The following is a 142,320-nucleotide window of genomic DNA, read 5'->3' on the forward strand; positions in this document are numbered from 1 at the left end:
CCTCCAAGACCCAGGAAATGGGGAGGGCCCTTGGGCCGGGGCCTTTGCCAGAGGCATAGCCACGCACGCTCTCCCGCCCCTGCCAGGCCCCGGACACCCAGCTGCTCGCCCCAGACCACAGGCGGCTCATGATGGGGAGGGCACCTTGGCTTCTGGGCCTTCCTGCCCTGCCCCAGCCGTGGAACCCTGAGCCAGTTACCTGGCACCTGGGGCCCCTCATCTGTGAAATGGTGCCTCAGCCACTGAGGTCAAAGGGCTGTGCGGGGCCGGAGTGGGGGGTCCCTGCACACAGGGGCTCCCAGCCAGGGTCAGTGCCCTCACCTGAGCCCCTGGGCCAGCTCTGCGCCAGGGACCGACAGCTCTGTGGGGGGCGGGCGGGGAGGGGGCATCGCAGAGCTAGGAAAGACCGCTGAGTCCCCCCTCCCGGAGGCCTGCACACGTCTCTGCAGCCCCACGGCTGGGCCCCCGCCCCTCCAGGCTGGCTGGAAGGACTCATGCTCTGGAGGGGTGGTGCCTGGTCCTAGGGCAGGGACGAGCTCGGGGTGGACTGTGAAGACCATCCATCCTGCCAACTCGACCTGGGGGAGGGAGGCGCCTGAGGCAGACTGGTCCAGCGGTCAGAGCCTGGGCTCAGACGGGCTCCTACTGTCTTGGGTCTGGCCCGACCTCTGACAGGCTGTGAGACTGGGCAGGACGCACACCCTCACAGGGCTTCAGCTTCTCACCAGAGAAATGGGCGCAATCACGGGATAACTTCCAGGAGACTCCTGGAGTCTGGCCATAGCTATTACCGATATTTACAAAATGAAAGGTCTGCGCATCAATTTAAGGGAGCAGCAAGGAAGAGGCTTAAAACACTAAAATTATCAGTGTTGGATAAGATACTGTGTCCAAGAAAAAGAACGGGATGTCACGACAGAGGTAGCACCCTGAAAGCAAGAAACGCTATTGGAGATTCAAAATAAGAATATAGTAATTTAAAATTTAAAGAAGTCAACAGAAAGATGGGAAGGTAGAGTGATGAAAATCATAGAATAGAACAAAAAGACAAAAGCAGAAAATTGCAGGAAGGACAGGAACAGCAAGAGGATGAGTTCAGGAGATCTGACATGATTGACAGCGATGGCTGTGCAAGGGGGCGGTCCTCGCAGGGAAGGCCGGCCTCCAGAGACACAGGGCTCCGCCCCGCCCAGGGGAGGAGGAAGGCCCATGAAGACATGGCTATGGAAACTGCGGGACCCCGGACACAAAGAGGGAAGCCTACACGTTTCCAAGCTGCAGAGGCAGATCACACGAAAAGAACGGGAGTTCCAGTGTCACTGGATCTCTCTAGCCACCATGGAAGCCGGGGGACACAGGAAGCTGGGGGACACAGGAAGCCGGGGAACACAGGAAGGTTCTCCAGTCCTTGGACCGGGGCCAGGACACTGTGCCTGAAAGATTGATCGGCCACCACTGGAAGAGGGCCCACACGGACTCAACACTTTATCTCCCAGGCTCCCTGTCCCACGCCTCGCTGGCCCTGGAAGCTGCGGGTCGAGCGCTTCCAAACAGAGGTGGGGCAAGTCCCCGAGTGACACGTGTCCTGCAGGCCCAGGGGCCCCAGGGACGGGCGAGATTGTCAGTGGAAAAGGAAAATGGAAGCAGTAGATGTCTGAGCATTTGAGCACTTGTACAGATATCGATGGCGTTTGAAAATTCTGAGAGAGCGCTGGAATTATAAACGGGTACTTGGAAAACTGGGCTTCCCTGCTGGTTCAGACAGTAAACAATCCACCTGCGATGCAGGAGACCCAGGTTGGATCCCTGGGTTGGGAAGATCCCCTGGAGAAGGGCATGGTAACACACTCCAGTGTTCTTGCCTGGAGAATCCCATGGACAGAGGAGCCTGGCCAGCTACAGTCCATGGGGTCACAAAGAGTTGGACTGAGCAACTTTTACTCACTCATTTGCATGGAAAACTATACTTCCTCCCCCCCGCTTTTTTTTTTTTTTTTCCCCCCAGTAAAAGCAAGGTAACAACTAACTCAGGTTGGGAATGGGATTTGAAGAGAAGGAAATACCATCAAAATTTGCAACTTTGTGCTCTAGTATTGCTTTAGCCAAAAAATTAAGTTGGGTTTTTCATAAGATCTTACGGAAAACTTGAACAAATTTTTTGGCCAACCCAATACATTTTCTTTACCTTGTTGTAATCCTTTGAGGCCTGACTATTATTTTAACCAAACTTTGAGATTTGTTGTGTGACGGGAAGAGAGAATCAGAGTGAGACAGGAAGCCTTCAACAGACAAGGTTTAAGATGATAAAGAGGGAGGCATGTGTGCATTACCTGGTCCAGGATAACCAACCACTCCTAACAACAGACCCCGATGGGCAGACTCAGGCTGAGCGGGTGAGGAATCCAGGTGCAGGGGGCAGCAGAGTCTTCTGACTCAGGGTCTCGAGGTATCACCTGGAGGCCTGGCTGGAGAAGGAGCCCCCTCACTCACAGGGCTGCTGTTGCTGTTCAGTCGCTCAGTCATGTCTGACTTTTGTGACCCCATGGACTGCTGCACGCCACGTTCCCTGTCCTTCACCATCTCCCACAGTTTGGTCAAACTCATGTTCATTGAGCTGGTGATGCCATCCAACCATCTCATCCTCTATCGTCCCCTTCTTCTACCTTTAATCTTTCCCAGCATCAGGGTCTTTTCCAGTGCGTCTGCTCTTCACATTAGGTGGCCAAAATATTGCAGCTTCAGCTTCAGCAAGGCTGTTGCCAGGATTCAGAGCCTGGCTGTGGGTTCCATGCCACAAGGGCCTCTCCATGGGGTGGTTCCCCTCTGACCACTGGGTTCCCCCGGAGGGAAGGTTCTGACTCCAGAGAGAGAAGGTGAGCACGATGGGTCTTTCTGGGCCCGCATCCCAGAGGTGAGTTTGCCTGTCACAGCTGCCAGGCTCTCTGTGTCAGGATCCGTCACCATGCCCTGCCCACGCTCTCGGGAGGACGTGGACACCAGCGGGCCAGGGTCATCAGGGACCTTCTCGGAATGCTGCCCACCTCGGGGTGTGGGTTAGTCAAGGCCTCCAGAGAAACAGAACCGATGGCATTGGTGTATAAGGACAGAGGGAGAGAGGTTTAGCTTAAGGAGCTGGTCCATGCAGTCGTGGGGGCCTCAAACCCGAAAGCTGCAGAGCAGGTGGGCAGACGAAGCCCCAGGGAGAGCCAGGGCTGCAATCTGGAGTCCAGCAACAGCCTGGAGGCCGATTCCTCCTTCTTGGGAGACCTTGGGCTTTTCCCTCAAGGCATTCAACCCACTGGGCGAGGCCCATCTACAGGGTCATCTGCTTCCATTTAAAAAGCACCTTCCCAGCAGCACCTAGACTGTGCTTGAGCAAATACCTGGGCACTGCGGCCGGGCCAAGTGGCATCACAGGTGTGACCCTGTTCTTCAGACCTAAGTAGGTGAAGGCCCGAAGAACAGCTGGCAGAGCCGAACATGCTGCTCCCATGAGACACAGGCTGACAGCCTCTCTGCCCCCGCGTGGGGGGTGTTGCCCAGCACGAAGGCGCCAGGAGGCCTGGGGCTGGCGAGGGCAGCATGGCACCAAGGTCCCTCTGCCATGCCCGTCCCTCCCTCTGCCCCACCGTGGGGCGGGCTGAGGGCCCGGTGATGAGGCTCTGGAGGACACACTTTACAGGGACACTTGCCTGGAGGAGGACGCTCTGGGGTGGGGAGTCCTGTGCAGCCTGGACCATGGTGGGGGCAGGGAGGGCTGCTGTGTAGCCATGGCCAACGTGTTCCACCGGGCTCACGCAGTGCCCACCCCACGGGCAGGCTGAGCATCCGCAGGCAGTGAGGGGCTGGAGGAAGCTGACGTCGCTTCTCAGACGTCTCCGGGGTGGGCTTGAAGGAGTGGGGTGTCCAGCAGAGGCTGGCCACAGTGGCAGAGGGGGCCCTGGAGAACCGTGGGGGGGTTTCCCATTCTGGGAGCAGCTGCAGGGGGACACCAGACAAGGCCCAGGGCCAGCCCTGTGCCCAAGGAGATGGGGAGATGGGGCAGTCACCACCCGCTGGGCCCTGCTGGCAGCCGGGTCTGCCAACAGCACTTCCTCCCGCGGTGGGAGAGGGGCCTGCCAGCAACAGACCCTGAGGAGGGTGAAATCTCCTCCCCCAAGCCAGGCAGGCCTCCGCCTTTGTGAGGCCTCCATGCCGGCCGGGGACTCCAGGCCCCACCATGTCGAGGCTCCTAATTGCAGGAGGGAGACCCAGGCCGGGCCAGTTTCTCCGCAGCCTAAAATAGATCCATTGTCTGCCCCTATTCATCGCCACATAAAAGCCGGATTTATGGGAACCGGGGCTCGGCATGTTTCTCAGCCCAAATGAGGCGTCCGGGCAGCGGGGCCCCGTCCCGCGCTGTCGGGGGGCTCCCTGCCCTCCTGCCTTTGAGGGTCTCTGCTGGGAGCTGGGCGCCAGCCCTCCTGGCTCTCCCTTCCCTGGTGACGGTGGAAACAGGTTGGTAACAGGGCAGGTTGCCTGGCTCCCTTCTCACTCGTCGTCCTAGATTCGTTGATCCATCCGAGGAGCAGGTATTGTGAGCCTGCAACGCGGGGAGCCGGAGGCCGGGGCAGGGCCAGAGCCGCGTCCAGGAATTAAAGGCTGGAAATGTCTTTTGAAGCAGCGCTAAATCCGGCTCCTTGGATGGCTGGGAGGCAACCACGGGCCTTGAAAGCAGAGCCTCGCCTCCTGCCTCGCTCCCGGGGAGATGTCAGCCTTGGCCCCCTAAGCTGGCCGAACAATGGGAACGGGCTGCACACAGAGAACAATCTTTCCCATGATACAGAGAGGCAAGCTGGTTACCACCCCCCTGCACGTCCCTGCTCTGAGCGCCTCCTGGGGGTTCGGGCCCTGGCCTGGACCGAGCTCTCCCATTCCCGCCCCGCACGGCCAAGCGCTGTGCACACCCACACCCAGGGCGCCCGGTGTGTGTCCTGCCCTGCAGGCAGCTGCCCCCACGGCTGCATTTCCTCCTCGCATGATACACTTTGGATCTCTGCCAGGCCTCCGGATGTTAGACTCACCCGTCCTCTGCAGCAGCTGTGAGGCTCCAGGGTGGAGCTCACACCACGGACTGGGAGGGGACGATGCCCAGGGTCCGGCCATCCTGTGTGCCAAGGGCTGTTCAGCAGGACCCCCAGCCTCCACCCCTGATGCCAGGAGCATTACCGGTCAGCACAGCCCAGACATCTGGACGCTGTCTCATGTTCCTGGGGGCAGACTCACAGGGTGAGACCCTTGCCCCATTGTCTCCCAAAGCCACATCTGCGCAGCGGGTCTCCTGTGATCCCAGGACGAGTGACGCCTTGTACTCATGGTTTCGCTGGGTGTGTGTGATTGACCCCCCGTGGGACTCCCCGCAAAGGCGGAGCTGCTGGAACGTGTGCAGCTGCAGCATCAGGACTTGTGTGAACCTGCTGCAGGGCTCTGAGAAGTCCTAGCACTGAGTTCCCAGTCCCAGGTTTTGGAAGTTTTGCAAAGAACAGAAAACAAACCAGACCCTGATATTTTCCTGACAACGGGCTCAGCCTGTTGCCTTTGCTCTGGTGTCCGTGTCCCCAGAGGCGGGCTGGCCATGGGCACCCGGGGACTGTGGAGGGCATCTCCAGCCTGGGTCTTATTGGACCCATTCAGAGGGTCTGCAGTCTTTCTGGGTGAAGGCTAGTCATCATTAGCCAGCCTGGGATGAGTGGGCTTGAAGGAGTGGCCCTGCACCCGCCTGCTGCCTTGCCTGGAATCGTGGCGGGGAGGGGCCGGGCCAGAGGTCACTTCCTTCTGCACCTCGGACAGAAGCAGGAGGGGTGGAGGAGGGGAGGTGGGGCAAGGTGTGCAGAGAGCCCAGAGCGCTCAGGAAAGTCGTCTCAGTACAAGACGCAGTTCTCAGCGATGCTCAGGTAGGATGCAAGTCCTTTCCTGCCTGGGTGGGGAGTTGGCTTGCCTGAGCAAGGGATGCCCAGGACAGTATACGTGCTTTCTGGGTGCATCTATGGGGGTGTCAGAGGAGACCAGCATTTGAGTCGGTGGACTGAGGTAACGTGGGGTGGCATCCTGCAATGCACCAAGGCCCGTGTAAGACAAATGGCGGAGGAGGGGCAGCTTTGCTCTCTGCTTCAGCTGAGACCCCACAGACATCCGTGCTCCTGGTTCTGTCTTCAGACTCAGACTGAACTGACTGATGAAAACCTGCACAATGAGAGACTCACCTTTTTTTCCTTAAACAGAAATGTGCAAACTAGAACCTCAGAAGCCCTGTCTTTAGGGCAAGGTTGTAGGGTGTGGTAGCTGGGTACGAAGGTATGAAGGTGAGCAGTGAGCACCTCCATGGCAATACACCTCGCCTGCCTGACGCCCTTTGCCCTGAGTGTGCCCAGGGGCTCCAGACACAAAGAGGACGAGAAGTGCATGACGCGGTAGGACCGCTGGTCAAGCCATCGTGGGAAGACCGGTGAAAGTCTTAGAGACAGGCTGTCAAGCCCAGCCAGAAGGCTCCCCCCTCCCCCTGCCCCTCCCCCACAGCTGCACCCTGCACAGAGCACCTCCTTCTTCTGCACTCGAGAGAGCCCCCCTCTTTGGCTTCACACCCCCATCAATGCAGCAAACACTCCTGAACACCCTGAGCCCCCCGACCTTTGCCTTGTGCCCTCTTGCCCCCCAGACTCAGGAGACTCCCGCCCTCCTCAGTCCCTCAGATGCAGACATTATTGACATGGGCCGGCCCTTGAGAATCAGAGGACCTGGAGCTGATTACCAACCGTTTCTTAAGGTCAGAACCTTCCAGAGGCAGTGACATCCGCCCACTCTCTGATCTGCCTGCCTTGTCCCATCTGCTCCGACGTTCACTCCTGTTGTCCCCCCTGCCCCACTTCCACTATAGGGACCCTCAAGAGGATGCTGGGCCCACCGGACAATCTGGGACCACCTCTCCCTCGGGGGCCTTGCCTTCTCCCCAGCTTCGAAGCCACGTGAATGGCTAGGTCTCAGCTCTGGGATTAGGATGTGGACCTCTGCAGGGCCGTGGATGTCCCTCCAAAGGCCCAGCCCTTTGCCCAGGAGACCGCAAGACTCTAATTCAAAGACAGGGTGGATGGGGCCTTCCTGAGACTGGAGATCTGAGGGTCTCAGCTGGGGAAAGGGGACATTTCTGGAGAGGAGCCGGAGGCACCAGGGGAGATGGCGCTGGCTCTGACCACCTGGCAGGGGGCGATGCGGGGCAGTCAGGCCATGCAGGGAGGCCAGCCCTCCTCCGGGGCTGTGTCTCCCCACCCCTCCTGCCCCTGGCTGGCGGCTGGGGCTCCAGGGAGCTGTTCTAGGATCACAGAGGCCTCATGTCCCCAGCAGCTGTTCCAGAAAACTGTCCCCCAAGTGGCCAAGGCCCGCAGCGTCCTCTTGGAGTGGATGCTATGCCCAGGGTGGCTCAGGATCAGGCCTCTGCTCGCCCTCTCTGCCTCATGTCCACCTGCCTGCCGGTGTGCCAGCCTGGGTCTCTAGCCCTTGCTAAAGATGGGTGGACAGGCAGACAGACAGACAGACGGAGGCAGACGCACCACTCCTGAGTCCTGAGCAGAGCAGGTGGTCCCAGGCCAGCCCTACGGCTCGCGTGACGCCACTGGCCCTGGGCCTCTGCAGGGCGTGAGGCTGCATCCACGCTGGGCAGCGGGGGCACCTGAGGGACATGCTGGGTCCCTGACTTGGGGGTGGGGGGACATCAGCGTGTGGGGGGGGAGGGGGGGAGCAGAGCAGGCCGGAGCAGGAGAGGAACCCGGGGGTGTGGCCATGGGGGCCCAGCCGTGGGGAGGGGAGGGGCATCAGAGGAGGAGCAGCAGGCCACCAGAAGGGGCCTCACGAGGGGGGCTGCCTCTCTGGCGATGTTTCTGGGGAGACAGCGAGGGTGGGTGGTCAGAATGCTCAGGAGGGAGGTCAGCTTCCCCAAGCAGGGGGCTCTCAGGAGGGCCCAGGAAGGGGTAGAAAAGGAGGAGGTGGGAGCTGGGGCTGCACACTGTGCGCAGACCACCCGGAGACTGGGGTTTGGGGTCAGTGGGCTCGGGAGGGATATGGTTCAGGGTGAGGGTCCTCTGGGAACCACGTCGGGGGGCTAGGATGCAGCCTCTGGGGGAGGCACAGGCCAGGGTGGGCCACCTGCAGGGGAGGGAGAGGCGGGTGTGAGGCTCAGGGCAGCACATTCCCCAGGAGGCAGGGGCTGAGTCCGCTTCTCTGAAGGTCTGTGCTCCCTCAGCGCCGAGAGCCCCTCCACCCAGCGCACACAGGTCACAAGCCTCGGGGTCCTCGGTGATCAATTGCTCACTTGGCCATCTGCAAATTGCCTTTCAGGAAATTGATTTTCGGTGAATTTCCCTAAAGTGGCCGGTGGCATAGTGACGGATAGCCTCATTTCCTGACACAGCGTGAGCCTGGCCTTCCTCCAGGAGTGACCGTGAGGGCTGGAAGGAGGGTCTGGGGTGGAGTCCCTATAGCCGGAGATCCCTGCCGGGTGGCCAGAGGACCCCGTGCCCACACCCGCCTGGGGACCCTGTGCACCTGTCCCGATGTGGGTCAGACGGTCGGCCCAGGATCCAGCCCGGAGGATGGAGCCCGAGGGGCCTGCTGAGGCCCAGGCTGGGCCCAGAGGGGCTGCCAAGCAGGGTGGAGGGGGGCGGCGCTGGAGACAGGAGAGGGTCTGCAGAGACAGCGACTGAGTATGAGGCTTCCAAGGTCAAACCTGCGTGCAAGGCCGTTGGGGGAGGAGCACAGAGAAGGGTCTGCCGTGGGGAGACCCAGGTCTGTAAGGCGGGAGGCCAGCCTCAGAGGGCGAGGGGCCAGCAGACCCTGGTGGAAGGCGGGGGTACAGGGTGCAGGGCCCAGGACTCCCTCTGCTAGCAGGGCCAGCACCAACCTGGCCCACGGACGAACCTGCCCCAGAGGCCCCCGGGCAGCGGTAGCCCCCCAGGGAGACGTGTGGAAGTCCCTCCCCAGCGCGGGCCTTTACCTGGGAACAGGGTCATCACAGGCACGATCAGTGAAGGGAAGACGGGATCCCTGGGAGGAGGGTGGGCCCACAGGGACTGTGCCGAGTGTCCTTGTAGGGAGAAGAACACACGGGGAGATGGAGGCCAGGAGGGAAGGCGTGGGCTGCCACAAGCTGGGAGAGGCAGGAAGGGTCATCCCCGCAGCCTTTGCAGGAAGCCTGGTCTTGCCAACACCTTGATTTCATACTTGTGGCCTCAGAACTTCGAGACAATAGCTTTCTGTGCTTTGAAGTCCCCTGTCCTGTGGTGCTTTGTCGGTGGTGGCCCCAGGAGCCTGCCGTACCCCCTTCCCCCCAGTGTGTCCTGCATACAGGAGGTTCTGTGGCCTTTGGAGGAACCCTCAAGGTGACTGAATTCTTCCTGGAGAGGGGCCGCATTCTCCCAGGTGGCTGATGGGGCATGTGCTGGGCCGTCTCCATGGTAACAGAGCACATCCACCAATCAGGGCTGGAGGAGGTTGCCCCCAGACGATGCTGCCCCCTGCTCTGAGGAGAAGAGGACACGGGACCTGCAGGGACCTTCCCACAGGACCCACCTCGGCCTCCCTGAGCCTCGGGAACCCTGGTCCACACAGTCCAGTCCTGCAGTCTCATCCCCCTCACCTCCCTCCCTGTCTCACCTCCGAATACTGAAGTGGGTAGCCTATCCCTTCTCCAGCGGATCTTCCCGACCCAGGAATTAAACCAGGGTCTTCTGCATTGCAGGTGGATTCTTTACCAACTGAGGTATCAGAGAAGCCTGTAAATCAACTATACTTCAATAAAGAATAATTAAAAAAAAAAAACTAACCATATACTTAAAAATATAAGGTAAAATAGAATATGGTTACAAGCTCAAAAAGACTAACCACCTGGCAAGGAGAAACAGCAAGATGGCCTCCCGCTTAGGCAGCGTCCTATGTGGGCTTCCGGGCATGGTCCAGGCAGTGTCTCTGACGGCGCCCAAGGTGGACATGCAGCTGGTGGGGCCGTCAGGCTCCCTGGCCCGGGCGGGGTGCAGGGGAAGCTGGCCGTGATGGGACTGGCCAGGAGGTGCAGGGCGGGGCCGCTGATGGACCAGGGCGTGGGCCCCCCGCCAGGAGCACAGTCCACATCAGAATGCACCCCCTCCATCTGCCCTCCCTCTCCAGGCCCCCCGCCTCCTCCTCCCTCTGGCCCGTCACCCTCCTCTCCGGGGCCTGCCGCCCCCACCTCCAGCCTTGTCTCTGGGCTTCTGACCACTGGGTTTGGACAGCTGTGAACGGCCCTTGCGGTTGGAGATTCCACTTGGCTCCCAGCACCAGAGTCCAAGGCAGCTGACCGCCCCGGGTGACTTCACGCCCTGTAGAGACTCCAGCCCTCCCCCCATGTCACAAGCCCTCCAGGGACAGGCTGTGGCCCCGAGAGCGGGCCACCTGGTCCCTGTCCTGTCCTGTGAGGTGAGCTGCCTGTCTCCCCCAGACCTTGAGCTCTCTCCCCGCCTGTCTGCCTGGGATTTCTGCTGTGACCTGGAGATACAGAGCTCGGTCTTGCTGTCGAGGGCGCGTCCCTGCTGCGACCTCTGCCTGGACAGTCCCACAAATACCCCAGGGCCCAGGCCGGGCCGTCAGGGAGGCCTCCTCCCAGCGTCAGCCCCCAGTCCCCACCAGGAGCTGAGTCGTCGCACGACAGGGCTGAGCCGCGGAGGACCCACGGGTAGGGGCCCTGGGTTGGCTCGGGAAGGGTCACCCTGGCCTCCCTGAGACGGCTTGTGCACACCTGCTGTCCTCTGTGTGTGTGTGAGTGTGTGTGTGTGTGTGCTCAGTCGTGTCATGATCACAAACGTGCTCTGGTCAGTGGGGAAGGGTGTGGGTCCCGAGACTGGGCAACTGGGATGTGACTTGAAACCTGATGGCCCGTGAGGACCTGCTGAGAGGCCGGAGGTAGACCCGGCCACAGCTCCATTCCTGCACACCCTCCCTGCCTTCCCTCGAGCCCAGAGTCAGAAACCCCACCACCCCGAGCCAAGCTCTGATTTCTCCGAGGGGCCCACCGGCTCCACGCGGGCAGCAGAGAGTCTGGCTGTCCCCCGGCCAAGCTCTGTCCATAGAGTGTCTGCCAGGGGCCACGTACCTTCTGCTCCAAGAAGCAAGAGATTTTCTGAAGAGGCAGGATGCCCAGCTTTCTTTAGTCTCAAGTGGCAAGTGGTGAAGAATGCGATTACAGGCGTGTTTACTGAGATTTGTCTTTATGCTTTATTAAGTCAACATCATCGAGTCAACTGAGAATTTTATTTTCTAGGCTGAGGTAGAAGCTTGTTTATATAATAATAGTGACAAAGGTGAACCAGTTATTCACATATTATCATTCACTTAATTTCGGTTAATAGATTAAAGACTCAACTATGGCCCAGTTGGGCTTCCCTGGTGGACTTCCCTGGTGGCTCAGACGGTAAAGAAACTGCCTGCAATGCGGGAGACCTGGGTTCAATCCCTGGGTTGGGAAGATGCCCTGGAGGAGGCCCTGCAATCCATTCCTGTATTCTTGCCTGGAGAATCCCCATGGACAGAGGAGCCTGGTGGGCTACAGTCCATGGGATCACAGAGTCAGACATGACTGAGCGACTTAGCACATTACCATGATCTGACTATGCTTCGGTTGCTGGGGTGGTTTCTGGTAGTAGTTCCTTTAATTAAATAAAAATAAAAAGCTAGTCGCTCAGTCATGCCAGGTGGGGGAATCCTGACACCATTTCAGAACCAGTAGGGGCCAGTTATTGCTCTTCAAAGTTAGTATGAAGGTAGATTTTTGTCAATGGGTTTGTTCTAGGGAAGGACCTTTGTTCTATCACAAGTTCAACTAAAGGGATGTTGTCTGTGCACTGAAATCATACACGGTGACCCATCTCTAGGAACCCTTCCCCCAGGCAATGAGCTTTAAGCTAAAATACCTTTGTTTAGCTCACAGGGAACATCCTGACCAAGCCCTCATGTGAACCTCTGCAGGAAGGAAGAAATCAACACAGCCGGGATGGGGACCAGGAAATGTTTGGCTTTACTTCCTCTTCTTTTATTAATAGTATAAAAGAAGCCTGGATTCTAACTCTGGCAAAATGGGTCTTTGGGATACAAGTCCTCCACCCTTTCAGTCTGTTGGCTTTCTGAATAAAGTCAGTATTCTTTGCCCCAACAACTTGTCTCCTGACTTATTAGCCTGTCTTGAGGCGAGCAGTGTGAGCTTGGCCTCAGTAACAGAATTGGGCCAGAAAGCTGACTTCCTTGGGTTATGGAATCTCCAAAGAGGGAGCCCCCCACCCACCCGTGGAGTCCGGCTGGCCCAGGTGGCCGAGGATCTCCCACCGCTGTTCTGTCCTGGCCACATTCTTGCAGTGGTCAGGTTAGGCAGAGCCCTCGGCTTCAAAGTACCTCCCCACTCATCTGAACCTTAGGGTTTTACTCTTGTTTAGTTGCTAGGTCATTTCCAACCCTTTGTGACTCTTTTGGTGGCTGTAGCTCACCAGGCTTCTCTGTCCACAGGATTTCCCAGGCAAGAGTACTGGAGTGGGCTGCCATTTCCTTCTCCAGGGGATCTTTGCGACCCAGGGATCAAACCCAGGTCTCCTGCGTTAGCAAATGCATTCTTTACCACTGAGCCACCGGGGAAGCCCAAATTGTAGGGAAATGAGCTAATTAGACCCTGGCTGCTGAATGTTCTGCTCCTCCCTGCCCCCACCCCGGGACAGGGCTCTGCCGTTTGCCGAGTGAGGCATCCATCCTGCCGTGGGGTGCTTAGGCTCACGGAGCTTCCCGGAACCACAGTCACACCGTGGTCTTCTGTCCGGGGCTCTCTGCTCCCCTCGCTACCCGCCCCGCCCAACAGGCTTCGCTTAAAGGGCGACTGCCATGAACCAAACAGGCCTGCCGCAGAGAGATGCCCCTGCGCGAGGCTCCAGCGTTTTCATGCGTTCCTCCGGGCCCCCCTGTGGAAAGAGAACAGGCTTTCTTCCTGATCTGGAGCTTATCTTCCACACACATGTTTATCCACGGGCGAGCCAAATGCAAACGAGCCTCTGCCAAGAGGGAAAGAATGCGCGGCAAATGGGAGAGGTAGGGGATCGAGATGATTCCAGTGCTTATTTTTCAAGCATTCTTAAACAACAAGGAGGTTTCAGGAACAAAACCAAGAATCTTCTAGTCTTTTGTTTCTTCTTAAAAGCTGCCTTCTTGGAATATTTAGAAGACCCATTGCAAATGTTTCCTTGCTCTATTTCGTTTGTGTCCCCCCCACCAAAAATGGAAATACTGTTATTATTCAATGATGATCAATATAATACATGTTTGACTGAAAATGGTTGAATTTTGCAGAAGTGTGTATAACATAAGAAACTGCACATCCTCCACAATTCCACCATTATCTACTCAACTATAATGAACAACTGTTGATACATTCTTTTGAGTAAGTGGGTGGCACCAGTGGTAAAGAATCCCCAGGAGACACAGGAGACCAGGGCTCAATCCCTGGGTCGGAAGATCCTCTGGAGTAGGAAATGGCAACCCACTCCCGTTCTCTTGCCTAGAGGCTCCCCATGGACAGTGGAGCCTGCTGGGCTATGGTCCACTGGGTCACAAAGAGTTGGACACGACTGAGCACACGTGTGCACATGCACAGTTCATATTATATAACTGAAATCCTCTCCATATTTGCTCTGCAAACTGCTTCGCTTACTTACTGTATCTTGGACATCTTTCTACATGCGGGGACAGCATTTTAAGGTTCTATTTGGGCATTAGCCAACTTAGAGTTGAAATAAAAATTAGAGAGGTGGATGTTTACCTGATTTGGGGACTTTTTTATTTAGATTTTATTACCTCTTGCTAATATTCAGAGAAACAGAGAACACAATTTGACTCAAAAATGCATCACAAATAAGCCAGAAGAATTTTATGGTTTGTATAAATTTTTCTGCCTAATAAAAACAAAAACAGGAGCTGGAAATGATAAATAGGCCCACTTCCCACTTTCCCCTCACTTCCCTCATTTCTAATCTGACATTTTCAGGGGCGTGGGAGGGAGGGAGGGCTGATGGGTGGGCTCAGCTCCCTGGCTGAAGAGGCAGCCTCAGAGCTCAGGGTGCGGGCATGCGGTGGGGCTGCTGCAGGTGGAGACAGGTCTGAGCTGCTGGAAGGGTGGCTGGAGGCCTCCTGGGGTGGGGGCCTGGGAGACCCACGCGAGAGACCCAGGAGATGCTGTTTAAATTGAGGCCCCTTGAGATGGACCAAGCAGAGCAGAAGGCAGTATGAGTAACTGTGTTCCATCCTTTTTAACAGTTGAGTAATGTCCCACTAGGGCTTCCCAGTTGGCACCGGTGGCAAAGAGCTGCCTTCCAATGCAGGAGGCACAAGAGACATGGGTTCAATCCCTAGGTTGGGAAAATACCCTGGAGAACCCTGGAGAAGGGCATGGCAACCCACTCCAGTGTTCTTGTCTGGAGAATCCCAAGGACAGAGGAGGCTGGCAGGCTACAGCCACGGGGTCACAAAGAGTCAGGCAGACTATAGTGACTTGGCACGCAACGTACCAGTGTGCAAACATTTCTTTAGGGAACCTGACCAAGGAGCATGTAGTTGGTCATTTTGCTCATTGATGCAACATGTGTACTGAGTGTCTCAAAAGTGACCATCTGTGTTCCAACTTTTGAGAACACAGCAGGGAACAAGAGGGATAAAGCTGCTGTTCTTCTGGAAGGTATATGTAACGGTGTGTGGAAGGGTGACAGGAAGTGAAGAACGTAGAATATTAGCAGGTGCCATGTGAAAGTGGATCAGGACTGTGTGTGTGTGTGTGTGCACGCGTGTGCACACAAGGTAGAAGGTGTTGATTTTAAGTAGGATGGCCAAGGAAAGCCTGTGAGTAGTCACATTTGAGCCAAGACCTACAGAGGCTGTGGTGGTGAGACTGAGACAGCATGTTTCAGGAGAAAAGCGTCCAGACATAGGGAAGAGCACGTGCAAAGCCCTGAGGTGAGAGGGTGGCCAAATAGCAAAGCGTCCTCTGTAGATAGGGCGACAGAGCAAAAGATGGAGGGGTGGGAGGTAAGGTCAGGGGAAGGCGGGCAGATCACAAAGACAGGCTCTTTGTTTAAATTGACATATTGTTGGTTTACAGTGTTGTGCCAACCCCTGCTGTACAGAAATTGGCTCAGTTACACTCTTTCTTGAAAATTCTTTTCCAATATAGTTATCCCAAGAGATTGGATGTATTAGGTTAGTGAAAAAATAATTGTCGTTTTGGACCATGAATTTTAAATCATTATGACTAGGCTCAGACACATCATTATTAATCAAAATAGGAACCATTTCAATCAACACATTCTTGCCAACAAGATAAAAGTTTGTTTATTCCTGTAGCATAAAAACCCATGCTTCAGGATTCAGCGAACTCTTGGAAAGCGTTTTCTGCATCCCGCTGCCTGTGGAAGCACGTTCCCTCTGAAAAGTTGTCGAGATGCTGAAAAAAGTGGTAGTCGGTTGGCAAGAGGTCAGGTGAATATGGCGAATGAGGTGAAACTTCCCAGCCCATTTCATTCAACTTCTGAAGCATTGGTTGTGCGACATGTGGTCAGGTGTTGCCATGGAGAAGAACTGCGCCCTTTCTGTTGACCAACGCTGTCTGCAGACGTTGCAGTTTTTGGTGCATCTCATCGATTTGCTGAGCATACTTCTCAGATGTAATGGTTTCACTGGGATTCACAAAACTGTGGCAGATCAGACCAGCAGCAGACCACCAAACAGCAGCAATGACCTGTTTTTTTGGCACAAGTTTGGCTTTGGGAAGTTGGAGCTTCTTTTCAGTCCAACCACTGAACTCGTCATTGTCAGTTGTCTTATAAAATCCACTTTTCATCACACATCAAAATCCAATTGAGAAATGATTTGTTGTTATTGAGCAGATTAAGAGAAGATGAGACTTCAAAACAATGATATTTTTGATTTGTGGTCAGCTCATGAGGCATCCACTTATCGAGCTTTTTCACCTTTCCAATTTGCTTCAAATGCTGAACGACCATAGAATGGTTGGCACTGAGATCTTTGGCAAATTCTTGTGTAGCTATAAGAGGATCAGCTTCAATGACATCTCTCAGTTGGTTGCCGTCAACTTCCCATGGCCGACTACTGGGCTCCTCATCTTCAAGGCTCTCATCTCTTTTGCAAAACTCCTCGAGCCCTGTACGTTCGTTAGCAGGTCCTGGGCCAAATGTACTCTTGATGTTGTGAGCTGTCTCTGCTGCTTTACCACCCATTTTGAACTCAAATAAGAAAATTGCTTGAATTTGCTTTTAGTCTAACATCATTTCCCAGTCTAAAATAAATATAAAATAAACAGCAAGTGATAAGTTGTTAGCAAAAAATACATAAAGCTAGAAATGCACATTAAAATTATATATAACACAGCCATTTAAGAATATTTAAGAATGTATTCCAGCATCAAACAGCAAAGCTCAACAGTACAAAACCACAATTACTTTAGCGCCAGCGCAGGCAGAAGTTGGTTCTACAGCTAGTAGTTCCCTGTGCTGTATAGGAGCACCTTGTCCTGTGTTCTAAGTGTAACAATCCGCCTCTGCTAATCCCAGACTCCCGTCCACCGCTCTCCTCCGCACCCCCAACCCTGCCGATCGCAAGTCTGTTCTCTGTGTCTCTGAGTAGGCTTCTGTATTGGACATAACTTCACTTGTGCCATATTTTAGATTACACACATAAGTGATCATAGGATACTTGTCTTTCCGACGTACTTCACTTGGTATGAAAATTTCTAGTTGCGTCCATGTTGCTGCACATGGCATCATTTCACTCTTTTTATGGCCAAGCAGGATTCTATTCTACATGTGCACCACGTCTTCTTCATCCATTCATCTGTCGGTGGGTATTTAGGCTGTTCCCAGGTTTCGTTTTGGCTATTGTAAACAGTGCCATAATGAGCATAGGGGCGCATGTATCTGTTTGAATTGTAGTTTTGTCTGGATATATGCCCCGGGGTGGGATTGCTGGATCATGTGGTACAATTTTTTATTTTCTGAGGAACCTCCACACAGTCTTCCATACATTCTCACCAACAGTGTAGGAGGGTTCCTTTTTCTCCACACCCTCTCCTACCTTTGTTATAGACTTTTTAATAATGTCCATTCTGACCTGTGTGAGGTGACACCTAATTGTGGTTCTGATTTGCATTTCTCTAATAATTAGTGAGGGCTTCCCTCATGGCCCAGTGGTAAAGAATCTGCCGGCAGTGCAGGAGATCCTAGAGACGCAGGTTCAGTCCCCGGGTTGGGAAGATCCCCTGGAGGAGGAAATGGCAACCCACTCCAGTATTCTTGCCTGGGAAATCCCATGGACAGAGGAGCCCAGCAGGTTACAGTTCATGGGGTGGCAGAGTTGGACACGACTGAGTGACTGAATGACTGAGTGTGAATACAATAGTCAATGATGTGAAGCACCTCTCCATGTGCCTCCTGGCCACCTGGGCATTGTCTTTGGAGAAATTTTTGTTCAGGTCTTCTGCCCATTTTTCCATTGTCACATAGGGTCTTAAGGGCAACTTTTAACATAAAATAAGCTTCTGGCAAATAGATGGGGAAACAATGGAAACAGTGACAGACTTTATTTCCTTGGGGCTCCAAAATCACTGCAGGTGGTGACTGCAGCCATGAAATTAAAAGATGCTTGCTCCTTGGAAGGAAAGCTATGACCAACCTAGACAGCTTATTAAAAACCAGAGACATTGCTGACAAAGCTCCGTCTAGTCAAGGCTGTGGTTTTCCCAGCGGTCATGTATGGATGTGAGAGTTGGAATGTAAAGAAGGCTGAGCACCAAAAAATTGTTGGTTTTGCACTGTGGTGTTGGAGAAGACTCTTGAGAGTCCCTTGGACTGCAAGGAGATCCAACCAGTCCATTCTGAAGGAGATCAGTCCTGAATATTCATTGGAAGGACTGATGCTGAAGCTGAAACTCCAATACTTTGGCCACCTGATGCGAAGAACTGACTCATTTGAAAAGACCCTGATGCTAGGAAAGATTGAAGGTGGGAGGAAAAGGGAACAACAGAGGATGGGATGTTTGGATGGCATCACCGACTCAATGGACATGAGTTTGAGCAAGCTCTGGGAGTTGGTGATGGACAGGGAAGCCTGGCATGCAGCAGTCCATGGGGTCGCAAATTTGGACACAACTGAGCGACTTTCACTTTCAAACACATATTAAAAGAGTATACCTTGACAATTTTTTACAGGTATAAATTGTAAAAATCATCACCACAATCAAGACAGGGACATGCCCACCCACCCCCACTAAAAATTTCCTGTGCCCCGAGTGACTCTGCAGCCCTCCCTTCCCCAATCCCCACCCCCCACCTGATAGAGATATTTCTTTTCAAATGGGCGTCCAATTATTCCAGGATCATTTGTGAAAACTTCCTTTTCACCATTGAATGACCTGCGGACATGGGCTGAAAGCCAGTTGCCCACATGTATGTGGGTCTGCTTCCAGAAGCCCTGTCCTGGAGCACTGACCTATCCGTCTTTGTGCCCACATCACACCGTCTCGGTTACAGCAGCTTTATGAGGCTTGAAACCAGGCAGTGTGAGTCCTCTCCCTTTGTTTTGGCTCTTCTAATTCCTCTGCAATTCCATACAAATCTTAGACTTGGCATTTTCTTCAGAAGATCCTGCCGGGATTCCCGACGGGAATTGCACTGATGATATGGATCAGAAGGAGGAGACGTGGGATCTTGACCTCACTGAGTCCCCTGGCCCAGGAACATGAAACATGACCCCGTTTCTCAGTTCTTTTCTCTCAGCAGTGTTCTGGGTTTTCAGAGAGCAGGTTTTGCACAGTGTCAGATCTGTCCCTAAACACTCCACATTTTATGATGCTATTATAAATGGTTTTCTTTAAATTTCAGCTTCCAACTGGCTGTTTCCAGGAGACAGAAAGTCGGCTCACCTGTGTTGACTTGCAGCCTCCTGGGAGGAGGGACGGGGCTGGGCGGGCCCTGAGCCCAGTGGGTTCCGGTCACAGCCTCAGCCGAGTGGCCCTCCTGGGGCAGGTGCTGTCCTCCAGGAAACAGAGGCTTTGCTTTTTGCAACCAGGGGCATCTCCAGAAGCAGCATGTGGTCTTCACAGGGTGGTGTTTCCAGTGGACTCGCAGTGGGTGTGGACAAGAGCTCAAGCACACACTTGAGGGGTCAGGTCTGTGGTGACCCTGGGGGCTGGTCCAAGGTCCTGAGGAGGGGATTCAGGGATGCAGCTGCTCAGGGATCCGGGAACTCTGGGGGGCAGAGAGCACGACCTGGGCATCAATGCCCCCTCCCAGTGGGTCATCCAGCCTGGCCTGTCCTACTCTGACCACATCCCAGGGGAGCCCTGAGCTCTGTAGTCATGAGGACAGCAGCAACTTCAGCTCCTGCCAGCCAGGCAGCAGGGGAAGGAAGCATTCTCAGCAAAGGGTGGGCAACGGGATTTCTCTCTCTTCCTCGCTCCTCAGGAGCACAGTTTTGCTGGGGACAACTCAGAGGTCTTCTCTGGTGACTCAGGAGTCCTGGTGCTGTGACCAGGATGGGTCTGACGGGCCGTGGGAAACAGCACCAGCTGCACCAGGCCATCACCCCTTCCTGTCCAAGTGCCTCTGCCGGGGCTGCCCCTGCATCCTTGCCTGCCCCATCCCCATCCCGACCTCCCCAGCATCCTCCAGCCAGGCCAGCCTTTTCTTTTTATGTTTTAAAAGTTTCTCTTGGGATTTATTTGATGACAACGCTGTGTTGGTTCCAGGTGAATGGCAAAGTGTGAGTCGTACCATATGCTGTTGTTCAGTCGCTCAGCCGTGTCCACTCTGCAGCCCTGTGGACTGTGGCCCGCCAGGCTCCTCTGTCCATGGGGTTTCCCCAGCAAGAGTACTGGAGTGGGCCGCCATTCCTTCCTCCAGGGGATCTTCCCACCAGGGATCAAATCCCGGTCTCCTGCATTGCAGGCAGATTCTTCGCCACTGAGCCACCTGGGAAGCCCACATATATTAATACATATATCCAGTCCTTTTTAGATTCTTTTCCTTTGTAGATCATTACAGAGTATTGAGTAGGGTTCCCTGTGCCATGCCACAGGTCCTTATCAGTTATCTATTCTTTATATATTGGGCTTCCCTTGTGGCTCAGCTGGTAAAGAATCCGCCTGCAGTGCGGGAGACCTGCATTTGATCCCTAGGTTGGAAAGATCCCCTGAAGAAGGGAAAGGCTACCCACTCCAGTATTCTGGTCTGGAGAATTCCATGGATTGTGTAGTCCATGGGGTCACTAAGAGTCAGACTCGACTGAGTGACTTTCATCTCATTTCATATAGTAGCGTGTGTATATGTCAGTCCTTCTCAACACACTCCCTCATCTCTTCCTCTATCAGCCTGGTGCGTCCACCCCTCACCCAGCTCTGCTCCCTGGGCTGCTTCTGCCCTGGGTGAGCCAGCGGGTCACCCACCCTCTGCACCCCGCGGCATCCTAAATCTAAACTCTGCCTCAGCCCAGGAGCAAGACCCCTGGCACAGCGCGCTGGGGCTCCAGAGGAGACCTGAGTGGGCAGACAGCAAACCAAGATGATGTTTCCAGTGGGGCGGCTGCCCAGCCTGGGAGCAGTGGGGTGGGGCTCAAGGGAGGGTCAGTGGATCGGCGAGGGCAGGAGGCGGCTGGGGGTCTGTGAAGAGGAAAGGGGCTGGGTCCGAGGACAGGACCGCCAGGCGAGGCATGTGCAGGCTTAGAACGGGCGAGTCAAGGCATGTCTGCACCCAAGCAACTGGCAGCTGCTGGCCTGGTCCCCGTCGCCGGTGTGGCCCCGCCATTTTCACAGGTTTAATTAAGTCTCCTCAGGAGCTTGGACTTGTCAAGGGCTCTTCAGGACGACCTGGCAGGTTTCCCCAGTGGACGCCTCCTGATTAAAAGGAAAGTTGAGAATCTTCACACCTTCTGCTTCACTGTAATGAGGGCTGAGCCCTGGAACCCGTTCAGCCTCTCATCAAACAGCCTTTCCCTGGTGGCAGGTTGGGAGCTCGAGGGTGGGGACGATGAGGTCTCCGTGCCAGCAAGATGGGGGGCCGCATCTGTCTCCCTAGAGGCAGAGGTGTCACTCGGACCCTGGGGTTCACGGCTGGGGAGCAGCAGCTCCATGAGGCTGCTAGGAAGGCAGTTTTGGTGGCCCCTAATAGCTCCACCCCGTTAGCCTTGGGTCATTCCTGCCCTGAGTGATGCGGGCCCATGAGTTGCTTCTAAATGAGAAAGGACAGTGCAAGGAATGGGATGGCCCTTCCAAGATGAAGCGAGAAGGACTCTGGCTCCTGTCCTGCCTGTGGAGCGCCAATGCTGATTTTCTAGGAAAGCTGCCCACCCTGCGGTGAGCTGTCCAGTGGGGGAAGGATGGACAGACAGTCGGCCAGGGACTGTGTCTGGGCAGTGACCACCTGAGTGAGCCTGAAGGTGCACCACGTCCAGCGGAGCCTTTGGGGAGACCACGGCCATGCCAACAGGGCTCGACTGCAGCCTCAGGAGCCATCCCGAGCCAGAGGCGCCCTCTGAGTGGTGTCTAGGGTCCTGGCCACAGGACAAGCTGGCGGTGCTTAGTGTTAAGTCGCTAGGCTTGGGGCTGCGAGTACTGCAGCAGATGAGCAGGTCCTGTGGCCTTGGGATGGAGGCACGTGTCAGGGAGCCCCTCCCCAGCTCCTGGGTGCTTCTGCCTCTAACAACCGAAGCTGAGTTGCTGCACAGACGCCCCGGGGCTATGAGAACATCTAGGAAGCCCAAGGGTAGAGTCCACACCCGGGGAGGGCCGCCCGGGGCAGGAGCCATGGGGAGCATAACCAGGACCCCAGGCAGTGATGGGGGTGTCACAGGGGGCCACGCCCTTGCTTCTCCGTCCCCACAGTGGCGGCCCTGGGTGGGTCAGCGTCTTGCTCAGAAGCCTCTTCTGGACCTGGGGTCTGTTTCTGGGAGGCTGGGGGCTGATGGGGCACGTGGGGAGGCAGCGCAGGCGGGCCTGGGGCACACTGGCAGGAGCACCTGCTCTGGGAGCAGACGCGGCACCCCCAGATCCCGGGACCCGGATGAAGGTGCAGGGTGCCGGCCATTCCTGGCCCAGGACACAGGGACACCCTCTGGGGCACCGAGCAGCTGCAGCCAGGGGAGATGGTGGTCACAGTGAGGACGCCACGACCCAGGTCCGGCTGGTGGGGCCCCTGCTCCTGGGATGCACTGCTCGCCTGCCTTAGAGCCAGGGGTGTAGACACAGCCAGGCCAGGAGGACCCAGTGCCCTGCTTGCTGCTCAGACATCCTGCCAAACACTGCCAGTTCCACCATGGTGGGGGCAGCCGGGCACCTGTCCACCCTGCACCCTTCTCCCTGGGAACTTTTGCCCAGCCATCAGCAGCAGGGGGAGTGAACCCAAGCAAAGCCCACTCTGAGCTCAGCCCAGCTAGTCCTTCCTGCCCTTCCTCAAGCCCAGAGGGACCACGGGTTGGAGCCGTGAGCAGGGCACCCGGCCCTGGGAGGGGGGTGGGCAAGTGGGAACATCAGAGCCACCTGGCTGGGGGTGGGGCACGCACTCACAGGGCCCGAAAGGAAGCTTTCTTCTCTCAGTCTGTGGCACAGCACACCTGGTAGCAGGTCTCCTGTACCTTCTGGTTCACCACACAGGGCTGGGAATGGGCAAGGGGTTCTGCTGTGAGGGGACCATGCAGTGGGGAGGGGCCTTAGTTTCAGCTGGCCATCCAATCTGACCTCCACGAGGCCCCTCCCCCAGAATGATCCAGAATCCCAGTAGGATCACGTCCTTCCCCTGCTAATAGCCTCCCAAGGCTGCCCACCGCCCACAGAAGAGTGGCCATCTGCCATATGCCAGGGCTGGACAAATCCCTGCTATACGTGATGGAGCAAGTGATTCCTAGGAATAACCTTGTGGAGAAATCCTGGGACAGACATGGAAAAGTTCAGAACAACTTCAGTTCAGTTCAGTTCAGCCACTCAGTCATGTTCAACTCTTTGTGACCCCATGGACCGCAGCACGCCAGGCCTCCTTGTCCATCACCAACTCCTGGAGTTTACTCAAACTCATGTCCATTGAGTCGGTGACACCATCCAACCATCTCATCCTCTGTCATCCCCTTCTCCCCCCACCTTCAATTTTTCCCAGCATCAGGGTCTTTTCAAATGAGACAGCTCTTCCCATCAGGTGGCCAAAGTATTGGAGTTTCAGCTTCAACATCAGTCCTTCCAATGAACAATCAGGACTTATTTGCTTTAGGATGGACTGATTGGATCTCCTTGCAGTCCAAGGGACTCTCAAGAGTCTTCTCCAACACCACAGTTCAAAGGCTTCAATTCTTCGGCGCTCAGCTTTCTTTATACGGAACAACTTAGAGACATTAAAAAGTCTTTGATAGACATAGAGACACACTCTGCTCAAGTCTGGAATGACAAAATGAATAGAATCAATTCTATTCTATGAGCACCAATTTTTCCCTAAACTAATTTATAGCTTTTTAATGAAATTCTGTCTGCCCTCTGATGGATGATGATACGAGGCTTGTGCAAGTGTCCTGATGGGAGAGACTGGCTGTGGGGGAAAACTGGGTCTTGCTCCGGTAGGCAGGGCCATGCTCAGTAAATCTTTAATCCAATTTTCTGCTGATGGATGGGGCTGTGTTGCCTCCCTGAGTCTGGCCTGAGGCAGACCAGTCCTGGAGTCTGCAGTCTCTATGGCAGGGCTACAGGCTTTCAATTCAGTTCAGTTCAGTTCAGTCACTCAGTCGTGTCTGACTCTTTGCGACCTCATGGACCACAGCACGCCAGGCCTCCCTGTCCATCACCAACTCTTGGAGTTTACCCAAACTCATGTCCATTGAGTCAGTGATGCCATCCAACCATCTCATCCTCTGTTGTCCCTTTCTTCTCCAGCCTTCCATCTTTCCCAGCATCAGGGTCTTTTCTAATGAATCAGCTCTTCACATCAGGTGGCCAAAGTATTGGAGTTTCAGTTTCAACATCAGTCCTTCCGATGAATATTCAGGACTGATTTCCTTTAGGATGGACTGGTTGGATCTCCTTGCAGTCCAAGGGACTCTCAAGAGTCTTCTCCAACACCACAATTTGAAAGCATCAATTCTTTGGCACTCAGCTTTCTTTATAGTCCAACTCTCACATACATACATGACTACTGGAAAAACCATAGTCTTGACTAGACAGACCTTTGTCGGAAAAATAATGTCTCTGCTTTTTAATATGCTGTCTAGGTTGGTCATAACTTTCCTTCCAAGGAGTAAGCGTCTTTTAATTTCATGGCTGCAATCACCATCTGTAGTGATTTTGGAGCCCAAAAAAAATAAAGTCTGCCACTGTTTCCACTGTTTCCCCATCTATTTGCCATGAAGTGATGGGACCGGATGCCCTGAAGTTAGTTTTATGAATGTTGAATTTTAAGCCAACTTTTTCACTCTCCTCTTTCACTTTCAAGAGGCTCTTTAGTTCTTCTTCACTTTCTGCCATGAGGGTGGTGTCATCTGCATATATGAGGTTATTGATATTTCTCCCGAAAATCTTGATTCCAGCTTGTGCTTCTTCCAGTCCAGCGTTTCTCATGATGTACTCTGCATAGAAGTTAAATAAGCAGGGTGACAATATACAGCCTTGACGCACTCCTTTTCCTATTTGGAACCAGTCTATTGTTCCATGTCAAGTTCTAACTGTTGCTTCCTGACCTGCATACAGGTTTCTCAAAGGCAAGTCAGGTGGTCTGGCATTCCCATCTCTTTCAGAATTTTCCACAGTTTATTGTGATCCACACAGTCAAAGGCTTTGGCATAGTCAATAAAGCAGAAGAAGATGTTTTTTGGAACTCTCTTGCTTTTTCAATGACCCAGTGGATGTTGGCAATTTGATCTCTGGTTCCTCTGCCTTTTCTAAAACCAGCTTGAACATCTGGAAGTTCATGGTTCACGTATTGCTGAAGCCTGGCTTGGATAATTTTGAGCATTACTTTACTAGTGTGTGAGATGCATGCAATTGTACAATAGTTTGAGCATTCTTAGCTTCCCTGGTAGCTCAGACGGTAAAGCATCTGCCCACAATGCAGGAGACCCGGGTTCAATCCCTGGGTTGGGAAGATCCCCTGGAGAAGGAAATGGCAACCCACTCCAGTACTCTTGTCTGGAAAATCCCATGGACTGAGGGACCCCAGTCCATGGGGTCACAAAGAGTCGGACACGACTGAGCGACTTCTTAGGGATTGGAATGAAAACTGACCTTTCCAGTCCTGTGGCCACTGCTAAGTTTTCCAAATTTGCTGGCATGCTAAGTGTGGCACTTTCACAGCATCATCTTTTAGGATTTGAAATAGCTCAACCAAAATTCCTTCACCTCCATTAGCTTTGTTCATAGTGATGCTTCCTAAGGCCCATACAGGCTCTATGGCAGGGCTCATAGCAAGTTCCTCCAAGAGGACTTATGCCAACATGCCACGCCTCCCAGCCAGTGCCCCTGGCCCCGCAGCAGCCAACATTTTGGCCACCTGATGGTTAGAGCCAACTCATCAGAAAAGATCCTGATGCTGGGAAAGATTGAGGTCAGGAGAAGGGGACGACAGAGGACGAGATGGTTGGATGGCATCATCTCCTCATTGGACATGAGTTTGATCAAGCTCTGGGAGACAGTGAAGGACAGGGAAGCCTGGCCTGCTGCAGTCCACGGGGTCACAAAGAGTGAGATATGACTGAGCGACTGAACAACAACAGCAAAATTCTACAATTATCTCAGTGAACTTTCACATGGTCTTCAAAGCAAAGCTGTAAATTATAAATAAGCTTATTTATAATTACTATTTTAAAACAATAATTACTTTTTCAGGAAGAGGCATGAGGAGCGACCAGCTCCAGCAGATGTTCAGTTCAGTTCAGTCGCTCAGTCGTGTCTGACTCTCTGCGACCCCAGGGACTGCAGCACGCCAGGCCTCCCTGTCCATCGCCAGCTCCCAGAGCTTGCTCAAACTCAGGTCCATCGAGGCAAATGTTAGAGCATTATAATAGTGCAGTAAGGAACCTCGTGTGAAATCGGCATGAAAGTCAACTTCTAGGGCAATGGGACAGAACAGATGATCCAGAAACCAAAACTGGTAGCCAGGAAACTCTATCTCTGATGCAGAAGATCAACAAGGAGGAGAGATTTAGTCAATAAATGATGCTGTAATAAAGGATACTGAAATAAACGGTTAGTTATTTGGAACAAAAGTGGAAATTTTATTTTTCACCTCATAGGGTTTCACAGGGAAAAAAGTAGAAGAATGAAATGCAGTAAATCTAGCCACTGAGGGAGCTGAAAGGGAGATCTTGTCGGGGATGCTGCCTCTGAATCTGCCCAGCCTGGGAGGGTGGGGGGTACGAGGGGGTACCGTGGGACAAGGAGAAAGACAGACCTTTCATACGGCTCCCCAGGTCTGTGATAGTCGATCAACTTTAACACAAATGCATTTCCAACTTGCTGGTGTTAAGTGAAGGCCTGAGGGCCATCCCTGGAGAAAATATGGCATTGAAAAGAAACACTCCTTTTTAATCTGATTTGGTTTAGTTGCTAAGTGGTGTCTGACTCTTGCAATCCCATGGACTGCAGCCTTCCAGGCTTCTCTGTCCATGGGATTCTCCAGGCAAGAATACTGGAGCAGGTTGCCATTTCTTACTCCAGAGGATCTTCCCAACCCAGGGATTGAATCCAGGTCTCCTGCTTTGCAGGCATTCTCTACCGACTGAGCTGTCAGGGAAGCCCCCTGCACACACCCATGGAAGTGTTAGTTTCTCAGTCATGTCTCTTTGTGACACCATGGAGTGTAGCCTCTGTCCATGGGATTCTCCAGGCAAGAACACTGCAGTGGGTTGCCATTCCCTTCAGGGGATCTTCCCGATCCAGGGATTGAACCCACATCTCCTGCATTGTCGGCAGATTCTTTACCACCAAGCCACCTGGGAAGCCCTTTCTAAAGACAAACACCTACGGAAACCTGTGGAAACCCGTTTCCCCACCTCCGCAGGTGGCCCTGAGAGTGCTCCACCTCTCACTCCTGGGCAGCAGGACCAGCCTCAAGCCAGCCTGCCGGGGTGATGGGTACAGAGCCGTGCTTTCCTTGTCCTAAAAGCAATGCTTTTAGGACACCCAGTCACACTCCCACTGGTCCTGTTATATTTCCACTGTCCCACTACTTCTCAGAGGTCTTTATGGAGAGCTAACGTTTTCTGGTGGATCTGAAAGAGTTCTCTTTCCACGATGGCTCCAGAGGAGGCCCCTCGTGTCTGACGCCCCAACGTGACCTGTGATGACTGCCGTGGGCAACGCTTCGCAGGAGATGAGGACTCAGGAGCTGGGGCTCTGACGCCCGCCTGGATGCTGCTGCCCAGCTGCCTGCATATGGCTCCGTGTCACGCAGGGGCAGCTGCTAACCTTTAAGACCTGTGTTTTGGTTATTCTATGTGATACTAGTGAAAACAACAAGATCTATGAAGGTTTTCTAAGAAATGTTAACCAGAGATATTGGGTGGGTCTTTGAAATGGGGCCTAAGAACTTCTTATCCAAGGATATAATATAATGTCAAATCAGTCACCCCACCCTCTGCCCTCCTATGAGCCCTCACCCAGCCCCCAAAGTCAGGGTGTTTGGTGGTGGGATGGACGGGGGGCCTGGGACCTCCGCTCTCCTATTTGGGGTCACCAAGTGTTTGTAAGATGATGGTGTCCTGGGTGGACACTCACTCATCCAGCTGACAACTGTTAGGACAGAGGCAGGGGCAAGGCCGGGGATGGCTGTCAGTGGACAGAGGGGACAGAGTGGGCGAGGCCTGGGTGGTTGTTAGTGGACAGAGGGAAGAAAGCAGGGGCAAGGCCAGGGACGGCCGGTAGTGGTTCCCCAGCAGATGCAGGGGAAAGATGGACATCAGAGCGCCAATCAAGTGACCAAGGAGCACTCTTCAAGGAAGCAACCTCCGAGCTGAGAGCTGGAGTCAGGCGAAGGCACAGGATGGCGGGGCTGAGGAAGGGACTTCTGGAGGAGGAGGAGGCCCCTCGCCTGCCTGCCTGTCCGCGCTCACGGGGCGCATCCTCACGGGGTCGGGGTCCTCACGGAGGGCGCGTCCTCACGGGGTCGCGTCCTCACGGGGTCACGTCCTCACGGGGGGCGAGTCCTTACGGGGGCGGGGTCCTCACCGGGACTTGTCCTCACGGGAGGGGCGTGTCCTCACGGGGGCGGGGTCCTCACGGGGGCGGGGTTCTCTCGGGGGGCGTGTCCTCACGGGGGCGGGGTCCTCACGGGAGGGGCGTGTGCTCACAGGGGCGGGGTCCTCACGGGGGCGGGGTCCTCACGGGGGCGGGGTTCTCACGGGGGCGGGGTTCTCACGGGGGGCGTGTCCTCACAGGGGGCGGGGTCCTCACGGGGGCGGGGTCCTCACGGGGGCGGGGTTCTCTCGGGGGGCGTGTCCTCACGGGGGCGGGGTCCTCACGGGAGGGGCGTGTGCTCACAGGGGCGGGGTCCTCACGGCGGCGGGGTTCTCACGGGGGGCGTGTCCTCACGGGGGCGCGTCCTCACGGGGGCGGGGTTCTCACGGGGGGCGTGTCCTCACAGGGGGCGGGGTCCTCACGGGAGGGGCGCGTCCTCACGGGGGGCGGGGGCAGAGTCCTCACGGGGGCGCGTCCTCACCGTGTCTCCGCAGCCCAGGAAGGGGGGACTCTGACCCTCAGGGACTGCAGCCTCTCCCTGCCTCTTTGCCCACCTGCTTCCTGTTTCCTTGTCTTTTCTCGCAAGGTGAGCATCCGTCTGTGGGCAGCCCCCTGTCAGGGTCACCCAGGGTACTAAGGTCCCCTCTGCCCCACAGCCTTATGTCGGCCGTGTAAATCCCAGTCATTCAGTAAGCTGATTGTGGCTGAAGGGGTTTTATTAATGTCTAAGATTGTTAACTATGGTAAAATACACTCTCTTGGCCTGCCCTGGCTTCTGTAACAGAACAGCATAGCCTGCGGGCGTATAAACAACATTTGTCCCAGCTCTGAGGCTGGGCGTCCAAGATGAAGACAGAAGGCTCCCTGGTCTGGCGAGGACCCACTTCCTGGTCCCTGGATGGATGGCCGTCCGTCCCTCTGGGGTCCTCACATTGGGGGGATGAGGGAGCTGCCTGGGGGTCTGTTATTAGGGCACTAATCCGTTCCTGAAGACCCCACGTCCTAACACCATCACATGGAGGATTGACTTTGAACACAGGAGTTGAGGAGGAGATGAGCGTTTAGTTTATAGTACGCATATAACATAAGGTTTACCGCTGTAACCGCTTTTAAGTGCACAGGTCGGTCGTATTAGGTGCCTTCACGCTTGGTGCGGTCATCACCACCACCATCTCCACATTTCTGCCCACCTCCCCAGAACGAAACTCTGTCCGGTTAAACACCAACTCTCCCCACCCCATCTCCATTCTATTCTGTTGCTAAGACTTTGACGACCCTGTGCTGTGCTTAGTCTCTCAGCCGTGTCCGACTCTGCAACTCCATGAACTGAAGACCGCCAAGTGCCTCTGTCCATGGAATTCTCCAGGCAAGAACACTGGAGTGGGCTGCCATTTCCTCCTCCAGTGTTTGACGACCCCAGGGACCTCATACAAGTGGAATCATGCGTGCTTGTCCCTTCGTGACTGGCTTATGTCACTTAGCATAATGTCTACAAGGTTCATCCGTGTCATAGCTCGTGTCAGGATTTCCTTCCTTTTAAAGACGGGGTGATACCCCCTCGTATGGATGGGCCTCGTCTTGTTTACCCGTTTTTCTGTCCACGGACACTTGGGATGCTTCCACGTTTTGGCTGCTGTGGACAAGCAGGTGCAAGTGTCTGCCCCTGTTCTCCCCTCCTCCGGGCACGTGCCCGGCAGTGGGATTGCTGGTCCCATGGTGGGTCCGTGTTTAGTTCTGAGGAGCCTCCAGACTGTTTTCCACAGCAGCTGCACCATTTTCCGTTCCCACCTGCACTGCACTAGGGCACCCGTCTCTCCACATCCTCGTTCCTGCTTTTGGATCAGAGCCCTCCTAACAGGTATGCTGAAGGTGCACCGTGTGTCTTGGGGCAGGTGTCCCTGAAGCAGAGCCTGGGATGGGTGCTCTTGCGATACTGCAAGAATGCGAAGGGCGGGAAGCAGGAGGGGCGGAAGATGAGCGGTGGTCTCGGCTGCGGGCGGCCCCTCCGAGGACCCGCAGGCACTCCAGGGTGCAGCCTGCACACAAAGCTGCCCCTCCTGGAGGTGGGGCCCGGCCTGTCAGCCGCTCCTCCCTGCTCCAATCATCCACCCCAGCAGGCCCCAGGGTGAGGTCTTACGCTTGGCTTCAGGAGGTCCTTCAGGCACCTGTGAGTATGGGCCAGGGTGGGCTGCAGCCACGGGGTCAGCAAGGGGGCCCTGACCTGGGGACTGCAGGCGCAGTTACAAGCCCTCGGTGCCAGCAGGATGGGGTACCTGCCACACCCTCTCCTGGTCATGTATTCGGCCCTCTTCCCATTGGGCCATCTGTATTCACTGTTGGTTTGCTCTTCTGTATTCTTTGCTGTTCCATGCATTGCAAATACTTTCCGCCTGCTTTGGCTTATTATGGGTTTTCAACCCATAGCATGGATCAGCCTTATTATTAAAGACGCCCTCCCTGCTCTTCACTGGAGTCAAGGAAGGCATTGGAAGCGCCCATCTCCTGTCTCCACGTCCGAGCAAACAGAGCCTTTACCCCAGCGCATCCACCCGAGCATTATGAAATGTGATCAAAATATGAAGGGAGTAAACAATAGTCACAATGCTTTCAGCTGGAAAATAATGTTTAAAGTAACTCAGTGTGGTGCAGATTTAATGAAGATGGTTGCTCAGACTGGAAACGGTATGACTCCTCAGCATTTGGCCTCCTGGAAACCTTCTGAATATGACAGCTAAAGTTTAGGGGCCTCTAAAGGAATTTTTTTGCCAGCTAGGCTTTCATGTGGCTATTAATCTGATAAATTTCACAAGTTATTAGCCAGCCCCTCTGATTTTCCACTGTAACAATGTCTGATGGAGGAAGCGCTGTTGACGGGGGCTTAACCAGAGAGCTGGAGGCCTGCGCTAACCCTTTAGCCAGGCCCCTGCCTCCTTAGCCTCTCTCTGCTCTGTGCCCTGAAGCCCTTAGGCCAACCTCACCGCTCCCCCAGAGCCCTGGCCAGGCACTGACCACAGCTGAGCACAGAGCGGGGACAGAGGGGCCCTCACAAGCTCACTGTCCCCAGGATTCTCACCCCACGGTACACTGGAAAGGTCTAGGCATGTCCACTCCACATGGAGCCCCTGTTGCTGGTGGGCAAGCTTTCCTGATCGCAGCCTCTGGCCATTCAGGGAATGTGACTGTGAACCAGGATCGGCCATGGGGGTTCACTGCTCACTTCTAAGCCAGGCAGACTTTGTCAGGCTGCAGAGCAGTATACTCAACCTTTGATGGTGTCTAGAGACACTCACCCGTCGCAAGTGGGGTGAGTATGCTTGGTCTCTAGCAGACTGGGGCTGGGGTGCACAGGACAGCCCCCACAGCAAAGAGCACTCCACCCAGGAGGCCACTGGTCCAGGTGGGGAAGCCCGCTCCATGGCAGCCACAGCCACCCAGACCCCTGGCCATCCCCCTGGCCTCACGGCCACGGGCCTCTGGGAAGTGTTCCCACAAGCGGCAGGGTTTCCTGGGCTCCCCATCTCCACCCCCACCAGACTCTGATCTGACTGATAAGAAGGATCCATATGTGGGCTGGAAAAGCTGGACAAACGTTGTGGCTTGAATGTGGGGGCTCCTGCACATCCCATGTCTTGAACACGGGACCTGTGTGGGGACAGCCGGGAGGCTGGGGTGCACCCTGAGTGGTGGCCACGTTCCAGGGACTCTTGCGATCTCCCTGAAAGAAGCAGCCGGCTCTGGCTTCACATTTCTGTGACTAGAGGACCCTGACCTTGAACATGGGGACCTTGCGAGGATCGGGGCCTCCCCCCATAACCATCCCCACCTTTCATTGTCAGATCTGCGTGTCACCACTTGAGCCATACCAATAGAATTTAAGGAGCGGCTTTAATTAAGTCCCATTAATTTCCCAAGACCTTGTCTTCAGGGGCACCGGAATTCAATCTGCGCGTTAACAGCACAGCGCTTGCTGCTGTCCTCACTAATATAACACGCAATCCACGCCATAGTGACAAAGAGCGCTTCCTTTCCCACTTCCCACAAGAAGTCTCACCCCCAAATGGGGTTTAAAGTGTGTCTGCACCTTCTCCGAAGTCAGACTCCTCCCTGCTGTCGGGCTGCCCCCCAGACTCCATGCCCTGCAAACAGTGTCCAAAGAAGGGACGTCCAGCCACACGGCTCTCTCACCTCCCGTCCTGGGAGGAGCCAGCCGCCACCTCAAAGGACCGCGGACCACCCTCCCTCCCCACACACCACAGTGGGCCTTCCCACCCGACTGGGTCATATCACAAATTGACTCCACACCGGTGCTCACTCTGTGACGACTATGGAGATGCTTTTCACCACTGAGCCATGGGCCAGACTGAGGTAGGTTGCTCTGTGACACGGGGCTTTAGGGATTTGTTGGCTCAGTTTTCTATGCCTTTCCAGTTCACAATAGCTCCCCCAATACGGACTGACCCCCGCCCGGGGGTCATGTCAGACACACTGGTTCCACGCTGCGTTTTTCCTGGGCCGTCTGCCCTCCCATCCAGCTGGCCTGCTGTCTGCCCAGAGCAGCCGCCCCAGGCCAGCTGGATTCCAAGAGTTCCCTCCACGTCTGCCCAGGAGGAGGGGAGCCCTTGTGTCCTGGCGACCGTTCTCTCTTGGCGTGCCCCTCGTGTGGTGACGTTTGCTGTCCCAGGCCCTCCTGAGAAAGAGGCAGAGGAGGCTCTTTCAGCCACTGAGCACATTCGTGCCGCTTGTCCACGTTTCCTGCTGGGTTTTCACTATTGTTCATGCTAAGATGTGTAAGTCTATGTTAGTTTGCATTTTCCATTAGAATCTCTTTCAGATCTTGCTGTGTCTCTTTCAACTTCTTTGTGAGGCTGTTTTGGCTCTGTTGGTATATAATCTTGTTTTCTTGGGAATACTAACTCAGTAATACAGTCACTAAAATCCACCTGCAGTGCAGGAGACTTGAGTTTGATCCCTGGGTCAGGAAGATTCCCTGGAGAAGGAAATGACAACCCACTCCAGCATTATTGCCTAGGAAATCCCGTGGACAGAGGAGCCTGGCGGGCTGCAGTCCATGGGGTTGCAAAGAGTCAAACACGATTTAGCAACTAAACATCAAACATTTACTTTACTGAACTTTAAAATGCAATCAAATGTGTGCCTTTAAAAAATACTTTCTGGCCTTATTATGCTAAGAAAAGAATTTTCCCTCCTTACCATTAGCACATAACATTACTTTTATGAATTTTTAAGACTTGTAAATCTTTCATCCATCTGAAATTAGTTTTTCAAACATTTTTTACTTCTTTAGCCATAAAATATAGCCCATAAACATATGAAAGCATTTTCATCTCATAATAATTTTAAAAACTCAGGCTGAAGTGACGAGTAGGCATCTATTGCCTCCCAGACCGGCCTGTGTGACAGAGGTCGGTGTCTGTCATCCGATGCTGACAAGGTGAGAGGCCACACACGCTGTGCACACTGATGGAAACACAACTTGACAATGCCCATCAAACTGTAATTTATGCATGCTTTTGACCCGGCAATGCCACCTCTGAAAATTTATCTCCAGAAATACCCACTCAAGAATACAAAAATGCTCACTGCTGCATGATGTTTGATTCTAAATAAGTAGAACCATGCCAAGTGTCCATCAAAATGACATTGGTTAATAAACCACTGTGCATCCAGAATCTAACACAGCCCTTGACAGAGATGGGAATATTTGGTATGTGTGTGTTTGCATACATATTATACAGAGTGTGTGTATGCAAAAGCATTGCATATAATACACTTTATATAATTTGTACATTTATATAGTTTATAGATATATATGAGCTGCATCTTTATATTTTTCCATAGGTATCAATGTGGAAAATTATTTAAGAATTTCTATACAAACTTTAATTGATAGAATAGTGCCAATAATATAAACCCACTCTTTAAAAAAGTGTGTCTTCATATACTCAGTGCAGAGTTTGAAAGGAAGTACACCAAACTCTTCTCTCTGGCTGATGAGGTGTTTTTTGTTTTTTCTCTCTCTCTCTCTCTCTTTTTTTCTTACACTTTCTGAATTTGTGACTTTTTGAAAACTACAATGAGCAAGGTTCTTTTTTAAAAAATAAAAGCAGCACATCTTTCTCTAAGGAGCTACTAAATTATAAATCAGAGTAATGAGAGCCATGACAGACACCAAGTAAGAGTTTTTTGCTTGTTTTTTTTTCTCACCAGAGAGGAGGAGCTCTGGCAGCAGGAGAAACACCATCTGTGGGAGCCATGCTGGTGCCCTGGCCTCTGCAGAGGGAGCTGGCCTTGGCCCACCTCCCCTTGGGACCACTGCTGTGGTCCTGGACACCCAAGAAGAGAAGGCTGGGGTTGAAGGCACCCGTGCTCACTGGCCCACTTGCTTCACACCCACTCCACACAGGCAATGTCCAACTACTGCGCCCAGATGCACCCACGGCCCTGTGATCCCCTCTGCCTCACTGGGCCTCGAGCAGAGCTGGACCTGCCCCTCACTGTTTACCAGGGGCCAGCACCATGCAGGCAGGGACCCGCAGCTGCCCTGAGAGGCGTGGGCACCGGGCAGGGAGGGATCAAGGGTCCAGACATGGTCACTGAGGTGCAGAAAGGAGACCCAGGAGCTGTGGGGGTGCAGAGCAAGTGTGGGCCTGAGTTGGGGTCAAAAGAATATCCAGAGAATAAAGACAGGAGAAAAGCAAGTGGGCAAGATCAGAGCAGGGGCTCCTGGAGTTCTGCCTGGGGGCCCCCTGCTCCCGTCCGGGTCTGGTACTCACTAAGCCCTCACCCTGGGCAGGGCTGCTGTGACCCCTGGGGACCATGGGGGGTGAGGGCACAGCCCCCACCCCTGCCCTTTTTAGACCGATTGCTGCAGGCAGAGGAGGGCCATACACCCTGCACCTGGGCTGCTGAAGGTGTGAAATGTCCACCCTGGGAGCAGAGAAGGTCTGGGGCACCTCCACACCTGGCAGATGGCGGCGTGTCCCCTGCCAGGTGCCCAGGGTCCAGGACAGCTGTCTGTCTCTGCCTCACATGGGGTCCCTGAGGGTGTGAGGACTGAAAGGAAATCCTGGACGGAGGGGCGTGGAGAGGAGGTGACAGCCGGGAGAAACGTGCCGGGGACTCTTATTAACCACGGTCGGCACTGCTATTAATTACACAACAATTAAATTGGCAGCAACTCGGGCAGAAACTCTCATCTGACACCTTTTACCGGTTCCCCGCCAAGGAGCTGCCTGGTCTTAATTAGCACAGGAGATTTTTCTCCGTCCTTTGTGTCCCAACGCGTCGTCTGCCTATGTCTCAGCACCCTCAGAGCCCGGGGGCTCTCCCGTCTGGAAGAGTGAGGTCGGAAACCTGCCTCTGCCAAGTGCAGCCAAGCTTGGAAATCCCAGAGCATCAAAGGACAGAATCCAAGCTGTGATGCGATGGGACAGACATGTGCCTTGGGGAGCAAACGCCGGGTGGTGCTTGGAGGACGGGGGAGTTCCGAGCATTTGGAGCCGGCCCACCTCAGAGCCAGCCTGGGTCTTGGAAACTGGCTTTCACTGGGGGGTTCTGAAATATTCCGGGCTCAGCCAGCCTGCCCCCTGCCCTGACAGCCACTCACCGTTCTACCCAGAGCCTCCTGGTGCCCTGAGGGGAAGAGATGGCAGGGGATTGTTCAGAGGGAGAAAAGGTCACTTTAGAATGACCAAGATCACAATCCACTCCAAAGCTATTTTTACTCTCAAACAAAATACAACAAATGGAAGGCATTAAGCCATGAAAACAACTGGAAGCTGCGTAAAGAAAAGCCCACAAAAATCTGATAGGAGTGGGAGGCATCTTTCAGTCTTTAAAAGATCAAGAGGATTAAAAAGCGATTTGGAATTTAGAATGTAAGCATAATAAAATTAATGAGAGATAAACGCCTTGTGTCAAGTATGTGTTCTGCATAGAGAAAAAGAAAACACTCATCTAAGTACACAGGAAATACTCGCAAAATAGATCATGTGCTGTACCAGCTCGTCTGAACGTCTTAGGTCATGCACTCCATCAATAAAAGTTTTACCCATGTGTCGCAGTACACAGATGCCTATAATTTATTCCTAAATTGTAATTCATAATGTGTGATATAAAAATATAATACATCATGTCCACTGTAAAACAGGCAAAGGCAGACCCGGCACAGAGCTGCGACAGCAGCAGATGCTGAGGGGCAGTTTCCACAGCTCCTGACTACTGTGCATTGACCTGTACAGCTGCTGGGATGCACACACCTCACCTTGGAGATTTATACCCCAGACAGAACCTCAGCAGACCCCCAAAACCAGCAATCATAAAGCCCACACACCTTGATCACCATGTAAAAATAAAACCAACACAACAACAAGCTGGAAATCACTGACAAAGTTAGGACCAATCAACCCATTAACAAAAATAATACTGAAGTCTAGAAAACAAAAACAGAGAGTTTTAATGTCCTCTCAAACCAACTCTGGGTCAAGAAGAATGACAAGTTGCAGAAGAGCTGGAAAGCATGGATTATAATACGACCACCTGAGAAAACCACAGAGATGGAGCTGGCTGGTGGCACGAGGCTACTGTGTCCTGCTAATACACGTCGTGAGCAAAAAGAATCATCACAGTTAGCAGCCTCACACTTCTAACTCAAGAAATTAAAGAAGAAGGAAATTAGAAAAACAGCAACAAAATGAGCCTAAAGGAAACTGAAAAACTGAAGTTATACAACCAGAAAGTAATGAATTAGAAACATGCATTAGAACTGATAACTAATCTAGGTTCTAATTCTTTGGAAAAATTTGTAAAATGGATAAACCACTTTTGTTCCTTCAGCTGGCGTAACACTCTACTAAAAGCACATCACAGAAAAAGGGAAACTACAGGCCTCTTGATGCCACCATCATAAACAAAATATTAGAAAGCGGAATTTATTAGTACATCGGAAAACGTAGGAACTGTGTTATTCACTCTGAGAGTGCAAGGATGGTTCAATGCTGAGAAATCTGTTCGTTTCTTGTTTAACGGGGAAAAGGAAAAGTTCATGTGCTTGTTGCACCATTCAGTACAAGAGTGAAAAACCGGACGTGAGCCAAATACCCATCAAAGGTGGAGTGGATAAAAAAGTCGTCAGGCCACCCCCACAGTGACCTGCTCTGTAGCCATCTAAAAGGATTAGAGAAGTCTGTATGTCTCGTGTGGAAAGAGTCGCAGCATAAATTATTAAGTGCAAATAGAAAGCAGAAAAGCAGCATGAGTATATTAATACATGAAGCATAAATATAGACAAAACTCTTTCTGTATTTAAATATAAATATGATGTATAATTTATATATAAATTGTGTGTGTATAGTTCACAACCAATTGATACATAATACAAGATGTAATTTACATGCATAATTTATATGTACGTATATATGTTTCTGTCCCAGGCATCAACAACAGCCTGGGAATACAGAAGAAAGCTGCATTTATTATTGTGCCATATTGTACCCAATTATGACTGACTCCAGGGCCCCCTGCGAGCGGTCCCCCATCCTTCCACAAGCCATCCGAGGCCACGCGACGATTCAGCTCCCAGGTTCCCGCCCCCTCCCTTCGTGGCCTCTGAACAGGACGCGAGTCTCAGTGGTGGGGGCGGGGCAGGCTCTGCTCTTGCCCCTGGAGGCAGCAGCCAGCGCCACTGCCGAGTGTGGTCCAGGCCCCAGGATGCGGCTTCCTCTTACCTGCCTCACACGGGCCCAGCTGCTGGTGACATCAGCAGCCTTCCAGGGAGTCTTCCTGCAGCGCCCCACCCCACACACTCCCCCGGGCCTGGGCCCTCCCCTGGGACACGCGGCCTGGAAGACGGGTCTTGCTCAAGAGGGTGTGGAGGCCGCTGATGACCTTCTACATTGTTGAGGATTCCAGGACAGGGCACTTGTGTGGGGTGAGCTGGGCCTATGAGTCCGGCAGGCAGAGAAAGGAGAGGCCCATGGAGGGAGGTGCCCATCGGGGTCCCAGAGGATGGAGTGCAGTCGGAGAAGGGGCCATGAACACCTCCCTAGTCAGCATCATGCTTCCTGTCCCCTGTCCACTCTCTCTTCTGAGATGTCTTGTTGCTCAAGTCCTGCCCGGGAAGGTATTCTGCAGGTGTCTCCCTGACCCTCAGCCCCGCAGCTGCCTGCACGGGTGAGGCGGCTGTGCGCTCAGCCCCCGCTCATCCAGCTCAGGGGGCCTGCTCACATCCTCCAGCAGCGCCTCGGTCCCCCGGCTCCCTGGGCTGCATCCCACCTGGGCATGTGCCCGGCTCCTGCTAACTCCTGGTCTGCACCCCACCTAGGCACGTGCCCAGCTGTTCTGCACCCTGCCCCCGGCCATGTGCCTGGCTCCTGCTGGCTCCTGGTCTGCACCCCACCTGGGCATGTGCCCAACAGGCAGGCAAAGAAGGGAGCTCCACAGCTCGTCCACCTGGAGACGCCAGAGCCCCCAAAAGACTCCCCCACCCTCACCACCTCCACCCCAAAGTGACAGTAAAAGGGCAACAGAACAGGGCCCTGCCTGCAGAGCTGTGGCCCTAAGCGAAGGGGAGGCCCGAGAAGCCGGGCCAGAGGGCAAGCACCTGCCCAGGGCCGGGGAGGGGCCACCAGGAAGCAGACCCCGTGCGCGGCCAGGGGTCAGAGGTGCCACTGACCTCCTGCATCTCAGTCCGGATACATAAAAGCCTGACATCCACCGCTGGCCCTCACCCTCCTGGGAGGCAGAGGAGCCACTCAGAACGTTGCAGCTTTTCGTCCGAATCGATCCCTGTCGAGCACAGATGACAAAAGCTTCCAGGAACAAGAGGGATGTTGGACACGCAGCCATCTCTCCCCATCACGTGGGCGGCAGTGCCGGCTCAGACCAGCATCCACCGCATCCTCCGGCCGTCCTTGATCACCCTGCGTGCATCCAGACCGCAGACTCGGACAAGTGTGAGCAGCGCCTTCTGTTCCATGTAACGCCGACTGCCATGATTCCTGCTTCTATTTCATGCCATTCCAACAGTCACTGGTCCAAGGCAGCGATCAAGGTGACTGTCCCTCGTCCCGAGCCCTGCCTGCTGGGCCTTCAGGGCGGTCAAGGCCTTGGTCAGACGCAGCCTCTTCGCTGCCATCAGCGCTTGGTGCAGCCCACGGACATACCCGAAGGCTGGTCTCCTCACTCTGCAAAATCGCCCTCTCCCCTCCATGGTCCCTGGTACCCACCCAACCCCCGACACACTTCCAAGGCCCCATCCTCATGGCAGGGTGCTGGGGCAGCTCCCCTCCCTGCAGGGTGGGTGGGGTCCCAGGGGGGCAGGAGGGTACCCACTCGGCTCAGACCCTGGGCAGCCTGACCTCTGAGGACTCCAGGCGGCCACAGCAGAGGCTCTGTGAGTGGCCAGGCCCCACGACGGGGGCCTCGAGGGAACACGCCTGCCAGGATACTCTGCGTTTGATGGTGATGCTGCTGAGCAGAGGGGTCAGGGCTCACTGCCTGCGGGGGAGTCAGAGCAGGGCAGGAGGCCTGAGGGGCTGACCTAGACCTCCCCGGGTTTCCAGAGAACTGCAGGGCTGATGGGGTGGCGGGGGCATGCAGGGTGCGCCTGGAGGGGAGTGCCAGTCTGCGAGCCCGGGAGCCCTGCCCTGGGGTCCCGCCAGACACCTGAGCCTCCTCCCGAGCTGAGGTCTGTGGGGTCAGCCTCAGGGCCCTAAGGTGCGGGAGCTCCAGTGCTGGAAATGCAGGGCCTCACTCAGAGAAACCAGAGAGAGACCCAGAAGGGCCCAGGCCTGCCCCCAGGGGTGGCCGCCCGTGACCCTGTGTGTGCTGGGAGACGGCACGTGGGCAGTGTGGCTGAAGGAGAGACGCCTGTGGTTCACGGTGAGAGGCACCTGTAGTCTGAACACCCCAGTCTTTCCCAGGCGCGGGCGCCGTGAGGACAGGGAGAGCAGAGGGCTCTGCAGCCAGGCCACAGTCCTGCTGAGCCTCCAGGCCCCGGGCGTCCTGGCACCCCCAGCACAGGGACCAAGGGCACGCTGCTCCTTGCACTCGGTCCAAGTCACCAAGGGTGGCCTGAGCAAGACTGAGACGCGGGGACGCTGGGGGACGGCGCCTGGGTCAGCGTCAAGGTTGGCACCGGGCGCACGCTGCACAGACCAACACGTTCCTCCTGTGGCCCTTTGGGCAGAGACCCAGGACGACGAAGGAAGAGCAGGCCTGCCCCGGCCAGGCCTCTGCATGCACAGCTCAGTCTTTCAGCAGAGGAGGCTCTGGGCACCACAGGGTCTGCTGAAGATGCCCCAAGGGGGACGGCCTCCGCCACGCAGGTCTCGGGGTCAGTCTGTCTTTCGCTCGTTCCCGGAGTCTGGCTCCCGCACCCCAGTCAAGCCAAGCCCAGCTCAACCCCCAGAAGGGCAGCTCCGTCTCCCCCATGGGAACACTGGCCTTAGCCGCACCCCTGAGCACAGCATCGGGAAGGGCCTGGGCTGCTGTCTTCTGCCCCCTGCCCACCCCCGGGAGCAGTTTCTCCTTCACCTCACTCACACGCCCGCCCCAGCCTCAGCGTTTAAGTGGACGAAGCCGGGCAGAGATCAGAACACAGAGCCCAGAGCCGACGTGGGGTGCCGTCTGGGTCTCCAGCCCCCTCACCTGGAAAACGGGTGACAGTGATGCCGGCCCAGCAGCCAGGAAGCCAGTGGGTCCTGCGAAGCCCTGCGCCCAACTCCCAGGGCTGCGGTCCTGGCTAGTTGGTCTCATCAGGATGGGTGTACGTTTGGCTCAGCCCTGGGCGCTGGGTGTCAGGATTGCCTGGGCGTGGGGGAGGGACTCACAGGCCTGTTAGAGGCGAGGCAGTGAGTCAGGTCTCCAGCAAGGATGCCAGGGGGACAAGACGGGGGCAGGAAGTGCAGCTGGAGCGGCCCCACCCCTCAAGGACCGCCCTCGATTCCAGGCCTAGAGCCGTCTGCCCGGGGCAGCCCCTCAGGCTGCTGACCACCTGGCTGAGCACAGGACACAGGCCGTGAGCTGGTGGTCTGGCCTGGACTCCATCCTGGAGCAAGGTGCCCTGTGGGGTCTGCTCCTGAGACCCGGAAACGCTGAGCAGGAGCTGCATGGCCCACCTGCCCCCCCGAGTCTCAGAGCAAGAGGGCCTCCCCGCCGCAGGATGGGCTGGCCCACGGCCACCGTGTCTGGCCGGGGCGTTCAGTGCGACTCGACCTGGCCCCCCAGCACATCCAGCAGCCCCGTGGGGACCTGAGGAGGACAGCACAGGCAGAGCCACTGGCCTCGCTTCCGGAACACACTGGGCGCCCGGGGGGCCTCAGGAGCACCCACACTCCCCTGGGGGCTGCAGCCGTGTGCATCTCTGTGAACAACAGGTGAGCGAGCCCCCTCCTGGGGGTACAGCTGGGCATCACTACTGAGCAAGAGGTGAGCGGGCGTCCGGCACCGGGTGGGCAGGCCCTGGGGGATGAGGGGGGTGGAGTGGGGGTGCAGAGGCCCCTCGGTGAGGCTGTACATCCTTAGGGCGAACTGGAGGTTGGCGGCCTAGAGGTCTGGAGAAGTCCCTGCCAACAGAAAGTCAGAGGTCAGGGGTCAGGTGGGCTTGGGATTTGAAGGAGGCCCAGCCGGGCCCCGAGGGGAGCAGGAAGCTGGCCCAGGGCATGTGGGCCAAGATGCAGGCTCCGGGCAGGGATGCAGGCTCCAGGCAGGGGCCAACCCAGCCCTCCGAGGACCGCCTTCTCAAGGCTCCTCACCAGCCCGAGACAGAGCCTCCTTCACATAAGGACCTGTGTCCCATCACGGCCCCACCTCTTCCGGCCACAGTCACCTCCTGAAACCCACCCGGCGGACACCGCCACAGTGGGAGCTGGGTCCTCAGCACGTGAGCTGGGGGGACACACGCCTTCCATCCACAGCACGCGTTCCCGCCATCTCGGCCTTGGCTCTCGCAGGCATCTCAGGCCGGCAGCTGGGCACTCGGAGCATCTGCACCCCTAACGGAAAGGAGAGGCAGGTTGCCCGAGCCGGGACCTGTTGCCCCCAGCCTGCACACGGGAGCTGGCCTCCCTGCAGGGCTCTGGGCAGCTGCCCCAGTGGCAGCTCTGAAAGATGGGCCGGGCCGGCCCAGCACAGCAGGTGGGGACGGCGGGACACGGGGCAGCCGGGCTCCATCTGGCTGCCCGCCCCGCGGCAGGGGCTTGCAGCTCTTGTCGCGGGTCTGAGTTGATGCGGGCTCTGCAGGCGGCTGGAGGCGGCTATTCTTGGATGGCTTCGGGTACCACAGAACCTCGGGAGAGGGGTCAGAATCCCCACGGGGGAGTTACCACTGCTTGAAGATCCTGCTAGACTTTGAGAACACAGGAAATACTGGGGATAATGTGTGATCCTCGAGATGAAAGTGACTTCAGAGGACAGACAGCCGACAAGCCCCCCTGCTGAGGCCGGCTCCTCGGAGGGGAGAGGCAGGAGGGCGTCCAGGAGACCCCACTGCACCCCCGACCTGCTCACTAGATCAGGTAGCAGGGGGTGGGGGCAGGAACACCTGCCCTGCTGCCCCCAGCCACGCGGGAGGCGCACACAGACCCTTCCTCCAGCCCCACAGCTGGGGCCACAGCTGTGGCAGGAGGCGGGGGCCGTGCAGAGGGGCCGCCCCAGCAGAGCCATCCTGGTCTGTAGAGGCCGGGCGGGAGCAGAGCTGCACCCCCACTCACCCCACCCAGAGGCGGGAGCGGAGGCACCGAGTCTCTCCCGGAAGTGAGGCCGCCCAGTCACCTTTCAGCCTCCAGCCACCCCCAGGGAGCCATGGGGTGGCGAGGGTCTGCCCAGTGGCGGGGCTGCCCTTCCTGACAGTTTGGATCCCAGGCGATGGGGTGCTGGCCGAAGCCCCACAAAGCTCCCCAAGAGAAAGGGCGCACAGCTTAGGCTGGTCCTGGGGCCAGAACACAGCAGTTGTTACCTGACGCCCGTTCAGCAGCCAGGACTCCGCTGCGTGTGCTGGGCTGAGGCTGCATTCAGACTACCAGGGGCAGTAAAAATAAATAAGAAGAAATTTAGGGTCTGGACAGAAGGAAGGAGGTTCAGGTGCGATGGACCCAGCATAACCCTTGGTCGGCACTGGAAATCCCATGAAAGAGCATTGATGACAAACGCCTTGCTGACAACTCAAGAGTCTGACTCTGATGAAGCCATGATCTTCTATTTCCCAACGGGGTTCCGAAGAAAGCTTGAAACGTTCACTCCTGTGCACCTGCTGGACTTGCTGGGGGGCTGGGGAGCTGGACCCCGAGGGAGCACTGCTCAGAAAATCCGAGGTCTGCTGAACCACGGGCGGCCCTGGGACCCACTTGCATCTGCCCAGCTGGACCGTCTTTAGGGGACCTCCCCGACTCCGTGCGCCCTCCTGAGGCTCTGCAGGGCCCTGATACCCGTGGGCGGGCAGCCCCACACAGACACGGTCCTTCTGCAGGGAGACCCAGGGCTTGTGGCGGAGCAGGTGAGGAGGGAGTCGGCACCTCCAGTGCTTGGACGAGGAGCCGGGGTCTCATGCAAACCAGCTGCCGCAAGGCAGGATTCATCCTGAACCAAGGTTCTCTCGGGCTTTGAGCCGTGACCCTAAACTGGCCCTGGTCACATTGAGGCTCAGCAGGGAGTTCCAGCCAGGGGCTAATGGTGCAGAGGACACGGGGGCCAGGGTGAAAGGCCTCCCGCGATGGGCCATCTGCCACTCCAGCTCTCACATCCCCTCCCAGGGCATGAAGGTGCTCGCGGAAGATGGCTCAGTGGTGGGTCAGTGCCCAGGTTTTCAGTCATCTATCACCAGAGAAGGGTCTGTTTGGGTCAGGAGTTTCTAAGGAGCAGACACAACACTTTGTTCCAAACCAGATGAACCGGCTGACTACTTCATTTGATCAATAGATAAGCTGAACCTCCCACCTCACCTGATTATTTCCAAAGCATTGACCCCAGATACAAGGACGGTGGCCTCTGAGCAACTGGTCGGGGGGGTGGGGGTACTGCCTTGGCAAAACCCAGGTTGCCTGCCTGCCCAGCGCCCGGCCTCTACCTGAACCATGGAGTCCCCAGCATTCAAAGGCACTTCCCCACAGCTCTCACCTGCAGCTCCCCACCCAGCCTGGGGATCTGGAGGGACCCCAGCACCCCCACGCGGAGACCGCGAGATCATGGGGAGTGGGAAGGCCTTCAGAGGTCACCAGGACTATCCCCTCCTGGAGCGACAGGGCCCCCAAGACCACAGAGAGCTAATGGGGAGAGGAGGGACGCGCTCCCCGCCCAGCCCCTGCTCTCCGCTCCCCGAGGTTCTCCAGGAACACTTCCCAGGGGCCCATGTTCCCCCCAGGGCCCTCTTCAAGAGGAGCTTCCCCGTGCAGTCCCGAAGGCCAGTGTGGGCAGCCACACCTGGGCTTCCTGCTTCGTCTCTTGGCAGCAAGGGGCCCGTTGGTCAGAGGGGCCGTGGGCTCTGCTCTGACCCGAAGACCAGCCCTGGAGCACAAGAGCCACCTGGACCCTGCGGGGCTGCGCAGGGCGGCAGGACCCAGCTCTGCCCTCCGTGGCAGTCTGTCCAGAGGGTCTGGGAAGCGCCTGGGTCCCCACCTCCAGCTCCGTCACCACACCCGCCAGCCTGCCCACCCAGGGAGGTGTAGGCCCAGGTGCGTGGGTCCAAGGCAAGCTCAGGGGCACCTTACTTCCCAGATGGCCTAGTTTACCATCTGGGGAAAAGTGAGGCTGGACCACTCGGGACGGGAATGCTGTTGGGAGTAGGGGCTTGAGGTGGGGGCACGGCCAATGGAGGCCTGGGAAGCCCTGCACACCTCGGGGAGGGGGTCAGCTGACACAAGCAGACCTCCCCAGGGCGCAGAGCCTGGCGCCGTGAGCTGGGGGGCGCGGCCGGTCCCGAGCAGCCGCCTTCCGTCTGTGAGTCAGGTGGGAACATAAGCATCTCACGACGGCACCTGGATGGGCGTGGAGTCGGCCAACCACGGAAGCAGCACCCTCTGCGCCCAGGGCCAGGGGCAGCAGGCACCGCAGGCTGCACATCACTCCCTTGCCCCCACATGGAGATTCTGACAGCCGGTGCTGGCCCGGGGGTCCGCCTGCTGACTCTGCAGGGCAGCTCCCAGGGCTGCAGGCAAGTGGGGAGGACACACGGTGGCTCAGGACCTCACTCTTCCCCGAAGAAGCTGCAGCCAAGCAGATGCCACCAAGTGGAGCGGGGAGAGGGAGCAGGAGGCCACAGTGGGTGGAGTGGGGGCTCGGGGGGTGAGCTCAGCCTCGGCATGGGAGACTGAAGCCCCTCGGGGTGAGCTCAGACCACCTGGACCCCACGGATCACAGCACAGATGGCGATGTGAGAGACCCAGAGAAGGTGAGAGACAGGGGAGGCCCGCCAGGAGGGGCGGCGGGCAAGGGGAGACGCCCCCTGAGCCCTGTAGGGAGGACAAGGGGGAGGAGGGGGCCGGGGTGGTCTCAGCGGGCCCCCTCTCTGCTCTAAGCAGCACCCGCCTGCCCTTCAGGGCCCCACTGAAAACAGACACAGAAGAGATAAAAGGGAAGCCCTCTGAGGGGTGAGTGGCCTGAGATGGGCTCTCCGGGGGCGGGGTGGACAAGCGATGAGTGCTTCCCCTGATGGGCGTCCGGGGTCCCAGTCCCCAGCCCTCACCCGCCCCACCTCGGGCAGCTTCACACCAGCTTTGTGAGGGGCGGTGGCCTCCGGGGGGCCGTCTGGGTCGCCCAAGGACCCACACGGAGGAGGGTGGGCACCAGGAGCAAGACACGGTGCTTGTTCCGCCTGCCATGAGGGTGCAAAGCGTGCGAATCAGAGCCTCGGGTGCAGGTCCAGACCCGCTTCCTGAGCTGTGTCTCCAACTGGGGGCCCCCGTGGCTCCAAGAGCAGACTGGGACCAGGGCCGCCTCCGCCCCTCAGAGCCCCCTGCTTCATGCAGGGCAGCGTCGGGCTGGGAGGTCGGGCTGCTGGGCGGTGGGAGGGCTGGAGTCACTGCAGGGGCTGCTGCTGGGGGCCCTTCAGGGGCTCCACCCCGGGCACCAGATGGCACTGCCACGGTGGAGTCTCAGGGAGGAGCTGACACCTGTCAAGGGCTCGTCACAGGGCAGAGCTCTGGGGGGTGGAGGGGGTGCCAGGCAGGGCTAAGGAGCCAACCCTTTCCTGTGTCTCCACTGGGAAAGCCATGGGGACAGATCACTTACAGATATCCAAACTTTTTAAAGGGAGCCCTTTAGTGAAACTTTTTTTTTCCATCACAAAAGTCGTATCTGTTCATTACAAAGTAGATACAACACAGAAACTTCTAAAAAGAAATAATCATAGACCAATATCCCATCTCCTAATGCTGATTTCTGTTTCATTTTATTATATTTCTAGGTAGTAGTAATATGTGTGCAAAGAACTGACTCATTGGAAAAGACCCTGATGCTGGGAGAGATTGAAGGTGGGAGGAGAAGGGGACGACAGAGGATGAGATGGTTGGATGGCATCACCGCCCCGATGGACATGAGTTTGAGCAAGCTCCGGGAGTTGGTGACGGACAGGGAAGCCTGGCATGCTGCAGTCCATGGGGTCACAGAGAGCCAGACATGACTGAGCAACTGAACAACAATAAATGCTCTCTGACATTGATCTTAGCAATAATTTGCTGGATGTGTCTCCTCAGGCAAGGAAAACAAAAGCAAAAGTAAGCAAATGGGACTATATCTTTTTCACACCAGAGGAAACATCAACCAAACCACACCTATAGAATGGGAATATTTGCAAATGACATGCCTGATGAGGGTTAATATCCAAAACATGCAAAGAACTCCTACAACTCCAAATCAAAATAAGTAAACAACCCGATTAAAAACTGGGCAGAGGATGTGAACAGACATTTTTCCAAAGATGACACACAGAAGGCCATCAGGCGCGTGAACAGGAGCTCGGCGTCACTCGTCGCATCCTAGAAGCTGGAGCAGGGCGTCCGCGCAGCTTCCTGGGAGGACTCACTGTGGGAAGGTCTCGGCGCTGTTCCTCCAGCTTTGCTGAGCGAGTCCCACTCTTCGCCCCCAGTCGGCTGGCCTGTCTCGCACACGCCTGGGCCCTGGCAGAGCAGAGTCAGCAGGAGGGGACCCCCGACACCAGCAGGGCCGCGTCCCTCGCTCCTTGGGGATGGCCCCCCTCCCACACTGGGCTGAACTCAGCCCTCCCACCACGGTCCGAGTCAAAGCCGAGGTCCCAGCCCCCAGAGCGGGGCTGGTCTGTGGAGACCTCAAGCCCAGTGTCCAGGCCGAGGCCGGGCACCCCCTCCAGCTCCGATTCCTTTCTTGGGGACCTTCGTGCCCCTGCTGGGTGCTGGGTGCAGGGCTCCTGGTGGCCTCTGAGTCCCAGGACACGTTGGGTGGGGGTGGGGGCAGGCAGAGGGTAGGGGGACCCTGCTTCGTCCTCCATGGGCCCTGCACAGCAGGGGGCGCTCACGCCCAAGAAAGTGCAGGGTTGTCAGACAGATCTGGCTGGCTGGCCACGGCCCCCGAGTGAACTTGTCCCGGGGGTTTGCCCGACTGACCTGGGCCTGAAGGGCCCTGGGCCTTGCATTCAGCTTGGGGCAGGCCACAAGGGAACCCTGGGGGCAGGGGAGGGATGGCCCCCAGATACCCCAGACAGGAACTCCAGCCTGGGCTGTGGCCACCCTTGCCTTTGCAGGGAAGGCCAGTCCCTCCTCTAGGGTTACCCTGATTGCCCTTGACCACAAGGAGCCTGTGGTCCACACCAGGCCTGAACCGGGAGGGGGCCTTTTGTGGGGTGGCCGTGAACGAAGCAGTCGAGGGCCATGATGAAACAACTTTCAGACGTGAAGTAAACGTAAGGTTCACAGGGCCAAGGGTGACCCGCCAGGCTCTTGTCCTAGCTGCCCACCCGCCCAAGGTCTGAGGACTTGCACGGTCACCCCCAGGTACCTCTGCCCCCATAGGTCTCCCCTCCGGGCCCCAGCCCCGCAGCCACGCTGGGTCATGCAGACGGGGCCTTGCAGCTCTGTTCTCCCACCTCTGCGATGCCCTCACAGGCTCTGGGCTTTGCAGGCTGCGCAAGAGGAAGCCGAGCCCCACGGGGGCTTAGAGACCCGCCTGAGGCCACGCGTCCAGTGGAGGCACAGCCTGGACTCAACCCCAAACTGTCCTGCAGGTGAGAACCCCGTGTCTGCAAGCTCTTCAGAAAGCAGAAAGCAGCTGGGGGAGCAGGGCCTGTGCTCACTCGAAGGAGAGAGGACACGGGGGGTGGCCTGGGGGACCCTCCTCTGTGAAGCCACGCCGACAACCCCTGTGCTGACACCGGGGCTGTGTGTGGCGGAGAGGAGGGCCTGCGACACTTTGCAAAATGTGAGCTGTTGGAACCGAAGTGCGGGTCACCCCCTAAAGCGCCCAGTCATATGTGATCCCCACCGGCCTCTCTGGGCAGGGTCCCTGAACGGGCAGGCGCTCGATCATTGCTCCAGAACATCTATCCACACCCCCGAAACGGTCACCAAATCCTCCCCCCAGAACTCCACCCTGGATGCCAGACCTGAAGTCACAGTGCTTCTGGACTCCCTGACCGGCAAGGGGACTCTGTGTAGCCTGCAAGCCCCCTAAGCGCTTCCCGGCTCAGTCTGTTTTTCTAGGATGCCTTCACAGCCGTGAGCCTCGCTGTGGTCCCCACCAAGCATGGGGCATCAAGATGGAAGAGGGAGGAGAATGAGGGAGAGACGGCGGGGCTGCAGGACCCCAGGTAGGGCAGGGAGCCTCGGGCGCAGACCCCCAAGCCCACACCTGGCCCTCAGCCTGCAGGTTAGGGTAAATTGTGCATCCTGCACCCCGGGGCCCTGGCATGCACCCTGTAAGACTGGGCCTGAGGGCTCAGTTCTGGGAGGGCGGGTTGGGATGCAGGGCTGGTGGGGTCTCAGCCCCAGGGTCAAGCAAGCCAACCCCCGCCCCATCACCTCAGTAGCCGTAGCCCTACCCTTGCCAAGGATCCCTTGAAGATGGCACGACCCCTGGCAAGGTCAGCATGCCTGCCTGGCCTCAGGTCCTGCCTGCCTCCAGCAGCGCTGGAAAGAGCCCCTCTGGTGGGCACTGGGAAGGCAGCAGCAGGCGCAGCCTCCACCCCAGGGGCTCAGCTCTCCCTGGTGACGCAACCTCCGTGACCCCAGGCCTCCTTCCCGTTCTGCGCCCCCGCCAGCAGGGGCAGACTCATGGCCCCCCAGAGTCCCACACTGAGAGTACAGAATGAACCGCCGGCTCTCTCTCCGCAGCCAGCTGCCTGCTCTCACTGACCTGCCCTGTAGGAGGGCCCATCGCAGCCACTCCGGTGGTGCTGGGCCAGCCCTGCTCTGCAATTCCAGCCGCAGCTGTGACAGACACACACGGGGGCCTCCCCGACCCACCGCCCCTTCCACCACACCCAGGAGAGAAGGCAGTGGCCCCTCTGAGCTGAGGGGTGGGAACCTGTCACTTCTCCCCCATCCGTTCATCTTCAGCCATGCACATCCAGGCGAGAAGCCCACCCGAGCAGGCAGTCCCCTGCTGCGGGCCTCCCACCCAGTCCTCCACACCGTGGCCCCAAACCAGTTTTGACAGAGCCACCTGCTGACCAGAGCCCTCAGGGGCCCCCACCACCAGGGCTGGGGACCCCCACCACTGGGGTTGCCACCATCCCCAACCAAAGCATTATGTGCTCCAGGTCGGCCTCCAGCCTAGCCCTGGGCCTCCAGCAATTCAGGTCGTTACTAGCCGGAGGTGCCCTTCATCCTCCGGACCTTTGACCGTACCCTTCCTAGCCAACCTGTCTTCCAAAAAGCCTCCCCAGTCCCTCCCCCAGGCTCCCCAGGGCACCAGTGACACGTGCTCCCACCAGGACGTCCCCCCAATTCCTGAGTCCCCACCCCCACCACCAACCCCCAGCATCCCAGGCCCACCCCAGACTCACGAGCCTGCAGCTGCCCTGCCCAACTGGAATCAGGAAGGCGTGCTGGCCCCCCAGAACCCTGGAACCGCTGGGCTCTGCTCACTTGTCTGTCGGGGAAGGAAGAGGGGCCCGTGCGGAGGGGCTGGGCAGGCCCAGAGCTCCGGCGGACCTGGCTGTCCTGGGCAGAAGGGCTGCTGACAAGAGGCAACCAGCCTCCAGTGACAGGCAGTCAGGTGCTGGCACCTGCCAGCATATCTGCCCGCCAGCACACGTCAAGGAAGGGCCTGCGGGTCTGGGAGACGCTGGCCAGGCCCTTCCCCACCCCACAGGGGGCTGCAGGACTCTGCCCCTCAGACGGGCAGCCAGGCTGGGGGCTCCCGAGTCCTGCTGTCTCACCCAACCAGGCTGGCCCTCTTTCCCAGGCCAGGGTGGAGGTCTGCAAACACAGAGGGTGGTCTGCACACGGCACCCAGGAACACAGGATCTGACTCATGCCCCTCAGGACTTGCTAGGTCTGCAGCCTTGGCCTCCTGGTCCTGTTTCTACATCCAGGAAACAGGGGTGACGTTGATGGGAAGCCCTCAGCAGAGCTTCCCAGGAAGTGAGGCCCCCCATTGTGTGCTGCTGTTCAGCCTCTCCTGGGCCGCAGCGTGCCAGGCCTCCCTGTCCATCACCAACGCCCAGAGCTTGCTCAAACTCATGTCCATCGAGTCGGTGATGCCATCCAACCATCTCATCCTGTGTCGTCCCCTTCTCCTGCCTTCAATCTTTCCTGCTACACGGTCTTTCCCAATGAGTCAGCTCTTTGCATCAGGTGCCAAAGTATCGAGCTTCAGCTTCAGCGTCAGTCCTTCCATTGCACATTCAGGACTGATCTCCTTTAGGATGGACCGGTTGGATCTCCTTGCAGTCCTGTCCATGTTGGCTGTTTTCTCTCTCCCTGCCCCCACCCGTGACTTCCACTCTCTCTGCTGATGCCAAGTTGCAGGCCCTTGCTTTGCTTCCACTGCTGCCCAACAAGCTCCCCTCCCCATCGCCCTGAGCAGGCCAGGGCCAGGTTCTGGGACAGGTGGTGAGGACCAGCCTGAGGGTCTGACCTGCAGGATTCTGGGCGTTGCCCCAGCCTAAGCCAGGCCCCTGGCCAGGGGACACAGGAGGAGTGTCCTGGACACCCCCACATATCTGCTGTCCCCTAGGTCATTCCACCCGGAGCCCAGAGCCCCGCGGAAGCACCTCAGAGCTAGCGGGGAACCTCCAGATGGACGCCTGGTGAGCAGAGGCCAGAGGCCTCCCAGAGCTGCTTCTCAGTGGCAGGCCGACGCGCGGACCGTCCACCTCCTCCTTCTCTGTGCCCTGCCTGGGAGAGGATTCCGACAAATGGGGGGCGGGGGGTGGTGTCTTGCTTCCATCTCTGTTTCCCGTCTGGGAAGAGAGAATTTCCTTACTACCCTCCTGCTGGTCCTTTCTCATAGAAGAACTTTTTAAAGATGATTTCGGGCACCCGTGCGAACATGGCGCTACGCGCGGTGCGGAGCTTGCGGGCCGCGGTCGGCAGCCTGCGCACCATCTCGGCACCCAGCGCGCCCTGCTCGCTGCGGCCCTGGGAACTGCGGGCGGGTGCCGTCTGGGCGCTGCGCACCGGCCCTGCTCTGCTGTCGGTGCGGAAATTCACAGAAAAAGACGAATGGGTAACAACAGAAAATGGTGTTGGAACAATGGGAACCAGCAATTTTGCACAGGAAGCTTTGGGAGATGTTGTTTAGTCTGCCTGAAGTTGGGACAAAGTTGAACCAACAAGAGGAGTTTGGTGCTTTGGAAAGTGTGAAAGCTGCTAGTGAACTCTATTCTCCTCTATCAGGAGAAGTAACTGAAATTAATAAAGCTCTAGCAGAAAATCCAGGACTTGTCAACAAGTCTTGTTATGAAAATGGTTGGCTGATCAAGATGACATTCAGTAACCCTTCAGAACTAGGTGAACTAAGGAGTGAAGCAGCATATGAGAAATACATAAAATCTATTGAGGAGTGAAAATGGAGCCCCTAAATAAACTGCTTTGAAACAACTTAATCTAGCATAGTTATCTTAAATTAGTGGTGGATAGATATTTAAAGTGGAGAAGGCAATGGCACCCCACTCCAGTACTCTTGCCTGGAAAGTCCCATGGACGGAGGAGCCTGGTGGGCTGCCGTCTATGGGGTCGCACAGAGTCGGATCCAACTGAAGCGACTTAGCAGCAGCAGCAGCAGATATTTAAAGAGCAACTTTTAGCAAAAGAAACTACTTGTAACAATGTTTCCTGAAGAAAATACCCCTTAACTTTCTAATGACTTCAGATAAACACTGTGCATCTTTTTCCACAGCATCCTGCGATCTTTAGGCTAGGCTCCAGTTATAATATTCAGAACTCCTAAAATTATCTCTGATAAAACTGATTACAAAAATTATGTAATTCAAGGATAACATGGTTATCTTAAACCTTATATGACATTGTAACTTGCTTACAGCTATCCTTGGATTTGGGTCAAAATTAGAAATAACTGCCAGTGGAGAAGAGTTTGTTAGTCGTGTAGTGTCCAGTGAAGAATATTACTATCTTAATTCTGCAATATACTGTGTTTGCTGATGCCATTTTTGTACAGTGAAGCAACAGCCTTGCAGGAGAGTAAACAATAAAATATTCAACTTCTTAAAAAAATAAAGATGATTTCGTCCTTAGAACACATCTCACTGAGACGCCACATGCAGTCACTGCGTTTTCACAGCCGTGTGAAGATCTGCTGACCAGTGCGACCACGTGGGGTTCCCGTCGTTTCTGCTTGTGTCCAAGTTGTCGGGATGGCTTCCTGATCCTTCACGATGATCTCATTTACAAAAGTCTGTGTGTGGCTGCGGAATGGGGAGCACCCACCCCAGGGGTCCCTCCCCAGCCTTGCCTCTGGTCCTGCCTCTCCTGCTTCCCACCCACCCCCACTGCCGCTGTTCTGAGCAGGCTGGGGTTTGCCCCTGCAGCGGTCCTTTTGGAAAATATCAATACAAGAAGCACACAGATGTCTACTTACCAACTCTCTCTCCAGCCTTCTCTGGACACTGCCCAGCACCTCACTTTATTCTCCTAACGTTGTCAGGATGCCACTGTGAGTGTCCCTACACCTTCCTGAGGGCGCACGAGACCTCCCTGGACCAGGACTCGGGAGTTTTCAGTCTTTGCTGTCGCCACGAGTAACCACCGTGGACGCCTTGCCTGCCTGTCCTACGTTTCCCAGCTTGTCCTGGGCGCAGTCTTAGGGGTGGGGCCAGTGCCTCTCAGGTCAAATGCATACATAGCTTCACTAGATGTTCTTAATTCCAGCCCCAATTCTTAATGGACCAGCACCACTTTGCTTCCCATCTTGCAATCAATATGAACACCAACACAGCCAGTGGTCAAGCCTTTGGACTGTGATCCATCTGACAAGAGAGAAATGAAACCTCAGTGTTATTTCAGTTCACTTTTCTTTCACAAGACCATGCTCGGACACCTTTATATACGTTTAAAGAGACATTTGCATTTTTTTCTTCTAGGAACTGTTTATTGATATCTTTGCCCATTTTCCTGTAGGTGACTGAACTTTTCGTGCATCAGTGATTTTAGCCCTGCGTCCGTGATATTATGTGTGAACACTGTGTGTCTTCTGACGTTGCCTACGGTGTGTTGTGCCCTTTGTTTTTTGTTCAGTTGCTCAGTCGTGTCCAACTCTTTGCAACCTCGTAGACTGTAGCCACCAGGCTCCTCTGTCTGTGGGACTTCCCAGGCACAAATACTGAAGTGGGTTTCCATTTTCTCCTCCAGGGGATCTTCCCAACCCAGGAAATCAAACCCGTACCTTCTGCGTTGGCAGACGGGTTCTTTACCATTGAGCCACCAAGGAAGCCCTGTGTTTCGCCATGCAAATGTTTAAATTTTACACAGGCAGATTGTTCACCTTTGGCTCATTGCCTTTGGACTTTGCATCATGGTTGTCAGCGTTCTCTATTCTGGGTTGTAAGGGAGGTCATCTTACTTTTTTCTAGCACGTGTACGGTTTCACCTCTGATCCACTTGATGTCTGTTGTGAAGAGTGGATCCAATCTTACCTTTGTCCACATGGCTCTCCAGCTGCCTCAAAGCCGTGGATTAAGCAGTTCATCTTCTCCCCACTCGCTGAGAAGCCACCCTGACCGTCATCCACGTGCCCTGAGCCCAGTGTTGAAGGCCCTTCACAACACGTGTTAGATCTGCTGGACCCACCGACGGGTGGGTGAGTGGATGTGTGGGCGGAGGGATGGACCCTAGCCCTTTCCTGCCCTCCCTCACCTGGCTATACCCACTTGTTTATTCTTTCCTATGAAAGAAAAGCATTTACCGTGCCTGGTCCTACCAGGCAAACCCCAAGCTCTTCTATCTCCAGGGCTGCCCAGCAAACTCTCACTCTTCGAGAACCAGCACAAATGTTCCTGTCCCTCCAGACACAGGGACCTTTGCTCTGTCCCTCAAACAAGTCAAGCTCATTCCTGCCTTTGACGCTCCTGCCTTGAGTCCCCTCTCCCCTGGACCGCCCCTTGGACGGCTCATTTTCTTTTAAACCTCAACTCAGACACTTTCCTGGAGAGTCATCCCTGGCTTTCTCCTTCCATTGCTCTGCTTTCTTTTCCTCACGGTGCTTTTCTGCATCTAAAACCGCTTTACATGTTTGTTTTATGTTATGTACACTAGAAGAGAAGATCTATGAGAGAAGGGACTTCGTGTGCCTTATTTTATGGTGGATCCTCAGCATCAAGAAGAGTGTGGTGAGAGAAGCTCCATAAACTGTGCGGATGGATGGGTGGATGGATGGGTGTGTGGATGGATGGAAGGATGGGTGGATGGATGAATGGACAGACATATGAATGAATGAGTAAATGGATGGATGAGTAGATGGATGAGTACAAGGGCAGATGGGTGAATGAACTGACGATGGGTGAATAGGTGACTGACAGGTGGATGGACAGATGGATGGTTATGTATTTATGTACAGGTATGTGTGTATGGATGGATGGATAGGTGGGTGGGTGAATGGATGGATGATGAGCAGATGGATGGAAGGATGAGTATAAGGGAAGATGAATAGATGACTTGGCTGATGAGTGAATAAGTGACTGGACAGGGAGGTGGGTGGACGGACGGATGGATACGTATGTATGTATAGGTGAGTGTGTGTGTAGGTATGTATGTATGTATGGGTGGATGGGTGGGTGGGTAGATGGATAGATGGACAGATGGATGGATGCATGGATGGATGAGTGAATGAGTGGACAGATGGGTGAGTAGGTTGGTAGACAGAGCCAGCTCTGACTCCCCAAGCAGTTAGTCACCTCTTCCTCTGCACTCCTAGAGCACTCTGGTCACCCTCTGTTGCAGCCTGTGAAGGCATCTGTCACCTGTCCCCAGCCTGTCTGTCTGTGAGGTCAGTGAGGACAGCAGCTGGGTCTTGTCTCCATCCAGGCCCAGAGAAGGTGATCGGGAATGAATGCAGGAGAAAGGGTGACAAGGTCAAATGCCATAGTACAAGGTAGCATCTGGGATTCAAGGCTCTGGGGGACTTTCACAGTGCCCAGGAAACTCCTGCTGTATGGACCCCAGGGCCAAAGGCCTGACACAGTCCAGGCCTGTGGAGCCTGAAGTCCCAGCCTGAGCTGGAGTGCTGAGATTTTCCCTCCGTGACTGGCGGGGGAGCTTGTCTTCTAAGCCTGGGTCCTGGCGTTCCCTTCCCAGTCTGGACACCAGGCAGCTACTGACACAGAAAAAAAGGGGAAGCAGCTGAGTGACCAAATGAATCTGGGCTTCTTAGGCTCAGCCACTGTGGGTCCTGAGACAAAACCTCTCTGGGCACGAGGGTGAGAATGAAAGTGACTTCAATCACCCCCCCGAAAGGTGTGAGAACGGGAGTGACCCCAAGTCAACCCCAGCCCTTCTCTGGGGCACAGAAGTGGCTCAACAGCGGAGGCTGCCTCCCCTCCCCTCCCTTCCTGCTCTCGCTATGCTCTTACTTCACTTTTCTTTATTTTTAACAGTTTATTTTCTGTATTTTCTATATATATTTATGAAAATATATTTTCTGTATTTTTAACAGCTTATGGTATAATTCACATCCTATCCACTTTACCCATTTCGTGGATAAAATTCCGTGGTTTAGCATATAGTCACAGAGCGGTGTAACCGTCCCACCACCCAATTTTAGAACTTTCATCACCCAAGAAACCACATCCTATTAACAATCTTTCCATCCCCTCCCTCTCTCCTCCAGCCCTGAGTTTCTGTCTCTATGGATTTGCCTATTTTGGACTTTACATACAAATGAAATCATGCAGTAACTGGGTTTTCGTGGGCTCGTCCATGTTGGATCAGTCCTTCACTTCTTATTGCCAAATAATAGTACATCGTGTGATATTACATTTTATTCATGCATTCATCAGTTCATGGACAATTAAGTTGCAAAGAAAAAGTATTTCTCCAAATAGGTGGAGTTACTGGACTACATATTATGAAATATTACCTTTCTTGAAATAAGACTATCAAAGTAGTTCTAACACACCTTACTACAACAATGGATAAACTTTTAAAATTAAAGCTCCACCCTAATCACATTTTCTTTAATTTGACTTTATGACTATTTTATGATAGCTTTCTATATGCTTAGTAATAAGTTATAGTTCCTTATTATAAAGTGTTTTTCAATATCCACTTTTTCATTTGTATCTTACAGCAGTACCAATTGTTATTCATTGTTATATTTGTCTGAAGTTACACATAACACTTTTCCTAATCTGATTTTTGCTTTTGGTTATATTGCTATTCACCCTTAAGAAATATTTGGCTTGTATACAGTTATATCTATTGGGTTTTTGTTTTTAAAATAGAAAAGCTTTCCCCTCAAAAGATTTAATGTTTATATCTGCACATTTCAAGATTTTTATCACTTGGTTTTTTTTTTATTGTCATTGATTTCATTTCACATGTCTATATAGCAAAGTGATTCAGTTTTATACATATACATATAAACACGCGTGTGTGTTCATTTTCCATTTCTTTTCCACAATAGGTTATTATAAGGTTTTGAAGGTAGCTCCCTGTGCCGCACAGTAGGCCCTTGTTGCTCATCTACTTTGCATAGAGCAGTGTGCATCCGCTGATCCCAAGCTCCTAATTTACCCCTTCCCCTCACGGCTTTGGTCACAAGTCTCTTGTCTGTGAGTCTGTTTTGTAAATAAGTTCATTTGCGTAATATTTTAGATTCCACACATATGCAGTGTCGTTTGACGTTTGTCTCTAGCTTCACTTAGTACGATAATCTCTAGGTCACTTCATTTCATTACACTTGACTCTTTAATCCTGCAACTCACTTTGGTGTGTTTTCATCACTTTACTTCCTCCTCCAAAAACGCCTCACATGATTATTCATCAAATAATCGTTCTCTTTCCCACTGGCTGGCCATTTTCAGCTTCGTTTTATTTGTAAATACTTGTGTGCGGTGAAGTCTGTTCTCTCGGTCCATCTGTCTGTCTTTACACCAGCACCAAACTGCGCCATTAGACCTTGCTAGTGTGCCTGCCTGTTACAGACGTCCACGTTTCGAACAGGTATCGTAGACTAAGGCACAGAACTCAGTAGATAAGTGCCCTTGAGTGATGGGCCAGTCACCCGGCTCGTTCCCAGTCCTTCACCTTCTAAACGCGCTTTCTGCTGCGTCTCCAGTAAGTGGATCACACAGAACAGTGACGGGCACCCTCCTTGGCCCTGAGGTGACTCTGCCAGTTTCCTGTTCCCTGCCCCACACTCATGGCCTCACGGAGGGAAGGATGCCACCTCGATTCCTCCTCCAGCTGCCCCGTGACTCTCTCCTAAGCACGACGATGTTTACGTGGTGAGGTCATTATTGTCTGGGGCTAAAACAGTGGACCCGATGGGCTTTTTACTGGACTGGAGATGCCAAACCTCCCTACAGGCTCCCAGCTGTGGACTCATGGCCCACAGAGTGAAGGACCTGGTGAAATTTCTTCTGAACCAGGAGCAGCTCTAACCATCGCAGGAGCATCCTGCCCCAATCCACCTCTCCCAGGGCCTTCCATCCTGCCACTCCAGGCGTCCGTGACAGCCTGTCCTTCAAAGTCGTGTTCTGAACAGGACTTTTATGTTCAAAGGAGCGTAAACGGGTCCCTGATGGTGCGAGCACATCGGGAGGCCTCCTGGGGCTCAGCCTGTGGTCCCCCAGATGGAGGACAGGAAGCTGCAGCTGCCGGTGCGGGGGGCCATGTGCGCTGAGGGCTGTGGGTCTGCGGTGACCACGGGGACCCACACGTGCGGAGCCCTGTTTGGGAACCAGCTGCCCTGCTTGGTAGCTCGGGGGGTCTGTGAGCCTGACTGGTGCCCTGTCCCCATCCATCAAGAAGTAGCCCTAGCTCCTGAGCAGATGGTGTCCTGGGGGCTCCTCTGTTCTGAGAGGCTGACCCTGGGCTCCCCAGATCCACCAGCTCAGCGCCTGGCACTGCGTGAGCATCACACAAGCTTTGCCCGTGGGGCCTTGGGTGCCCTGCCCATCAGGAGCAGGCTCCTGCGCTGCCCGTGTGGACGTGCTGGTCACAGTCACCGACCTTCACGGAGTGCTCGGTCCTCGTAGGCTGAGGGTGATTCCACTTTGCCCCTAACGCAGTCCCTCCCGCAAGGGCCCCCAGGCTGTACCCACAGCCAGGGGTGAGCAAGGCCCCTCCCCCTCCCATGCAGAGACCCCGTGAGTGTGTGTATCTCCAAACAATACAGAGCTGGAGACGATGGGGCTGTGGGGGCAGCATGAGTGGGCAGCACAGAAAAGAGAAGGAAACCCTGGAGAGCTGCCCAGAGGAGGAGGCATGGAAACTGGGCTTGGTGAGCTGGCTAGATGTCAACAGCAGGTGGTGGAAGAAAGAGCACTTCTGGGTTCTGGGGACCTCCCCTCTGGAGCCCCTCGCCAGGCCCGAGCCCCCTGCCCCCATCCCCTGACCGCTGGAGGGTGCCTGGGCCCAGCTCTGCGCCTGCTGCACTCCTGGGCTGAGCTCGTCCGCTTTCATCATGAGCAGGAGCTTCTAGAAGCTTCAAACCATCCCATGTGGTTCCACTTACTTGCTGGCACCAAAGGCAGCTGTGTGTTTACAGATTCCAGAGGAGACCCAGCCCAGAGCACACGAGGGACCCCACCTGGGAGCGCAGCCACTGTCCTGGGGAAGCTACAAACAGGGGCGGAGGCGGGGTGCTGGGTGCCCAGACAGTCAGGGGAGGGTGTGGAGCCACTGCGGCTCCGGTGGGTCAGGCTCCAGCTCCCCCCACCGCCATCTGCACGGGGGCGGCGCGGGATTCCCGCTGCCTCTGCTGGGACCTGCGGGCACCATCCCTCCCGAAGCTCCAGACCCTTGGTCTGTCCTTGCTCAAGAACAGAGATGCTGATTTTTGGCACACTGCCCGGGGCGTGCCTCTTCGGGTGTTTTAGAAGCTGGATGGTCCCCCAAGGGGGAGCCTGGGCTCAGTGCCCATGGGGCGGGCCCGTTCCCTGTAAATGCTCCTCGTGTGCTGGGCAGTCCCTCAGGACCACTGTTGGGGGTGGGGGTCGTGCTGGCGACCGGGCTCCAGTCTGCCGCTGCCTGGAAACAGGCCACAGCTGCCAAGAGAGGCAACAAGCTTCTGGAGCGGCCTGCCTCCACCACCCATGGTCCCTGTCCTCCCACAGCGGGGGCAGCCCGCTCTGTCCAGCCACCCAGGGGCCAGGAGCGGTGCGGGGGAGCTGCTGAGCACAGGGCCAAGGCCAGGCCTCCGCCTGTTCTCGGGGGTCTGTCCGTCCAGACCCACTGGGATTCCCCACGAGCTGCAGGATCCGACCTTGGAGGCGCTGCCCCGGGGCAGCCGACAGCTCGGCTCCTGGGCCGTGCCCCCTACCAGGCCCCCGGGGCTCTGTGTTCATGCTCCATGGCCGCTCCAATCCCAGCTGCCCCCTGCACCAGAGCAAGGCGTGAGCTCCTGGGTGTTCACGGCCCCTCAGACCCCAGAGCCACCCCATCCCCAGGAGCAGACGGGGCTGGGGGAGCCACCGGGGCCAGGTCCCTCCTGGAGTCTGCCCCACCGCTCCTGTAAGGGTGGTCTGCCACTTGTCCCCACTGAGGCTGCCTCTTCCTCCCCACCCCGCCCCACACTGGGCACTGGGCTGTGTGCTGAGGAGGCCGCTGGGGAGGGACAGGCGGCAGCGTGCCAGCCAGTGGCCGCCACCCTCAGTGGTTTGTCTTCCCATGGGAACCCCGGACCCCAGGGCCAGTCACCTCACACCTCGGAGACCCCACCAGGTGGGGAAGGGGCGGGCTTGCCCCTTTCCTCAACAGCACGGCGGTGACGACAGAGATCCCTCCCCCTCCCCTGGGCGCCCAGGCCTGAGCGGCCCCTGCATGGCCCCTATCCCCAGCACTAGCTCAGGGGATGAATCAGTGCCACCTGCCCCAGGTGACAGGTGAGAGGCCGGTAGAGGCTGCCCGCTCACCTGGCCAGCAAGGGCAGAGCCAGGCTCTGAAGCTTGTCTGCGTGAGTGTGTGCTCAGTCGTCCAGTCCAGTCTGACTCTGTGCAACCCCATGGACTGCAGCCCACTAGGCTCCTCTGTCCATGGGATCCTCCAGGAAATAATACTGGAGTGGGTTGCCATGCCCTCCTCCAGGGGATCTTCCCGACCCAGGGATTGAACCCTTGTCTCCTGTGTCTCCTACACTGGAAGGTGGGTTCTTTACCACTGAGACATGTGGGAAGGCCCTGACACTTGTCTGCCACCACACCCCACATGTGCCAGGGGTCTACGCCACAGAACAAAGCACCGCAGGCCAGTGCCTTCCCGTGATAGACACCGACGGCCTCACGGCACCCGGAGACCACAGATTCCCATCAGGCTGCCGGCCGGGCTGTGTTCTCACCTGGAGGCCGAACTGGGGGAGCACCCCGGGGTCTCCAGCTCCCTCAGGTTGCTGCAGGATTCATGTCCTGTGGCCGCAAGACACCTTCTGGCCTTTGCTGGAGGCCTCAGATTGGGGGGGAGCCCACCCAACCCCCCAGCAGATCTCTGCCCCTGGCATCTCGTGGTAACGCATCACCTATGCAGGTTCTCCTGCTTGGAACCAGGTCCACTTTCTCCCCAACAAGGGGAAGGGAGGCCCCAGAGGGTGGATGCCAAGGGGCGTTCCGGGGCCACCCTGGGGTCTGTCAGTCCCATGGTGACTGGGTGCCGCCTCCTCTAGGACAGACTCCCTTTTCCAGACCCGGCTGCATCTCGGACTGTTGTAGGACCTTGGCGCCTGTCCTGAGCCTGACTGCGGGTCTGCAGAGAGGACCCCCAGGCAGCACGCCCTCTGAGCCCTCAGGGACCCACCAGGAAGGCATTCTGGGCAGCCCCTCCCCCCTCCCCAGAGGAAGGCTCCCTGCGCCCCGCTCTGCCCTGGCTCAGCTGACCTGGCCCCCAGGATCTCCTGCTGGCTTCACCTGTGGGTTCCCAGGAGCCCCTGCCCTTCTCCTCACCCCTCCTGACCTCCGAGGGGGCTGGGCTAGCTCTTCGGCACTGAATGCGCTACTGTCTTGCATTTGCTCCGCAAGCCGGGACAGGGCCAAGCGGCGCCGGCCGGGAGGAAAAGAGGGTTCTTGTTTCCACCAGCCCCTCACCAGCTGCCCAGGCCCCCCTTGCGGGCCCCCCGCACCATCTGTGAACCAGCGGTGGGAGTAGGCTTTCTCCGGAGGCGTGTCCAGATCCAGCCTCCAGTGACTCCAGGAAGAGCGTGGAGCGTGCGGCTGGTAGCCTGGTAGCCTCCTACGGCTGACCTCCAGGTGGTCCGGGGCCTTCCCTGGACAGTGAAGTTTGCTGCGCAGCAGTCTCTGCCCTGCGCCCCTCACCACCCACCCTCCCGGACCTTGGGAGGCTGCCTGTCACTCATGCTGCCCCGCCCGCCCCCTCCCACTGCTGGCCAATCAGGTGGTGCTGCCTCCCTGCAGGGGTGGAGTCCACCCTCCTCTCCGCCCCCTGGGGGTGGAGTCAGTGCGGGGGCGGGGCTTCACTGGAGGGACGCCGCGCAGAGGAGCCTGCCTCTCCCGGCTGCCTGGAGACCCCTCGCCGAGGGCCTGGGCCCTTCCTTCCCGGCCAGAAGGAACTTTCCCGGGAAGAGAACAGGGAAGGAGCAAGACCAGGAAGGGGAAGAGACCACCCCGCAGGTTGGAGGGGGCTGGAGTGCTCACCTCGGTGCCTGGCCATGCGGTGTTTCCGCAATGAGGCTGGGGCAGGGGTCTTAATCTCCAGCCTCTCTGGAGTGTCGGTGGGCCACATGGTGGAGGGACAGTCAGTGGGGGAGGCTGGATGGAGCACAGGACAAGAAGCGGCCGCTGAAGGAGCCTGGCTGTAAGGACCTGGAGGGCACAGTGGCACCCAGTCTGGTCCTCAGGTGTGCGCTGTCCCCGATGCCCCCAGCAAGGGGCAGGCATGGGGCCCTGGAGTCAGGCAGCATGTCTCGGGGGCACTTGCTGACTCTGACTTCAGCCGGGGTCCAACCGGACGGACACCAGCCATGCACAGAGCTCCCCGCTCCCCTCTGCCTTTCTGGGGAGAGGGTGGGCACAAACCACCCACCCTGTGCCCACAGAGGGCTTAGAAAGAGCTTCCTGCCCTAGAGGCCAAAAGGCTCAGGGAGAAAAGGCTGCAGGAGGCCCAGCTGTCCCCAGATCGTCCCAGGCCCTAAAGAGCAGAGGGCCGTGGCACCAGGTCCAGCCTGAGATGGCCGGGGACAGCGGGAGGGTCAGCCAGCTCGTGACCACGTCTCACAGCTGGGCTGTCTCTGGGGCTACTGGAAGATCCGAGTCCCAGGCCGGGGTCAGCAGCGCCACTGTGGAGTTCCTGGTGGCCCTGTCCCCCACAGAGCAGCCCCGGAGGGCACCCTTGCCACCCCTCACCCCCCACAGAAGGAAACTGAGGCCTCAGCGGGGCTCAGCTTGTCCTCTCCATGTCCCAGATCCCAGAATAGCCGGCCCTTCTGCCTCCCTCCCACCTGCATCTGCGTCCAGGGCAGAGTGGGCGGCCGGCCCAGCAGGCCGGGTCCACGCTCCTGCTGGCCCTGCTTCACCACCCGGCGCGAGCGAGCCCCCGCCCCCAGCCAGGCTGTGCATCCCTGAGCTGGGTGGGGCCGCCCCGGCCTGAGCTGGGAGGGGCCTTGGCGACCCTGAAGAGCACCTGCGCACATTGAAGCCCTGGGGTTCAGCAGGGACAGTGATGCTGCTGGCCATTCAGGGGGGCTGAGACCAGGCCCACAGGGCCAGACGTGAGCGGCACTGCTGCCCCCCCGCCCTGCCTGCTCACAGCCCCTCCCACCCCCGAATCTCCTGCTGGTTTAAACACAGAAGATGCTGAGCTGACGGAATTAACTCAAGGACAGGAGGCAGCCGCTCTGTCCTCTCCCCTCAGCCTGGATCCAGCGCCCCCCCACCCCCGCCCCAGGATGGTGGAATGGCTCTGGAGCAGTGAGCAGTGGGTGACCAGAAATTCTAGGTCAGCTGGACCCTGACTGCTCACTCAGCCGGGGCTTGCCCCGGAACTGGGCGTGAGCTCCGTAGAACTGTCTGGGATAACTGCAGAGCTAGATGCCCTCCACTCCATTAATCATCATTATTTTAATTAAGAAGGTAAGAAATACAGCTCATCAAAGATTTGATTATAATTAGCAGCTAACAGCACTTGGGTGAGTCAGTGACCCGAGTGGTGTGAATTCACACTTCTGTTCAGGATGCATAAATGAAAGCGTCCCAAGAAGGTGGGCGGGGTGGTGGTGGGGCGCTGCCGGGATGCGGGCTGGGAGGGAGGCCCCCGAGTTGGGCCCCAGTGTGAGGCAGAAGGCCCCCCCTGCAGCTGAGCATCCACGGCTCACCTCCTGTGTGGTCACTTGGCCGCCCCCAGAAGGACCTGCCGGTGGACGTGCTGACGTCACCGTCTGGGCATTCTCAGTGGTCTTGACCGAGTCCCCAGTTTCTTCTGACCCCAGGCCCACACCGTGCCCAGACATGCCCTGCGGCGGTGCCTTGTTCCCACGCCCCAGAACTGGGCTTGGGTCCACAAGGGACCCACGGAAGTGCATGAGTCTGGCCCCGCCCACGGTGGCCTGGATGGGAGACACTGCGAGGGGCAGGCTGGATGAGCCCTGAATGAGATGGACACTGGGAGGAAGCGAGAACTGGGGCCGTGCTGCAGAGCCTCGCGGTGGGGACCCACTCAGGTCTGATGCTGATGGACGGAGGTGACCTGAGGTCACAGGGAGACTGGGTTCAGCAGGAGCAGAGGCAAGAGTCGCGGGGGCAGCCACGGCCAAGGATCAGGTGTGAGTGGGCCCAGTGCCGAGCTCCCTGCACTTTCACTTCTCCAGCACCAGGATTCGGTTCCAGGAGGGGCCCCTGTACACAGGTGAGCAGCCATCGGGGGTGGGGTGGGGCGTCGAGGGACCCACGCGGGAGCCACCTGACAGGTTGGGGGTGTCCGTCAGGGAGCAGCGCACACCTGCCAACCTTACCCCTCCCGCCTGGGACAGCCATCGGTGCCTGCGGAAGTTCCTACTATTGGCAGCGCCTGTCAGGAGCCCTGAGACTGGCTGTCTCCACGGAAACAAGTCTATGGTCACAGGGCCTGCATCCGTGACCTGGGGCTGCCGTAACAAATGACCACAAGCTGGGGGGATTAAATGACAGTTCTGGAGGCTGGAGTTGGAGTCAAGGTGTCAGCAGGCCATACTGTTTCTGGAGGCTCTAGGGGAGGGTCCTTCCTGCCTCTCCAGCGTCTGGCGGCTCCTGGTTTCCTTGGCACGTGGCTGCATCCCTCCAGTCTCCCATGGCCCCTCCCCTGTGTGCCCTTGTCTCAAATCTCCCTCTCCTTTCTCCTAAGGACACCAGCCATGGGATTCAGGGCCCTGCCTAATCCAGGCTAGTTACATCTTGAGATCCTTGAATCAGCTGCATCTGCAAATACCAAATAAGGTCACTTGCATGGGTCCCAGGGGTTCCACCCCTAAGCTGTGTTACTCACCTCAAGTCGCTGTCCTTCTCTGGGCTTCTGCTTCCTTACGCTCCCTCAGAGGATGCTGGACAGACCAGACGGGTCACCTGTCTGTTAGTGGGCATCCACTAAGAGGCAGAATTCACACGAAGAGTTTGGATCGGCTGGGTGGGAGCAGACGCTGCCCATGCAACCAGGGCCTGGAAGGCATGCAAGGGTCCAGGCCTCCCTGGGCAGAGGTGACAGGTCCTTCCCAGTGAAGCCGCACCCCCCCCACACACACACACACACACACTAAGGAGGGAGGTGGGACAAGGGTGCTTCCAAGGACATGTCCAGGTCACGAACTAAGACGGCCTCTCTTTCCTGCACCTCCATCCAGGCTGAAAGAGATCGCAAACCAAATTAGCCCAAGACTTAACAGGAATTGATTTTAATTTAAAGCCCTTTGAGTGCTTTCCCCTCCGTGATGAAAGGCAAGGAGAATGAAATCTGTGTTCTGATCGCCCCATAACTGTATCTGATCTAATTTTCTGCCCCACACCGGCTCCTCCTGATGAGGTCAGCTTTTCTCATTGTCTCTTGGTGAATGCTGAGCTTACCCTCCAAACTGCAAAGGAAATCTAATTTCTCCTTTTATTCCAACCTGTGTTTCTCCCACACACTAGTAAATGTTCCCCTGAATTCAGACTCCTAAGTCCAGAGTGATTAACAGCACATTCTTAAAGAGGGGCCCGGGGCAGTCATGTACCCTCTAGAAGGAGTGAGGAGGTTGCTTCCAACTCTGGCACCTCCTGGAGAGTGAGCCGCCCTGTTGTGGGAAGACTGCAGCATTCCCACTGTGAGGAAGACTTGGAAACTGAAGTATGGGGGCTTTGTTTTGTTTTTTTAAGGTCTTTATTGAATTTGCTACAATATTACCACTGTTGTTAATGTTCTCGTTTTCTGGCCCCCAGGCATGTGGAATCTCAGCTCCCCAAGCAGGGGTGGAACCCATACCCCCTGCATAGGAAGGTGAGGTGTTAGCCCCTGGACGTCAGGCAGGCCCCCAGAAGCGTGTTTGGGGAGCACCTGGAGGGAGCGTGCGCAGCTTCAGAGGGCCTGTGTGGTCCTCGACCCCAACTCCCAGCGGCCAGTCTCCACCTGCCAGGGGCACGCCAGCCCCTCCCAGGCCCAGGCCCCATAAGTGGCAGATCTGCTTCCTCACCCCATCTCCGTGCCCTGCACATCCTAGCACCGGCAGACCCGCTGTCCCTCCAGGGCCGGGCCCTCAGCAGTGCTGAGAAACCCACCATGCCTCCCCTCCTCACGCACAACCTCAATTCCCACTTGCCGAGACAATCAAGGCCCAGCTGCGCCTGCATTACCCTCCTCACCTCAGGCGGCAGAAGAGGGTCTGTGCTCCCCGACACGGCCACGCCCACCATCAGTCACAGCCTCATCCTGTGCCCTCGCCCCAACCTTTCCCGGCTCCCCGGCCCTTGGCGTTTCCACTGCCCCAGGGGTCTCGTTCTCAGTGCCGCCCCCCAACCTGCATTCCCCACGGATGTCTTCGCCCCTCCCTCAGTCCTCAAGGTCAGGAGACTTAAAGGAAGGATCTGTGTTTGCTGCCCCTTCTCTCTTCCCACCTAGTGACCACTCGCCAAAGTGAAAGTGAAAGTCACTCAGTCGTGTCTGACACTTTGCGAGCTCATAGACTGTAGCCCACCAGGCTCCTCTGTCCATGGAGTCCAGGCAAGAATACTGGAGTGGGTAGCCATGCTCTCCTCCAGGGGAATCTTCCCAACCCAGGGATCAAACCCAGGTCTCCTATACTGCAGGCGGATTCTTTACCGTCTAAGCCACCAGGAAAGCCTGCTGAGGTCACGCAAGACCCAGCAACCCACCTGCCATCCTCACTGGGGCTCATGCCTGTTTTTTTCCCTGTTCAAGAAGCATCCTTTTCTTTGCTCCCACACCAGAATATGGAATCTGGACAGCTGGCTTTTAGAAATGATTTTAAAGTGTGAATTCTGTCTCATCTGACTGATCATCTTGCTCCTGGAACTTAGATCCATAAAATATTGATCTGGAAAGGATCTGCCAAGACCATCTGGCCCAGAATGCCATGGCATGTGATGTCATTGTGCAGTAGGAGAGGGTGATGGCAGTTATTATTATAAAAGCTCAAACTGGGGCCCAGAGAGGGGCAGCAGCTTGCAAAGACACACAGCACCTGTGGTCCTGATGCCCTCGGGTCAGCACCAGCCTCATAGTATTCTTGTATCCACAGACCCCAGCCTGGCTCCATGGCAGCCTCCACTTCTTGTCCTTACGATGTCCAGGTGAGCAAGACAGGAGCATGTTTTGTTGCTCATTTCTAACATAAAAAGAAAAATGTTTTTAAGGCTATTTTAAGTCTCTTTAGACGGCGACTCCTGCAGCCTGGATGAAAGAGCCTTGGTTTCCTCCCAGAGGGGGTGTCTGCGCATACCTGGAACCGTCCATTTTCCTTTTGATCATGCTTCTTAGCAAGTCCCCTTCTGAGATCAAAGCTGGTGAGGTGGACAGGCCCCTTTGAAGTTTCCTGGGGTTTTCTGAGACGCAGGTCCTGGCAGCCACAGTGTTTTGCTCCAAAGGAAGAGGCTGGCAGGTGGAGCCCCAAGGCCTCTGAGCAGGCTTTTACCCTTGTAAATACTTCTACATGGGAGCCCTCACTGGCCACCCCTGGAATGATCACATGTAGGAGGCATGTGTGGGGTCTGCAGGACCACCCTTTGTTCCCCAGATTTCCTCTGAAAATGATCCTCTCCCCAGTCCAGTGATTCTGATGGGAGTGTAAGTGTGACACTGCACACATGACCCAGCCCAGCCAATCAGCATCACCCAGCCTCTGAGACCCTGACTAGCTAGGGATGGGCACATGACCCAGGCCAACCAATCAGCATCACCCAGCCCCTGAGACCCTGACTAGCTAGGGATAAGCACATGACCCAGGCTAGCCAATCAGCATCACCCAGTCTCTGAGACCCTGACTAGCTAGGGATGGTCACATGACCCAGGTCAGCCAATCAGCATCACCTAGCCTCTGAGACCCTGAGTAGACAGTGATGGTCACATGATACAGGCCACCAAACTGAGTCCTGTAGGGGGGTTAGAATTTTATTTAAAAAAGTTATTTTATGCCTGGCATTATAATGGCCATCTTTGTTCAGCTGGAGAAACAGTCTACCTGAGAGTAATGCTTCACAAGGAAAACAGAGCAGGGAGGGAGAGGGGGGCGGTTCCAGTAGCCTTGTCTAACATCCTGGATCCAGCTATGCCTGAAGTCAGCCACCCCTCACGAATCCCAATTCTGTACTCCAGTCAGGCATCCTATTTCTTTCTCTTTTTTTCTTTAAAAAATTAGTATTTTAATCTCTATGTTTAGAATTTAGGGGTTTTTGCATTTTAAATTTATCTATTTTTAATTGAAGGATAATTACTTTACAATGTTGGTTTCTGTCAAGCATCAACATGAATCAGCCAGAGGTACACATATGCCCCCTCCCTCTTGGACCTCCCTCCCACCTCCCTCCCCATCCCATCCTGTTTCTTTGAGCAGGCTTGCATACAAGGGAGGCCTGACCACCAGGCCACCAGCCTCTCACATAAGCCAGACTTGGAGCAGGTAGCTGGCGCTCTGGCCACCTAGGGGTGGACAGCACAGTGAAGGGAAGTCCCCCGGCCTCAGATGCCCCCTCTGCCAGGGCACTGGTGCTTGGGAGGGCTGCACCATGCCCTGCAGTGTCCGCCTGGGGTCCCGGGGCTACAGGGAGCAGGTCGTGGCCAGAGACCACAACAGGTGGGCGCACCTTCCAGAAGGAAGAGTCATCTGCCTGGACGTGACTCCCCACGAGGCACAGCCACAGTGCTCGGGCCTGACCACTGGCCCAGATGGCTCCACAGGGCAGTGCAGTTTAAGTCGGTCTGCGTGGACTGAACCTGGGAACAGGCCACAGCCTCCACTGGACATTTTCTTCAGGAGGCCCTCAGGTCCAGGGAACTGCTGCATGTGTGCAAGGGTCAGCCCAGCTACCTTGGCACAGGGGGTCAGGCCTAAGATGCTGAGCAGACCCTGCCTGGCCATCTCCTTCCACACCAGGGCAGCCTTTCAGGGCAGCGCCCGCCCTGCTGCCGGATGTGCCAACGCTGGTCCCAGGCTGACTGGGTTCCCGCATCCATCCAGCTCTGTCTCACGCTTCTCGCCCCGCCACACACACACCCCCAACCACAAATACCACTCGACCATGCAACCCTCAGGTCTGAGAGCCAGCCTGGGAATAGCGTGTGGGCTGAGGGGCAGTGGCTGTCCTGGGGGTTGGTGACGTGGCCAGCCCCCGTGGACACCCAAGGCTCACGCTGACCTATTTTAGAAGCCAAAGCACATTAAACTCACCCCTCCCCTCCCATTTCTCCACTCCCCTGTGAAATCTATTTTAAAAGATCAGAGTTTTCTTTACATCCACCTCTGAAATGTGCTGCAGGAAATAATTGGGCCGTAAACAGACTAAGGTGGGGGAGGGGCGGTGGGCAAAACCAGGAGGATGTGCTCACTGGGGTGGGGCTGGGGGTGCTTCTGATCAGTCAGAGCCCCTGTGTTCACTGGAACCTACATTCATTTCCAGGCCCGGGATGACGGGGAAGCAGCATTCTGGGGGGTCCAGCCCCCACGCCTGTCTCTGCATCAGGATCCTCTGGGAGATTCAGCGGTGGGTGGGATAGCCCCCTCCCCAGCTGACAGAGCCCAGCACCTGTGTGTCCCTGCCCTGCACCAGGGCCCCTGCCAGCCTCACCCCAGACCCCGGCCGAGCGAGCCTGTCCAGGTGACCGTCGGGGTGACCAGGCTTCCACCTGGGACTAGAGTCTGAAATCCAGACTGGCCTGCCCGCAAACCCCAGTCCAGCCATCGCCCCACTGGCCACCCCACAGGGCTGGAGCCCCATTCCCTTCGGCCTGGGGACTGGATGGCCGCAGAGTGGTGGCCCTGGGAGGGAGCTGGTCTGTCTCCTTGTCCCGCCACCAGAGAGTCCAGCTGGCTCCTCCTGACCACCCCTTGGCCAGGAAGCCTAGTGTACCCCCTTTCCACCTCCCATCCCACCCAACAGAGGCCCGCCTAGAACCCAGGAACCCCTTAAACTCCAGCTGCCCTCCTGGAAGGAGGCCCTGGGGAAGCCAGGAGGGAGCCCACTGCCTCCTCCCAGAAACACTCCTCCAAGCTGACCACCTGCCACTGACCATCCCCCCAGACTGTCCAGGGTGAGGAGCACAGAGCAGCCCCGCCTGTGGGTGGGGGACAGTGCTGAGACCCAGAGCCTCCTGTTTCACTGGTATTTTGAACTTCTGGGGTCCCAGAGCTCCCCTGGACCCAGCCCCTGGCACATGGCTCAGTCCATCCATCTGATCCTCCATTTCCTGCTGGGAAAGGATCCCCGCCTCGGCCCACCAGTGTCCCCCAGCCCCTGACTCTGCTGGGGTCCTGAGTCTCGGGGGATGTGTCGCGACACCCCCACCTTGGTTGAATCCCCATCTCGGCTCCTCCCTGCCTGGGCCGCCTCTTCCGGGAAGCCTTACAGAAGAACTCCCCCGCACTGGAATGTCTCCCTTTGAACTCAGGAACTAGGGCTGCTCACACCAACTGAGACTGTTTGTCCCTTACATGCTCACACATGCACACACACGCACCACTTACACGTCTCTTAATGAAGCAGTCCTGCTGTGGCCGGTCCCAGAAGGAAGCCTCCAGCAGCTCCCAGCTAAGCTCCCCGGGCCTTCAACCGGCTCCCCTCACAGACCGTGAGCACCCTGCTTTCAGGCCCTGCACCCACACTCCCTCTCCTTTCCTTCCATGGGGGAGGAGCCTCAGAACCCCCGGGTGCCCCTCCAAGGCCTGGTGGTGGCCCATGGCCTGGAGAGAGCAGTGCCCTGAGCTGGGCACTCTGGGCACTGAACCGGGGCCCTCACCAGCCAGCGTCAGATGGCCTCTCGGGTGTCCTCCATGGACACTTCCAGGTCCAGCCCCGAGCACCCAGCTTCAGTCACTGCCTAGGAGAAACTCCCATTACCTCCTGGCTTTGGGGACCAGACGGAGCTGGAGGGCCAGATGTGGCCCGCGTGGTTTGCCCCCATCCTTGGCCTGTACTCATGGGCCAAGCCAGACAGGCCTGGGTAGCAGCAGGAGATGTGGGTCATCCTGTGTCCTGAGCTCGGTGGGAGATTCTGGGTCAGTCGGGGACAGCGCGAGCCTGCGGTATGTGTGCCGCGGCCTGGAGGTTGAGGGCGGGGAAGGCCACCGGTCGGGAGACTGAATAACTCAGACAGCCCGGGCAAGAAGGGATGGGGCAGAGGCCAGCCCAGTGGAGTCCGGGCTGCTCCTGCGATTAGACACCTGCCCTGTTCAAGGAGCCAAGCCCTTGCCGCTGCCCCCGGCTGGTGCCCAAGGTCACCTCCAGGGCCGGCTGAGTGCTGGCCAGCATCGGCCCAGGTCAGCCCGAGCCTGAGCCTGCAGCCCTGGACCCTCAGTCCCAGGGCCCTGCTGCCCAGCACCCATGGGGGGCCTGCTCTGCAAAGTCCCCACAGCTCTCACAGCCTGAGACCCCAGGAGGACCAGCGTGGGGCGTGGGGCCCAGCAACCACTTGCAGGGCCAGCCTTTTCTCTCTCGATGAAACAGAGTCTCAGGCGGCAGAGGTAGGGGGCTGGCCAGCTCATGCTCTGAGCCACACGGTCGGCATCGGCCGTCTCCAAGCCAAGAGCAGACAGCAGCCTGGCCCAGGCCCGTGCAGGGCCCTTCTGGGACGCGGAGCCTGCGGTCTATTTTTGCTCTCTGACGACACAACACAGGCAGCCGCTGTGACTTATCTCTGCCGCCCACGGGCACGGCCACAGAGGCAGCTTTGTACCCTCGGGCTCCGCGCCCTCTGCCCAGGGGAGCCCCTTCCCCCACCCTGGGAGCCCAGGCGCCTGAGTCAACAGCCCCTAGAAAGTCCCCAGGACCCCTGCCAGCCAGCCTCTTGACCTGAGATGTTTTTCATGTGGGGCCCATGTAGGGTCCTCGTTTCCTCAGGCGCTGTCACCCAGTATTATTGGGGGGCCTCCCAAGGCCACCCCAGCTGTTCCCCTCCCTGGGCAGGTGACAAACATCAGCACAGAAATGAGAACATGGAGGACGTCCTCCTGGGCCCACCTCTTGCTCCGCGGCCTTCTGCGACCAGCAGGAGCCCTCTGCAGGCGCTGGCAAGCCTGCTGGAAGCCAAACAGCCCCAGGCGCCAGCCAGCCGCCCTCCTCAGATGACATGGCCCTGTCCCCATGGCCCACCGGGACACCAGGCAGGGTGGAGGACGCCACCCGGCGGCCCTCCATGACCCCAGGTGACCGAATGACCCCACTGAGGTCTCTGAGGGCTGCTGGCCCTTGGCTGCCACCTCCTGCCTGGACTGTCCTGGCCGGTCCCAAGGCTGCAGCTGAGGATGCCCCCTGGAGACCCACGGGGGTTGCCATGGTCCCACAGAGGGCTCTGCAGCAAGGGTTCTGTCTGCTCATCTGACAAAGCCCGACCCGGGGCTTGGCTCCAGGCCCCTCCTGCGCGGGTCCACAGGGAGGGGTGAGCCTCGGTGGCCTGCAACTGCCACCTTCTGAATCAGGTCGCAGACAGGAAAAGGGCACTTCACATCAGGTGCCCGTTCGAGACTTCCATAAATAGAAAGCCGGCCATGCAGTCTGGGCTATCTTCCGCCCCCATGAACGTGACCCTGGGAGAGGCAGCTTCCACGCCAGGCCCCAAAGCCGTCCTGGGGCTGGCGACATACAGTGCGCCAAACACAGATGTGGGCGCGCTCCCCAGCCTCTGAAGCTGGCGCCCAGGAGGAAGCTGATGGGCCAGGTCCCGGCACGGCAAGCACCCTCCATACACCATGGAGAGACCGGTTGACATTGCAGGACACCAGAGATACACGGTGACCTCATCTTCCTCACTTTTCTGGAAGTAACTTTTACACAGGGCATAATACACGCATGTTCAGAGCACAATCTGATGAGCCAGTAACTGGACATACCCCGCGACCACCACCACATTCAAGACAAGGCTCCAGAAAGTTCCCTCAGGCCCCACCCCCACAGGCAGCCCCTGTGGATTTCTGTAACCACTCATTAGTTTTACCTCTTCTTGAACCTAACGTACATCGCATTACGCAGAAGGCAATATTTTGTATCCTTCTTCTTTCTCTTACCATTTCATGGGAAATAGATGGGGAAACAGTGGAAACAGTGTCAGACCCTATTTTTCTGGGCTCCAAAATCACTGCAGATAGTGACTGCAGCCATGAAATTAAAAGACGCTTACTCCTTGGAAAGAAAGTTTTGACCAACCTAGATAGCATATTCAAAAGCAGAGACATTACTTTGCCAACAAAGGTTCGTCTAGTCAAGGCTATGGTTTTTCCTGTGGTCATGTATGGATGTGAGAGTTGGACTGTGAAGAAGGCTGAGCACCAAAGAATTGATGCTATTGAACTGTGGTGTTGGAGAAGACTCTTGAGAGTCCCTTGGACTGCAAGGAGATCCAACCAGTCCATTCTGAAGGAGATCAGCCCTGGGTGTTCATTGGAAGGACTGATGCTAAAGCTGAAACTCCAGTACTTTGGCCACCTCATGCGAAGAGTTGACTCATTGGAAAAGACTCTGATGCTGGGAGGGATTGGGGGTTAGGAGGAGAAGGGGACGGCAGAAGATGAGATGGCTGGATGGCATCACTGACTCGATGGATGTGAGTCTGAGTGAACTCCGAGAGTTGGTGATGGACAGGGAGGCCTGGCATGCTGCGATTCATGGGGTCGCAAAGAGTCGGACACGACTGAGCAACTGATCTGATCTGATCTTTCTCTTAAGTTTGAACACACACTCCGTGTTCATTGCCGAGTGATAGTCCGCTGTGTGACTAGAGCACTGATTTCTGTCCAATCTTCTGTTGAAGGGTACTCGAGGTTTTGTTTTTCTTTGCAGTTTTTAGCTATTATCAACAAAGCCACTATAAATGTTCTTTTACAGTCTTTTTTATGGACATGTGTTTTCATTCCTCTTGAGTAAATGGAATTTCTGGGTCATAAACCAGATGTATGCTTAATTTTATAGGAAATGGCCAAGCAGTTTTCTAGAGTGACTGCAAGTCTGCAGCCCCCAGCAGTACTGGACAGGTCCAGCTGCTCCCGTCCTCACCTGGTAGGTGGTGTCGGCGCTCTGTAACTCCAGCCACCTGCGCATGGGAACTGCCATCTCCGCGTGGTTTTCATTGCCTGTCCCTACTGACCAATGATGTCTACTGGTGCCGATTTTTATTACTGACTAGTAGGACCCATTCGATGTTTAAGACGAAAGTCCTTTGCTGGGTGTATGGAGTGAATCTTTTCTTCCAGTCTGTAGAATGCATCTCCAGCAGTGTCTTTTTATGAGCAGATGCTTATCATTTTAATGAAGACTAATTGGTCAGTTCTTCCTTTGGCTTTATTGCCTTTTGTGCCCTCCCTAAGAAATTCATCTCCTCTGTTTCCTTTTACTCGTTTTCCAGGTTAAGTTTTATATGCAGTGCATGGGTCTGTGGTGCAGCTCAGAGCTTTTTGTGCAGTGGGAGGGGCGGGTTGGCATTGATTTTTTTCTCCATCTGTTAATCTACTTGTTTCAACCATTTGTGGAGAAACGTCTCCTTTCCTGATTGAAGTGCCTCGACACCTCCTAGAAAATCAATTAACCACAGTAGTTTCCCGACATTGTGAAGCGCTGCTGCTGCTAAGTCGCTTCAGTCGTAAATGTCATTGAACTGCACACTTGGAAAATGGTCTCTCTTATGTTATGTGGATTTCATCTCAGTTTAAAAAATTAATTTCATATATGATTGTTCTGTTCTGTTGATGTAAACGCCTGTACTTACACCAAATTCTCACCCTCCCAATTCCTGCACCTGTACTCTTAGTCTAGAAAGTAAGTAGTGTGAATCCTGGAACTTTGTTATCTTTCAAGAGTACGTGGCTGTGTGGGATTCTTTGCATTTTCATGTTCCTTTCAGAATTGAGTCAGCTTCTATAAATGACTCCAGGTTTTGATTGAGAAGGGATCAATTTGGAGAGAATTAACATTTTAACAGTTGCATGTCTTGCAATCCCTAAACAGGGTGTGGGTCTAAACTTATTTACATCCTCAATTTCTCTCAGCTGTGTTTTATAGTTTTTAGCAGACAGATTTTAATGTACTTAAATTTATTCCTCTGTGTTTTATATTGACACTACTATTGTAGTGAGAGTTTTAAATTTTATTTTTCTGAGAATTTGTTGCTAGTATATGAAAATACAATGAATTATTCATGTTGGCTTTGTATCCTATGAACTTCCCAAATTTATTTATATCTAGATTAGGGTTTTTTTGTGGTTAATTCTTTTAGGATTTCCCACGTAAACAATGGTGATGTTTGTGCATAGAGACAGTTTTACTTCCTTCATTCCAATATTCATGACTGTTATGTCCTTGACTGCCCTCCAGTGCTGTCCAGGACCCACAGGACAATGTTACAAAGTGGTGAAACATACATTTTTGAACTATTCCTGATGTCAGGGTAAACCACTCACTATTTCACTATTAGTATGAAAGTTACTAACAGAATTAGAATTTGTAGTGGAGTTGCAAGTTTCCGTAGATGGCTTTTATCAGATTGAAGACTTTCCCTCCCACTACTAGATTCTGAAAATTTTTATCATACATGGATTTGAGCGTTCTCAAATGCTTTTTCTGCATCTGTTAAGATAAATATATTTTTTCCTTTTATCTGTTAATGTGCTGAGTTGCACTGATTGGTTGCGAATGGTGAATTGACCTTGCATTCCTGTGATAAACCTCTTTCGTCCTAACACATTGTTCTCTTTATACGTCCCTGCATTTGATATTGTAACTTTTAAAAAGTAACTGTGCATTTGTGATCAGGAGGATATGGGTCTGTAAATGTCATTTCTTGTAAGATCATTCTCATGTTTGGTATTAGGATCTTCCTGGCCTCATAAGATAATTTTAAATGTGTTCCATCCTTCTCAATTTTCTGAGTTTGTGTAAAATTGATATTATTTTTTGTTTAATATTAGGTAAAATTTAACAATAAAGTCATCTGGGCCTAGTTCTTTGTAGAAATGTTTTTAATGATAAATTCAATTTCTTTGATATATATCAGTTCAGTTCAGTTCAGTCGCTCAGTCGTGTCCGACTCTTTGCGATGCCATGAACATGCCAGGCCTCCCTGTCCATCACCAACTCTTGGAGTTTACACAAACTCATGTCCATTGAGTCAGTGATGACATCCAACCGTCTCATCCTCTGTCATCCCCTTCTCCTCAGGCCCTCAATCTTTCCCAGCATCGGGATCTTTTCAAATGAGTCAGCTCTTCGCATCAGATGACCAAAGTATTGGAGTCTCAGCTGTCCTTCCAATGAACACCCAGGACTGATCTCCTTTAGGATGGACTGGGTGGATCTCTTTGCAGTCCAAGGGACTCTCAAGAGTCTTCTCCAACACCACAGTTCAAAAGCATCAATTCTTCTGCACTCAGCCTTCTTTATAGTCCAACTCTCACATCCATACATGACCACTGGAAAAACCATAGCCTTGACTAGACGGACCTTTGTTGGCAAAGTAATGTCTCTGCTTTTGAATATGCTGTCTAGGTTGGTCATAACTTTCCTTCCAAGGAGAAAGCGTCTTTTAATTTCATGGCTGCAGTTACCATCTGCAGTGACTTTGGAGCCCCCAAAAATAAAGTCTGACACTGTTTTCCCTGTTTCCCCATCTATTTCCAATGAAGTGATGGGACTGGATGCCATGATTTTAGTTTTCTGAATGTTGAGCTTTACACCAACTTTTTCACTCTCCTCTTTCACTTTCATCAAGAGGCTCTTTAGTTCTTCTTCACTTTCTGCCATAAGGGTGGTATCATCTGCATATCTGAGGTTATTGATATTTCTCCTGGCAATCTTGATTCCAGCTTGGGCTTCTTCCAGCCCAGCATTTCTCATGATGTACTCTGCATAGAAGTTAAATAAGCAGGGTGACAATATACAGCCTTGACGTACTCCTTTTCCTATTTGGAACCAGTCTGTTGTTCCATGTCCCATTCTGTTGCTTCCTGACCTGCATACAGGTTTCTCAAGAAGCAGGTCAGGTGGTCTGGTATTCCCATCTCTTTCAGGAATTTTCCACAATTTATTGTGATCCACCCAGTCAAAGTATTTGGCATAGTCAATAAATCAGAAAGAGATGTTTTTCTGGAACTCTCTTGCTCTTTCAATGATCCAGTGGATGTTGGCAATTTGATCTCTGGTTCCTCTGCCTTTTCTAAAACCAGCTTGAACATCTGGAAGTTCATGGTTCACGTATTGCTAAAGCCTGGCTTGGAGAATTTTGAGCATTTCTTTACTAGCGTGTGAGATGAATGCAATTGTGTGGTAGTTTGAGCATTCTTTGGCATTGCCTTTCTTTGGGATTGGAATGAAAACTGACCTTTTCCAGTCCTGTGGCCACTGCTGAGTTTTCCAAATTTGCTGGCATATTGAGTGCAGCACTTTCACAGCATCATCTTTCAGGATTTGAAAGAGCTCAACTGGAATTCCATCACCTCCACTAGCTTTGTTCGTAGTGATGATTTCTAAGGCCCACTTGACTTCACGTTCCAGGATGTCGGCCCTAGGTGAGTGATCACACCATCGTGATTATCTGGATCATGAAAATCTTTCTTGTACAGTTATTCTGTGTATTCTTGCCACCTCTTCTTAATATCTTCTGCTTCTGTTAGGTCCATACCATTTCTGTCCTTTATTGAGCCCATCTTTGCATGAAGTGTTCCCTTGGTATCTCTAATTTTCTTGAAGAGATCTCTAGTCTTTCCCATTCTGTTGTTTTCCTCTATTTCTTTGCATTGATCACTGAGGAAGGCTTTCTTATCTGTCCTTGCTATTCTTTGGAACTCTGTATTCAAATGGGAATATCTTTCCTTTTCTCCTTTGCTTTTTGCTTCTCTTCTTTTCACAGCTATTTGTAAGGCCTCCCCAGACAGCCATTTTGCTTTTTTGCATTTCTTTTCCATGGGGATGGTCTTGATCCCTGTCTCCTGTACGATGTCACGAACCTCCATCCATAGTTCATCAGGCACTCTGTCTATCAGATCTAGTCCCTTAAATCTATTTCTCACTTCCACTGTGTAATCATAAGGGATTTGATTTAGGTCATACCTGAATGGTCTAGTGGTTTTCCCCACTTTCTTCAATATCAGTCTGAATTTGGCAATAAGGAGTTCATGATCTGAGCCACAGTCAGCTCCTGGTCTTGTTTTTGTTGACTGTATAGAGCTTTTCCATCTTTGGCTACAAAGAATATAATCAATCTGATTTCGGTGTTGACCGTCTGGTGATGTCCATGTGTAGAGTCTTCTCTTGTGTTGTTGGAAGAGGGTGTTTGCTATGACCAGTGCTTTCTCTTGGCAAAACTCTATTAGCCTTTGCCCTGCTTCATTCTGTATTCCAAGGCCAAATGTGCCTGTTACTCCAGGTGTTTCTTGACTTCCTACTTTTGCATTCCAGTCCCCTGGACATCTTTTTTGGGTGTTAGTTCTAAAAGTCTTGTAAGTCCTCATAGAACCGTTCAACTTCAGCTTCTTCAGCATTACTGGTTGGGGCATAGACTTGGATTACTGTGATATGGAATGGTTTGCCTTGGAAATGAACAGAGATCATTCTGTCATTTTTGAGATTGCATCCGAGTGCTGCATTTCGGACTCTTTTGTTGACCATGATGGCTACTCCATTTCTTCTAAGGGATTCTAAGTAGATATAATGGTCATCTGAGTTAAATTCACCCATTCCAGTCCATCTTAGTTCGCTGATTCCTAGAATGCCGACATTCACTCTTGCCATCTCTTGTTTGACCACTTCCAATTTGCCTTGATTCATGGACTTAACATTTCAGGTTCCTATGCGATATTGCTCTTTACAGCATCAAACTTTACTTCCATCACCAGTCACATCCACAATTGGGTGTTGTTTTTGCTTTGGCTCCATCCCTTCATTCTTTCTGGAGTTATTTCTCCACTGATCTCTAGTAGCATATTGGGCACCTACTGACCTGGGGAGTTCCTCTTTCAGTATCCTATCATTTTGCCTTTTCATACTGTTCATGGGGTTCTCAAGACAAGAATACTGAAGTGGTTTGCCATTTCCTTCTCCAGTGGACCACAGTCTGTCACTTGATATATGTAGGGCTATTCATATATATATATATATATATATATATATATATACATATTTTGTCGTCTAAGTGTCAAGTGGGTAAATTAGGTCTTTGAAAGAATTGTTCTTGTCTCTTAATTTGATGGGTAGGGAATTTGGGGTTGAAGGTTTTCATTCAATACTTCATATATTTGGTTCCATTGTCTTCTGGCATGCATTGTTTCTGATAAGAAGTCAGGCACTGTTTGTACTGTCTCTCCTTTCTGCATGAACTTTTTGCTCTGACTGCATTCAAGAGTCTCTCCTTATCATTAGCTTTCAGCAATTTGACTGTGCTGTGCCTTGGGGTTGTTTTCTTTGCATTTATCCAGTTTAAACCTCACTGATTTTGAATCTGTACATCTGTGTTTTTTACCAAATTTGTTGGGTGTTTTTTTTTTTTTTTTTCATATATTTTGTCCATCCCAGTCCCTATTTTCTTTGCTTTTGTACCTCCCACTACAAGTCTATTAGACTGCTTGATGACATCCCACAGGGTTCTGAGGCACTATTATTTTATTTTTCTCTCTCTTTCTATAAATTTGGTCATTTAAATAGCTGCCTTCAGGTTTGCATAGCTTTCTTCTTACAACTCCAATCCTTTGTTAAGCCTATCCAGTAACTTTTTCATCTTAGACATTACATCTTAGTATTAAAATATCTATTTGGTTGTTTTTATAGTCTCCTTTTTCTGTTGAACTTTCTTCCATCTATTCATTCATTTTGACCAATTTTCACATAATGCCTTGAACAATAACACATTATTGACTGGGGAATTTTTGCAGAAACTAACAGCTATGGTGTTAATATAATCAACAATGTGTTAATGACAATATTTTTAAGTGCTTTTCTGCTAATTTCAAGATTTAGTGCAAATTGTATACTTATATTAATTGCTTGCCTTTTGTTTGTAGCTCATACTTTCTTGTTTCTTCACATGTCTAGTAGTTTTTGTTGTTTAGTGGATAATATTGATGATGTGTTGTTCGGACTCTGTGATCTATTATCTTTCTCTGAAGATTATTTTAATTTTAATAAAAATCTAATTTACTAGATAGTCACCTTGAACTTGGGGAGACTTCATTTAAATTCTTAGGATAAATCTATTTTGACGTTAGTTTTAGGGAAAATTCTTAGTCCTGGGACATAGTCTTTGGTCCTTGGTTGTGACCTTTCTGGGATTCCAATGGAAAGTGTAAGGTTTTTCCCAAGCCCCTGTAACCGGGCAGGCTTTCTGCTCTAAATTCTGACTCTTCTGGAGTGGGCAGCAGTTAAATTTTCTACTCTACTCTTCCATCTGTGACTTCCCACCAAGCTCCTTCACGTATCCTCCATGTATCACCAAGGATCAAGGGAGGTTTATACAAGATTTGGGGCCACCCGGTCTGTGGCTCCCTATATTCTTAGACTTCCCTCCTTAGTTTCCAACAGCTCTCGGGGCCCAAACGCCACCTTCTGACTCTTCAAGCCACAGCACTTTTGCTTGAGTTGCACGCGTCCTGTGTGGTGGAGACTAGAGGGTGCCCTCAGCTTGAATATCCGCAGTTTCTATCTACTTGAGGTTGTGCTTCAATGCCTTGAAACACATTGGTGTTCTGTGTGCTTATTTGTTCAAAGTTTATCATCACTTTCTTAAGGAAAGTGAGTCTAATACAAGCTATTTCACCATTACCAGACGTCATCACTTTTCTCATAAGTATGTAGAATGGGATATCCTGGCTGGGTTTATGGACTCATCAGGTAACACTCATTGTAAGAGGACCATTTGTGATTGAGGCTCCTCTTCTTTAACTGCCCCTCCCCCTCTTCTGACTCTAATACCCTGAAGTCATTTCTTTGCATGCCTGCTGGGGACACCTTCATCAGACAGTCACAGGTTCCTACACAGGACTCCTACCACAGCCTCTAACGTATGGGGCTGGAACCATCGCAAGAGCAAGGCCACTCTGTCCACAATCAGGATTCTGAGCTGCAGAGATGTTTCTAACGGCCTCAAGAGCTGTACGGGAGCCAGATCTCAGCAGTGGATAAAGGGGCCCTGAACAGCCTTGTGGGGAGGGAGCCGTGATTCTGGCCTTGACCAGTGAACCAGAACCACCCTCACCCCAACCCCAGCCTGTGCCCACAGCCCTGAGCAGGAGGAGGCAGGAAAGGACAGAGAACACGGCTCAGGAGACCCAAGTGGTTCGTCTCTCTACTTCCCAGAGACCTGGTAGAAGAAGAGAAAGGAGAGCCTCATGGGGGCAGAGAAGCTTGGCAAGGACCACAGGCTGAGGAGGGAAAGGGGAGAGGAAGACACACAACCGGGGCCCAGCACTGGACAACACGCGACTTCAGCAGAGACGGCAGATGGCCGCTGGCCCCTGACTGGCGCCGGGGCTGGTCGAGGTGCAGGGAAGGCAGCCTTGAAGCGCTCACAGTCCCGGAATTACGAAGAAGGTTGGGGTGCCCTCCGTGGCTACCCACATGGCAGGAAGAGTCCGCATCTCAGCTCTCACCCAGGGCTCCAAGTGCAACTAGGCAGCCAGACGGCAACTTGGTCTTTAGAGGAGTGACCCTGGAGTTCTCTGCTCTATCGGGCCAGTGAGGTGACTCAGAGAGAGGTGCACAGACGCCAGGATTTGGAAAGCATCCCGGAAAACGCTGCTCAGGTGAGACGAACAAGAAATGCATGAAAATGAGGATTACAGGTAAGAGAAGATATGGTACAAAAAGCAAGACAGCAGGGACCCAAACCAGGAAATCACACACGAATGTCTAGATCATGAACATGCTCAGGGGGTCGAATGCAAATGTCAAAATAATAACTGCAAAACATATAACGAATAAAATACATTCATAAAGTAAAGATCGAGAGGATCACATTATTCAAACATAATGTAAGAGTTGGAAGTAGAAGAAAATTAAACAGGCTAACATCTCAGTTATTGATATAGTATTAATGCTGGCAGAGAAATAGGGCATAAATATGTGGGTTAAACCTTAAGGTAGCCACTCGTAGAAAAAAAAAGTCTCAAAATTCAAATAAAGAAAAGAGTAAGCAAGAAAAACCTGAGCAATGTAACCAAAGAAATTAGTAATAATAACAATGTACTAAGTTGTTTCAAAGACACCTGCTACTTGTTCTTACTCCCGCTGCAGCGGCCCCCAGTAAAGCCTTGTCTGAACTTTGTGTCTGATCAATTTCCGTTGGCTGGGGAGGGCGGAGCACTCTGGTCCGGAACCAGCGCTGCTGTCTGGACCTGGGCGCTATTACGCGAATGCGTCACTTGGTGAACATCCGGTAAGTTGAAGCCTCTGCTCTGTGTGCCTCTCTGTGTGTACAATCCACTTCAGAAACTTAAAATGAAAAGCTTACCAACAACTGGGGGAAAAAAACTGATTTATACTCACACTCGGGGAAGACTCTGTTGAATTCCCGTTTGAAAACATCGGCTAATCCTTCTGAATTTGAAGCAGCCGCAGACCCCACCGTTGCGCTTGCAGCATGCAGCATCTGCCTGCAGCCTGGACTAACACCGTGCACCCAGCGTTCATTCAACCACAGGGCAGAGCCACACCGCAGACAGGGAGTGACGGAGGACCCTCAGCTCCTCGAGGCCCCGGTGGGGCTGGCCTGCATCTGGGGTGGGGCTGGGGGCTGTTCAGTGCGACGGTGCCCATGAGAAGAGGGTGAGAAAGCAAAGAGCAGCAGCGAGCCTCTGAAGGACCCGAAAGGCCTGCAGAGTCACCGCTTAGAGGCTGCAGCTTGTACGTGGGCGCGTCCCCCAGGCCCACCGGCTGCCCCTGTCTCGTGCCTGGCTCTGCGCCTCCAGGCCTGCTGGCCACCCCCTATTCTGCAGGGCTCCTGCTGCCTGGCTCGTAGGGGCGGGTTGGCAGGCTGGCAGTGCCATTATTGAACAGCTCGGTGAGATATGAGTTGAGCTTGGCTGCCCTGAAGTGATTGAAAGTCTGACTTGACAGGCTATTTGGAAGGAATCTAACCTGAGCCAAAGGACTTCAGGCTGGCAATGGCAAGTTTTCTGGTTAGGTGTCCCCCCCTCCACCCTGGAGGATTCCAGTCCCTCTGCTCTGAGGGGTGCATTTGTTTGGAAAAGGGTCTGCTGCTCAGGTTAACACAGGGCAGGGTGACAACTGGATGGGAGGGACAACAACCTTGAGCCCCCAGATCCAGGGCTGGTCCAGTGACTGCCCTCACCGGCCTGCATCGCCAGAGCCTGACCCGGCCAGGTATTCAGGGAAGGCTCCCCTCCCAGACCAAGGCCATGGGGGCCGCAAAGCTATATGAGCCGGAGGTGATGTGCATCCCCAGGCCCGGGTGAGCTGCAGGGAGAACTCTCAGGAGCCCCACCGGAGCGGGGGAGGCCAGAGTGCAGCAGCAGTGCCCAGAAGCCCCGGGGGCGGCTGCAGAAGGGGGCAGGCTGGAGGAGAGAAGCCAAGGTGGCTGGGGGCCTGCACTTGGTTCTCTGCACTTGCCGGTGGCCGTGAGTAACGCTGCAGCAAACCCGGGACGGCTGGATGGATGAGGAAAACGCAGCGTGCGGAGGCAGGCTTAAAAGAGAAGGGCGTCCTGGCGTCTGTGACAACGTGGATGAACCTGGAGGACATCACGGCCAGTGAAATAAGTCACATGAGACCCAGAGGGGCAAACAGCATGATCTCACGTATCTGGACTCTGAAACAAAACTCAGAGGAGAATGGTGGTTGCCAGGGCCTGGGGGAGGGGAGATGGGGGGAGGTCCGGCAAAAGGGTGGAGAGTTTTGCTTCATGTGTGTTTGCACGCGTGTGCGTGTCTGTGTGTGCATGTGTGTGCGTGCATGCGCATGTGGGTGCCTATGCGTGCACACACACGTTCATGTATATGTGCATGCTAAGTCGTGTCCCACTCTTTGTGATCCCACAGACTGTAGCCCACCAGGCTCCTCTGTCCATGGGATTCCCCAGGCAAAAATACTGGAGTGGACTGCCATTTCCTCCTCCAGGGCATCTTCCTGACCCAAGGATCGAACCCACATCTCCTGCACTGCAGGTGAATTCTTTACCTCTGAGCCACCAGGGAAGCCCTAAAGGGTCAGTAACTCCTTCTGAACACTAGGAAAGGCATGTAACATCTCCCCTCGCTGGCTGGTCGATATTACTCACGCCGACACACAAGAAAAGGATGTGCACTTGCACGATCTAGCTAACTCGTGGTCTGCCGGTGAAGAGCATTCTCTTTGTGAGATGAATCACCTTGGCTTTGGTGTTCCAGTGTTTTTATTCTTCTGTAAAAGTCCTTCTGAACTCTGTGAATGGTTCTGCGGCAAGCGTCCACCTCAGGGAGCTGCCCCGAGGCGGGTGGGATGCGCTGAGAGCCCCCCGTCCGGGAGTTGAGGAGAAAGGAGACAGCCCAGCCTGGGTGACCAAAGGAGGGCATCTCCCCAGTGGTCAGGGTGCGGGGAGTCGGAGGTGCTGAGTGGAGGGCAGTGTGGAGCAGGGGCTGACCGCAGGGCCAGGAGGGGACGTGTGCAGCCCGTGGGTTGGGCTCCCAGTCCAGTGCTCCAGGGTGACCCACAGGCCCTCCCCACTCCTCCACGCCCTGTCCTCCCATCTGACCCTTTGCTTCCTGAAGGCATCAAGCTGGGGGCAGGGGTTGCTTCCCCCGGGACCCTCTGTCAGCACCCCACCCCAAGGTGACCGCGCTCCGTCACTGGCTCCTCCCAAGTCAGACAACAAACCCACGGCCCTCAGCTGCTCAGAGCCTGCCCTGGGGTGGGCACTTGATCCTCCACACGCAGACTGTGTGCCAGGCCCAGGGCTGGGGTGGGAGACGCCTGGTTTCATGGTACAAGGACCTGGAGTAAGAACTGTGGCTGAGATAGCTCTTCGCCATGTGGTGTGACTTGGAACAGCGGGGTGACCCCATGAACGAATGAATCAATGAGTCAATCAGTGAATGCCGTGGGCTGCAGGCCACCCTTCCCTCTGCAGGGTTGCACCTGGGGGCTCCTGAGTCTGTCCAGAGGCTGGGTCAGAACGCGCAGGGAGCCAGCAGGGAGGCCATAAGGGTGCACAGGCTCTACAACCAGAAGGAGAGGGGAGGACAGGGATGCTCAGGGCCAAGCCCAGGACCTTCCACCAGGGCGCACGCCGCGGGCACGGTCAACCTTTCAGAAAATGCCCGTGACCCTGGGTGCGGGTCACCCATGCCACGTGCCGAGGGGCCCAGAGACTCTGACCAGCTTCAGCCTCTTGAATATTAACAACTTCAGGGCTGAGAAATATCCACAGGTGGCTATTTCTGGTGAAGAGGTGGGTGGCAGAGCAGGCGGAAATATCTGTGAGGATTAAACAGAAGGTCAGTGTCCAGGAGACACGGACACCCTCCTGTCAGTTAGAAAAATCCTCAGAGGAAGAGTGAGGAACCCAGATGCAGGGGATTGTGGGGGGAAGCTTGACGGGGAGGAAGGCCAGGGCCAGGGGACACCAGCAAGAGGTGACTCTCCCAGGGCCCCCGGACAGTGTGGGTGACGCAGCTGGAGCCGCCATCCTGGCCAGCCACGGGGCTGACTGACATGTAGACAGCCGACGGCACAGGTGAGGGCCAGACCTCTAAGACATTCCTTACATGAAGACGGCCCCCACACACGCAGGTGTGTAGTATGACCATCGATGTGAGCCGAGACCTTGCTTGTGTGCTCACGTCCTTCAGCGGGCGTAGAGGCACCAGCATAAGGAAGCCCTTGGGGAAGGACACTCCCTGAGGGGAGAGAGCGAGCCCGGGGGGCCAGGGGCCATCGTGGGTTTCGTCCTTCTGTCCCCGTCCATGTGGATCCTGTTCGCAGCGAGCGGGGTCCCTCTGCGCGGGTGGCCCCGAGCCCGCCGGCCTGGCGCTGGGAGTCTTGCCGGACAGTGGGTCTCCGCCTAGTCTGCAGGGTCTTTGCCGCCCTCCCCGAGGCAGACTCCAGGCCCCCCCGCCTTCTGATCACGCACCTTGAAGCCTCAGAGGTGTCCCCATTCTGTCGTTTCCGCAGGGGCCTCCCCTAGACAGGCGCTAGGGGGACAACTCCAGGCCGAAGGCTCCTGCCCCGACCTGCCCTGGTGGCTGGTCACTGTTCTAGGACATGAAACCCCTTCCAGCTCAGAAGGGGGAGCGCCCCCTTTCAGTCCCGCCGACCCTGCACACGCGCCCTCCACCTCCCGCTGCCCTTTCCTGAGCCGTGACTTCAGCCAGTTGTCATCACGCCCACAGCCCACGCCCCCCTTGCCAGGACCCGGAACAGCAGCTGCACCCCAGGAGCCCCCGCTCACAGGGTGTCCAGACTGTGGAGGAGGTGGCTCTGAGCTGAGGCTTTACTGTCCCTCAGAGTAAAAACCTGCCACTGAATGTTTGCAGCAACAGCAGAATTCTCCATCAGAGTGACCGCTCATTCAAAGCCTTTTTACTTAAAGAAAGTCAGGGGAGGACTACACGGCCCCCAGGACTAGAAGTTTCCATGCCCCTCCCACCCTCTCAGTGACCACAGGGGCAGGCCAACTCCACCCTGCAGCCCTCATCCCGCCCCAGCTCTTGGTCATCATTTGTGGATGAAGAAACGGGTCTGAGTCCCAGGGGCCTTTCCTCCCAGAGGCTGTGGGCACCCAGCACTGGCCAGGGCCAGTCCTCAGCCAGTCTGAGGGCTCACACTCTCTCTCTCTCCCCCTCGTCTCATTTTCTGGGTGCCTCCAGGGGCTGGTCTACTGAGGACCCCAAGATGAATGGACCCAGCCAGGCCTCAAAAAGAACCCCCAGTCCCATGTAGACAGGGACTGCCCAGGGAGACATAAGGTTTCACCTCAGTGTCCAGGACCAGAGGGTCCATGGGGGACCTCCAGGTGCGGTGGGGTGGGGTGGGGGTCCAGGACAGGGCGGGTCAGCGCTGGGGCTGGGGGCCCGGGGCTGGAGCTGCAGGTCTGTGGCAAGTCCTCTTGCAAAACCCTTTAAAAAAAAACTACCTTGGGTTGTTGTCGTTTGATTAGCACAGAAGGTAATCATTATGGTGAGAACTGTTTCTAACCGGAGTAATCTAACTCTTAGTGGAGAGTGATATTTTCTGCTGCTGCTGCTGCTAAGTCGCTTCAGTCGTGTCCGACTCTGCGATCTCATAGACGGCAGCCCACCAGGCTCCCCCTTCCCTGGGATTCTCCAGGCAAGAACACTGGAGTGGGTAAAAATTCAAAGCCCCTTGGACTTGTGGCCACGATTAATGGAAGAGAAAGCTCCAGGAGTCCCCACAGCCTTTCAGATGAAGGTGGACCTCCGCCGTCCTAACCAAGCACACTCAGGTTTCACTGGGTTCCCACGACCCCGAGGGCTTCCAGAAACTACACTTCTTTCCAATATCTTCCATCCACGTAAATGTCCCTTCTTTGGATCTGTTTCTGACGTCTGCACTGCCTGATTTCACGCCCGGAGCATCACACAAAAGGAATCAGTGCAATTACTGCTAATCCCTGTCTAGACCTGTAAACCTCTCACCACGGCAGAGCAGCCACAGTCTGGGAGGGCACCTCGGCTGGCTGGCCTCGGCCTGCAGGGCTCTGGGTGGCCGGCTCTGCAGGGCTGTGGTGTGTGCCCGGGGCCCAGGCAAGGACACCCTGTCCCACAGCCTGTGCTCCTAGCCCTCCTGGCGGGCCATGCTGGGGACAGCTGTGGTCTCAAGGGCTACAGGGCCCAGGGCCAGCTGTGGGGGATCCCTTCCAACTGCATCTCAGCATCTAGCTGCCCAGAGAGGCAGGGGCCATACCCGGGGCATGGCTCCTCCTAAATAAGTGAGTCACGGGTACTGCTGACCCATGGGGTTGTGCCCACATGGGCCTGGTCAGCTCCGCTCTCCAGTGACCTGAGCTCTGGACCTGGAGCCAGGCTGTCCTGAGCAGATCTGGCCGTGAGGTCCGGCGGTCTATTCTGGGACCCAGGCATGGAGGCGAGTCCTGGGGAAGGAGCCGCCATGCCCTCAGGAGGGCTCTGTGTCCGGCCACGAGGGCCTTGGCTGGGAGTGTGTTCCACACACAAGGCAGGTACACAGCAGCAACTCTGGGACATGAGGCTGCTTTTGCATTCTTCCATGCGGCCACCACAGGGCTGGCTGCGGCTTCTGTCCGGGGCTCTGGTGTGTGAGTCTGGGTGGCAACAAGGCCTGCTGCTCGGGAGCCCACCCTGTCTCCGAGGCTCTGGTTGGAAACCAGAGACTGCAGCAGGTTCCCTGCGCCCTGGCCGGGCAGCAGCGTCTCCAAGAACCCAGCCAAGTAACAGCATCTCCAAGAACCAGCGCAGATCCCCAGGCCCCCAGCCCCACCCCTATCGCCCCCAACGACCCTCTCCAGGGTCTTCAGGAACTTTCTGGAAAGACTAAGGAGTCACAGTGCCCGCCGGGCTTTGAGAGGCTGTCCCGTCACGCACTCTCACTTTCAAAGCCTGGGGGACTCCGACAGCCGTGGGCGGGTCAGGTTTCCTCCTAAGTGGAGCTCGCTGGGCCACTGGGCCTGATAAGGAAGTGCTGCTGCGGGCTGCTGGCCCTGCCGGGTCCGGTTTCTCCCTGGAGATAGAGGCCCTTTGTCGGCCGGCTCTCCCACAGCGCTTCCCAGGGAGCAAGGGCCTCTGGGGGCCACAGCACCTCTACCCAGGCTGAGCAAGCCTCGGGGGCTTCAGAAAGATGAGCCAAGTGGGACAGATCTGGTTTAACTGGGAGCTGCGGAGGCGGTAAAGTGACCCTTGCTGGCTTCTGGAAGCAGCGAGGAGGAGGGGCCAAGGGCAAGGGTGCCACTGGGCAGCAGCCCTGCTCCCGGCTGCCCAGGCCAGAGGTCCATGGTGAACTCAGCCAGGAAGGCCGAGGGATCTTCATTTCCTCCTCCTAACTGCCCACCTGCATAGCCAGGCACGGGCCTGGACAAGGGGAGTCACAGCAAACACTGACCGGGGAAGATTTTTTTAAAAATGATTGCATTCCTAAGTGTGCAGTTCAGTGGCACCAAATACATTCTCAATGTTGAGCAAACACCACATCTTGTTGTTGAGTCGCTAACTCGTGTCTCTTTACAATCCCATGGACTGCAGCATGCCAGGCTTCTCTGTCCTTCACTATCTCCTGGAGTTTGCCCAAGTTCATGTCCATTGAGTCGATGATGCCATTCAACTATCTCATCCTCTGTCATCCCCTACTCTTCCTGCCCTCAGTCTTCCCCAGCATCAGGGTCTTTTCCAATGAGCTAGCTTCTCGCATCAGGTAGACAAAGGATTGGAGCTTCAACATCAGTCCTTCCAATCAGTATTCAGGACTGATTTCCTTTAGGACGGACTGGTTGGATCTCCTTGCAGTCCAAGGGACTCTCAAGAGTCTTCTCCAGCATCACAGTTCAAAAACATCAATTCTTTGGGGTTCAACCTTCTTTATGGTCCAACTCTCACATCCATACATGACTACGGGAAAAGTCGTAGCTTTGACTAGACGGACCTTTGTTGGCCAGGTGATGTCTCTGCTTTTTAATATGCTGTCTAGGTTTCTCATAGCTTATCCTCCAAGAAGCAAGCATCTTTTAATTTCATGGCTGCAGTCACCGTCTGCAGTGATTTTGGAACCCAAGAAGAGAAAATCTGTCACTGCTTCCACTTTTTCCCCATCTTCTTGCCATGATGTGTTGGGACTGGATGTCATGATCTTAGTTTTTTGAATGTTGAGTTTTAAGCCAGCTTTTTCATTCTCCTCTTTCACTTTCAACAAGAGGCTCTTTAGTTCCTCTTGGTTTTCTGCCATTAGAGTGGTATCATCTGCATATCTGAGGTTATTGATATTTCTCCCAGCCGTCTTGATTCCAGCTTGTAAGTCATCCAGCCCAGCGTTTCTCATGATGTACTCTGCATAGAAGTTAAATAAGCAGGGTGACAGTGTACAACCTTGATGTACTGTTTTCCCAATTTGGAACCAGTCTGTTGTTCCATGTCCGGTTCTAACTGTTGCTTCTTGACCTGCATACAGATTTCTCAAAAGACAAGTAAGATGGTCTGGTAATTTCATCTCCTTCAGAATTTTCAACTGTTTGTTGTGTAAAGTGAAAGGCTTTAGCATAGTCAATGAAGCAGAAGTAGATGTTTTTCTGGAATTCCTTTGCATTCTCTATGATCCAATAGATGTTGTCAATTTGATCTCTGGTTCCTCTGCCTTTTCTAAACCCAGTTTGTACATCTGGAAGTTCTTGATTCAAGTACTGGTGAAGCCCATCTTGAAGGATTTTGAGCATTACTTGTTAGCATGTGAAATGAGTGCATTGTCCAGTAGTTTGAACATTCTTTAGCATTGCCCTTCTTTGAGATTGCAATGAAACTGACCTTTTCCAGTCCTATATTGAGTGCAGCACTTTAACAGCATCATCCTTTAGGATTTGAAATAGCTCAGCTGGAATTCTATCATCTCCACTAGCTTTCTTTGTAGTAACGCTTCCTAAGGCCCACTTGACTTCACAGTCCAGGATATCTGGCTCTAGATGGGTGACTACACCATCATGGTTATCCAAGTCATTAAGCCCTTTTTTGTACAGTTTTTCTGTGCATTCTTGCCACCTCTTCTTAATCTCCTCTGCTTCTGTTAGGTCATTACCATTTCTGTCCTTTGTCATGCCCATCCTTGCATGAAATGTTCCCTTGGTATTTCCAATTTTCTTGAAGAGATCTCTAGTCTTTCCCATTCTATTGTTTTCCTCTATTTCTTTGCATTGATCACTGAGGAAAGCTTTCTTATCTCTCCTTGCTGTTCTCTGGAACTCTGCATTCATTTGGGTATATCTTTCCCTTTCTTCCTTGCTTTTTGCTCTTCTTCTTTTCTCATCTATTTATAAGGCCTCCTCAGACAACCACGTTGCCTTCTTGCATTTCTTTTTCTTGGGGATGGTTTTGGTCACTGCCTGCTGTACAGTGTTATGAACCCCCGTCCATAGCTCTTCAGGCACTCTGTCTATCAGATCTAATCCCTTGAATCTATTTGTCACCTCCACTGTATAATCATAAGGGATTTGGTTTAGGTCATCCCTGAGTGGCCTAGTGGTCATTATCTGCATGCAAACTTTCTTCATCACACTCAGCAGAAACCGTTAGACAGGGACACCGCTGCTCCAGGCCCTGGTATCTTCTAGTCTACCTTCTGCCGTGATGAACTTGACTGTCCCGGCCTCATGTAGATGGAATCGTGTGGTACTTGCCCTTCTGTGTGTGGCTTATCTCACTTAGCATGACATCCTCAGAGTTCATCCTGGCTGGAGCCGGCAGAACTTCATCACCTGTGATGTCTGAGCACCGCTCCACCATGTGGACGGACCACATCTTCCCTGCTCTTCTGTCTCTCAGTGGACACCAGCCTTGCTTCCGCCTGTTGGCCATTGTGAAGAAGGCTGCTCTGAACAGGGCTGCGCAGACGTCTCTTCGAGATCCTGCTTTGAGTCCTCTCGGGTGTCCGTGCCCACAGCAGAATGGCTGGATCCTATGGGGATTCTATCTTTCACCTCTTAAGAAACTGCCCAACTCTTTTCAGCAGTGGCTGCACCATCTTAGCACCCCGCTGGCCATGTGGGAGTCTGGCAGCGTCTCCTTATCTCTTCCAACACTTGTTATCACTGGGGTTTGTGATGGTAATAGTCTAGTGGGTGTGAGGCAGCCTCTCAGCCCACCGTGGCTTTGATTAGTCTCCCTCGTGACTAATGATGCCAAGCATCTGTCCGTCCCTGGCCATTTGTACGCCTTCCTTGGAGAAAGGTTGATTCCAGTCCTTTGAAGTGGCAGATTTTTTGCTCAAATGTTTTGACTGACCAGGAGCCAGTATGGGCATTGCCCCCTCCACAGTGCCCACCCCCCCAGGACCATTTTCAGGAACTTGGCTGAGGGCCAGTGGGGTGAGGGAGGGGGACGGGCCCCAGGTTCCCTGGCTTCTCAGTGGCGGTGGCGGCGGCGAGAACCTTCGGGCGGCGCTTTCTCACGGTTTGGGTTACAGCCTGAGCGGCCGGCGCTTGGATTAATTGGACGGATCAGAAATTACCCAGCTCTGTTTCTGCTTTTCACCTTGCTTTCTGGCGGGCACCTACTTCAGAGCCGCGAAGGACCCCCTCCGCCCCTCCTGGGACGGCGCCTTCTCACAGCTACTGAGCACCAATTAATTTGTCTCATTTACATGAAAAAGTGCAGAAGATGTCTTTCTACATAATTAACTATATTTTGCAAGTCATTAAAATTCTGAAGCCCTGCCCACAATAGCACCCTATTCACCAGCAGAGATAAGTGCCATTTCTGGTGGGGGGAGCTGGTGAGAACTGGGGTGGGGGCCGGCCAGACCCAACGAGCCACCTCGCTGATGCATATTCATGAGAAGGGGCCGGGCTACCATCCTGCAGGGATCCTCTGTTTCCCACTGTTTGAAAAGGTTTGCTCAGGGCTGCCCTGCCAGGGGGACAGGGAGGGCTTGGGGGGGCCATGCCCCCTAAGAGCTCAGGCCAGGGTCTTACTGCTGGGGCAGTCGCTCCCTCCCCAGGTCAGTGAAAAAGACACCACTTGCCTTCTAGAAGCATCCACGAGTGCCCAGTGCAGAGGACAGAGCCCAGGGCCCACAGTGAGGAGGGAGCTGGATGCGTGTCCCCCACTCCTGTCCCAAACGCACCCCGACCCTGAGGAGCTGCCTCTGGTGATTCCAAGGAGAGGGGCTTTGGGCCATGGGGAAAGCCCCCTCTCGCTGGGACCCAGTCTGCAGCGGGGCACCCCTCCCTGCCAGGCTGTGACAGCAGCCTCTGTGCCAGAGCCCCGTTTCGAAGCCCCATTTGCAGCCCAGAGGCCTCCTCCTCCATCTTGGCCTCCGTTTCCTCCTCCACAGGATGAAGCTGGCATCACCTCCTCTGCCATCTTTCAAGGAGCTCACACAGGAGGTGGACACGCCTCCCTGGGGATGGGGGCGCGAGAGGAGCCCGGGAGGCAGGCAGCCACTGCCTGGCAGTAGCCGTCCAGTGACTCAAGCTCCCGTCATGACAGCCCTCATCACGGGAGGCCCAGCGCTCTGGATTCTGTTGGGTTGTTTCTGTCCGCGTGGAATAAAGCAGCTGCCATGAGAGCGGGGGTCTGGCTGACCCAGTGGCAGGCACCTGGTCAGGCTGCCCGGCACATCCCACCCGTGCAGAGGGCCACGAGGAGCTGCAAGAACTCATGGAAATCTGCAGGAAGGCAGGGCCCTGGGGGCTTGAGGGCCGTCTGCAGCGTGGCCCACCAGGGACCCAGGAGGGCGTCTGCCACAGGGTCAGGGCCCGTAGGCTGGCCTGTGACCCCAAGGACCTTCACTCCGCATGAGCGGATCGATGGCTGAGCCTGACTCGGGAAATTTCAGGAGTACAGTGGGGCTGGGGACAGGGGGCCTCGCATGAACACGCCCCTCAGCTCTGGATCCCAGAAAGCTATGTCTTCAAGCACTCCAATTAGCTTAATTAAATTGTCCTGCCCTGGAGGGAGGCTGTCTCAGTCTAGAAAACAAAAATGGGAACTGAAATTCAGCCCAGCAGTGAACATGGAAAACCCCTCAGCTTTACCCAGAACCACAGAGACCCCGTCAGGGTGAAGATGCACATCAGAGCTCCAGGCAAAGTGGGCCAGTCGCTGGGCGCCCCGATGCCAAAGAGCACCTGTGAACACAGCCTCAGGGAGGCGCGTCCAACAACGTGGCCACTACCCAGAGCCGCGGGGCCTCTGCCCTTTGACCCGGAAACGCAGCTGCCGAAACCTCTTAGGAGAAGAAGGCTGAAAGACGCAGCCCAAGGATGCAGCATTCTCTCTCATTATCTCCGTGTTTTTGTCACAAAAACTCCGTGCTGGATTGTCCTCCACGGGTTTAGAGCAGGTCGTGCTGCTGGGAAACCTGCCCAGAGGCAGAACAGGCATAGGGAGGCCCCGAAGATCAAAAAGCTCTACATGTTCATACGTATCAATAGATCAACACACGAGTGTGCTCGCTGCAAACCACCTAGTGCTCCGAGGGGCTGCAGACAGGCACAGCCTCCGGGGAGGTCACAGGTCGGAGGTCGGAGGTCGGGGCTGAGAGGGGTCCGAGCCGGGTGTGCTTGCATGCTTCCTGGCTTTAACGCCTCCCTCCCTCCTTTCTTACTTTCTGCCATGTCCATGTACTACCTTCTTCTGGTCAAGGAGGTGAGCGGAGTCCACAGGGAGACTGCTCGAGACTCCCAGGAGGCCCCTTCTGACGAGTTCAAGGAGCCCCGGCCGCGGACCTGGGCAGCCTGCTCCGGCCAGCCAAGCTCCTAACTTATTCAAGAGTCACTTACCTGTTTGTTCATCTTTCTTTTCGACAGACTGATGTGGACCCCAGGTGGGGCAGGGGAACAAGACCCCGGGACTCCCTGTGCTCAGGTGACCAGGACTCCAGCTGGGATGGGAGCAGCCTTGGAGGAAGGCTGCCTTCCTCTCGGGCTCCTCTTGCTCCCCCGTCCCCAGGGAGAGATGTCCCCCTCCTCGGCACAGGCATCCTGGGCACTATGCCCTCCCGCCTCACCTGCCACCCCGACCACCATCGGTCACCCTTGAGTCTCCAGAGACCACTGCTCACTGGGCAATGCTGATGGCCTGCCAGTTACCAGGGCTCTGAGGCCAGGTTAGGAGCTTTCTCTCCAAGCAAGGAGCAAGAATTTCACCTGTGACATTGTCCACTTGCAGCTGAGAATACTCAACCCCTAGCACATTTTGCCCTTTCTTCCCTAGGCTGTCCTATCTCATTAGGTAGTCAAGGCAATAGCCAAGGGTTCCTGAGAATGACCCGCTGCCCCCACTGCCCTTGCCCCGTCAGAGTGCAGCATTCCACAGACCAGCTCCACTGCCCTGACTTCCCACCCTGTTAGAATGGGGCAGGGCTGGGGAATTCCAGAAGAACATCTGCTTCTGCTTCATTAACTACACTAAAGCCTTAGTGTGGATCACAACAAACAGTGGAAAATTCTGAAAGAGGTAAGAATACCAGACCACCTCACCTGCCTCCTGAGAAAGCTGTATGCAGGTCAAGAAGCAACAGTTAGAACCTGACAAGGAACAAGACTGGTTCCAAATTGGGAAAGCAGTATGTCAATTCTGTATATTGTCACCCTGCTTATTTACCTTATATACAGAGTACATCATGCGAAATGCTCGGATAGATGAAGCACAAGCTGGAATCAAGATTGCTGGGAGAAACATAAATAATCTCAGATATGCAGATGACACCAACCTAATGGCAGGAAGCAAAGAAGAATTAAAGAGCCTCTTGATGAAGGTGAAAGAGAAGAGTGAATAAGCTGGCTTAAAACTCAACATTCAAAAAACTAAGATCATGGCATCTGGTCCCATCGCTGCATGGCAAATAGATGGGGAAACAATGGAAACAGTGACAGACTTTATTTTCTTGAGTTCCAAAATCACTTCAGATGGTGATTACAGCCATGAAATTAAGATGCTTGCTCCTTGGAAGAAAAGCTATGATCAACCTAGATAGCATGTTAAAAAGCAGAGACTTTACTTTGCCACAAAAGGTCTGTCTAGTCAGAGCTATGGTTTTTCCAGTAGTCATGTATGGATGTGAGAGTTGGACCATAAGGAAGGCTGAGCCCCAAAGAATTGATGTTTACAAAGTATGGTGTTGGAGAAGACTCATGACAGTCCCTTGGACTCTGGAGACCAAACCAATCCATCCTAAAGGAAACCAACTCTGAATATTCATTGGAAGGACCGATGCTAAAGCTGAAGCTCCAATACTTTGGCCGCCTGATGCGGTCTTTTCTTTGGAAAGCCCTGGGTATTTTCATTGGAAAAGAGCCTGATGCTGGGAAAGATTGAAGGTGGGAGAAGGGGACCACAGAGGATGAGATGCTTGGATGGCAGCACTGATTCAATGCACATGAGTGTGAGCAAGCTCTGGGAGGCGGTGACGGACAGGGAGGCCTGGGAGACGGTGACGGACAGGGAGGCCTGGGAGGCGGTGACGGACAGGGAGGCCTGGCATGCTGCAGTCTGTGGGATAGCGAAGAGTCAGACACGACTGAGCGACTGAGCAACAACAAGAGGTGAGATGCTCCGAGGGCCGTCAGAATCCAGGTCACAGCTAATTTCAAGACGCTCCTGCTTGTCAAGTTAGACCAGTATCAAAGAACAATATCTATAGTGAAGTTGCTTCAGTCATGTCTGACTGTGACCCCATGGACTGTAGCCCGCCAGGCTCCTCTGTCCATGGGATTTTCCAGGCAAGTGTACTGGGGTGAGTTGCCACTTCCTTCTCCAGGGGATCTTCCCAACCCAGGGATCGAACCCATGTATCTTATGTCTCCATCATTGACAGCGGGTTCTTTACCACCTGGGAAGCCTGAAAAATGCTAATAAAATGCTCCTCTCTTTTCCAGTTCCATATCTATGTGAGGGCAGCTCTTCTTCACATACTTTAACCCAGGTAATATACAGCAAGAGATTGAATGCAGAAGCTGAAAAATCCAACCATCTTCTATTAAAGTCATAGGCTAAAGAGATCTGAAAAAAAAAAAAATTTAAGCCTCGTTTCTCCCTTGCTTTGTTTTGGGAAATATAGACACTTTTTCGTCAAGAGTATTATTTGTGGTGACATGTAGTAGATTTGTTCTGGTTAATTTTTAATGAACTGACAAGTAAAGATTTTTAATTTTTTTTCTACTCTAATTTCTAGTGGGATAAATACGGTAGATAGAGCCCAAACACATGCAAAGCATCCTGAGGTGATCTGGAGATCAGCTGAGAACATTTTTGAGAACTGCTGATCTAAAACCATGAATCACTGGTTTCCAAACCAGCACATAATTGCATCCTGCCCACAGGCTGCTCAGTCATGTCTGGCAACGGACAGGAAGTCATCCCCCATACGGGAGGACTGCCAGGTCATAGTCCCATTCCTGTAATTGTGGGTACTTGTGACCTGCAAGTCAGTGTTCATTCCCATGAGCCAAGACCCTTTACAAAGAATTTTTTTTTTCATTTTCAAAGAGACACGTCATCATTATAGAAAATTTAGAAAATACAGAAAAGAAATGGAGAAAATGAGTTCTACTCCCTGGAGTAGAACAGTGGAGTGGAGTAGTAGGGACAGCGCTTTGTCGTTTCCCCGCCGCCTTCAGTTCGGGCAGCGTTATCTGCTTGCTTCGGGCTGCTGCTATTTCACAGCCCCTCAGGGAAGGCCGGGCCCTGACCACCTCAGGAAGGCCTTGGGTTCCCGGAACCATAGGGTGCAGCTTCACACGCCCCCTTCTCTCCCTGCCTTTCACTGCTCAAGAAATGGGACCCCAGCGTTTCAAAGCAATGTTCCCTTGTCTCTGGGCCTTACGAGGGAGACCTCATCCAGGACATCTCTGGAGCTCACGGGTCCTCTCATCTGCGAGCCGGCCGTCCAGCGGGTGGTCAGCCCAGGCCGCCCTTCAGCACACAGAGGCCGAGCATCTCCTTGGGGCCTCTAAACTTGTCCTGGCATTCTGCCCTCACCGATCCCCAAGAAGCCCAAGTCCCCGCTCCCCTTGCTGACCTCAGGAGCTCACGTGACCTGCAGGCAGTCCTGACCCTCTTCCAGGTGCAGACGGGGCAGTGAGGGTCAGTGGGGGCTGTAACTGTTTCCGAGAGTGGCCGTAACAAACTACCATGATTGGGGGAACTAACAGAACTCACCCTCTCACGTTCAGAAGCCGGCAGTCTGAGATCCCAGCGTCGGCAGGGTCGGCTCCTTCTGCGGCCGCCCAGGAGCATTGTCCCGGGCCTCTCTCCTGGTTCCAGCGGCTGCAGGCAGTCCGTGCGGTTCCTTGGCGGAAAGACTCCCCCGCTCCAGCTCTGCTCCATCCTCACGTGGCTTCTCCACCATGTTTGTCTGTCTCTGCTTCTCTTCTTATGAAGACACCAGGTCCTGTACTGCCCCCCAAGCCAGCACGACCTCACCCTAAACTGTGATTACCTCTGCCAAGACCCTATTTCCAAATAGGCTTCCATCCTGAGGCTCTGCTTGGATGTGAATGAGGATGCTGGTCCACCTGCGGTGAGGAGGAGCTGCCTCCGGCCATCCCAGTTGCCTCCTTTGTGTCCAGTCGTTGGATCTACGCAGCATCAGGATGGGGCCTCTGCCCCTTGCACGCCTTCCCTGGCCCCTCCCCACCCCACACGCCCCCTTGGTCTCCCCAGGACCAGAGCAGGGCCTCCTCACAGCTGCTCCTTCCCACGCCCCAAGTCTCCAGGGCCTTTGTGGGGGGTGTGGGGAGGGAGGGGGCTGGTGTTTGGAACTGTGGCTCTGGGTTCTGGGTCAGAGAACTCTCAGCCAGGCAGGCCTGTGAAGCAGACTTAACTCTGAGCTCTCAAAGTGTAGCCATCTGCTCCTCTGACCCAGTCCAGCCCGCTGTGGCCCGTGAGGGCAGAGCTGGGTTCCTGGAGGCCTGGTTCTGGCTGCAGGTTTGGGCCATGCTCTCCAGGCCAGCAGCAAGAAGAAACTGGCCATGTTGGCCACTGCCTGCCCCCATCTGTGCATCACCCCCGTTCACACCATGTGAGCTGGGCCAGGAGTCCACGCCACGGGAACTCCAGCAGTCACAGTTACAGGGGCTCTCACGCAGGAGGCGGGGAAGCTGGACTGGCTGCTGGCACTCTTGGCCCGAAAGTGGAGACAACGTGGGGCCCCAAACATGCCTCGAGGAGGCCGCACCCCGCAGAACTGCCAGCTTCGGACGCTGCCCCTCAGCGCCGCTGTCCTCAGCCTGTCCTGGCTGCTGTCTGGGACTGTGGGGCCCACCTGGTCCTTGGGGAGGAAGAAGGGTGCAGGGGGGCGCCTATCCAAGCCCACAGGCCCCGTTTGAACACGGCGAAGACCCTGCTTTCGGGGACTCCCTCTGGGTGCTCAGCTCAGGCCCACACCTGGCTGTCTTTCAGCCCCTGCTCCCTGGGCCTGGGGGTCACCCCCCGTTGCAGCAGCTGACATGCCCCAGAGCCTGGGCTGGGTTGGAACAGACTCTGTGTTCTGAGAACCCACCTGCTCGGTCCAGCCCTGCTGCAGCAGCCCCGTTTTGGACCAGTGCTCAGAGCACCCTGGGCTCCTCCCCATCCCTCATCCCAGGATTTAACAAAAGCAGCCAGGTCCTGGGCCGGACACCTTCCAGCCAGACAGGTGAGTGGCAAGAATGACAAGTGCTCTATATGGCCCATCAAAAGGCCAGGAAGGAAAAACACCTCAATCCAGCAAGGACTGTAGAAGTGAATTAGTATTTTTAAAACAAAGGCTAAGAAACATCGGGGCCTCGCGAGAGCTGAAGGCAGTGACATGGCTCCTGTCCTCAGTCTTCACGCTTCTGAACCCTCCCAGTTCCCACCCAGAGCCACACTGAAGAGCAAGTGTAGATAATTAAAGATAAACACAAAAGAAAAAGCTCAAGGTGCTTTGGGAAGGAACACGGAGGACATTTTTATGGCTTGGGGGTAGCAGCAGCGTCCCTGGGAAAACCACAGCAACGCCATAAAGCGCCGTCCAGGAAGGAAGCGGTGCTGACGCTGGCCGCTCACTAGAGTGAGATAGATTTTCCACTTTCAGGTCACTGCGCTATTGCTCAGACTAACCACTCTGCTGAAAACAGCTAGAAAATCTAGATAAGAAGCAGAAGATCAGTTGCCTGGAGGCACTGGGGAGACATGCTAACTCAGCAAGGAGAAGAGATTGTAGAGAAAAGGCAAATTCAGAAACACGGTCCCAACTTCAGCACCTTTGGAGTCTGGGAACCCAGACAGAGGTCCCAGTGCTGGAGCAGGACTGGAGAGACTGAGCTGCTCCGTGTCCCTGTGAGGAGCTTCAGGGGGCAGACAGAGGACCCTGCACAGGCTCCCTGGAGGACCGTCTAGAAGCCGCAGTGCCCAGAAGGAAACAGACCAGGCCTCTCAAAGACAGAAGTCCACTGCAAGCCACAGTCCACGCAGCATCAGGATAATTTACCAGAAGGAAACCCAAGTACCTGCCTAAGCAAAAGTAAGTCCTGTCTGCACAAAGTTAAAACCAGCCAGAACTTCAATTAAACTCAGTAATTTAAAAAATGCAGGGCCTCTCTCGTCTTCTGAGATGGCCCACACTCAGTCTGTGGAGTGTGTTTCTCTCTAAATAAATCCACTTCTTAAAAAAAAAAAAACCACAGTATCTGGCATCTAATTAACAATCACCAGGGATATCAGAAGACAAGATCATTTGAACAGCAACCAACAGAAAAATACAAACATTACGAAGAGAAACTCAGACGGCCTGGATATTATATTTGTCAGATAGGTGAAACTTTAAATAACTGATACGTTCAAGAAAATAGATGATGAGAGGCTGGAATGTATTTTAAAAGAATCAGATGGAGCTAAATTGTTTCTAGAACGGAAATGTTCAGTAACTGAAATTAAGAAATAAACAGGCGATTTAGCAGCCAATTAGACGGCCACAGTTTATGGAGGCGTCCTCTTCCAGTTCACACAAGGACAGGACTGGCCCTGGAGTCAAGGGCCTTCCTGGACTCCGCACGGGCCCGGCCTTGCCCTCGTCCTCCTCCCTGAGCAGATCATGAGCCCAAGAACCAGGACTGCAGGCTGGTCCTCTCCTCGCCCCGTGCCCAGAGCACAGCCACACACGGAACAAGCATCAGACGAGTGCTTGCTGAAGGAGACAGACGGGTCTCCAGCACCCCAGAGCCCTGCACTCGGTGAGTGTCCCTGAAGACGCACTGAAGGAGACGAGGCTGTCGAAAACGTTCCTCAGCCTCTCGGCCGTCCGCATCTCCTTGCGCTATTTCTGGCAGCCCAACCCGCACTGGCCTGTGCCCTCCTGGCTGGGGGTGGGGCCCAGCTGTTAGCAATGGCCCCGGGGAGGGGCAGCCGGATGCTGTGGTCAGGCTTCAGGAATGTTCAGCTGCCTCTGCTGGGCCCAGAACACAGAGGAGCTGCTGTCTGCGTGTTTTAGGCAGCTCTGGACACGTCCCCATCACACGGACCAAGTGCCCCCCTGCATCCCTCAGAAGGCCCTGAGCTGGTTCACCGTGGGCAGAGCGCTCCCCGGGGAGGACTCACGCCACCCAGGAGGACTCTGTCTACTTGGGAGGACTCGCTGTCTCTACCTGGGAGGACTCGCTCTATCCGGGAGGACTCGATCTACCTGGGAAGACTCGCTATCTCTACCTGGGAGGACTCACTCTACCTGAGAGGACTCACTCTATCTGGGAGGATTCTCTCTCCACCCAGGAGGACTCTGTCTACCTAGGATGACTCACTGTACCTGGGAGGACTCACTCTATCTGGGAGGACTCACTGTCTCTACCTGGGAGGACTCTGTCTACTTGGGAGGAGTCTCTCTCTACCTGGGAGGACTCTGTCTCTACCTGGGAGGACTCACTCTACCTGGGAAGACTCCCTGTCTCTGCCTGGGAGGACTCTCTCTACTGTGGCCCTGGGTGGCATCCTCCCCCGGCTGCTCCATGCTGGGGCTATGTCTTGGGGAGCCCATTCTCTCTGCCTCCTTCCAGTATCCAGGAAAGGGCAGGGGCCATTGATGAGGAGAGTGCAGGGATGGGCTTGGGGCCGTTCACCCACCAAGTCAAAGACTGGCCCGGGGGGAAGGGAGGGAAGAGTCCATGGCAGGAGTCACGGGGAAGGTCTGGAGAGGGGAGACAGGAGGGGGACCCGCAGTAACTGAGGCACAGAAGGAATCAGGGAGGGGGCACCACGGAGCTGCCAGGTCACCTTGGGAGGTGGAAAAACCTGTTTCTTGGGCTCAAGAAAACCGTGTCAACATCCAAAGACAATTACTTCCCCACAGGAGTTTTCATTCCCTCTGGGCTGTCTGGATCTTGGGAAAGTGACCATCCTCCCCTGCTCCCCAGCTGCTGTCACCCAGTCCGGCCAGCCCCCCACTTTGCAGAGCCCACCCTGCCCCCACCCCCGGTCCCTGAAGCTTATCATCCAGGTCCTCCTTCACAGGTCTCCAACTAAGAAGAGTCCAGCGCCTGGGGGTGGGCTTCTGGGGGCTGGGCTGCTTCCTATTGGAAGCACTGTCTCTGGGGTGTGGTCCCTTAACACAGGAGAAGACCCTACAAAGTTCCCCTTAGTGGAGCCCTTTCTGTGGGACAGGCTGTCTCTGAGCCCCAGTGACCATTCTCTATCTCAGCCACTGCCCGACCCTGGGGTGCACCATCAGAGCCCCCGGTCGTGGGGGAACCCCATGCTGGCATCAGACAGGACTGTGGCCCCAGTCCCTACTCAGCTCTTCACGTTGCCTTTCAGTTGGCAGATTTGGTGTTTGCAGTCAGGGCTCACGTAGGAAGTGGGGAGGGGGTGAAGTCTGCGGGGGTGTCCCAGAAATCCCACAACTAAGCATCTCTCCAGGGAGGGACTCTCCCACACACTGAAGGAAGCATGTCACTGATTGTGAAAAACGGCCGCAGCACAAATGCCCACTGATAAGGAAGTGTGAGACGGGAAGACTCCCAGCAACAGCTGAGCGAGAAAAGCAAGTTGCGGGTGAGCGCTTAGAGGTGACTGTTCATGAGAACTAAAGCCTCATCCATCAACACACACACACACCCCATCTGTACAGGCACAGACACGCCGCGTGGGAGCCCGCCGGGAAGGACAGCCAAGGGGTAAGGGCGCCGGGGAGGACGGCGAGGTGAGGAAGGGGTGCTCTGTTTAGATTCCCACCAGGAGGAGGTGTGTGCCTGCTTCATGGGACGTGGGGTGGGGGGGAGCGGGGAGGGGGTGCTGGGCGGGGGGCGTTCTCACCCAGCCCAGCCAGAGATGACCAGCTGGAGGTGTGTCCCCGCTCCCAACACCACGTGGAGGGGGCACGAAGACACCAGTGCTTCTTGCTTCTTTGAAATCTGCTAAAAGTAGGTGTCGGGAAAGCAGCTGCGAGGAGCCTTTCCCGACACTGCGGTAACTCACTGCCCTGGGGCCCGGTGTCCACGTGATCCCTCACACCCAGCAGACAACAGGCACCTGTTCCGAGGCCTGGGAGACCCAGGGCAGAAAAAAGGCCCGGCACCAGCCCAGACCCCTGCCTGCAGCCAGCGAGGGTGACAAGCCGGGTGCCCCGTGCCGCCCAGGACGCCACGCGCTCCTGAGGTCCTGCCAATCCAGAGGACCTCTGCTCACAGTGCAGCAGGGCTGGGAACACGGGGGTGCTCCTTTTTTAAGTCAGGCTGCCTCTGAAGATGGCACGCCCTTGACCTAGGAGAACGGCCGGCAGGGCCTCAGACCAGCAGGGCCGGATCGCAGCCTCGCCCTTTCGACAGGAGACCGTGGGCCTGCCGTGTGATCACCGGGAACAGGAGTGAGCCCAGGTCCTCATTTTGCCTCCCACCCCAGCCGGGTGGGGAGCCTGCGTGCGGGGTGGGTTTTCCTGACTTCCCATCAGAGACGGCTCAGAGTCAGTTAGCTCCTCTGGGTCCAGAGACGAGCTGAAATGATGGAGTGAATTTTTAAACCAGACGGACCTCTTCACAAAGGATGGAGTGGAGGGACCTTCTTGGACACAAGATCTCAGCAGGTTCGTTGGTGTGCATGCCGACGGGGAGACTGGCGGGGCCCCCACTGCCCAGGGCAGCGAGGACAAATTCTCCCCATGCCCAGCCTCCCACTCCCGGGCCCAGGGCTGCGGGAGCCAGCAGGTGACACGGTCAGACAGAGCTCAGGCCACGTGCGAAGAGTGGACCCACGAGGGGAAACCCAAACCCTGGGTGAGGCAGCAGAGGGGCAAGTGGGGTGCTGTGGGGCCCACATCCATGGGGTGTGCAGGTCCCTACACACCCCCACTGTCTTCCACACTCTTTCCACACCCGGGCTGGACCCAGACTGGTGGAGACCTGATGTGCCTGGGAGACAGGCCACCTGAGCCAGGAGGAGACAGAATCAGAAAGGTGAAAAGGATTTCTGCAAGGCCAGCGTGCACCAGGGTGGCACCGTATCTGTCTGTGCACACGAGTGGGGATTGATCGACTCCCACAAGGCCTCCCAGCACCCCCGCACCCTGTGGAGTCGGGCAGTGGCCCCTCCCACCCACGATCCCCCTCCCCTGTTCCAACAGCAGCAGCCACAGCAGCCACGGCAGGCCACGCTCTCTGAACATGGCCTGTGTCCACGCCTCTGAAGTCACCTGATATCCCTGCGGAAATCTCTGCTCACTTTCAGCGCGTTTCAGTGAAAGCTGGTGTGGAAGGAAAGCCCCCGCAGGTCTGTGGTTCGGCACCGTGGAGCCCCCCCGCAGACACCGTGGCGGGAGCAGGGTGGGGCTGTGTACTGGGGAGGCCGGAGGGCGGGGGCCCCTAGCAGGAGAGAATCCACGTCCCGGGAGGACTCTGCGACACTGAGGCATCTTCATTCTCTGATGTTGATCTTAAGGATACGACATTTCTGTGTCTCGTTCATGAGATGAAAGCGACAGGTCGGGTATAAATGAAACACTTGAAAGTCTAGTAAGGTGAATGCAGGTGGGAAAGGGGCAGGGAGAGGGCAGATAGTCAACAGAATAATTAGCTGGGAGTTTGGGTGAAGGGGAAGACCACTCAGTCCCCCTGTCGTGGAACTTTCATCAGCCTGACAGTAAAAGCAGAGAAAATCAAGCGGGTAGGCAGTGTTAAATTTTGCTTTTTTCATTTGAAAGTAACAGGGATTGGCTTTTTCTTTTTTTATTATTTGAAAAGATCTCGTGGTCTTTATCAAAGAAAATCAAAAAACCCTCCGGCAAGCCCACCTGCCCCTGCAATTGTTAGAGGGGCGTCCCCACGGGGAGGAGGGGGCGAGGCAGGTAATAATCACCCCCCACTGTCTGCAAAGCTCTACAGCAGAGCTGCTATCAAAGCAGCAATTTTAAGGAAAATGATGACTTTCCTCATTTTAACATTTTCTTGCTGTTTTTCTAACACCTTCCCTGTCTTCAGAACAGAGCTGAGGCTGGCTCTGGGAGGCTCGTCTCCCGGGGTCGCCACAGCAAATGGCCACAGGGTGGGTGGCTGACCACATCAGAAACGTGTCCTGTTGCAGTCTAGAGCTTCCCTCCAGAGGCAGGCCACCCCAGCTGGGGTCCCTGCAGGAGCCCCCCCAGGCTGCCTGGGCCTTCTCAAGGCCACTCTTCACAGCCTCCTTGCATCCTGAATCCACTCAATGGGTTTCTTGGTTCCGCCCAGATCACTTGGTCCTTCCTGTCCTGGGAAGCCTCTGCTCGTGACGTCATGGCTCTGCTAATTAGTTGTCTGATTCTGTGGTGAGAGTAAGCAGACAGGACAAACCCCCAGTCTGTGGCTGATGGACCCAGGAGCTGGAAACCCAGGCTTGGCCCAGCGCTGGTACCTGAGATGCCAGTTTTCTGGGAGTGGCTGTTGGAGCAGTATTGTTCCCAGGGACTTGGTCCACCCTGGGGAGGTGGGAGGATCCACCCATCTAAACCGGGCTCCCTAAACCTCTGCAAGTGGTCCTGCCAGGCCCTGGCGGGCTCTGCGTCTTCTTCCTGTGTTGCTCTAGTCACCTGGCCCCCTTCACCTGCAGAAGAGAACATGAGAGATGAATACAGAGGGAAAGCCCCGCTGTCCTTCTGACTTCACAGCCTCCACTAGCTCTTTCCTCTGGACTCAACCTGGGGGCAGTTCTGCCAGACCAGGACCAGGGGACAGCGGGGCCCACCTCAAAAGACAGTGAGGGGCCAGGAGGCATGGACAGGCAGCCCCGCAGGCATGCCACCTTGCCCATCATCATGGCAACCCTGGGAGGTTGAGCATCACTGTCCACGGGTCCCAGAGTAACAGGTGAACATCCACAACAGCAAGGGAAGGAAACTTCTGGAAACTCTCACAGGCAGTAGGTCACTTAACAAGAACAAAGATCAGTCTGCAGCAAAGAGCTCATCCACACCCTGATTTGGGAAGACTCCAGAGTAACCCCCGCCTCGGGCTGAGGAAGGTCTTTCTGAACCCACCACAGGACAGACGTCTCACAGGCAGCATCGACAAGCGGTCCTGAAGGTCAGCTGTTTCACCTGGGAATGCCACTTGGCACAGTTTCCACTATTTTAAAAGAGGCAATTATATGTATTACACATCAACCCTAAATCCCCACTCAGCACCGAATGAAACACAAGAGACCCCGGTGTGGTGACAAGTTCTGTTTGTGAAGGAAATGTTAGCGCCACATCCTGCTGGGAAGCAGCCTGGCTCTGAGGCACAATTGCCAGGAAAACGGGGAAGCATCCGCGAGGCGGCGACACCCAAGCCTTGCACCCCTTTGCTGACATTTGACACCCAGCTGTTTGACAGTCACCTGCATTTGACAATTACCTGCATGGAAGGTAATTCAAGGCGTAGTTTTGCTTAAAATATTGTATTGCATTTTGAGGCTAGTAATGCAGATTTTCCCCTATATAATCAAACACCAACTTTGTATTGAGAGATACATACTTTCTACCAATTGTTATTAAAATCCAAGAGGCATTTACCAGGAAAACACTAACCAGAGAGAGTCTGGGAGGTAGCCTTTATATAGCGCAATCAATCAAGCAGTAGACTTGAATGGAGAATAAAGACGTGTACACGAGTTCTCAGAGACTGTTCTCAGATCCTTTTTTAAAAGGAAATCACACAAAGATGTGGGCTTGTTTAATTGGTATTGATATACAATTTACATTTTATAAAATCCTGTTTCAACATGTACTATTCAGTGGCTATTAGTACGTTCATGCAACCATGTTCATATACCAGCTGAGCCACCAGGGAAGCCCAAGAACACTGCAGTGGGTAGCCTATCCCCTCTCCAAGGGATCTTCCCAACCCAGGAATCAAACTGGGGTCTCCTGCATTGCAGGCGGACTCGTTACCACTAATCTAATTTCTGTTTCTAATAATTGTCCTATTCTGGACATTTCCAATAAAATGGAAATATACATACAATATGTAGCCTTTATATCTATCTTTTTTTCAGTTGGCATAGTGTTTTTAAGCTTCATCCGCGTTGTAGGGCGTACACGGGGATAGCAGTGAATGTAACCTGTGGGGACTGGAGTGGAAGAACTGAGCGCAGCTGGGACTTCCCTACCGGCCCAGCAGTTAGGACTCGGTGCCTTCACTGCTGGGACCCAGGGTTCAATCCCTGGTTGAGAAACTAAGATTCCCGCAAGCCTCGCAGTGCAGCCAAAGAAGAAACCTGAGCCCCCAGATTCTTCACCAGCAGCGGCACGGGAAGACAGCAGGGCCCGGCAGAAAGGCCGCAGTGTGCGGGCATCACACAGGGTGAGTGCCTGTTTCCAGACGCAGCATACCAGAACGCAGACGTCATCGGCAGACAGACAAAAGCCAGGCGTTCAGAGTGAAAAGCCGTCCTCGTGGGAGCAAGGCGAGGGCACTTGTAAGCCAGAGCCTGCTTCAAAGTGCCCGTCAACACATCTTAACCATGTGAACATCCTGATGTCAGAGCAAAGCAGATGCTTTTTGCAGCTCTAGGACTTTAATAGAAAACATGGGCAAACAAGAGAGAAAACAATAAAAGAAACGTTTATGAGAGGCAGTTCTAAAATCAATGCTAATCAATGGAATACAAACAAAAGAGCACATTTTGTCTCTCAACATTGCCAAGACTTTGAGCAACGATAGTGTTGGTGAGCTTAGGGTGAAAGATAAACTAATATTTGCCAACTAAAGGCAGAATCAACACAGTATTTCTAGAAAGCTAGTTGGCAAATGTGTAGAAAGAAACTCAAGTTGTTTACATACGTTCTCCCAGAAATTCCATTTCCAGAAATTAAGTTAAACAAATAACAAGAAATTCAAGCACATATATACAAAGATAATCTCCACCTCATCATGCAAAACAACACAGACTCTCTTGCCATCTTTGCATCCATCAGCAGGGCAGGTTGGACAACACAGGGCCTATCTGGGCGCTCGAGTGTCCTCAGGCCACTAAAAATGTTTCAAGAACTTGGGCAACACAGGAAAGGTTCTGAACTCAGTTAACTGGAAAAAAGCACAATTCTGAACAGCCTACAGTGTATGCTGTCAAGTCTACACACACACAACACACTCGCAGAAATATCTCATACAGGGGACTACTCACACCAGCTTTGAGAGGCTGGGTTAGATCTGGGCAGCCCCCGACACCCAGACCCCAGCAGCTTGCTCAGCCAAGAGCCCCTGTCCTTCACATCAAGGCCCACCGGGGTCGGTGGAGAGGCTGCTCTGCGTCACCCTCCTTGGCAGCCGCCCAGGAAGCTGCCTCCATGGGAAACACGGCCGGTCATGGCAGAGTAGAGGGCGGGGTCCCGCTGGCCCTTGGATACCTCTCAGAAGTGACCACGCTCCTCCTGCTCGTGTTTGTTGGCCAAAGACAACGCAGCAGCCTCAGAGTGGACAGCCTGGGATGTGCAGTCCTTCCACTCGAGGGTCTGTCTTGAAGACAGACGGACAGTAAGACAGTCACTTCCTCAGTCTTCACATTGCCCCCTCTGACTGGGGAAGGGCAGCCCGAGTGCGGCTGAGACCACCGGCTGTGCCCGACACATTCCTCCTCGCCTCACCCCAGTGAGCAACATCCATCGCGGGCACGTGGCTTCCCGGAATAAACACTGGCTTTCCCGGCACCCCTACCACTGCTGGGGTGGACGTGTGATTCTGTTCTGTCCCAAGGGTGTGAGCAGAAGTGCACGTGGATGGTCCAGAGTATGCCCTCTGAGAGCAGGGCCCTGCCCACCAGGGCCGTCCAGCTGGAGCCAACCCAGGGCGTGCAGGGCGGGCATGAGCGGCCTCAGACCACGCAGGCAGAGGCAGCGCCCAGGTCGCAGGAGCAGAACGGGACCAGCTCCCCCTGTCCCCAAGGAGCCGCAGCATCCCGGGGCTGCCCATGAGACAGGCCAGTGTGCTTTCTGAACCCCTGAGATTCCGTGACATTGTTAAGGCTGCCACGTTTAACCTGGAGCATCTTACAGGTGGTGTGTAACGTCTCACCTGCGGCTCCGGATGCACCGAGGACTCTGCTGACCCCACGGAGGCTTGGGGATCACCCCAGGGAGAGCCTTTAGGGCCACCCTGGTTATTTTAGAACAAGCAGACTGACTGTGGGTGTGAGGAGGGCTGACCAAGAGGCCCTGAGGTTGGAAGAACCCCACCCGTCCGTCTGCGGCCCGCCCACACCTGGACCAGTGCTGAACGCAGCAGGGATCACACCCTCGGGGGTAAGCGGCCTCCTTCACCGTGTTCTGAGTCACCAAGATTACAGGGTGTAGATAGCTACACACTTTCTCCTGTTGTTTCCTTAGTCCCGAATGTGGTGCTGGTTTTCCTGAGGTTTCCAGGCCTGCTCCCGCCCTCCTGCCTCCTGGTGGCCGCCTGCTCAGGCCACCCCAACTTCCTGTAGTGTCTCCCCATGTGGGACCCACCCAGAGGGCGGTTCCCAGGAGCTCCCCGATGCCCCGTGTCCTCCAGACCTGCCATGGACACCTGGCACCGTCTCAAAGCTCCGGCTACATCCCCATCTGCAGGATGGGGGCGGGAAGTGGCTTACAGCAGAGGGGTCAGAGGGGGTCCCCAGCCCTCAACCCCCACTCAGTTTACACCTGGGGATACACTGCCCAGGGGGGTAGGCTGCTCGGGCCTTGCCTTCCACTTGAGTGGGTGGTGATTGAAGTCAGTTGAACTGTGGGTCCTCGGCGCTAGAAACGGGGAGTGTGACCATACAGACATTGTTAACATAAGTCTCCTGAGCTAAGATCATCCTGGATTAGGTGGGACCTGAACCCAAGCACCAAAAAGAGAGGGACCGTAAGAACGCAGGGCACTGGAGAATTGATGCTTCCAGACTTGGTGGTGGGAAAGGCTTCTGAGAGTCCCTTGGACTGAAAGGGGATCAAACCAGTCCATCCTAAAGGAGATCAGTCCTGGGTGTTCATTGGAAGGACAGATGCTGAAGCTGAAGCTCCAATAATTTGATCACCTGATGCGAAGAACTGACTCATTTGAAAAGACCCTGATGCTGGGAAAGATTGAAGGCAGGAGGAGAAGGGGACGGCAGAGGATGAGATGGTTGGATGGCATCACCGACTCTATGGACATGAGTTTGGGTGGACTCCAGGAGATGGACACCTGGCACACTGCGGTCCATGGGGCTGCAGAGAGTCAGACACGACTTGGCAACTGAACAACAGCAACACCCGAAGCAGGGGTGTCGTTACCTGAGAAGAAAGAGGAAATTCAGGGCTCCAGTACCTGGAGGGAAGGAGCCACGTGGAGGCAGAGGCAGAGACTGGCGTGTGGTCACGTCCCTCCAGTCCTGGCTCCCACGACTGACTTTGCGCTTCCTGTTGGGGCCCCGGGGAGCAGGCCGAGCATGCAGGGCAGCCAGCACACGGCAGCACGGGGGGGCCTTCCCTAAGAGTTCGCCCTCTCACAGCCCTGGGGGCCGGAAAAGCCAGGCTGGCCCAGGCCCGAGCTTCCTCTGGAGGCGCCTTTCTGCTCCTGGGGAGCCCCCTGAGCCAGGACTCAGCCTGCTGAGGAGACCTGAAACCACCTGGCCTTCACATGGGCCCGTGATGCAGTCGGCTGGTCCCCATGGGGGTCCCCGTCCAGTGGAGGCTCCAGGCCCCTCCCTGCAGGTGGCCTGGAGGTCCTTCAGGGGCTACAGCGGGGGGTGCGAAGGTGGAGGCCACAGGAGGAAGGGTGTGCAGGACCCCCTCTAGTCTAACACATGTGGGTGTTGCTGGATCAGGGCTGTTCTGGCCCGAGAGCTGATTCTAAAGTCAGATGAGGAGGTTTATTGGCTGATAAAAAGGAAGCTTCAGATGATGCCTGGGAGAAGCTCAAAGGTCTTCCCATCACAGGCAAGCCCAGCTCCAGCCAGGGCCACTCAGACTCGGGGTGGGGGTGGGGGCTGTTCTCCAGACCAGTGCTCGCCTCTGCCTCATTTCTCAGGCCGTCTTGGCCCTCCTTCCCTCCCCTGACGTGCTGGGACTCGGACCCACACAGCAAACACCAGCATCCATTTAAGAGAGTTAATTCTTAGGTAGGTTGATAAGGAGTCCAGGGCCCTCAAGGAGGAGAAAAGGGACAAACTTTTTTTCTATATTCTTTCATCTTAGTCACATGTTTTCTCTTTAAGCCCAGAGCTAATGATTACACAACAAAACAACTCCTCTTGCTCAAGGGTATGTTCTTCCTTGGAGAAAGCAATGGCAACCCACTCCAGTATTCTTGCCTGGAGAATCCTATGGGATTCTCCGTCTATGGACGGAGGAGCCTGGTGGGCTGCAGTCCACAGGGTCGCAAAGAGTCGGACACGACTGAGTGACTTCACTTTCTCTTATGTTCTTCCTTAAGCTCTGTACTAATGAGGACCTGTTTCTCCTTCTTAACAGGAAGCTTCTGACTAATCCTGTTATCTTAAGATGTGTGGGAGTGGGTCTGCTAAGACCTTTCTATTGTTAGTAACCAAGTGAGAAAGTGCATAAGGCCTTGGTAAGAGCAGAGGTCAGAAGCTTTCTCTGACCTTTTTCACTATAATAAAACTCCTGCCACTGGAAGCTCTGAGGGCCTGAGGCCGTGTCTCTGGTCCCAAAGTGAAATTCTCTCCTTGGGAGATCACAAACCCGACACTGTTCACCAGAAGCTGTCGCCTTCAGTGCTGACCATGGTCTCGGACGCTGAGTCTGGCAAGGCAGTGCCTGGCCTCAACACCTCCAGCTCTTGGCCTGGGACCCCCAATCTTGGATGGGGGGTGCTGTTCAGGAGCCACCTCCCTTGAACCAAGTGCCAGTCCCTGCCAGGGGCCTGAGCAGGGCTCAGACACTCGGCCTTCCCAGGGGTGGTCAGTACTGCTTCCAGGCAGGGCCGTCAGACACGGTGAGGGGCTGGGCGCAGGCCATCCCCACAGGCTTCTTCCCTGTGGCCCACGCAGCTGCAGAGTCCAGAGGCAGGGCCTCTGCGGGTGCCGGATAGGGTCACACGCTGGTCCCCGGCAGCATCTGCCCAGCCGTGTCTGCTTAAAGGGACCTTGTGGTCGCTGCCCCGGGGAGCGAGGCTGGCTGGTGTGGTCAGATGGCCCTCCTGGGGCGGGTGCGCATGATGAATGGGACTCTGTGTGAGCAGGGAGGGGACACGGGGCGGCCCTGCGGCTGCAGCCTCCTCCCAACACGCTTTCCACACTCCGAGGCGAACGTGACCTTTCAGGGCTCTCTGACCCCAGGAGGAAGGAGACATTCCCACAGGGTGAGGCCAGCCCCAGGGCCACACTGGGCCAGTGTCTGCAGCTGTCTCCACCCCAGGCCTCCCAGCGACATGCAGGTGGGGACCTGGGACCTGGCCCGGGAGGCCCCTGGCTGCTGCCCCTCCCACCCACTGTGGGGTCTGGTTTGTGAGGGTGAGTGAGAAGCCCTTGGCATGCCAGGCCCAGAAGGAGGGAGCTGTCTGCCTGGTGGGACAGGGGCGGTCCCCACCCCAGGTCAGCACCCGGCCCCTCTCAGGGTCCAAGCACTGGGCATTTCAGGGCAGGGCATGTCTGGATGCCCACCAAGGCAAGGGGTCCCCACCCTCCACCAGAGAGAAGGTGGGCCCAGCAGGCACCAGAACAGGAGCTTGGCTGGAGAGAGGCAGGTGGGTCCAGGGAGGCCTGTCCTCTGTGCCCTGGCTTCCAACTCCCTGAAAACCCTTTGCTCCACCCCAGGAAGGGGGCAGGCCCCCAGTCCTGACACTGCACCCCTCCATGGGCCATGAGCCCTGAGATCCACACTGGGCCCCTGAGCTGTCACTGCCCGTGTGACAGGGACACAGAGCAGGACACAGTAGGAGCCCCCGCCACGGCCAGGGCCCACCCGCCCACTCCCACCACTGCCCGTCCAGTCATGGCTCAAATTCCAATTATTACAACGACTCTGAGCCCCAGTTTTTAACTTCACCTCCCCAACACCCCTCCAGCACGGGCATCTCCAGGAGCCAGGCTGGTGGTGCCCCCTCGGAGCCGGGTCCCTGTCCCGGTTCCTACTGAGAACTGGACGCGAGTCCGGCTCGGGTGTCCCGGGAGGCGGGAGAGGACAGTGATGGGGGGCAGATACAGCCCCTCCGCCTCCCTGGCAGCTCCTATTTCCACCCCCGCCAGGCCGCCCGCCTCCCCAGACCCGCCTTCCAGGCGCCACCAAGAGGCTGGGTGACAGGAGCCCCGCTGCCCGGCTGCCCAGGCTGGAGGTGCTCTGACGCCAGCGCCCCCGCTGGACCCTCGCTCTGCGAACACGCATCAAGGCTTGGCTTTGCTGCTGGGCCCCCGGGCATGTGGGGCTTGGAGACCTGGGAGCAGTGCCCAGCGCCACAGTGGTGGTCGTTCTTCTCCTGGGCCCGGGAGGTCAGGGTTCTGGGAGGCTGGGGGCGGGCCTGGGGGGATGAGCGAACCGGGAGGCAAGCGGGGGGCCCCCTGGGCACCACAAGGAGGGCTCTGTGTAGCCAGAGGAGACTGCTGGTCACCTTTGCCTGCAAGCCAGGCACGCGGATGCAAGGGGCACGCAGAGGGTCAGCACCCCCGGTGGGTAAGCCCCTCCTCCAGCCAGAAAAGAGGCTGAAGACCCCTAGCCAGGTTAGGGTTTGGGCCAACGAGTCCCGGCCCGCCAGTGAGGACGCTAGTCTGGTGGGGATGGCGGAGATGGGGGTGGCAGCAAGTCCTCTGGGGGCTCCCCACCTCAGGAGAGGGCCAGAGAAGCCAGAAGCCACCTTCTACCCAAAACCCGGGCGGCCAGAGGCTACCACAGGCCAGCGCTGAGCCCAAGGCAGGGCACAGTTTCAGGGGGCCCTGAAGTGACCCTGATGTGAGAGTTGGACCATAAAGAATGCTGAGCACTGAAGAACTGATGCCTTTGAACTGTGGTGTTGAGAGTCCCTCAGACTGCAAGGAGATCCAACCAGTCCATCCTAAAGAAGATCACAAAGACAGAAATATAGATCAATGGAACAAAATAGAAAGCCCAGAGATAAATTCACGCACATATGGATACCTTATCTTTGACAAAGGAGACAAGAATATACAATGGATTAAAGACAATCTCTTTAACAAGTGGTGCTGGGAAATCTGGTCAACCACTTGTAAAAGAATGAAACTAGAACACTTTCTAACACCATACACAAAAATAAACTCAAAATGGATTAAAGATCTCAACGTAAGACCAGAAACTATAAAACTCCTAGAGGAGAACATAGGCAAAACACTCTCTGACATACATCACAGCAGGATCCTCTATGACCCACCTCCCAGAATATTGGAAATAAAAGCAAAAATAAACAAATGGGACCTAATTAACCTTAAAAGCTTCTGCACATCAAAGGAAACTATTAGCAAGGTGAAAAGACAGCCTTCAGAATGGGAGAAGATAATAGCAAATGAAGCAACTGACAAACAACTAATCTCAAAAATATACAAGCAACTCCTACAGCTCAACTCCAGAAAAATAAATGACCCAATCAAAAAATGGGCCAAAGAACTAAATAGACATTTCTCCAAAGAAGACATACAGATGGCTAACAAACACATGAAAAGATGCTCAACATCACTCATTATCAGAGAAATGCAAATCAAAACCACTATGAGGTACCATTTCACACCAGTCAGAATGGCTGCGATCCAAAAGTCTACAAGTAATAAATGCTGGAGAGGGTGTGGAGAAAAGGGAACCCTCTTACACTGTTGGTGGGAATGCAAACTAGTACAGCCACTATGGAGAACAGTGTGGAGATTCCTTAAAAAACGAAATAGAACTGCCTTATGATCCAGCAATCCCACTGCTGGGCATACACACTGAGGAAACCAGAAGGGAAAGAGACACGTGTACCCCAATGTTCATCGCAGCACTATTTATAATAGCCAGGACATGGAAGCAACCTAGATGTCCATCAGCAGATGAATGGATAAGAAAGCTATGGTACATATACACAATGGAGTATTATTCAGCCATTAAAAAGAATACATTTGAATCAGTTCTAATGAGGTGGATGAAACTGGAGCCTATTATAAAGAGTGAAGTAAGCCAGAAAGAAAAACACCAATATAGTATACTAACGCATATATATGGAATTTAGAAAGATGGTAACAATAACCCTGTGTACGAGACAGCAAAAGAGACACTTATGTATAGAATAGTCTTATGGACTCTGTGAGAGAGGGAGAGGGTGGGAAGATTTGGGAGAATGGCATTGAAACATGTAAAATATCATGTATGAAACAAGTTGCCAGTCCAGGTTCGATGCACGATACTGGATGCTTGGGGCTGGTGCACTGGGATGACCCAGAGGGATGGAATGGGGAGGGAGGAGGGAGGAGGGTTCAGGATGGGGAACACATGTATACCTGTGGCGGATTCATTTTGATATTTGGCAAAACTAATACAGTTATGTAAAGTTTAAAAATAAAATAAAATTAAAAAAAAAAAAAAGAAGATCAGTCCTGAATATTCATTGGAAGGACTGATGCTGAAGCTGAAGCTCCAGTAGTCTGGCCACCTGATGCGAAGAGCTGACTCATCGGAAAAGACCCTGATGCTGGGAAACATTGAAGGCAGGAGGAGAAGGGGACAATAGAGGATGAGATGGCTGGATGGCATCACTGACTCAGTGGACATGGATTTGAGTGGACTCCAGGAGTTGGTGATGGACACGGAGGCCTGACGGGCTGCAGTCCATGGGGTCACAAAGAGTCGGACACGACTGAGCGACTGAACTGAACTGAAGTGTCCAGTCCAGCAGAAGCTGGGCCTCCCATCCTGGGGTGGGGCCTCGCACTCTCCCTTCCTCCTGGACCGACTCTGTCCCCCGTCCCAGCCCCCTCACGTCACCCCCCGTGCCCCGGTGTCATGGGTCAGGTCCACCCCTCCCTGTCTAGACTCACTAGCTGCCCTGTGCGCTCTTGTCTGACCAAACCAGCCCGTCTCACCTCCAGGAGCCCTCAGCGTGACACTTTGGGGAAATACACCGAGCATATTGATCTGGACCGCGGGGCCATGCGCCCCAGGCCTCGGGAGCCTGAGTGCACCGCCCTGGAGGCCTCCTCCCCACACCCTCCCCCAGGGCCGGCAGCGTCAGCCCCAGGAACGGTTGCCTGAAGCACGTGTGCACTTGTCTACATGGAGAGACACGATAAAATGGAAAACCTGGTCAGAACAGCATGGAATGATGAGCCAATGATACTGAAAGGCCAGCCATAAAGAGCTTCTAGCGTTAGGGCGTGGGCGAGGGTGAGGGTTGAGGAGGAATCCTGGCGGAGCGACTTGAGCATCTCCCAGGTCTGCCCGGAGACCCAGGGCCAGAGACCAGAGTGCTGTGCGTGGGTAGCACAGCTCCAGCCTCAGGGCCTCGTTTGCAGAGAGCCCTCACAAAGCCCCTCACCTGATCTGTACTTGTAGTCTCTCTTTCCTCTGAAAGAAGCAGGGCCCCCCAAATTCGCCTGAGGCCCCCCAAAAGCCAGCGGGACCCCATCAAAGGGGTGACCCGCTCAGCCAGTGAGCCTGGTTGACAGCCAGGCTTCTGGGTGTGGCACTGAAAACGCAGCTCCAATGGGCTGAAGCAACGAGGAAGGGACTGATTCATGTTGCTGCAAAGTCCAGACGCAGAGTGGCCTTCTGGTTGGGGTCGCACAGGGCTGTGCTCGGGTCCTCTGCTGGCCTTTCTGTTCTGCTCGTGGTAATGTTTCTGGGGCCGTGAGGTCAGCCTCAGCTTTCCCCCTTGCCCTGGAGGCGGCAGCGTCCACCACACCAGCCGCTGGCCCCACTGGTTGCTGCAATGAGGCTTGTCAACTGAACTTGAGATGTGTGGGAAATAAAGTCCACGCCTGATTTTGAAGATGTAGTAAAAAGATGTAAAGTATCTTAGTCACAATTTTCAAATTGTCTTTGGAAATAATAATTTTTAGGGTTTAATTCAGTCGCTCAGTCATGCCCAACTCTTTGCAACCCCATGAACGGCAGCACACCAGGCCTCCCTGTCCATCACCAACTCGTGGAGTTCACACAAACTCATGTCCTTTGAGTCAATGATGCCACCCAACCATCTCATCCTCTGTTGTCCCCTTCTCCTCCTGCCTTCAATATTTCCCAGCATCAAGGTCTTTTCCAAGGAGTCAGTTCTTCACATCAGGTGGCCAAAGTATTGGAGCTTCAGCTTCAGCATCAGTCCTTCCAATGAATATTCAAGACAGATTTCCTTTAGGATGGACTGGTTGGATCTCCTTGCAGTCCAAGGGACTCTCAAGAGTCTTCTCCAACACCACAATTTAAATAAAACATTAAGATTATTTTCCATATTTTAATGTGATGACTAGAAAGCTGTCAATCATTCCTGTGGTTCTCATTCTGATTTGTGGGCTGCCCTGGCCTGAGGCAAGAGGAAGAGCGTGTCACCTGTCCAGGCATAAACACAAGCAGGCCACGCCCTCCACATTCTAACCTCAACCACTTATCAGGGCAGAAGGAACTGTCCGTTCCCCCAGACACTGTAGCGGGGACAAAGCCTGTGCCCAGCACACGTCCAGAGCTGGAGGTGGGACCCCACCCGACCTGTGTGAGCGCTGCAGGGCGGGGCGACGGCTGGACCCTGATGTGGACTGCGGGGTGGAGCGGATTCCAGTGAACCACTCCTTCTCTGAGGCTGTCCCGTGGAATCAGAGCTGCTCTCATGACCTGCGTGCCTGAGAGCAGGCGCCAGGAGAGACTTCCTGGGACGTGCTGGCTTACCAGTTCCACCGGGACTCTTGCAGCCCACCCACCCAGAAAGGTGGGGGGGCCCTGCGTTCGTGCTTCATCAGTAGACTCTGGGGAGCCCAGCCTTCCGATCCAGACAAGGTGCCAGGCAAGCAGTTGATGATCTTGGACGTATGGGCCCGGCTGAGCCTGCAGACGCTTGGAGCTCCTGCCACTGGGAACATGACCACAAGAGAAGACCCCATGCGGAGACCAAACCACACAAATCCACAGAACCACATGAAATAATAACCCAGGTTTGTTTTAAGCCACCAAATTTTATTTTCTACTTTTTTTTATTGTGGTAAAATACATATGATGCAATTCAGCATCTTAGTCCTTTTAGGGCCTCCCTGGAGGCTCAGACAGTAAAGAATCTGCCCCTGATGCGAGGGACTGGGGTTTGATCCCTGGGTGCAGAAGATCCCCTGGAGAAGGGAATGGCAACCCACTCCATTACTCTTGCCTAGAGAATTCCATGGACAGAGGAGCCCGGTGGGTTCCATGGAGCTGCAAAGAGGCAGACACAACTGATCAGGTAACACTTCCACTTTTTAAGTGCACAGTTCTGTGGCTTATCAGGGCTCCCCTGGTGGCTCAGCTGGTAAAGAATCCACCTGCAATGCAGGAGACCCCGGTTCAATTCCTGGGTCGGGAAGATCCACTGAAGAAGGACTAGGCTACCCACGCCAATATTCTTGGGCGTCCCTTCTGGCTCAGCTGGTAAAGAATCCGCCTGCAATGCGGGAGACCTGGGTTCGATCCCTGGGTTGGGAAGATCCCCTGGAGAAGGGAACGGCTACCCGTTTCAGTGTTCTGGCTGGAGAAGTCCATGGACTAAGTCCATTGGGTCACAGAGAGTCGGACACAACTGAACGGCTTTCACTTCTGTGGCGTTAGTGCTCACACTGTCGTACAGCCGCCACCACCGTCATCTCCAGAGCTCCTTCCATCTTGTAAAACTGAAGCTTCATGCCCATTAAATAAGAACTCCCTGCCCAGCAGCCCCTAGCAGCCACCCTCCCAGCCTCCCTTTATGGTTTGGTCTCAGCACCTCGTGTATGGAATCAGACCTCTGGGATGGCTGATTTCACTCAGGTCCGCCGTGCAGAAGCCTGTGTCAGTTTCCTCACTCCTAAGGCTGAATAATGCTCTGTTGTGTTTAGACCACATTTTGCTTCTGCGTCCACTTGTCAGTGGACACTTGGGTGGCTTCCATGCTTTAGCTATTGTGAATAATGCTATTATGACCATGGGTGTACAAATATCTCTTTGAGTCCCTGCTTTCAATTCTTTTGGCCCTTTCCCAGAAGCGGAATGGCTGCATCATATGTTAATTCTATTTTTAATTTTTTGAGGACCCACCATGCCATTTTCTACACCAGATGCACCGTTTCATGCCCCCACCAACAGCGCACACGTGCTCCACCTTCTCCCTACCCTGTCTTAGTGGCAGAGGCCATCTGAGTGGGTATGAGGTGGTGTCTAACTGCAGTTTCCACTTAAACCCCCAGTGGTCACTGAGGCTGAGCATCCTCTCGTGTGCTTACTGGCCACTTGTGTATCTTCTTTGGAGAAATGACTGTTCAATTCCTTGGTCCACTTTTTAGATTGGGTTGTTTGTTTTGTTGCTGTTGTTGAGTTTTAGGGGTTCTACATATTAACCCTTTATCACATATAGGATTTTCAAATGTTTTCTCCCATTCTGTGGGTTACCTTTTTGCTCTGTTGATATTATATTTTGCTACGCAATTTTTTAAAACTTTCATGAAATCCAACTTGTCTATTAATATTTTTGGTTTATTGCCCTTGCTCTTCACGTCATGTCTCATCACCAAATCCTGTGTCATCAAGCTTCTGCACTACGATTTCTTCACAGGGTTTTATAGTTTTAGGTCTTACATTTAGGTCTCTGATCCATTTTGAGTTAATTTTTGTGTATAGTGTTAGGCAAGAGTCCAATGTCATTCTTTTGTGAATATTCAGTATTCCCCACATCATTTGTTGAAAAGATCATCTATTCCCCATTAAATGGCCTTGACATTCTTATCAAAATGTATTTGACCACATATACGGATGTGAGAGTTGGACCATAAAGATGACTGAGGACCGAAGAATTGATGTTTTTGAGTTGTGGTGCTGGAGAAGACTCTTGAGAGTCCCTTGGACTGCAAGGAGATCCAATTAGGCCATCCTAAAGGAGATTAGTCCTGGGTGTTCATTGGAAGGACTGATGCTGAAGCTGAAGCTCTAATACTTTAGCCACCTGATGTGAAGAGCCAACTCATTGGAAAAGACCCTGATGCTGGGAAAGATTGAGGGCAGGAGGAGAACAGGGTGACAGAGGATGAGATGGTTGGATGGCATCACCAACTCAATGAACATGAGTCTGAACAAACTCTGGGAGATAGGGAAGGACAGGGAAGCCTGGTGTGCTGCAGTCCATGGGGTCGCAAAGAGTTGGACATTACTTAGTGACTGAATGGGGCTTCCCTGCTGGCACAGATGCTAAAGAGTGTGCCTGCAATGCAGGAGACCTGGGTTTGATCCCTGGGTCGGGAAGATCCCCTGGAGAAAGGACTAGCAACCCTCTCTAGTACTCTTGCCTGGAGAATCCCATGGATAGAGGAGCCTGACGGGCTACAGTTCATGGGGTTACAAAGAGTCTGACACGACTGAACCATTAACACTTTCACTTTCAGTGACTGAACAACTTTTAGTGATGGTTTGTTGCATTGGTCTATAAGTTGTCTTTGTGCTAACATTGCAGTATTTTGATCACTGTAGCTTTATAGTAAGTTTTGAAAACAGGAATTGTTTAAGTCCCTTCAGTTCAGTTCAGTCCCTTCAGTTCAGTTGCTCAGTCATGTCCGATTCTTTGCGACCCCATGGACTGCAGCACGCCAGGCCTCCCTGTCCATCACCAACTCCTGGAGTTAACTCAGGTCTCTTCAGATTCTCTATTTCTTTGTGATTTAGGCTTACTAGGTTTTGAGTTTCTAGGAATCTTTGCATTTCATCCAGGTTATCCAATTTGATGCTGTTCATTTGTTTATAGTACTCTATTATAATCGTTTTTATTCCTACAGAATCAGTAGTAATGTCTCCATTTTCATTTTTTATTTTTGTAATGTGAATCCTCCTTCTTTTTTAATTCATCCAGCTAGCTAAAAATTGCCTAATTTTTAAGCTTTGAGAGGAACCAAACTTTAATTTTATTAATTTCCTCTATGTTTTTCTATTCGTGAATTCACTGATCTCTGCTGTAATCTTTATTATCACCTTACTGCTATTAGCTTTGGTTTGGTTTATTTTTCCCCTAGTTCCTCACATTGTAAAGTTCAATTTTTGATTGAGGTCTTTCTTATTTTCTCCCAATTGAATTGGGATGTTACTGGCATAAACATTGTGTTAGTTTAGGGTGTACAACTGGACATGGAACAACAGACTGGTACAAATAGGAAAAGGAGTACGTCAAGGCTGTATATTGTCACCCTGTTTATTTAACTTATATACAGAGTACATCATGAGAAACCCTGGGCTGGATGAAGCACAAGCTGGAATCAAGATTGCCGGGAGAAATATCAATAACCTCAGATATGCAGATGACACCACCCTTATGGCAGAAAGGGAAGAAGAACTAAAAAGCCTCTTGATGAAAGTGAAAGAGGAGAGTGAAAAAGTTGGTTTAAAGCTCAACATTCAGAAAACTAAGATCATGGCATCCAGTCCCATCACTTCATAGGAAATAGATGGGGAAACAGTGGAAACAGTGGCTGACTTTATTTTTCTGGGCTCCAAAATCACTGCAGATGGTGACTTCAGCCATGAAATTAAAAGACGCTTACTCCTTGGAAGGAAAGTTATGACCAACCTAGACAGCATATTCAAAAGCAGAGACATTACTTTGTCAACAAAGGTCCGTCTAGTCAAGGCTATGGTTTTTCCAATAGTCATGTATGGATGTGAGAGTTGGACTATAAAGGAAGCTGAGCGCCGAAGAATTGATGTTTTTGGATTGTGGTGTTGGAGATGACTCTCGAGAGTCCCTTGAACTGCAAGGAGATCCAACCAGTCCATCCTAAAGGAGATCAGTCCTGGGTGTTCACTGGAAGGACTGATGTTGAAGCTGAAACTCCAATACTTTGGCCACCTGATGTGAAGAGCTGACTCATTTGAAAAGACCCTGATTTGGGGAAAGATTGAGGGCAGGAGAATAAGGGGACAAGAGAGGATGAGATGGTTGGATGGCATCATGACACAATGGACATGGGTTTGGGTGGACTGCGGGAGTTGGTGATGGACAGGGAGGCCTGGTGTGCTGCGGTTCATGGGGTTGCAAAGAGTTGGACACGACTGAGCGACTGAAGTGAAGTGAGCTGAACTGAAGGTGTACAACATAATGATTTGACAGATGCAAGTAATAAGAAATGATTATCACACATTTAGTTAACACCCTTCACCTCACAGTTACAGTTTTTTTTCTTGTGATGAGAACTTTTTAGCATCTACTGTCTTGCATGCTCAGTTGCTTCCGTTGTGTCCTACTCTTTGTGACCCCGTGGACTGCAGCCCACCAGGCTCCTCTGTCCATGGAATTCTCCTGGCAAGAATACTGGGGTGGGTTGCCATTTCCCTCTCCAGGGGATCTTCCCAACCCAGGGATCAAACCCAGGGCTCCCACACTGCAGGTGGATTCTTGACCACTGAGCTGCAGGGAAGCCCTTCTGCAGTCTTGGGGACTTTCGAGCATACGCTATGGCAGTGTTAACTACAATCCCTGTGCAGCGCCCGACACGTCCAGAGCTTATTAATCCTGTAACTGAAAGTGTGTGCTTTGTGACCACTCTCATCACGTTCTCCAGCTCCCACCTCAGACCTTTGGCAACCACTAGTCTGCTCCTTGTGTCTAGGAGTCCAGATTTTTTTAGATTCCATACATAAATGAGATCATACAGTATTCATCTCTCTCCGTCTGATGCATTTCAGTTAGCATAACTCCCTCAAAGTCCATCCATATCATTGCATACGACAGTATCTCCTTCTTTTATGGCTAAATAATATTCACTATGTACACATTTTTATCCATTCATCCACTGGACAGACACGTAGGTTGCTCCCATGTCTTGGCTATTGTAACTAATGCTGCAATACACATGGGGGGACAGATATCATCAGTGTAGCGACTGTGTTTCCTTTGGATATACAGCAGAAGCAGAACCGCTGGATCATATGGGAGCCCTGTTTTTAATTTGGGGGGAAACCTCCACACCATTTTCCATAGTGGCTACACCAATTTGTGTTCCCACCAACAATGTGTCAGGATTCCCTTTTCTCTACATCCTTGCCAGCACTTACCTCCTCTCTTGCTTGTGATAACCATTCTAAGTGTGAGGGGATAGCTCATTATGTTTGATTTGCATTTGTCTGATGATTAGTGACGCTGAGATCTATCTTTTAATGCAAGCATTTATGGCTATAAATTTCCCCTTTAGCACAGCGTTCGCTGCATCCTGTAAGGTTTTGCATGCCAAGCTTTCATTTTCTCTCATCTTTGAGTATTTTCTCATTTCACTTGTGATTTCCTGTTTTTGATCTACTGGTTGTTTAACCTTGTGTTGTTTAATTCCCACAATTCGTGGATGTTGCAGTTGACCTTCTGTTCTTGATTTCTAACTTCATCCCATTGTGGTCAGAGACGATGGTTTGTATAATGTCTATCTTTTAAAACCTATTGATTCTTAATTTGTGGCCTGACAGATGGTTTATCCTGGAAAACGTCCCATGAGCACTTGAGAAGAATGCGTATACTGTTGTTGGGTGGAGTGTTCTGTATATGTCTGTTGGAACTGGTTAGTTTATTGTTAAGTCCTCTGTTTCCTTACGAATCTTCTGTCCAGCTGTTCTGTCCGTTATTGAGTGTGAGATAGTGAAGTCTCCAGCTGCTATTGTATAACTGTCTATTTCTTCCTTCAGGTCTGATAGTTTTTGCATCTGACGTTTTATAGTCAGTCAGGAGCATAAGTGTTGATAATTGTTGAATCTTCCTTCCTTATTGAGCTTTTATTAACATATAATGTCCTTCTTCAGAGAAGGCAATGGCACCCCACTCCAGTGCTCTTGCCTGGAAAATTCCATGGATGGAGGAGCCTGATAGGCTGCAGTCCATGGGGTCGCGAAGAGTCAGACATGACTGAGCAACTTCCCTTTCACTTTTCACTTTCATGCATTGGAGAAGAAAATGGCAACCCACTCCAGTGTTCTTGCCTGGAGAATCCCAGGGACGGGGGAGCCTGGTGGGCTGCCGTCTATGGGGTTGCACAGAGTCGGACACAACTGAATCGACTTAGCAGCAGCAGCAATGTCCTTCTTTGTCTCTTGCAGTATTTATGGTTTAGGGTTTAGGGACTGACACTGGCATAGCGACCCCTGCCCTCTTTCGGTTGCTGCTTGCACAGAATACCTTTCTCCATCCTTTTCCATTCTATTAATATTTGTGTCATTAGACCTCAAGTGAGTCTCGTGTAGACAGCATATAGCCAAATCATGACTTTTTATTCATTCTGCCGGTCTCTGTTTTGATTGGAGAGTTTAACCCATTTACATGTAAAGCAATTACTGATAAAGAGGGACTTGCTTTTGTCATTTGGCTATTTGTTTTCTACCTGACTTGGTGCTTTTTATTCCACCCATTTCCTGCATCATGGTGTGTGGTTGTTCTTTGTACTGAAACATTTCCATGGCTCCCTCATTTCTGAATGTTGCATTCTCAGCTCTGGCTTTGGCAGAATGTCATCCTTGAAGGGATCTCAGTGGGCAGGCTCACACAGGTCACAGAGAGCAGACTGTGTGCTCTTTGAGTAACACCCAGGGTCTAGGACACTCCTCTGAGGGCTCTGCATCCATGGTGGCTTAATGGCCGAATGGACGCATTGTATGATCAGGGAGTCTCACAGCACCTAAGTGCACACACCAGCCCCAAAGCTGCAAAGAGTCCAGTGAGCGCACTGCCCCTTCCTATAACAACTGGCAGAATAATGCCTCCCACCAAGGTGTGCACGCCAGTCCCCAGAACCCGTGACTGTGTGACCGTCCGCATCAAAAGCCTTGGCAGATGTGATCTAAGGGAAGGATCAGGAGATCTGGATTATGAGGGTGGGCCCAGTGTCGTCTCCAGGATCTTTCCAAGGGCAAGTGGGAAGTGGGGGGTCGGAGTCAGAAACGGAAGCCGGGGTGAGAAGGGGAGATGACAAAGCCCTGCCAGGGGCTTTGAAGACGACGGACGCAGCCACAAGCCAAGGAACACAGGTGCCTCCAGAAGCCGGAAAAGGCAAAGGAGCGGCTTCTCCCTCAGCGCCTGCAGGAGGAAGGCAGCGCTGAAGACACCTAGCTTTGAGGACTTCTGACTGTAAGGTGATACACTTGCGTGGTTCAGGTCACTGCACTTGTGACCACCTGTCACAGCAGCCACGGGAAACCTCCGCGTGAGGAGCCCTGAGGGCCTCGAACACTCTGGCGGTGGTGGAGCCGCGGTGTCTCTCGGCTGCATTTCACGTGAGCGCACGGTAACCAGAACTAGGCGGCACTGGGAGCTTCCGCATCCGCTGAGCCTCCGAGCGTGCGAGCTTCCTGCCCCTGGTACGGCCACATCTGTGCTGAATTACTTTTGTGAAAAAAAAAGGCATGTGGGGACTGTGGCATGTTAATAGTAGCTTACAATTGAGATCGTTTCAGTCCGTGCGCCACTCTGGAAAAAATGAACCTCAGCAGCACAGGGCCGGCTCTGGGGGATCATCCATGCACACGGGCTCCCCCGGGCCGTCTGCACGCGGGCTCCCCCGGGCCGGCCTCGCGAGCTGCCCTTGTCATGTCAAGCGCCTCCCACCGATGGTCGTGTGCAAACTGTTTGCATCTTGTTAGAATCCGATCCGGCTTGGGTTTCTTTCTGCAAAGCCCTTGATGAAGACAAACCACGTCTGTTTCATATCAGTTGCTGTCTCTCTGCTGGAATCTGCTCCTCTGGCTGCGTGTTTCTCCCCACGGCGTGGCTGCTCCTTTGTGGCTGAGCCCACGCAGATGGCTGCGCCCCGGACTGGGAGGCCAGAGACAGGTGGGGGGCCATCCCTAGTGGGCGCGTGAGGCTTAGGTGCTGAGCAGGAGCTCTGGGGGCACAGGATGAACAGAGCAGAGAGGATTCACACTGGAATGAGATTCAAGCGGTGTTGCTCCCCTGCCTGCGGTCAAGACATGCTTTCCAAGGGCCAAATTCTAAATACCCTACCACCAGTAAAAGGCCTGCTTTGGGGATTAGTAATCAGAAGCTCCCAGCTCTTTAGAATAGGCTTTTTTCATTTCCCAAGGCTTCCCCCTTCCCCCACCCCGCTGGTACGCCCTTAAGAAGAGCATGGGAAGCCTGCTGGCAGCTGGCGTCCAGATGACTCTGCTGGACTCACCAGTAGCCCTGAGGAGCGACTATGGGAGGCTCCTACATAAGTGCATCCTTTGTGAACTAGTGAGCCTACCGTCAAGGGAGGCATGCAAAGGCGGGACACCCACTCAGGACTGGCAGAGGAAGCGCAGGGTTGGTGGGCTGGAGACTCTGGCCACGTTTGGGTGACGTGCACGGCCCCGTCCTGGCCTCTTGCCGGCAGGCAGCCTTCTCCACCTGAGCGCCATCATCCGGCTTCGTGTTGCAAGTAGCTGGTGCAAGCATGTAACCAGGTCGCCGCGAGCTCAGCATCTTAATTCAGTGTGACTTGAAGTCAGACTCCCCTTCCTGACAAGACTCAGAAATCACCCAGAGAACGTTTAACGTTTGTCTTCTCAGCCAAATTCATGCCCCTGTTTTACAACAGCTTGGATAATTTGTGACTGCTCCTTTCTACTCTCAAGACAGGAAGGTTTGTATTCTTCGCATTGATCACAGGACCCGCACCGGGGTCTCTAAGCATCGCCTCTGAAACCACGTGGTTCTCCACGTGAGTCAGGGGCCACGATTACAAGTTCCAGCTAACTTGATAGCAGATCCCAGAGCAGGGCCACCAGGGTCCTGAGCCCCGGGCTCACACACACATACAGGAGCCTCCCAGAGTCCAGAAGAGGAAGAAGAGACCGAGGGTCAGAGAGGCCCTGGGGTTTGCTGTGCCCCATGTAAGGCTGTACGCGGATGGTCTCCGGCTCTCGGTCCAGGTGTACTGGCCTCCTGGGGGGCGTCCCAGAGGCCTCAGCACAGACGGCGGTGCTGCAGGGACCAGCCACAGACGGGACAGGGTCCAGGTGCCCTGGCGGAGCATCCCTGGGACGGACGGGGCTGCCAGCTTCCCCTGCAGGCAGTGCCTGCTCTCTGCATCCCGCTGACCTGGTGAGCATGGGATAACCAAGCGCGCTCTGAGAGGGGGTGGGAGGCATGGAGCCCCAGCTCTGACCTCGGGCCGCCCACTTGGTGGGATACTAGCTGGGACACTTTGGGGAGTCCCCGGTGGTCCCCAACCTCAGTTTCCCCAGGTGTCGCCCAGTCTCCAAGGATGCAAAGCTCCCTGGCGGCTGTGAGCCGTCAGCCGTGAAGCCAGCACCGTCCCTGCCTTATGCCCGGCAAGTGTAACCACTGTCCAGGGGCCGGGGGCGCGGTGGGCTAGGCCTCGGTGGCCAGCCTCAGCCAGCACGGGCATAAGGCTGCCCAGGTTAGAGCCGCCTGGGCAGACTCTCTGAATGAGGCGGGGGGACCCCAGGGGATGGAAAGGAGGCTCCCCGTCCCCCTCCCCTCCCCATCCTCTCCTTCCTCCCCCTCCTCCCCCGGCCTCCCAGCCCTGGGCCCTGGCGGCCTTGCTGGAGACTTAGGCACAGACCCTGACTTTCTCAAGCCCAGATCAACAGCACAGCCCTCTGCCTAAGCCCAGACCCCCGTCACGTGTGGAGCCACGATGCTGCTGCCCCCAGTCCAGGTCAGCACTGCCCAGAGGCCCATTCTCCCAGACACCTCCTCCTCCACGGGGGTCCTCATGCACAGCCCCGGGCAGCGATCAGCCTCCGCTGTGGCTTGCTTGGTGCTGTGAGCGATCCCTTGCTCCAGGAAAACTGGGGTCCCCCGAGAGCAAGTCCAGAGCACTCCCATCTTCCTTCCTCCCAGGGGTCCCGCAAGGCCTCGGCGTAGGTCAGAGGTCACTGGGATCCCCGCATGGTCCTGTGGGAACCTTCCCATCCCTGAGCTCTGTGGCTTGTCAGAGCCTCTCTCCCGAGACATTTGGGAATTGGGGTTGGGGGGCGGCGGGGGGCATGGTGTGAATCCCCCAGGACTGCTGGACTCCTGATCTGAGGCCGACCTGTGACTCAGCACCCCACCCCACAACCCAGGCCGCACTTGGGGGAACCTTGGGTTAGATCCAAACAGGGAACTTTCCACACTGACTCAGAGGTCAAAGGGGAGAGGCCCTGCAAGGCCTGGGAGGGAGAGGGCAGCCAGCTAGCGCTGAGGACTGAGGAGAGATGCCCCGAATTGCCAGGACTGCATGTGAGCCCTGCAGACCCCTCCTGAGGCTCCCCTCCCCGGAGGTGGGGTGGCTTTTGGAGGCGGTCACAGGTGCCGGCAGGCTGAGTGCCTGGAAGTGGCCGCCACAGGCTGGTCCTCCAGCCCTGGCCAGTGTCTCCGGGCAGCCCTCCGGCTGCAGACGCCCCATCCTCTGCCATCCACCTCCGGGGCCTCAGCCCGCCGGCAGCAGCAGGGGCGTGCGGCTCTGACTGTGACCTGAGGTGCCGGATGGACAGATTCTGGGGAGCCACCAGCGCCCTCCCCGGTGTGAGCATTGCAACCTGAGCAGAAGTCCTGTGTCCAAGGGCGGGAGGGGCTGAGCAGGAGCAGGGACCCACATCCCAGGAGTGGGGAGCCCTCACAGCTGAGGGAGACGAAGGCAGAGCCGCAGCCTGAGTCCAGGGCACAGGGCACCCAGGTGGGCGAGGGGCCAGGGAGCAGCCAGCAGCTCAGCCCCTCTCACCTCCCTCCACCCCCCCTCCCCGCCCCCACAGGGCTCCACCCCAGCCCACCCCCAGGAATATAAACGCACCAGGGAAATGATGCAACAAGGGAGCACACCCTCACCGGGCAACCAGAACCAGCAGGCAGCTTCGGGAACACCATCCACAAGCCGGGAGGGCCCCGGGCACCCGGAGCAGGAATCTGACCAGAGGGAGGCCTGGGCCAGGAACTCAGGGAACACACTCCTGAGACGGGAGGCCAGGTCGAGATAGGCAGCAAAGACACCAGGAAAGGCCAGAGTAGAGTGGAAACCGGAGGGGGGAAGGCTCAGAGACAGGAACGAGACACACAGGGGTCAGGGTGGAGAGCTGGGCCAGAGCCGGAGGCGGGGCAGGGACGCAAAGGGGAGCGTGTTTCAAGAGTCAGAGAAGGAGAATGCCTTCATCGCACGGGAAGAGGAACGGCCTCGGGTTGGAAGGGTAAACAGGCACACACGCACATTACCAGGAGATCTGGGACATCAAAGAGAAAGATAAAACTCTAGATAGTCTCAGCAAAGCTGTTAACCTCTGAGACAGCTGCTATCAGATGATCCAATGGCCCAGCGAAACTCTGCGAACCAGTGTTTTCAGAGATCTGAAAGAAAGTAAATCAACCTAGAATTTCAAACCAGCAACCAAATGTGAGGTGGGGAGCCTGCGGGTGACCCCAATGTCTGCCTTGAAAACAGTGTCCCAGAAACGCTGAAGAAAAGGGGGAGGAACGCAGGTGGACTGCAGGCCCCCAGGTGTGTACACGGGCCCTGAAGCCAGAGGTCCACAGAGATGGGCGCGGCCGCGAGCCTGGGCAGAGCTGAGGAGGCCACAGTGGGCAGGCTGGGGGCGTCCAGGCGGAGGGGCTTGAAGGGAAACTGCTGAGATGGAGGCAGTGAAGGAAGTCAGAAACTTCCAGAAGGATGTTTCCCTCGCTAGGACTTCTACAAATTGAATCAAAGCCACACGAAACGTCCTCTGAGTCCTGTCAGCGGGAAAATGGACGGCAAGGATGGCCACGGCCTCGGTGGGGGCGGGGGGTCCCGACCCTGCACATGGGGCCTGAGGTTTGATCCTGCTCTGGGGGTGCAGGGGGCGGGGCTTGGCAGAAAATGTTAAAGGTCTTTGTAGGTTGAATTCCCTTTGCCCCATAAATTCCAGTTTTCTGAATTTCTTGTAAGCAAACCACCCGAGAATTGGGCAGAGATGGTGTCTAAGAGTGTCCTCCGTCTCCAGCTCCTGGTGGGCAGCTATCAGAAACGGGCCCGGCGGCTGGTGGCCAGCGGCAGATGCTGCTCGGGCACCAACAGGGCAGTGCTGTGGGCACCGTGGCACGGAAGGGCCACCGGGCACCATGCTGGGGAAACGGCCCACGCAATCTGATCACGCTTTCATGTGTGTTTATCTGGATGCAGGGAGCACGGCAAAGCCAGGAGGGCAATGTGCCAGGGGCCACGGCAATAGGACTGGGAGGTGCCAAGATCAGGGCAGCATCAGCTCACATGTCTCTGTATCCTCTGCCTTGTTTAAAACAAGCAAACATTGCTTTTGTAAGATGGAAAGAAGTTCTTCCTATTAAAAATCAAAACCGCTATGAGGTACCATTTCACACCAGTCAGAATGGCTGCGATCCAAAAGTCTACAAGCAATAAATGCTGGAGAGGGTGTGGAGAAAAGGGAACCCTCTTACACTGTTGGTGGGAATGCAAACTAGTACAGCCACTATGGAGAACAGTGTGGAGATTCCTTAAAAAACTGGGAATAGAACTGCCTTATGACCCAGCAATGCCCACTGCTGGGCATACACACTGAGGAAACCAGAATTGAAAGAGACACATGTACCCCAGTGTTCATCACAGCACTGTTTATAATAGCCAGGACATGGAAGCAACCTAGATGTCCATCAGCAGATGAATGGATAAGAAAGCTGTCGTACATATACACAATGGAGTATTACTCAGCCATTAAAAAGAATGCATTTGAGTCAGTTCTAATGAGGTGGATCAAACTGGAGCCTATTATACAGAGTGAAGTAAGCCAGAAAGAAAAACACCAATACAGTATACTAATGCATATATATGGAATTTAGAAAGAGGGTAACAATAACCCTGTATACGAGTCAGCAAAAGAGACATTGATGTATAGAACAGTCTTTTGGACTCTGTGGGAGAGGGAGAGGGTGGGATGATTTGGGAGAATGGCATTGAAACATGTATGATATCATATATGAAACGAGTCACCAGTCCAGGTTCGATGCACGATACTGGATGCTTGGGGCTGGTGCACTGGGACGACCCAGAGGGATGGTATGGGGAGGGAGGAGGGAGGAGGGTTCAGGATGGGGAACACATGTATACCTGTGGCAGATTCATTTTGATATATGGCAAAACCAATACAATATTGTAAAGTTAAAAAATTAAATTAAATTAAATTTAAAAAAAAATAAAAAATAAAAACTTCTTTAGCAGCCTGGAGGGCATCCTTGGCAATTTTGGCAGAGGCCTTGGCCAGATCATACTCCAAATCACTCAAGTCTGGACTCCTGGCCAGAAATTAACCCCCACACGGGTCCAGAAGTGACCCTGAGGCGTCATCACCATCACCCAAGAGCGGGGAAGTGGAGTCAGGAGAACGAGACCCTCCCAACAGCCACATAAACTCAAGGACAAAGCTAAGTGTCAGCGTCCTCACTCCCAGGGAGACAAAGCCATATTATTAGGCAAAGGAGTTTGGGGGCGACCCTCTAGCTCTCCTCAGTCGTGTCCAACTCTTTGTGACCCCATGGACTGCAGCACGCCAGGCCTCTCTGTCCATCACCAACTCCCAGAGTTTACTCAAACTCATGTCCATAGAGTCTGTGATGCCATCCAACCATCTCATCCTCTCTTCAATCCATCCTGCCTTCAGTTTTTCCTAGCATCAGGATCTTTTCCAATGAGTCAGCTCTTCACATTATATGGCCAAAGTATTGGAGCTTCAGCTTCAGCATCAGTCCTTCCAATCAATATTCAGGACTGATTTCCTTTAGGATTGACTGGTTTAATCTCCTTGCAGTCCAAAGGACTCTCAAAAGCATCAATTCTTCGGCTGTCAGCTTTCTTTATAGTCCCAACTCTCACATCCATACATGACTACTAGAAAAATAATAGCTTTGACTCTCCGAACCCTTGTCAGCAAAGTGAAGTCTCTGTGTGAATTCAAAGACTTGCATCCAAAAAATCGACCCCAAATATCTGTTGCACCTCCAGGCCCTGTGCAGGGAAGTCGGCTGGAGGGACGGCAGAGATAGGAGAGTATCTTTGGGTCCTGCCCCTCCCCCAGAAGCCAGATCACAGAGGCTGGACCAGTCAGGTGGCTCCACGGGAGTCAGGCTCCTCTCGCTGGACCATCTTCAAAGAACCAGCTTTCCTATGCAGCAGTGAGGCCTTCAGAGACTGCTCACCCCACACCCCCTTTTCTGGTGGGGGAGATGAAGGCTGACTGTGCTCCTGCTTCCCCGGCCCATGGGGCCCTTCTGTGCCACCAGCAAGAGCTGAAACACCGCCCCGGGGGACCAGGACTAAGTCTCTTCAGCTACCCAGCAGTGGGGCCTCACTGGAGGACATCCAGGGCCCCCACGAATAAGGAGAAGTCAGGAGTCAGGGGGGTCTGGAGAACATCTCCCCAGGATCCGACGGCGTGAGGGTGGGGTCCCATCTGTCCATCCTCCTGCAAGGGCTCGGGCTCCGGCTCAGGCCTGTGGCTCTGGGTTAAATGCCTAAGAGAGCGATGCCACCCTGCCTGGCCCCCCAAAGGGTCAGAGAGGCCTGGGAAGTCATGGGGACGAAAGCCCGCCTGCCCAGCTCCGCCAGCATGCTTGTCTGTCCCAGCCGCAGTGGGGCCACAGCCCGGCTACCCTGGCACTGTCCTCAAGGGCTGTGCTCTCCCCTCGGGGCAGGACCCTCAGCCAGGCTCCCTCCCGACAGACAAGGACGTGAGCCTGAGGGGCACACGGACCCCTGGGTGGCACGGTGCCAGCTGGGGGGTCTCAGGGTGAAGCCCGCCCAGGACTGTGCAGCCCCGTTCCCTCAGGCTGTCCCTGCAGCTGGGGGCGCCCTGGGGACCCCGACACCCCAGGGTCCCCAAGGAGAGCCCAGGATCTGCCGCCGGATGCGCTCCTCCAAGGGCAGCCTGGAAGGTGTTCCTGGCATCCGTCCTGGGGAGCAGGCTGTCTGCAGGGGCTTCCAACCACATTTAAGGAATCGCAGGTGAAATAACTCATGATTTTTAGATGCCAACTAGCAAGTGCGTGAAGACCCCCTGGAGGAGCTGATAGGAAGTGTGCAGGGGGGGCAGGCTGTGACTTTCCAGGCCCCTCCCACTGTCCTGGGGGCGCCCTGCTCTGGGTGTGCATGTGGGAGGGTGGGCTTTGTCATCGAAAGGCTGCCTGAGCCCCAGACACTTGTGTGTCTCGTGGATGCTTCTGGAAAATGAGCATTACACTGCCCCCTTCTCAGGGGCAGCCTGGGGGGCCCCTTCGAGGCCCCTGTCTCGTGCCCATTCACCCGGGGTCCCTCCTGGTACACCCAGGCCCCCCAGCTATGGCGGTGGGATCACCTAGGTCTGCAGAGTGGCCACTGCAGAAAACAGGCTGCTTCCTCCAACGTGTGTGTTTGGGGCGAGGGCCTGGGGGTCTTCCCTGGGTTCCCTCACCCCTCCATTCATTTATTCGCTCATTCACTCCCTCGCACTTCCTGAGGCCCGTCTGCAGCTGGCCCGGGGCCGAATGGGCTTCTGCAGAATGCGGCAGGTGGCAGGTGCCCCAGCAGCGCCCAGAGATGACAGACTGAGCACAGGGGCTCATTTAAACACTGGCGCACGGCTGCATGAGGAGTAGGTGGTGCCGGGTCGGATAGGGAGACATGACCGAGGGGCCCGCACCTGCCTGGGACTCCGGGCGCAACTCAGCCCCCAGGAAGGGGGCTCCTAGGAGAAAAGAGAAACAGCAAGGCTCTCGGCCCGCATGGGAGGCTGGCCTGGCAGAAAGGACTTGAAGGGCCTCAAGCATCTGGCTGCCCAACAAATGTGGCTGATTTCCGAGGCCGACAAAACGGTGTTTTCCCCAAAGCCAAGCCCATTTGGAGCTCAGGTGTATCCGGAAATCACACTATTGTCCCTGCCAGTAGCCGGGCCCTGCTGAGCCTAACTGCCCACCACAGGGGGCTGGGTTTGAGGGCAGCAGAGGCCACAAGCCACTCCGAGGTCCTCCCCGCCACCAAGGCTGGACGTCCATCACACACTAAATGAAGCATCGGAGAACGGGACCGCGGCGACCAGCTGTCGTCCAGCCCCAACGCCTGGTGGACAGGACGGGAGGGCCCCGACCACGGTCCCCGGGGTGGGATGCAGGGCTGAGCCTGGGAGAAGCTGCCTCCATCTCTCCTGTGAGGCCACTCCCCGAGCTGATCTGTCTGTGTGAGCTTGGGGCTTCAGCGTAATTGGAAATTGATTTTCTTTTACTCTGTGGCCCTTAGATTTCAAAAGGTCTCTTTTCAGAGGCTGGCTGGAGCACCCCACGTCCTTCCAGCCCCCACGCCTGGCTGGCACGCAGGGTGTCCTTGCCAGCAGTGAGCTAATTGGGTTCCCGGACCCCAAGTCCACCGTGAACCCTCATCATGGAAGATCTCCCCACCTGGCCCCTCTGCTTTCCGAAGAGAGACAGTGCGTCCGGTACAGCAGGGGTGGCCTGGGCCAGGGGGAGTCTGGGGGAGAGCAGATGCGTGTCCACGTGTGGCTGAGCTGCTCTGCGGTGCCCCTGCCGCGACGTTGGTGGTTGGCTGTACTCCAGTACAAAATAAAAAGATGGCTTTTATAGAAAAGAGAAGAGATGGTGATCACTCGGCAGGAATCTGCAGGGCAGCCCCACCCGGTCCACACCCGCGTGTCCAGCTTAAGAGCTCTGGCCGGCACCCAGCGCGGTGGTGGGCAAGGAACTGGCGGCCTCCGCGGCCACGGCCCCGTGAGTGGCTGGGTGCTGCGTCTCGGTCCACCCTCCCTCCCTGCACCCCAGCCACATGCTCAATGCTCTCCGGACAGCCTCGCACCTGCCACCTGCCACCTCCACCAGACCCGACTCTGAGCCCTCTCCCCCCACCTGGTGAGGTCCCTCTGTCCTCCCAGCCCGGCTGACACCAGCCGCAGGGGGGCAGATCACAGAGACACTGCCCCGTCCCTGGAGGCAGGGACACCCCTGTTTTCAAGGGGGAAGTGGGCTCAGAGAGGCTGAGTGACTCTGGCAAGTTTGCCCAGCTGGTGGGCAGGGAGAGGTTCCAGAGGCTTTGCTGATCACCTCAATGGGACGTGCGTGTCCAGCCACAGCCATTCTCGGCCATGCCAGCCCAGCTCCGAACCCCCAAACCGCCCAGCACCCCAAGAGCACATGCCCCGCCTCCCGTGCTCCGGGCTCACTGGGGCCAGGCTGCAGGGGCGTGCCTCTGGGGACACGGGTGACGGGGTTGACCTCCCCTCCCGAGCTGCCCTGTGCCAGCCCTGCTGCCCTGCGGTCCCCTCCCACCAGCTCACAGCAAAGCCAGGCTCCCCGGCGAGCCGGCTTGCGGTCAGAGCAGGATGGCTGGAGCCGATCCCAAGGCTCCAGGTCTCGTCAGGCGGTAACCAGAGCAGACGCGGCTCGCCCGCGGGGCTGAGCGCAAGTCCCGGGCCGGGGAGCCAGAGACGGGGGCGGCCGTGCTGCCGGGGGCCCTGGTGGGCCGCGCTGCAGACTCTGCCACCCCTCTGTCAGAACCAGCAGGAACACCAGGCCCCCTTTGCACCCCTGCCCCCTAAGGTCCCCAAGGCCGCCGGCTTTGGCCTCCCACCTCCTGGGAAGCAGGGAGAGAGGGGCCCGGCCCTCCTGCTGGTGGCCTCTGTCGTGCAGGGACGGGGCAGAAGGGCGGAAGCTGGGGTCCCCCAGGTTCTGCCTGTGTGCCTGGTCAGGGGTCCCAGCCTCGAGGGAACCTCAGTGCCCTGCCATATTCCTCCTCTACCCTGCGCCTCCACACGGCTGTCAGGACACCCTGGGGCAGGCGGGCAGCCCCGTCTTCACCTTCCTGACCACACACGGATGTCTGGGGGGCTGGGAGCTTTTGGGGAGCCGGGTAGGCGGCCCCCTGAGCCGCAGCGTCTGGGCCGCGCCTGCAGGACCTGGGTGCAGCCCACAGCCTGGCTTCACTATTTCGCGTCTGCGGGCTCGGCTTGGCCGGAGCACAAAGGAGACTTTCTCGCTGTGCCCTGGCTCCTGCTCTGTTCTCCCCTCCACCCTGCGGCTTGGACGGCCCAAGACGCGCGTGGCTCCAGGGCGGCCATCACACGGCTCCCCTGCCCGGCCGAGCCATGGAGGGCGTGGGGACCGGGGCAGCTCGGGCCCCCCCAGGGTTTGGAGAAAAGGCCCTGCCGGCAGCTCCTCGCACCCCAGCCCCTGCCCTCCTTCCCTGAGCACTGAGTGCTGCTGGAAACCGGCTCCATCTGAGGCTCCTGAGGGCTTATTCCCCAACCAGGACCCCCACAGGCGCTGGGCCCCTCTCCGCCAAGACACACCACCCTTTGCAAGAGCCAGCAGGACTGACCCCAGGCCCGCGGACACGCCCACAGGCACTGACCGCTGCTGGCAGCCCAGACCTCGGACCAGCCTGCCCCCTCTGAGCTCCTGCAGCCCCTCTTGTGGCCACCCGAATCCAGAGCCCTCCCCACCCTGAGCTGGACACACTCTGGACCCTGCACCCCAGCCCCACAGGGAGGTCAGCCGCTGCCAGGTCAGCCAGACTCCCCCCACCCCTATGCCCCGGCACGTCCCGCTGGGCAGACACGGCCCTCCTGGCTGCCACGGCCCTTGGAGGATCTCCAGGCCCTTCTGCCCGAACTCGGGCCTCTCGCAGCTGAAAACAAGCATCTCCAAAAACCGTACCCCACGTGGCTGACAGCTGCCTCTGCCCTCCCCTGGGCCTGCAGAGAAGAGGAAACCCAGACACTGCCCCCAGTCCAGTCCTCGGCGGGGAGGGCCCGGGGGAGACCTCGGCCTGAGGGGACGCGGGTCTGCGTGAAAGATGCTCCTCCTGTCTGGGGGGTGAAGTTGCTTCCTCCCTGGTCTTCCCCAAGGCCACAGGGTGCTGGGGGCCCTAGGCGTCCCTCATGGACGCTGGAGCTCCTACCGGTAGCCTCTGCCCACCAGACCGGCCAGGAGTGCAGGGCAGTGCCCTGGGGGTCAGCCGTCTCTTCCCTGGGTGGCCCACAGAGCCCCCAGGGGCTGCAGGAGGCGGACTGGGTGGGCTGGACTCCCAGGGCAGAGGGCAGGCCTGGGAAGGAAGGAAAGGGGGGTGGTGACTCTGCCCCTGCCAAGGCGTCCTAATTGGCAGGGGGTCTGGGCAGAACAGGAGGCCACGGCCGCCCGCTTGCCCAGCACGGCCCGACCCCAGGGGCCCTGAGAAGGGGAGGAGGAGGGGCATCACAGGGCCAGAAACCCTCCCCAAGCCCCACACACATTCACACGCATGCACACCCAGGCGTGCACAGGCATATACACACACGCGCGCCACACAAGCGTGCTTCAAGCTGCAGGGACCCGGCTCAGAAGTGGCCAGAGGACAGGAAGTGATAGAGACTGTGGAGAGCTGAAAATAAAGCGTTAAAGTCACCTGGAGGCCGAGTCACCAGCAAGACCCCAGAGCTCTGGCCCCTGCCCACGCCATCGAGCAGGCAGGACGGGGGTTCCAAAGGCACGGGGTGGGGGGTGGAGGGGACCCCCTGGCCCCCAGCCCTGAGTCTACCCCTGGGGGCCGACAGCGGACCCCGCAGACCCCAAATGACATGACAGGCCCTGAGACCACAGGCTGTCCCCGGGCTCCCCCCACCAGCTCCTCTCTGCTCTCGGGCCCCAGGGCCCCCTCCTGTGGGTGCTGGGTACTCATCTGGCAGAAGACCCCCAGAGGACCCCCACTGCTTCCCCAGGGACCCCTCCATCAACTCCCAGAGCCCTCCCCCAGCTGGGCCTGGGGGCGGCTTCCTCAGTGGGAACCCAGGGCAGCCGGCTATGCCCAGGACACCTGCGGGCATGGGTCAGGGGGCGGAGGTCAGGCTCCGGGGCTCATCCCCAGTGTCCTGGGCTCCTCTCCAGGGCCCCACCCCCAGGGCCCGGGCCCGCCAGCTCCCCCCTGGCCCTGGACCGGGGCCCAGCCACCGTGGAGGCCGAGCCGCCCAGCTTTGGGCATTGTCTCTGGCTGCAAGGCCAGGGCAGCGAGCCAAGGCTCCTCGCGCCTATGCTGGTGAGGGCCTGGACACAGGGCTGGAGAGGACACAGCTCCTCTCAGCAGAGTCAAGGGGACATGGCTGCCTTTTCCGAGCCGCGGGCCTTGCTGACCCTGGCCGTTCCCCTCGGGATAGACTGAGGCCTCTGCAGAAGCCCCCGGGGTCGTCTCTACCAGGGGGGACAGGCTCTGGAGGCCCTGAGCCGCAGCTGGCCAGGGACACGGCTCGTGGCAGCCTCAACCCCACCAGGGGCCCAGCGCGGCCCACCCTGACCCCAGCCAAACCAGCTGTGTCCCGCAGGGGCTCTGGGGACGTGACAGAGGAGGGAGCGTCCCCTCCCTCGACCAGACTCCCTGGAGTTCGGGGGGTGGGAGCAGCGAGGCCAGGGTCTGAACTCGAGCTCCCAGAATAGCCGGGGTGCGGCCGCCAGCGGAGACCAAGCAGCTGACTTCACGCCACAGGCATCCCGGGAAGGGCCAGCTGTCTGCGGCCGCACCTGCAGGGCCGGAGCCGGAACACGGCCCTCAGCGTCGGCCCTCACAGCAGGGGCAGCGGCCACGCAGAGACCAGCCCTGCTCCAGGTCCCAGGAAGGGCCTCTGGTGCCTGGGGGCTGACTCAGACCAGGGGGGCCCTGGAGGAGGTGCTGCTCTGGCAGAAAGCAGGAGGCGACAGGGTGAACATGTGCCAGGGGCAGCGCCCCGACAGCAGGGTGGTGGTGCAAAGGCCCTGTGGCCACCTCCTGCTGGACGGCAGACGGGTCTGCACGGACACCGCTGAGGAGGGGGCGAGGCAGGGCCCAGAGCATGTGGGGGACTTTTTGCACCGTTTTTTTAACGGTAAACCTTCTGGGGCAGTTGCCGAGGGTCTGTCATGGCCAGGATGTGCCTCTAAGACAAAGCAGGCAGGCGTGATGAGGGCCTGGCCTGGGAAGAGCAGGAGGGCTGAACCCAGACACAGACGCAGAGCCTCCCAGGACGGAGCAGGTGATGTGAGCCTGGAGTCTGACCAGGGAGCTGGCTGGGGTACCCCGGGGCTGCCAAGGGCCCTGCTGGCCTGGACCTCTGGGGCTGGCCTCTGCCAGTCTGTGCTGGTTTCCTGCTGAGGTTGTCCATACCTCTCTGGGCTTTCACCGAGTGCTGGCCACAGAAGCTTCTGGAACATGGTACAGCAGACCCCACTGCAGGATTAAAAGGGTCTTCTCTGCTTCTTGCCACCAGGGACACTGGCCTAGGTGCAGCCCCAGGGTCCTGGACAGGCCGGGCTCCCAGGACCGGGTGAGGACAGGGACTGGTACTGAGGGGTCCCATGGCTGGCGAACCCAACGATTTCCTGCAGACTGCTGTGTGCAGAGGGGCAGGGAGGGCCTGGGGCAGGGAGACAGGGGGGCTCTGTGCTCCACACCCAGGCAGTGGGTGGGCCCTCTTCAGGCCTTTGAAGTCCTGGGTTCACCTGCCCTGAGGCCTGAGGTGGCACAGGTCCCAAGCAGAACTCCTGCCCCTGGGGAGAACAGCGGGGGCAGGAGATGAGAGAATCAGGAAGAGGGGGGTTCAGGTGGTGGGGCTGGGGGAAGAGGGGAGGGCTGTAGAGTCCCCAGTGCTGCCCCCAGCTCGCAAACCCCAGGGCACCGGACTCTGAGGCTTCTTCGTGGAAGGACCCTTGCTCTCTTGACCAGAGGGCTGGGCCCAGGGTCCTGGGAACTAGAATCAAACGGGCCATAACCCGGTCTGGGAAGCCTGCTCCAGGAAGCCTCTAGGGCTGGCTCCAGGCCAGAGTCACCCACCATAGCCCTGCTCCCACACCGACTCTGATCAGACCAAGGCCAGGCCTCTGGCTGCAGACACTGTGGCCCCTGGAGCAGGCTTGGGGCTGCCACTCGGAGGCCCCGCTGCACCCCTGGATGCTGGGGGCCCGCTGGCCCAGCCTGCCCTGCCCTGCCCTGTCCTCCTCATGGTCAGGACATCCTCTGGGCCTGAGGCTCCTGGCCGACTGTGAAGCTTCAGCCGGCGTCCAGAGGTGACCAGGCCCCAGAAACAAGACGTGGAAGACGCACACACAGCCCAGCAAGCCCGGGCTTGGCCATCTGTGCGGAGCAGTCATTTGTCCCCGCCCAGGACCAGGCCCAGAGGAGGAGGAGGAGATGAGGCCCGGCCCCGGGGCTCCTGATGCCTGCTGGGCAGTGGGGTCTGGACACCGAGGCCCAGCTGCATTCCTGAGGGATGACACAGCCACCTGGTTGTCACAGGCGGGCCCTGGGGAAGCCCACCGTGGGCCTCTCGGCCATGACATGGCATTCACGCGGCACACCTGCCCTCGGACACTCACAGGCCCTACACGGGCCCCGGCAGGCCTAGAGTGGGGAGTCGGAGCCCCAGGGGAGGAGGTCCTGGGCTCCTAGACGGTGGGCAGTGAGGAGGGTCTGGTGGTGGCTGTCAGGGTCAGGAGCGTCCAGCCCCAGGCCTGGCTCGGTGGCCTCAGGCTATGACTGTATCTCCCCCCAGGGACCCCAAGACCCCTAAGAGCCCCAGCTTTCTAGGCATATCCGTGTCGATTTTCAGCCCTGCCCCTGAGAGGAAGCCTCTGTCACTTTAAAGGGAGATGCAATTCCTACTGCTTCCAAGGCTGACTTAAATCAAGTTTATTGTACTATTCAAACACATTTAAATGTAAAATGATATTTGCAAACTAAACGTGAACAACCGCAGAGGGTGATGCTGTTGGGCTGAGCTCACTTTCCTGGACCTTTGGAATCCTGTGCTCTCACTGCCTTGGAAGGAAGACTCGGTTTCCCCACCCTTGGTGAGCCTGGAGAAGCCGCAGAGCACCCCCCCAGCCCAGGACAGGGGCTCCAAGGGCGGACAGAGGGGCCCGCGCCTGCCTCCTGGGCACCTGGGGCCGCGGCTGTGGACACAGCCCATCTCCTCCGTGCGGCAACACCTGGGCTCCGCGTTTCTGATTCCACCCTAACGGCCACCTGGTGCTTCCCAGTGCCTGGCGCTCCGGAGCAAGGCCAGCATGACCACTAATGCCACGTGTCCTGGTGCCACTACCGATGCCTCGACGGCTCGGGGGTGCACGGGGGTGGGGGTGGACTCCACGCTGTTAGAACGCCTCCCAGAGCGGCCCCCCAAGTTTGTACTCAGCGTCTGCAGGCTCCCCTCCTCCCACCGCCGGCCTCTTTGCCCACCCAGCCGCTGCGTCTGGGTTCACTGTGGCTCACACACACCTCCCTGTTTGCTATGAGACCAGGCACGTTTCTGTGAGGCTCATGGCCATTTGGCATCCTCTCTGTGAACTGCCGGCCAGGGCTCTGCCTGCTTTTCTGGCCTGTCGCCTGCTGTTTTGTGATTGCTTGGAGAGCGCTCTTTACATATTCTGGACCCAAAGCCTCCTCCGTTCTATGTGCTACAAACACCTTCTTCCATCCTGTGCCTTGTCTTCTTCGGGATCTGGGGACACTTCCTTCCCTTTTCACTCAATCAGTGCTGCCCAGACGTTTGGGGTCTGGTGCCAAGTGGGAGGGCACGGTGCTGCCCCCCAGGACACTGCCAAGCGGAGGTGATGCCGCACAGAGCCGAGCCTGGTGCAGCGGGGAGGGGTCGCCTGCGGGGACGGGCCTTGAGGAGGGAGAGCATCACATAGACAAGGGGGCCA

At 55.2% G+C, this 142,320-nt stretch overlaps 1 pseudogene; it reads left to right on the forward strand.

The window, feature by feature from the left end:
* The first annotated feature begins 51,772 nt into the window (after nt 1-51,772).
* Nucleotides 51,773-52,290, forward strand: LOC129655778 (glycine cleavage system H protein, mitochondrial-like; annotated as a pseudogene).
* Nucleotides 52,291-142,320: the final 90,030 nt, after the last annotated feature.

The sequence above is a fragment of the Bubalus kerabau genome, chromosome 6 (genome assembly GCF_029407905.1).
Source record: "Bubalus kerabau isolate K-KA32 ecotype Philippines breed swamp buffalo chromosome 6, PCC_UOA_SB_1v2, whole genome shotgun sequence".
In the NCBI taxonomy this organism is placed as follows: domain Eukaryota; kingdom Metazoa; phylum Chordata; class Mammalia; order Artiodactyla; family Bovidae; genus Bubalus; species Bubalus kerabau.